Genomic DNA, 144,179 nt, shown 5'->3' with positions numbered 1-144,179 from the left:
GAACATCCCACAGGTGTGCAGGCTAATTGGAAACAGGTGGGTGCCATGATTGGGTATAAAAACAGCTTCCCAAAAAATGCTCAGTCTTTCACAAGAAAGGATGGGTCGAGGGTCACCCCTTTGTCCACAACTGCGTGAGCAAATAGTCAAACAGTTTAAGAACATCGTTTCTCAAAGGGTAATTGCAAGAAATTTAGGGATTTCAACATCTACGCTCCATAATATCATCAAAAGGTTCAGAGAATCTGGAGAAATCACTCCACGTAAGCGGCATGGCCGGAAACCAACATTGAATGACCGTGACCTTCGATCCCTCAGACGGCACTGTATCAAAAACCGATATCAATCTCCAAAGGATATCACCACATGGGCTCAGGGACACTTCAGAAAACCACTGTCACTAAATACAGTTGGTCGCTACATCTGTAAGTGCAAGTTAAAGCTCTACTATGCAAAGCGAAAGCCATTTATCAACAACATCCAGAAAAGTCGCCGGCTTCTCTGGGCCCGAGATCATCACCAAAATGATTCCCGGGCGCAGCCACCGCTGCTGCCCACTGCTGCCCACTGCTCCCCTCACCTCCCAGGGGGTGATCAAGGGTGATGGGTCAAATGCAGAGAATAATTTCGCCACACCTAGTGTGTGTGTGACAATCATTGGTACTTTAACTTTTTAACTTTATCTAAGATGGACTCATGCAAAGTGAAAAAGTGTTCTGTGGTCTGACGAGTCCACATTTCAAATTGTTTTTGGAAATATTCGACATTGTGTCATCCGGACCAAAGTGGAAGCGAACCATCCAGACTGTTATCGACGCAAAGTTCAAAAGCCAGCATCTGTGATGGTATGGGGGTGCATTAGTGCCCAAGGCATGGGTAACTTACACATCTGTGAAGGCACCATTAATGCTGAAAGGTACATACAGGTTTTGGAACAACATATGCTGCCATAATTAGAATTAAAAGTTTTTTGTTTAATTTTGCAAATGTAATAAAAATAGATAAAATCACATGTACATATTCACAGCCTTTGCGCAATACCTTGTTGATGCACCTTTGGCAGCAATTACAGTCCCAAGTCTTTTTGAAAGACTCTCAGACCATGAGAAACAAAATGATCTAGTCTGATTAGACAAAGATTGAACTTTTTGGCATGAATGCCAGGTATCATGTTTGGAGGAATCCAGGCCCCGCTCATCAACAGGCCAATACTATCCCTACAGTGAAGCATGATGGTGGCAGCATCATGCTGTGGGGATGTTTTTCCAGCAGCAGGAACTGGGAGACTAGTGAGGATAGAGGGAAAGATGAATGCATCAATGTACAGAGACATCCTGAATGAAAATCAACGATTCCCATCCAACCTGATGGAGCTTGAGAGCTGCTGCAAAGAGGAATGGGCAAAACTGCCCAAAGATAGGTGTGCCAAGTTTGTGGCATTGTATTCAAAAAGTCTTGAGGCTGTAATTGCTGCCAAAGGTGCATCAACAAGGTATTGAGCAAAGGCTGTGAATACTTATGTACCGTATTTTCCGCACTATAAGGCGCACCTAAAAACCACACATTTTCTCAAAAGCTGACAGTGCGCCTTATAACCCGGTGCGCTTTATTACGATTCATTTTCATAAAGTTTCGATCTCGCAACTTCGGTAAACAGCCGCCATCTTTTTTCCCGGTAGAACAGGAAGCGCTTCTTCTTCTACGCAAGCAACCGCCAAGGAAAGCACCCGCCCCCATAGAACAGGAAGCGCTTCTTCTTCTACTGTAAGCAACCACCCGCCCCCGGAAGAAGAAGAAAAAACGCGCGGATATCACCGTACGTTTCATTTCCTGTTTACATCTGTAAAGACCACAAAATGGCTCCTACTAAGCGATCCGGTTCATAAAAAGACGCAATCTCTCCATCCGCACACGGATTACTACCGTATTTCACAGCAACTGATATTCCTGTGAACCGCACTGTGGAACGGGAGCACGTACGGTGAATATTCGCACCACAGGGAATGAGAAGTCATCCTTCACTGTGGTTCTAGCTTGCCATGCTAACTTCCACCCATGGTGATATTCAAAAGGAAGACCTTGCCAAAAGAGACCTTTCCAGCCGGCGTCATCATAAAAGCTAACTCGAAGGGATGGATGGATGAAGAAAAGATGAGCGAGTGGTTAAGGGAAGTTTACGCGAAGAGGCCGGGTGGCTTTTTTCACACAGCTCCGAAGGCGAACACACCTTCACTAAGACGGGCAGACAGCGCCGGACGACATACGCCAACATTTGCCAGTGGATCGTAAATGCCTGGGCAGATATTTCGGTCACAACTGTGGTCCGAGCTTTCCGGAAGGCAGGATTCACAGAACAACAGCGACACTGACTCCGATGACTTCGACGAGACGGAACCGGCCATTTTGGATACCACGCTTGCGCAACTTTTCAATTCGGACACCGAAGACGAAGAATTCGAAGGATTTACGAATGAAGAATAACTTCAGAAGGTGAGCGCTATGTTTATTTTGTGTGTTGTGACATTAACGTTCGAGCAACATTATGTTGCTAGCTATTGCTCTACACCATTTTGAATTTTACTATGTTTGTGATTGCACATTTGCGTACATTTTGGGACAGAGTTGTTAGAACGCTGGTTTTCAATATATTATTAAAGTTTGACTGAACTATCTGACTGTTTTTTTGACATTCCCTTTAGCGCAGCGTAGGCGCGGCTTATAATCCGGGGCGGCTTATTGGTGGACAAAGTTATGAAATATGTAATTCATTGAAGGTGCGGCTAATAATCCGGTGCGCCTTATAGTGCGGAAAATACGGTACATGTGATTTTTTATTTTTTTTTTATTTTTTATGAATTTGCAAAAATAAAAATGTAAAAATTCACATTGACATTATGGGATATTGAGTGTACAATTTTTAGGACAACAATGAATGTTTTCTATTTTGGAATAAGGCAGTAACATAACATGTGGAAAAAGTGATGCGCCTTGAATACTTTCCGGATGCACTGTTTTAAACATGTTTTTTTTTTGCTTTTCGTGCTTTTGTGCTCATTTATTGTCCCCCTAAGTGTCTATAAAAAAGTACATACCATGGCCATTTTGCCAATTAGACGATGACCCCATGTAGCGCCACCTTTTTCGCAATCCACAACCAGTTATTTTGCAGTCCTGGGGGAAACACTGGCTGTTTTGTATGCTGTACATTTTATGCTTCAATATTCAGTATTCATAAACTAGAAAGGACCTGGGGGGAATGTGATGTGTTTTCTGCGAATCAACTACTTTTTTTTGGTAAGAAAAAGTACAAATGGGCGGGTTACTCTCACAAATAATGCTGACATTATGACATGAACGCTGAATTGTGAATTTGCGGGACATGATTCAGGGAACTATCTATCAGTTAATTCAATAATAACTAGGGATGTTCTGATCAAGGTTTTATGCTGCTAATTCCGATCATTCATGATTGAGATAGGCTGATACCAATACTGATACAGATTACATGTATTAACTGAACTTTCTTTTTTAAATTTACTAATTGGGAATGCTAATGAAAATGTTATTATTTTTATTTAATTATCTAAGTTTGTAAACATTAACAAAAACAAAAATAATTAAAAAAAATTAAAATATCAGCCTGATCACTTTAGTATCATAAATCAGAAACAGATACTAGCCTTAATATTAACACAACCAGTTTATGAATCCATCCGCTGTCCTGTTATGTGAAGTGTGTACTACTACTGACTGTGACAATGATGACGCACTAACAGTTGTTATATTATCCTCTCTCTAGACTCTTATTAATTTACTTGTTAATTTCCTGTTAACAACTGCTTACTTTCTGTTGTAATGTGGTTCCATCTAGACTTATTTAAGTTGACTTATTTATTGGTGTTGTTTCAAGCTAGTTTAGTTTAACATTTCTGCTCTTGGCTTTTTCCTCTCAGAGTTTAACATGTTTAGCCCAGTGATAATAGTACTTGATAGAGATGCTACCTCAGTAGAAGCATTTAAGTCCCATCTTAAAACTCATTTGTATACTCTAGCCTTTAAATAGCCCCCCTGTTAGACCAGTTGATCTGCCGTTTCTTTTCTTTTCTCCCTGCTCCCCTTTTCCTTGAGGGGGGGGGGCACAGGTCCGGTGGCCATGGATGAAGTGCTGGCTGTCCAGAGTCGGGACCCGGGGTGGACCGCTCGCCTGTGCATCGGCAGGGAACATCTCTGCGCTGCTGACCCGTCTCCGCTCGGGATGGTGTCCTGCTGGCCCCACTATGGACTGGACTCTTACTATTATGTTGGATCCACTATGGACTGGACTCTCACAATATTATGTCAGACCCACTCGACATCCATTGCTTTCGGTCTCCCCTAGAGGGGGGGGGTTACCCACATATGCGGTCCTCTCCAAGGTTTCTCATAGTCATTCACATCGACGTCCCACTGGGGTGAGTTTTTCCTTGCCCGTATGTGGGCTTTGTACCGAGGATGTCGTTGTGGCTTGTGCAGCCCTTTGAGACACTTGTGATTTAGGGCTATATAAATAAAGATTGATTGATTGATTGATTGATTGATAGTGATACTTACAATTAGGGCTGGGCGATATGGCTGAAATCTGTCGATATTGATAATTATTTATATTTATCATGACCTAACAAAAATTAGGACCGTGAAAAATATATTAAATGTGAGCATTTTTACTTAAAATGTAACCTTCCTCTTATTATGATCCCCTCAGCTATCAAAGCGGAAAGGAAAGGAAAATCTCGTTACCTTGCGCAATGACAATAAAGCTGATTCTGATTCTGATTCTGATTCTGAAATGTTCTATAATCATATATAACACTAAACTATAACCTCTTAAAATTAAGGTGCAAAATTAAGGAATATGTAAGAAATGCTTAGTAAAGTGATAAATAATGCAAAGTGTGAAAATGAAAACAGAGAAACCTGAGAACTGCTTTCTGCAGGTTTAGTGCCAGGAAGTTACGTCTGTGCTAAGATGAGCGCGGCTGAGGTAGTGTGGTATTACCGGTCTTGGTGGGGATGAGCGCCTAGCATACAGTAACTTAGTGACCACATTAGTCTGACTACGGTCCGTTTAAAAAAATATATTTGCTCTCTGCGGCACTCATTTTTAGTTTCTCTTCTTAATCCGTGCAAAGAATCAACAGGATGGCGCAACCAAAAAGATAGTTACCTGATTGGCTGTTAGTGTGTCACTCCGACTGCAGTAATCACTCCCTGCGTTGCTCGGTCACCAGAGAGTAAGTGCTTTTGTTCATGCAACCAACCTTGCTTCGCAACTTCTGGTTTCTTCCGACGAAGACAGACAAAAAAAATTGAACGTTTTGTACAACGCATTTTTTATTGATATCGATTGCGTGTCTATCGGGATATATATTGACATCGTTCTATCTCCCAGCCCAACTTAAGATACTAACAAATTAAGTTTATTTGCCATAATGAAGGTGGTTATTATTAGTTTAGAGGAGCGGCGCCACACTGTGTATGGAGACACATAATTAGCTACTAGCAGTTCAGCCTGAGAGGATTGGCATTAAAAAGGCCGATCGCATACTCTTCACAGAAATCGGGAGTCAATCAATCAGCACCTCCCTAATAATAACACAACTACAAATGGGATTTTAGGCACAAAAAAAAAAAAAGAATGTTTAATTGTTGGGTTGCAACCAACACCCTGAGACACTTCCAGTTTTCACTTCAATGGCAAACATTCAATAGCTGAGCAGATGTCAGAGTATATTTTAAAGGTTTAGAGACTAATACACAAGCCAGATATAATAAAAAAATAGCTGAATGTGATAGAGTGGAACCATGCGCTCTGAAGAAGACCAGATTTAAAAGATTTTTCCAACTACCGTATTTTTCGGACTAAAAGTCGCAGTTTTTTTCATAGTGCGACTTATACTCAGGAGCGACTTATGTGTGAAGTTATTAACACATTACCGTAAAATATCAAATAATATTATTTAGCTCATTCACGTAAGAGACTAGACGTATAAGATTTCATGGGATTTAGCGATTAGGAGTGACAGATTGTTTGGTAAACGTATAGCATGTTCTATATGTTATAGTTATTTGAATGACTCTTACCATAATATGTTACGTTAACATACCAGGCACGTTCTCAGTTGGTTATTTATGCCTCATATAACGTACACTTATTCAGCCTGTTGTTCACTATTCTCTATTTATTTTAAATTGCCTTTCAAATGTCTATTCTTGGTGTTGGGTTTTATCAAATAAAATTTCTCCAAAAATGCGACTTATACTCGAGTGCGACTTATATATGTTTTTTTCCTTCTTTATTATGCATTTTCGTCCGGTGCGACTTATACTCCGAAAAATACGGTACCTGGTCACCTACACTTAATCCTACACTCGCAAGAAATACGGATAAATCTGGTTTGCTCCGCACATTAAGCATCAAACCATGAAAGACAAAGTTGCACACCATTCATGCAGGGGTAAATACCGTATTTTTCGGAGTATATGTCGCACCGGAGTATAAGTCGCACCTGCCGAAAATGCATAATAATGAAGGAAAAAAACATATATAAGTCGCACTGGAGCCCGCCCAAACTATGAAAAAAACTGCGACTTATAGTCCGGAAAATTCGGTATGTATTTGATTGACTTTCATGATTGATGGTGTGTGATATTTGTTTATCTGTGTCGATAGGATGAATTTCTATCCAACTATAATATCTACTAAGGATAGTGCAATTGTCGAAGCTACATATGGAAAACACATGTTACAGAGTAAGAATACACCTTTCTAAGTCCCTCCCTTATTGGCAAGCAGGCATCCTTTATTATTGTTTTGCCTTCTAAAACAACAGAATGTTCAGACACTTTAGTCTCAGTCGCCACAAACGTGCAGATCAAAAATGTGTCGTCTATCTACGAATTCATATTTACGGCTAAAAGTGTTGCCGGCCCGCTGCCGAACTGTATTGATATTATTGTTTTTGATTGATTGAGACGTTTTTTGACATCTTAAAGAATTTAATCTGTGTAATGCTTTAAAAAGGATGGATGGCACAAAAAGCCAAAAGGCTTGTTTCCATTGTGGGTCCATTAAATATTCATCACATTTGATACATTCAATAATAAAATAAATATAACCTGTAACATGTATATAAAAAATTACGTTAAAAAAATTGATAAATTATGTATATATACACAGTGTACATGTCAGGTGATTTGAAAAACAATATATACAATCGGTCCACGCATGCGCAAACCGAACGTCACTTCCGTCAACTTGTTTTACGGTAGTTATGTTCATGCACGCCGTCACAGTTACCATGGTTTTCGTTTTCGTTTTTTTTCTTGATCTTTATTTCAATAACTATGTCATATAATGTAAACGATCACATACAAAACAAATGCTATTTAAAAGTACAGTACCTATTTGATTCTTTTCAAACCGTACAGATTCTTACAGAAACCTCAACAATTTATTCATCAGCCCTAATTGCAGCCTATGAGAGATGTATTCATTTAATTAATTAACACTCGACATGATGCGAAACACTGCACCATACGGGCTTAACAACAACCACACAAATCAATTCCATGTGGAAGTTTCCTAAAGAAAACTGCTCATATGTAACTATGAAGTAAGAAAATTACTTTTATTTTTATTTTTTTAACATTTTCACTCACTTGACTTCCTTCTACAAGTAGACTTGTTTGCCCACCGAGTGTCTAAAGCAGGGGTCCACAAACTACAGCCCGCGGGCCGGATCCCGCCCCCCAGCATCCAAAATCCGGCCCACGGGAAGTCCCAAGTAAAAAAAAAATTTGTTTTTAATTTTTAATTAAATTTTTAATTTTTTTTAATTTTTAATCTTTCCTTTTTAATCCATTTTCTACCGCTTGTTACTCTCGGTGTCTCCTAGCCGCTCAGGCTTAATCATACTGTCTAAAAATGAATTTTCCCATCGATAACGTGACAATATTAAATGTTTATAAACATCAATGTTATTAATTGATGTTAAATGACAAAACTGATTATAAAGACAATGTATATATATATATATACACATACAGCCCCGCCCCCGGCCAAATTTTTTTAACCCAATGCGGCCCCCGAGTCAAAAAGTTTGGGGACCCCTGGTCTAAAGTGACAGCTACCCAGAAATAAAGAAAATGCAACTTTTTTTATATACCCGTATTTTCCGCACTATAAGGCGCACCTAAAAACCACAAATTTTCTCAAAAGCTGACAGTGCGCCTTATAACCCGGTGCGCTTTATATATGGATAAATATTAAGATTCATTTTCATAAAGTTTAGGTCTCGCAACTACGGTAAACAGCCGCCATCTTTTTTCCCCGTAGAAGAAGCGCGCGGTGCATGCTGGGATATGTGACGTTTCATTTCCATTTGTGTGTTTATGTAAAGACCCCAAAATGGCTCCTATTAAGTGTGTTGTCTGTCTAATTATAAATAATGCAGACGAGGCGTGTTAACTGAGTTCTCAACGTTTACTTACAGCGTGCTCATAACCACATTCTAACTCCCAGCATACAACGCTTCTCAGGGCTACCGCGCATGCTCGTAACTATCGTTGCATGCTGGGTAGTGTAGTTGTTATATTTGCTAGCTCATAACAGCACATTGAGAGACACGCTTACGCGCTTAATTCAATACTCGCCGTCATTCCGGGTGGATTGACAAAAGACCTCCAGCCGCTAGATATTGGTGTCAACAGGGCATTCGAAGCTAGACTGCTAACTGCGTGGGAACAATGGAGGACAGAAGGCGAACACACCTTCACTAAGACGAGGAGGCAGCGCCAGACGACGCCAACATCTGCCAGTGGATCGTAAATTTGCCCAACTTTTCACTTCGGACACCGAAGACGAAGGATTTACGAATGAAGAATAACTTCAGAAAGTGAGCGCTATGTTTATTTTGTGTGTTGTGACATTAACGTTCGAGCAACATTATGTTGCTATTGCTCTGCACTATTTTGAATTTTACTATGTTTGTGATTGCACATTTGCGTACATTTTGGGAGTGAACAGAGTTGTTAGAACGCTGGTTTTTAATATATTATTAAAGTTTGACTGACCTATCTGACTGTTTTTTTGACATTCCCTTTAGCGCAGCGTAGGCGCGGCTTATAGTCCGGGGCGGCTTATTGGTGGACAAAGTTATGAAATATGCCATTGATTGAAGGTGCGGCTAATAATCCGGTGCGCCTTATAGTGCGGAAAATACGGTATATATATGACCACATTAGTCTGACTTACATAACAGTAACACAATTGTCCAAATATATGACAGTCTTCTTATTGATAATGCATGCATCTATTTGAGTGAGGACAGATCTCTTTAAAAGGCATCACCTCTGGCAGAAATGGCTGAATTCAAACAAACAAGCTAATTGATAAAAGGTCATAAACATAAAATTGCACCACAGTAACACACATTTTTGACCCTAATCGCTTGCCTTTAGTGAAAAATCCTCAGTTTGCAGGATGTGGCCGTTCAATAGGCAGCTTTATGCACCGTCTTAATGGATTAATGAGCAGTAGTCTCAGTATAGGCGGGAGTGAGCAAGTATGTGTATGTTAGTGAGGGGATACCGCGTCCTATTGTGTCAATGAGATGTTTTGTGCACCGGACCATTTTTATCCACGCAGCAAAAACATGTCAAAATGGTGGCCATAGTGGCAAAATAACAGAAGGGTGTAGCAGTGTTCTGTGTATGCATTTTAAGTCTCTCATTAAACTGACTTAAAGGGGTTGTAATAAGATGTATTTCCTTTAAAACACTTTCTTGCAATAACATGTAATGGTTGTGATCTTTGGTCAAAAGTTTTGCATGGATTATGTTTTACAGACCAGCTTCAAACCGCTTTCTGACCTTCTCTTCAGGATGCGCTGTTTTGCGGGTTGTCTTATTTACGTGCCTCCACTTTGACTGTGTCTTCTACTCGTCAGTCATGCCATAGTTTTCTATAAGGAGTCTATTGACAGATTTAAGTGAGAACTATGTATTAGAAATGGTTAGAGTGGAGGATGTGCATATATGAGCCAATCTGCCCCAAAACATGAGGACGGAGAGAAACTAGGAATTTGTCAATTCGTCAAACTTGTGGCAAGCGCTTCAGGTAAATTTCTACCGTACATGGAGATATCCGCTGACGTCACATGTTGGAAATACATCAAGTATGAAAGATTGTTTTATTACAATTTCCACCAGGTATGTATAACGAGTACCGGTATTTTTTTGGTACTGGTTCCTAATTGGGTCGGTCCAGGAAGACTGTTAAGATTCTGTAAAAATTATACGGCTATCTGTATTTATTTTTTTTAATCGATCTGACCGCCGATTATGACACAAGCGAGCTATCACATCCACTTCAGGTGCCGCTGCAAGGCATAAAAAAAGACCTGACAATCAGCTTGGAATAATCACAAATAAGGAAGCAACACCACACAAAAGTTTGTAGCACAACATTACCTCAAAGTCACGCACGCTAATAAGAGTTTGTGTCAGTTTGAAGTAAACACGCTTTACTCACGATCGCCGCTCACTGTAATTTTAGCAATCCAGTAATCCACAAGCCAATATTATTCCACCCAAAAGAAAAATTGCTTCAAGCAAGATAAAAAGGATCAATTACCAATATTTACAATCACATTTTTCATTTACGCTCTGAGTCTCTACATTTATTTAAGTCACTTTGAGAGGGCGATTTAGGAGCGACCCTATCTGAGGAGCGCTTGACAGAGTTTTTAAGTCGAGTTCATAAGTCTTCTATTCGTGCTAGACTTATCATACCAAGGTCTGACTAGCTAATATGTATGACGAAAGATCGTTATACAGTATCCAGCTAACTTAACATATGTTTTGGATCTGCCCATCCCTGTGCAGTTATCGGACTGACATTTTTAATTCTTAATCCTTGGTTTCTGGAGTGGATTATTTGGGGTATAGCCCCTCATCTTCTCTCCGCAAATCCGAAAAAAATATTGTAGCATTTACTACTTTATTGGCTGGAAGACTCATTGTGCTAAATTGGAAGTCTGCAGCGCCTCCTTGCTACATCCTCTTGATTAGAGTTTTTTTTTTTAAATTTAATTTATTTTATTTTACATTGGAGATGAATAGGCTGACATTGAATGGTTGTTCTGTAAAGTGTATTGAAGTACTGGGTGCCTTCTTAAAATATGTAAAAGAGACTGATCTCCAATTCAACCCCGATTGGAGCACGGTGGTACAGGGGTTACTGTATGTGCCTCACAATACGAAGATCCTGGGTTCGGGATCTTTCTGTGTGGAATTTGCATGTTCTCCCTGTGACTGCGTGGGTTCCCTCCGGTTACTCCGGCTTCCTCCCACCGCCAAAAACATGCACCTGGGGATACGTTGATTGGCAACACTAAATTGGCCCTAGTGTGTGAATGTGACTGTGAATGTTGTCTGTCTATCTGTGTTGGCCCTGCGATGAGGGGGCGACTTGTCCAGGGTGTACCCCGCCTTCCGCCCGAATGCAGCTGAGATAGGCTCCAGCACCCCCCGCGACCCCAAAAGGGACAAGCGGTAGAAAATAATTGAAAGTAATTGAAATGTAGATCATTAATGAGCATTTTGTTTGCTTTTGTGTTTGCACCGTCCTGGGGCCATTCAGGAATTAAGTTGTCGTTGGATTCATGTCAATATTCGCCTTTACTTATTTATTGTTTTTGGTGGGAAGGACATTTAAAATGTATTGGATAGGATTTCTGGCAAATGTATATGTCAAAAATGTAATAAACAAAAAAAAGTTGAAGCAAGATAGCATCTGCTGACGATTCTGTAGTCCAGTGTTTTTCAACCTTTTTTGAGCCAAGGCACATTTTTTCTGTTGAAAAAATCCGGAGGCACACCACCAGCAGAAATCATTAAAAAACAAAACTCAGTTAACAGTAAAAAGTCGTCGTCGCAAGTGTTGTATATGAATTTAAAAACCATAACCAAGCATGCATCACTATAGCTCTTGTCTCAAAGTAGGTGTACTGTCACCACCTGTCACATCACGCCCTGACTTATTTTGAGTTTATTGCTGTTTTCTTGTGTGTAGTGTTTTAGTTCTTGTCTTGCGCTGCTATTTTGGTGGCTTTTTCTCTTTTTTTGGTATTTTCCTGTAGCAGTTTCATGTCTTCCTTTGAGCGATATTTCCCGCATCTACTTTGTTTTAGCAATCAAGAATATTTCAGTTGTTTTTATCCTTCTTTGTGGGGACATTGTTGATTGTCATGTCATGTTCGGATGTACATTGTCTTTGCTCCACAGTAAGTCTTTGCTGTCGTCCAGCATTCTGTTTTTGTTTACTTTGTAAGCCAGTTTAGCAGAGGTGTGGACTCGAGTCACATGACTTGGACTCGAGTCAGACTCGAGTCATGAATTTGATGACTTTAGACTCGACTTGACAAAATGTAAAGAGACTTGCAACTCGACTTAGACTTTAACATCAATGACTTGTGACTTCACTTGGACTTGAGCCTTTTTACTTGACATGACTTGACATGACTTGCCACTTTCCCCAAAATCCAAAGCTTAAAAAGTTATTTGGGAGCGCTCCGTATTTCTCATTTTCTTCGTCTGTCTATCAGCGTGTTATTCCTGTCAGCTGGTGTGCTGTCAGTACAACAGCCAATCAAATTAGAACTACGTTGTTTTCATCACACAGCATTCATCCAATCAAATTGCAGGACAACCAATGAACAAGAGTTGGTCCAACAACGTGCCAGTGATAAACAATTATGTTAAAGTTGGTTTCGTTCGGGTATAAAAACTACGACTTGGTCAACAAAAAACGAATTGCCGTATGCAAATCACGCAGTTCGAATATTACAGACGGAGACGCAACAACTTCCAACTTCGTTCGACATTTGAAGTTGCACAACGAAGGGTAAGTTTTGAATGTAAGATAACGTTTATTGGCTAAGTAACGTGACTTTTATTTGCTGTGTAGTTAAATCAGTGAGGCTGCAAACTCACTGCTAATGTTATAACCATAGACATCTTATAAGTAGACGCAGCATAGAGCGCTACTGCCTACTGGCGCAGACGAGGCGCGGGGCCGCCATCTTGGAGTGGTGATCGGCTCCACTCAGTGCAATTCATTTGGCAGGAGCAATGAACTGTCAGCGCATTTAATTCATTTTACCTCACTGAATACCACTGATTTTCACCCCCTTTTTTGTCATACGTGTGTAACAGACACATATTTTGGCGTGTTTTATTATTCATAGTTTGCTTAACAGTAATATAATATTCTTATACGCTATAAGTGACCAGACGTCCGAGATCAAAACTGGGAATATAATCCCAGAGAAGGGGGAAAAAAAACGGTAAGCTATTTTTAAGTTGAAGAAACAATATGATTAGGTTATATATACATATGCGTGTATCCTACATAAACAATGTATGAATACATTAGATATCTATATATTTTAGGGACCTATGGACTGTATCTCTGTTGCTTCAGCAGCAGAGAGTTTATTCTGTCTTTACACTTTGTATTGATATTTTCTATTACATTCTTCCCTTAAATGATAATGTTTGCAGTGATTGTTTTATATGTATTATTTTATGTAAGTCGCTTTGGATAAAAGCGTCTGCCAAATACTTAAACATATATAAACACCTGAAAGTCTTCATATCAGCTAAAACCACCAATCTGTTTCACTGGATTCAGAATAAAACCAAATTCTGTTTAACCCAACAATGTTAGTATTTGAATATTGTTACTTGAAGACTGATTCCTGGTTACAATTATACTGTTAAGAAAGTATTGTCTTATACTTTGCCTAAAATGAGAATGCATCATAATCAGTGGCGGCTGGTGAATTTTGTTTTAGGTGGGGCTGAAAGTTTGCAAACCAAACCCCTGTAGGGGCGTCATCCTCCCCCAGAAGATTTCTTTGTGATTTTCACATACAAATATTGAAGATCTTTGATCCTTCTCAACTCTGTGGTAATATTATTTTCATAAAATACAACCAATAGTACGTTAATGTTAAATATTACTTGTGAAAAGTAATCCCCCGATTCCTATTTTCAACAGTCCGCTCATTTGAGCAGGAAAACGCTGAACACCATCTTTGTTTTCTACCTTTCAACTGTCAGTTTAGGCTGCTCGCCGGCTCCTCATCAGCACTTCAAGATGGCGGCCAAATTGCTCACGTCACAGCAACCAATGCTGCGTCTACTTATAACATGTCTATGGTTATAACGTCATTGCAAACACGGCAATCCGTTGCGTCCACTGCAGTTTGCTACCTTATTCATACTTTTTGTCAAGTGATTTTTTTTTAAGCAGGGTTTCATGAGGTACCTATACATAAGGTTACGTTAGTCAATGTATCACACACAGTAACGTAACGTTAGTCAATGTATCACACACAGTAACATTACGTTAGTCAATGTATCACACACAGTAACGTTACGTTAGTCAATTTATCACACACAGTAACGTAACGTTAGACGGCAGTCAGCAGCACCGCGTATTTTAGCCACCTACAAAAAGACAAACATAGTCAAATAAAGGTCAGTTAAAATGTATACTATATTAAGAATATGTGTACATATTGCATAGGGCCCTGACATCTAAAAAGTACAACTCTGTTCATTGTTATGTTCATATATTTGTTATGTTTTTCATGTGTACGCACACATCAACACACATACAGTATGAGATGAGATCAATGAGATAAGGTAAGAACAGGATAGAAACTGCTGTGGAACTAGTTACAATGCAATATGCCATGGAAATACAATGTTAACACTTTTGTGCAAATAAGTACAGTTGCACTTGTTTTTTTCAAATGTGTTTATTCTGTAAAGGAATGAGTTACATGTTTAAAATGACTGGTTAATAGTGCTATTTTGAAGTGCAATGTCAGCACTATCTTTTTCCCTGCAATTTCAAATGCACTTGTTTTAATAAATAAATACAGCGTTTTAAAAGCATACACAATCTGTGTAAATATATTAGTCTGTGGTTAAATGACTTGAAAGGACTCGAAACTCAAAATGCAGGACTTGGGACTTGACTTGAGACTTTCCAGTCTTGACTATGGACTTGACTCGGACTTGCCCTGTCTTGACTCGGGACTTGACTCGAGACTTGAGGGCAAAGACTTGAGACTTACTTGTGACTTGCAAAGCAATGACTTGGTCCCACCTCTGCAGTTTAGTTTTAGTTTCGTTCTGCACAGCCTTCCATAAGCTTCAATGCCTTTTCTTAGGGGAACTCACCTTTTGTTTATTTTTGGTTTAAGCATTAGACACCTTTTTACCTGCACACTGCCTCCTGCTGTTTCCGACATCTACAAAGCAATTAGCTACCGGCTGCCACCTACTGATATGGAAGAGTATAACGTGGTAAGTCTGCCGATCTCCAGACAGCACCGACACTCAACAACAACACATCATTTGCAGACTATAATTACTGGTTTGCAAAAAATATTTTTAACCCAAATAGGTGAAACTAGATAATCTCCCACGGCACACCAGACTGTATCTCACGGCCCACTAGTGTGCCGCGGCACAGTGGTTGAAAAACACTGCTCTGGTCCCCGTCTGACGTCACTCCATCGTGCGGCGTTTGCGTGGCATCAAAACACACCTTACTTAAATGCACACCCACCTAACCTGCTTTGTATTATATATTTTATATGACATATCGTGTAAAAGGTATGTGCTTTGCACATGAATGCCATACATACATATTCTTTTCAGCTGAGTATATTAATAGAAACACAGGGATGGATCTGTGTGTTTTGTACGTTTGTACAAGATGATGACAGAACAACTGCATTACACCTTGCACTGCAAACATAGTTGACTATAAGACTTAAAAACAGGTGTTGATAAAAGACTTCCCAGCTGTGAGATGTTGCATGATGTTGCTGGTGTGCAACTTCTTGTGCAAATAACAAATAGTAATTAAAAAATCATTCTTTCCACATGTTTATTTACACTAATGGTACCGATAAAAGTTCTTATAAATACCAGTAATGATAAATAATATTGATCTTAGTATCGGTATTGATAAAACGATATACATCCCTAATCTCTGCAATCCCTCCATAGTTTGATTTCAAATTATCAGGACTTTTGCTGACTTTGGGACTATCCCAGCAAGCACAAGACAATGAGACGATGTCGAGAACTTGTTGAATTAGGTCCTGACGTTGAGTGACTAACAACATAATGTTGAAAAAACTTACTTTTTGATGACGTTTATTCAATGTCAGGTTCTGACAATTGTGTGACCATTGAATGTGTCATTTCCAATGACGTGAACCCAATGTTAGACATCACAATTGATTCAATTTACAAATGCAACTCTTTTGCAACATTGTTTTGATGTTAGTGTTAAAGGACTCGGACATGTACATACTGTATAAGCAATGTTGTATCAATGTTATATCAATGTTGTGTGCCTGCTGGGATGGGACTAAACACTGACTTAACCTATGACCATGATTTTTTTTTTTTATATTTAATTCATAAATAGATAAATATGTAAATACATCTATTTTGTCCTACTATTCTCCTTTAGGGCAGCACGGTGTAACAGGGGTTAGTGCATGTGCCTCACAATACGAAGGTCCTGAGTAGTCCTGAGTTCAATTTGCATGTTCTCCCCGTGACTGCATGGGTTCCCTCCGGGTACTCCGGCTTCCTCCACCGCCAAAAATATGCACCTGGGGATACGTTGATTGGCAACACTAAATTGGCCCTAGTGTGTGAATGTGAGGGTGAATGTTGTCTGTCTATCTGTGTTGGCCCTGTGATGAGGTGGCTACTTGTCCAGGGTGTACCCCGCCTTCCGCCCGATTGCAGCTGAGATAGGCTCCAGCACCCCCCGCTACCGTACTCCAAAAGGGACAAGCGGTAGAAAAATGGATGGATATTCTCCTTTAAGTGATGCATATTCCTATTTCTGTTACTCTTGTTTTATTTTTGTTTAATTAGTATCCCTATTGCAACATCTCCACCCCTTTGTTTTTCTTAAACATTGCTTAAGCTTTCCACCAACATTTTTTTTTAAATTAATATTAACTTTATTCAATATTTTTTCTACAGTTTTTCCTGCATAAGCTAATATCGCCTTTACACATTTACCCGTATTCTCTCTTTAATTGGACAATGGTGACACTCAAACACAGGAAGTGAACAAAATGTAAACGACAAAATGTAAGTAAATCAGACATGTTTAAAATATATGGTGGGACCGTGAATGAATTATCAGTGATTTATATAGAGAAAAGGTAGGAAGATCTGTTTCTTCCCATTTCTTTTCGGGAATGTTAAATTGTGCAAATGTCCTTTACATCAGTGGTCCCCAACCTTTTTAGCACCACGGACCGGTTTAATGTAGGTATTATTTTCAGGGACAGGCTTTCTTCCAATTGTGTCAGATAAATACAGCAAAAATAAGTGGATGGAAAATACAACTCACTATATATAATGCTGAATTAGTGGGAGCCCTGGGCTTGTTTCTTTTTAATGAGATGCAGATGGAAATCAGCCTTTTGCTACAATCTGTCACATTTATATTGGATGTACATTGTATCATGTCACAAAGTTATACAAAATATAACAAATGGCAACTTCCTGTCAGGAGTTTTATTGTACATCTACGGTATAAACAAGCCTATTGGTGTGTCTAGTGGGACAGGCGAAAGTTAAGTTGGAGAAAATGCAGTTATTTATAAATTATTTAATGTTTCCCTGCGGCCCGGTAGCAAATGCGTCATGGACCGGTACCGGTCCCCGGACCAGTGGTTGGGGACCACTGCTTTACGTAAGAAATACATAATACTGTACATATGCAGTAGGGCTGCGAATCTTTGGGTGTCCCACGTTTCGATTCAATATCGATTCTTGGGGTCACGATTCGATTATAAATCGATTTTTTTCGATTCAACGCGATTCTCGATTCAAAAACGATATTTTTCCGATTCAAAACAATGCTCTATTCATTCAATACATAGGATTTCAGCAGGATCTACCCCAGTCTGCTGACATGCAAGCAAAGTAGTAGATTTTTGTAAAAAGCTTTTATAATTGTAAAGGACAATGTTTTATCAACTGATTGCAATAATGTACATTTGTTTTAATTATTAAATTAACCAAAAATATGACTTATTTTATCTTTGTGAATATATTGGACACAGTGTGCTGTCAAGCTTATGAGATGAGATGGGATTTTTTTTAAATTTTTTATAAATGTCTAATGATAATGTCAGTGAGGGATTTTTAATCACTGCTATGTTGAAATCGTTACTAATATTGATACTGTTGTTTATAATATTAATTTTTGTTTCACTACTTTTGGATTGTTCTGTCGTGTTTGTGTCTCCTCTCCATTGCTCTGTTTATTGCTGTTCTGAGTGTTGCCGGGTCGGGTTTGGTTTTGGAATTGGATTGCATTGTTATGGTATTGCTTTGTGTTACTTTGTTGGATTGATTAATAAAAATAAACAAATAAATACAAATAAAAAAATAAAAAAATACAAAATAAAAATAAAAATCGATTTTTGAAAAATGAGAATCGATACTGAATCGTACAACGTGAGAATCGCGATTTGAATTCGAATCGATTTTTTCCCACACCCCTGATATGCAGGACTGTGCAAAGTAATAATTGAAGGGGTGAACTGTGAAGTCTGACAAAAATAACGCCCGCCGACATCTGTCAAACCTAATTTCCGGTTTGGATTTTCAAAGTAGAACACCTCATTTAAAGCAATTCTGGTTGTATTCGAAAGAAAATGCTTTTTGGATCTTATTTCTAATATCTATCATTTTAAAATCAAAGGATCAGGTCAGAAGCTGTTTTTTTGGCGGTAAGTCTGAGTCCAAAGCATGAAATAGAGCGAAGGAAACATGTTTTCTAGGCAACTTGACGGTGAATTGACACACCTGCCGATATCGAAACAATGCAGGCAAACAGCACCAAAACTCACCTTTGACTGTGTCACTTGACGGAGTCTTTCTTTCTGTCCCCGGCCGTCAGCAGCGAGACGGGTGAAGTAGTTTTACACGCTTTGTCTGGTCGAATAGGTTGTAATGATGGGGAGGGAGAGCGGCTTTTAGTCGTGCGATGATTGGACTTGTTGGAGTGGCGCGTGCCGGGCGAGGGCTGGCCTGGATGGAAGGAAGGAGGGCTGGGAAATGCAAAGGTTACTTGAGGTCACCAGGGTTGATCTCTTTCGAAAATTCAAATATGAACCGTCTATATAAATTGATTTATGTTTCAAATACCGACTCGGTTTTTAATTAAGTCATAAGTCAGTACAAAATAGTCCACCTATTTCTCAGTACACATGAAAATAAGCTGCTTGACTGAGATCATAATTTAATGTGACTTTTGGATATGGATCTACCAAAATATCAATAGTGTGATTAAAGGATTGTATCAGTATTGGATCCATACCAGCATAATACAATCGATATTGTCACAATATATAATGCATTTCTCACACCAGGGTCGATCCTCAATTTTCCTGTCTTCCAAAAAAACAAAAACAAAGAATATTCGGATAGAGTATGTATTCAATTTTCCTTAAACACTTGTATATAATTAAATGTAATATTTAGATTATTTTGTTGATCTATGTTGTGTCAATCATTAAAGGCGTTGTTTTTTAAAGTGTATACTTGTCAATTATTTGTTGTAACATTCCTGTGAATTTGTTCATATCACCACGAACACGTATATTTTGTTGCAATGTATACATGTTACGCAGTCCTAAACCACAAACTGAATTGTATAATTTTCTTCTCAAACTAGACTTGTCGGGCAGGAAATACTTGAAGAGCGATTGTTTTTTTCTTTCTAGTCAGGCACATTTACCGACAGCTAAACCCTTCTGGAAGGGGTCCTTTTCCACGAAGCTGAAGACGCTTAATAGCAAACAAACATGCCGACAGTCGGAGTTAAAAAGGATCTTCTCTTCAAAGCGTTGGGTAGAACTTACAGTAAGTAAGGTTTTTTTTTTTTGAGCAAAACAAAGGACACCAGTGTGTCGTGTCACACGTTTTCAAAGTCTTCAAAGCATGGCACAGACAATTAATGAACTCTCGCCGGTAGCAGCAGATGCAACATTTGCTAGCTAGCTTCATAGATTTATATTTAGTTTACTTCAATTTGTCTTTAATCTACCAATGGACGTTCCAGTGTTATTTCGTAGTTATTAACAGTGTTGGGTTAGTTACTGAAAACCAGTAACTAGTTACAGTTACTAGTTACTTTATTTCAAAAGTAACTCAGTTACTAACTCAGTTACTTAAACCAAAAAGTAATGCGTTACTGTGAAAAGTAACTATTTAGTTACTTATATATATTTTTTTAAATTTTTTTAAGGCCCCATAATGCCCTTTTAGCCTTCATTTTAGTACTGTTATTGCACTGGAGAATAATACAATCTGTTGTTCAACTTGACATGCATTTGCATCACTGAACTCTGCTAAGCAATGTGCTCTACATACAACATACAAAGACAAAGATATGTTTTAAAGGGCCAATTTGTTTCAGACCAGAACAAATTGACAAAACTATTTTAAATAGCTGCAACTTAACATACATAAGTAACAAACAGCATAATAACAACATAGCTGTAAAACAAGAAAGGCACACACTACATACATAAAGCCTAACCAGGCGTTTTCTCAAGGAATTCTGAAATAAAATCATGTCTGAAGCCCAGAACACTCTACACATTTCCCCACTTAGTTTAGAGAAAAGGAAATATTAGCCTGGCCCACTAGTATCCCTCTCTAGGTTTGTGAACTTTATAGTCTAAACATTTAGAGTGATGTGATAATCAAACACTCTAAAAGTTTAAAATGAAAGAGTATATAAGAGAATTGACAGAGTGTGTGTACCTTCACGTGTGCAGTGCCTCGTTAAAATCCAGCCGCTGTTGGAGGTGGAGGTGAGTGTGTCTCTTTACTAGCTTCGTCGAAGCATGTTGTTTTTGTCGCTGTTTCAGCATATTTGAAACTTACATTCAGCTAAAATGTTATTTTCTTTGTGGTCGATAAAAGAAACGTACTGAAAATATCTCCATTTTAAGAAACTCGGCTTCGGGGTTCGCCATGACGTCTTGATAGTAGACACAGACACGCCCCCTCCCACACACACACACACACACACACACACACACACACACACACACGTACACACAGACAGCGCGCAGCGCGCCTCTTTTTTGTCGCCTCTTCAGCAGCGACACTCAGATCTTCTCAGTTTCTAGCCGATACTACATAAAAAATAACGCAAAATAACGCAGTAACGCATCATGTAGTAACGGTAACGGAGTTACTGAATATAAAAAATAACGCGTTAGATTACTAGTTACCGCCGATAGCAACGGCGTTACAGTAACGCGTTACTTTGTAACGCGTTAGTCCCAACACTGGTTATTAAATAACCACCAACGTTGACGCTTTCCAGGCTGAAACAAACTTATTTGAAGTAGTTTGTGACACGTTACACTGGACGTCAACGTGATTGCGTCATCTTCGTTGTCATACAAAGTGTGCAGAATTGATTGATTGATTGATTGAAACTTGTATTAGTAGATTGCACAGTACAGTACATATTCCGTACAATTAACACACGAATAAGTTTTTCAACTTGTTTAAGTCGGGGTCCACGTTCATCAATCAATCAATCAATCAATCAATGTTTATTTATATAGCCCTAAATCACAAGTGTCTCAAAGGGCTGCACAAGCCACAACGACATCCTCGGTACAGAGCCCACATAAGGGCAAGGAAAAACTCACCCCAGTGGGACGTCGATGTGAATGACTATGAGAAACCTTGGAGTGGACCGCATATGTGGGTAACCCCCCCCCCCCCCCCAAGGGGAGATCGAATGCAATGGATGTCGAGTGGGTCTGACATAATATTGTGAGAGTCCAGTCCATTGTGGATCCAACATAATAGTAAGAGTCCATAGTGGGGCCAGCAGGAAACCATCCCGAGGGGAGACGGGTCAGCAGAGCAGAGATGTTCCCAACCGATGCACAGGCGAGCGGTCCACCCCGGGTTCCGACTCTGGACAGCCAGCACTTCATCCATGGCCACCGGACCTGTGTGTCTCCCCCTCCACAAGGGAGAGGGGGGAGCAGAGGAGAAAGAAAAAGAAACGGCAGTCAACTGGTCTAAAAAAGGGGGGCTAATTAAAGGCTAGAGTATACAAATGAGTTTTAAGATGGGACTTAAATGCTTCTACTGAGGTAGCATCTCTAACTGTTACCGGGAGGGCATTCCAGAGTACTGGAGCCCGAATAGAAAACGCTCTATAGCCCGCAGACTTTTTTTGGGCTCTGGGAATCACTAATAAGCCGGAGTTCTTTGAACGCAGATTTCTTGCCGGGACATATGGTACGATACAATCGGCAAGAAAGGCTGGAGCTAGACCGTGTAGTATTTTATACGTAAGTAGCAAAACCTTAAAGTCACATCTTAAGTGCACAGGAAGCCAGTACAGGTGAGCCAGTATAGGCGTAATATGATCAAACTTTCTTGTTCTTGTCAAAAGTCTAGCAGCCGCATTTTGTACTAACTGTAATCTTTTAATGCTAGACATAGGGAGACCCGAAAATAATACGTTACAGTAGTCGAGACGAGACGTAACGAACGCATGAATAATGATCTCAGCGTCGCTAGTGGATAAAATAGAACAAATTTTAGCCATATTACGGAGATGAAAGAAGGCCGTTTTAGTAACACTCTTAATGTGTGACTTCATGTCACACAATTCACAATTTCATGGTACAAATATATACTATCGGCATAATGCAGTCATCACACAAGTTCATCATCAGAGTATATACATTGAATTATTTACATTATTTACAATACGGGGGTGGCATATTTGGTTGATATCAGCACTTCAGTCATCAACAATTTCATCACCTGAGAAATGGACATTGAAACAGTGTAGGTCTGATTTCGTAGGATATGTACAGCGAGCAGTGAACATAGTGACTTCAGAAAGCATAAGAACTAGTATATACATTTGATTATTTACAATCCGGGGAGGTGGGATGTGGAGGGCGGAGGGTGTTAGTCTAGGGTTGGAGTTGCCTGGAGGTGTTCTTTTAGTGCGGTTTTGAAGGAGGAATGCTGTCAAGCCAATTAAATGTCGGAAAGAGGAAAACTGTACAAATAATCGTTTTGATGTCCCCCCTTTTTTATTTCAGCTGATGAAGAGTTTGACGAGCTGTGTTTTGAATTCGGACTGGAGCTGGATGAAATTGTAAGTTTGACTTTACTTTTCTGTGGCATTTTGATATGATGTAATTGGAATCCCTTTCAGATGCTCATGGGTTGAAATTTGTAAATTAAGTTCCGTGTTATGAGTTTAAGAATCAGTTGATTGGCAACACAAAAAATTGGCCCTAGTGTGTGAATGTGAGTGTGAATGTTGTCTGTCTATCTGTGTTGGCCCTGTGATGAGGTGGCGACTTGTCCAGGGTGTACCCTGCCTTCCGCCCAAATGCAGCTGGGATAGGCTCCAGCACCCCCTTGACCCCGAGAGGCACAAGCGGTAGAAAATGCAATCAATATTTTTCACAATCATTATGAAAGACTTGATGACAGTTGTATTTTTTTTTAATGCATTCTAACTCGTAAATGAATGTCTGCTTACAAAAGAGCAATGGGAGCTCCTCTATTCCGCCCATTAAACCGAATAATTAACCATTCAAAAACCGCCAACAATACTACATTTACATTTCATAACTTCAATCGTTATTATAAGCGGCAATGCTATTTATAGCGGCGCCATAATCACACGCTTGTGCCTAATTTAGGCATTTTAGAGTTGTAAACTGCTTCCTTGCTTGTAGAAGTTTATTGTAGATCATAAATCATGCCTCTCACCTTAATAGTAGAAGAATGAGGACATATTCCAGAAAGTTGATACACTTTGACAGCCAATTTAGACCGCAAAATAGCGAGAACGACACGAAAACCCCCCAAAAATTATGAGTCATTCTTAATCCAAACAGGAATACAGCAAGGTTCTAACAGTCAGCATCCTAGTGACAGCATACATTGTACAGTAAGTGACGTTTTATTATGTTTGTTGGCCCTAATGAAGTCTGCAGTGAGTAATCAGTTATGTTGTTGGAAAAAAGCCAACGTTGTGATACATTTTTGAAATTAATGCACCGCGTATGTTTCAAATGAGCAAAATACATAAATATTAAATGTTATTATAAATGTGCCTGTTACTACATTACATATATACTTATAGCATGTAAATAAAACCTTAATGGAGGTGTTTGGATGTTCTTTTAAGGGCTTTTATAGTCAGAACTCAGCGACTCCCGTAGGCTCCATTGTAAGCGGATGTTTTTGATACCATTTACAGTATTTACTATTTAGAATGCACTAAAAAGCATGTAGAAAACACAGCGTGGGAAAGTTTACATTGTATATTAACGGACAGTATGCATGGAGCGTGAGTAAGCTACTGGTAGAAGCAGCCACATTTGACAGAAGAACGACTCCAGGATTCTTTCTCTCCCAGGTCTAAGGGGGGGCTCGACCCGTTTATTGGGGAGCTAAGAAAATAATAGATTTTTATGGCTTCAGTTTTCGTGTTTTGTATTGCTTGGATTTACATGATGTCACACCGGTTCACATCCGGCTTAATAAATATGCGTGGTGGTCAAGGTAGCATTTGTTCTCAGTGGGTACTAAGAACCGTTTAGCTTTTCTCGTAGCAAAATGCCCTATGTTTGCGTACTTCTTAGCTGTACAAAACGTTTGAATTGCAAAAACGATAAACATTTCTTCAGAGTTCCTCAAGAAGTAATCAAGAAGGGCAAAAGAGTGCAAGATTTTACGAAAGATGACAATAAAAGTGGTCCAGACTCCAGTCCTGGGTAGCAGAGTTGAAGAATGCGCACGTTTGCAGTGATCACTTTGTTAAAGGTTTGTTTGATATACTTTTAAAGTTTAGTATTTCCCATTTAGAAATTATGTTGATATATTTTTATTTTATCTTGTTTCGAAGTTCTTAAAACACATTTTTGCTACGAGTGTTTTGTAAACACCCAACTCGGCGAGTGTAAATTAAAAGAAAACAAATGTGAGCAAAAACCTAAAAGGCATCAGTCATGAATGAAGCTTACAGCACAAACACAACATTGAGATCTATAGTTACGTATATTTTGATAAAGACGGGGAAAAATATGCATACTCGTAAACGGCGCGTGCATCGACAACAAGGCCACAAACATAGCTGCAGACGCCAAGTTAAATCAGGAAATGCAACATTCCCCGCGCAAAAAATATGCAAGATTCATCTGGGACAATCTTGTCACCAATTTCCTTGACCTAGCCACACACAAAAAAGTTGTACACCTCCATGCTTTTTTAAGTTTTTATCTATTTTGTCGTGTGGAATGATGTCTGAAGCACAAGATAGTTCGACATGTCTGGGAACTTCACCGACAGGTCATTCTTGATATCTCTCGACAAATCTTTTTTTGATAAAGCATAGGGATCTATTCCATTGCATAGTTTGATATTTTGCTTATACCGGTAATTGCTTTTTTGCAGGAAGATCTAGGCCCTTTGCATACTCGGAGTTTGCGCGCTGCTTGCTGTACAACAGCCATCTTGGCTAGTTTGACAACCACTGTTTTTCACATCCGGAAAGATGTCACGTGAAGGAATACAAGCAATAAATTCAGTTATGATACACAGAACAAGCATGTTTGATTAAAAAGTAGTTTAAACAGAATTTGACAGAAGAATATTCAACAACATAGTTAATCCTGACACAAGCAACGGTGGCAAAAATGTTTCACGTGTAAAGGTGACAGGTACAGTGCTCATGCACCTGCTAATAACTAAATAATACATCCAAAAAAGTGTCCTTAACCCTATGCAACATTAATGAAAACAGACATTTATGCATTGGCAATATTGTTTTGGATCACAGCATAAAAGCTTAAGAAATTATTAATAGTGAAAACAGATTTCTGACCGGGCTATAGCCCCCCCACAGCCCCGGTGTAGCACCATCCCTACCTACAGTTAAATCCAGGAATGTGAAATTTCCTGGAATTTTTGTTTTTAAACATACATTTTTTGCAGTTTTTTTTATTAAATATTAAAATACAATCCAAACAAACATTTTTGAACGTTTGCCTCAGCCGCAGATACTATCTGTTCCTCTTGCCAAACACCACTCTGAGTTGCAGGACAGAAAAATGATCAGGAGCACCAAAAACAAACTTGCTCCTTAGGTAACCATCCTTCTAGCTTACTTGTTGTTGACGACTGTCCACTTTGCTGCTAATCATATTTGGATGATTACAATTGGAACACTGTTAGTTCTGAAGCAGTTGTAGTTCTAGAGTATTTATTCGTAGCCAGTGAGAAGGTATATTTTTCTCAAAGGGTGCTCACATTCCTGTAAATTACTCAGTTAGGCTGCCAGTCAATAAATCATTTACCATAATTGAACGGTGAATGAACATTAACTTGATATCTTTAGTGTCATCGATAAATTGTCATGTCCGTGTCTGTTTTGTTTTCTTTGTGTCTCGCTTTCAAAAAGGTGAAAGAGGGTTCACTATGTGCATCGATCTCTCAGCGTGTTTATTCAAAGCAGAACGAAATTGTTAGTAGTTCACAATTTCTATCAGGAATTGGAGGCGCGACAGCTAGCTTATGCATACATCAAGCACGAATAGAGCCTCACGAGTGAAAAGCATTGCAAGGTAACCCAAATTAGAGGAAAAAAGATAAATGCAAAGTGAAATATCCGGTGTAGGAATACTTCAAACTAAAGTAAGCAACATAAGACCATCAACACAGACAAACAAGCCAGTATGCCTAAGTAGTTGGAAAGTGATGCCAACAATAAAAAGACTAACCCCCAACCCAATTTTTCAAACTTGGGAAAAAACTACACTTCAAAATGTTCCTTTATTGAAGTGCAATTTTTACCAAAAGAGATTTAACAGTCTGTTTTTTTTTTATTGTTTTACTTACTTATTTAGGATAATTAAAAGTTCTTGACTTTTCAATTGGAATGATAAAAAAGATTATTGCGTTTGAAAGGAATACTTGCATTATTATTGTCATTACTATTATATATTATGATTAACATTAGTGCTTAAAAATAATGCTGCCAATAACGTTTCTGCAAAAATTTGTGGGACGGTATATCGTCCAGCAAAATGTGTTATTGGCCTTGACCTATACACAGCACACATAAATGACATGAAAAACAGTAATATAAACATTACATACAATAGCTTAATGAAGCAGTAATCAAATAAATTATAGGAACAGCTCTTTTTCCATGATGATTGTGGTGGTCAAGCAGCCAATATTGAGCGATATTTCCCTTTTTGAGCATTTTTGAGATGACGGGTTTATCTTAAATGGTGAAAGCCCCCTTTCTTTGATGCACTGCCATCATAATGAAGGACTTGAGGTAGAGTGAGGGCGGTGTCTTTTGTCACTGTAGGTACACTTGACAACATATTTCTTTGCCGCACACCCCCAACAAGTTCTGGAGCGAGTTTACTACCCAAACTGCTTTAGCCAAAGCAAAGTTTTTAATGAATTTATTGGGTGTATCGTAACTCTTAACAAGTTATGTCATATCTGAGGGCCTCCTCTATACCAAGTCATAGTATATTACTGACTTGCATGCACCTGGACATTAAACATGTTTTCTTTACTTTTCTCCTCCTTTTAACAAAATAAAATATTGTGTTTAATAATAATAATTGAAGACAAATTGTTACTCTTTGTAAGTGACATGTATAACAACTTTGCAGGTTTCAGGAAATCCTGAAAATTGACCTTAACAGTTTTAATTAAAATCGTATCATGTATCTGTCCTAATGCAGACCTCAGAGAAAGAGATAATAAGTCGCGAACAGGGCGACGTGAAGGCAGCAGGAGCATCTGATGTCATCCTTTACAAGATCGACGTACCGGCAAATCGCTATGACCTTCTTTGTTTAGAAGGTTTGGTTCGCGGGCTTCAGGTCTTCAGGAATAAGTACGATTTGTAGAATTGTCAGTTAAGAGTTTATTTTTCAGTGTATACATAACTGATATCGACTGATATTTGTTGTGCAGGTTGGAGGCACCTCGGTACAGACGTGTTAGCCCCAGTAGCGGCGAACCTCAGAAACTCATTATCACCAAGGAGGTGAGTCAGATTTTCATAGTTTTTCAAGAATATGTAAAAAGTATCAAAATACATTCGGCAAAAACAGTTTAAATCAAACAAACCCGTCCTAAATTGGAGCTGCTATTGTTGTGTGCAGACAGCTGCTGTGCGCCCCTTTGCTGTGGCAGCAGTTTTGAGGAACATCACATTCTCACAGGAGCGCTATGATAGCTTCATTGAGCTGCAGGAGAAACTCCATCAGAACATTTGCAGGTAAGATGACTACAAATTAGGGTTGTGCGAAGTAGATAATACATGATATACCATATTTTTCGGATCATAGGGCGCACCGGATTAGAAAACACACTGCCGATGAGCGGGTCCATTCAAGTCTTATTTTCATACAAAAGGCGCATATTTACAAGGCGCTTTGAAGGGGTCATATTGAAACTTTTTTTCCACATTTAAGACATTTCTTTGTGGTCTACATACAATGTACGGTAATGGTGGTTCTTTGGTCAAAATGTTGCATAGATTATGTTTTGCAGACCATCTTCAAGCCACTTTTTGACTGTCTCTTCAGGATGTGCTGTTTTGTGGGCGGTGTTATTTACGTGGGTCCACTTCGACAGCGTTTTCTCCCTGTCATCTTTGTTGTACCGGTAGTTGTTAGCGTTTCCATAGTGCGTCTACTGACAGATTTAAGTTAGTAATGTACGCTACTTTATATTAGAAATGCCAACAGTAGAGGATGAATGCCCCACAACAAGAAGATAGAGAAAAAGGAGCTTTTTGACTACAGTGTGGACTACAATGGTGGACGTGAGCGAATTTTTGGGACTTACGCAGATCCCAATTACACAAAAGCAGGAAGCAATAGGTAACAAAAGTTGGTTTTGCATAATAGGTCGAAACAAAACGCCAATGTTTCCTAATAGGTGCCATTTTGGGGTCCTTATACACACACCATAGTAATACCCTTATAGGCTCCAGTACCCCCCGCGACCCCAAAAGGGACAAGCGGTAGAAAATAGATGTATGGATGTTGAAACACAGCGCGTCTGATTACAATGGCCGTAATACGCTGCCAGTCCACCAAGCGGTGCGGCTTAGTAGCTTATCAAAGTCATACTTAAACATGTGGACAGATTTTTGAGCGCTGTGTGTATTGTTCTATATTCTCAATGAAACATCACAAATGTTGGTCTTGCTTGCTAGTGTCATTTATTGAACAAGCCTTAACCTACAGTCCTCACATATTCCTTGTGTGCCTGCCATCTACTGGTCACACTTATCATTACACCATGTACTAAATAAAATTGCTTCATGGTCGGTATGCACAACCGCAATTAATCCGTACTTTAGGTGCACTGGTTTATACGCCGCACTGTCGATTTTTGAGAAAATGAAAGGATATTTAGTGCGCCTTATAGTCCGAAAATTACGGTAAATGATATTAGCTGTAAAAGTGAAGTGGTGTATAATCATTGGCAGTAAGTACATAAGTAGAAAATCTATGATTATTATAGATGTGTTTAACACTTGCTTGGTGTTTGAACTGATAAATAAAATTTTTGTGATTGATTCTTCTCTTATTGCTTTCAATTACTAGTGCAATGAAACATTGAATAGGGATGGATACTTTTTGGCATATGAAGTTGCTGTGCCAGCTCTTACCCATACATCATATTTTTCTATTAATTTTAGTGAAAACGCGGTTTAGTTTTCTGGTCATCAAAAGCTTTGACAGTTTTCTATAAGCTGTTCACTAAACTGGATTGTATTACAATAACTGAAACCATTGTTCCATTAAAGACCTGATTTACTACGATCTCAACACCACGCTGTAATCAGCAATCTATAAAATAGCATGTACGGTATGTGAGCGTGTTGCATTTGCAGTTGAAAAGTGGTGCAGACCGCTTTATTTGAATGAGGATTTTGCGTGTACTTTAAGGGGCATTACCACGGAGACACTCATATTTATGTTTTGCTTCTACCTGTGGCATGTTGCTCTGTTTTCAAACATGAAGGAGACATTTACAAATTTTTATGGGCATTTTAGAAGCAGGCGTACAGTGCATCTACATTGACAACATTTTTTTTTTTTTTTCTTTGTCAGTGCTGAAGATGCATGGGAGGGAGGCGCTGCACTTATTCCGCTCAAACTGCAAAAATGCATACCACATAAGATTTTTTTAATTTTTTTTTACATAAGAATTATTTTAATAATATACGGTATATTATTAATTTTGGGCAGCACGGTGAAACAGGGGTTAGTGCATGTGCCTCACAATACGAAGGTCTTGAGTAGTCCTGAGTTCAATCCCGGGCTCGGGATCTTTCTGTGTGGGTTTGCATGTTCTCCCCGTGACTGCGTGGGTTCCCTTCCGGGTACTCCGGCTTCCTCCCACCGCCAAAAACGTGCACCTGGGGATAGGTTGATTGGCAACACTAAATTGGCCCTAGTGTGTGAATGTGAGTGTGAATGTTGTCTGTCTATCTGTGTTGGCCCTGCAATGAGGTGGCGACTTGTCCAGGGTGTACCCCGCCTTCTGCTCGAATGCAGCTGAGATAGGCTCCAGCACCTCCCGCGACCCCAAAAGGGACAAGCGGTAGGTAATGGATGGATGGATGGATATTATTAATTTTCTGCCAACCGGCGTGTCTTGGTTGGTAGAGCGGCCGTGCCAGCAATTGATATAATATATAATGCGCCCGATATATATTTATATTTTTTTGGTCGGAAGAAACCAGTAATTATACACAAGATTCGTCTTATGAAGCCACTCACCCTTTACATTATACTGGTAGATTTTCCAATCTGCAATGATAAAACATAAAACAATATACATAATTACATAGGTACTGTGAGTTCAGTGTCACTCAAAACATTGTCTTATGTGGAACCAAAACAAAACGATGCTTTGATTCTTGTCTTCCTCTCGTACTGTAGTGAATGTTCTCTTAAAAGTTTGTCATACAACTAATTTAAATTATTTTTAAACTATCTTTGTGCAGGAAAAGGTCCCTGGTGGCAATTGGGACTCATGACCTGGATACTATCTCAGGTCCTTTTACTTACACAGCCAAGCCACCTGCTGACATCAGTTTCAAACCACTGAACCAGAGCAAAGAATACACTGCCACCCAACTCATGAGCCTCTACAAGGTGTACATTTAATTTATGCTTGGTCCTTACTTACCATGTTTGTCTTGCTTTGTTTACCTGCTTTTTTCATCTCTTTTTTTCAGACCGACAGCCACCTGCGACATTATCTTCATATCATTGAAGACAAGCCTGTGTACCCCGTTATTTATGACAGCAATGGCATTGTCTTATCTATGCCTCCTATTATCAATGGTGAGTAAAAGTTAAAGTTAAAGTACCAATGATTGTCACACACACACGAGGTGTGGCGAAATTTGTCCTCTGCATTTGACCCATCCCCTTGTTCACCCCCTGGGAGGTGAGGGGAGCAGTGGGCAGCAGCAGTGCCGCGCCCGGGAATCATTTTTGGTGATTTAACCCCCAATTCCAACCCTTGATGCTGAGTGCCAAGCAGGGAGGTAATGGGTCCCATTTTTATAGTCTTTGGTATGACTCGGCCGGGGTTTGAACTCACAACCTACCGATCTCAGGGCGGACACTCTAACCACTAGGCCACTGAGTAGGCTGCTGTTCTGTTTAGTTTTTGTTTTTTTTAAGTTGCAAGTCTAAAAAAATTGGAGATCTCACTTCCCGCCACGGACAGGTACCAAAATTCACACACAAATGGTAGTATTCAGACTGAAAAAGTGCTACTAACTCTGCTCACTCACACCAATTAGTCTTTCCTTAAAGCTTTCGGGAAGCTGTCACCTCTGCAGCTGCTGTTAATCACCTGCATCACAGTACTGGTGTTAGCCAGTCGCAAAAGTCTAATTCATCTATTCGATGTTTGTGTTGCAAGGTACATCAAATAATTGCCATGTTTCCCTGATTTTGTTTCAGAAAAAAGTTAGCACCAGTGCTATAGCTGATCATCTACTTTAGCTACAGTCAGAGATAGGGATGATGTTTGTTAAGACATTATCGATTTCGATGCCATTATCGAATCCTCTTATCGGACCGATTCCTTATCGAATCTCTTATCGAATCCAGATGGGTTGTTGTATATGGAAAAAAACACAATACTTGGTTTGACCAAAGCTCACTTTTATTTTTTAAGAAAAAAATAAAATAAATAAATAAATATTGACTGTTGTTACCCCCCCCCCAAAAATGTAATAAAATAAATAAATATTGACTGTTAGTGCCCCTTTTAAGTGGGCCACCTAAGAAAAATACATGCAGGGAAAATCCTTCATTCATTTGTATTGTACAGCTCTTGACATTTGAAACAAATCTCAGAGTAATGGTGTTGTTTACTTGTTGCTCCATTACATGTCAACAAAATACAATTATTAACCTACTTGTATTCGTCTGTGTTCACCAAGTTGAAGGAGAGGAGATTTTTCACCATCATTCTCGTTAGCTTGCGAGTAATGTTACTCTCCTCCTCACTCATCTTGCTGCGCTCTGCGTTGTACCTCGCCATGGTAAATGGGTTAACGCTCTGTGCTACAGAGCAAACACTGCCCTGGTCACTCTGGCTGTCATCATCTGAAATAGGATAGCGTTAACATTATCTTAATTCACATCTTGCAAGCACTAGTTTATTAGACAGACCTGCAAACTCTGGAGTGGTGTAGGCTATAAGGTACCGTTAACGTTATCAGACACATACAAGAAGGCTAGCGTTAAAGTTACCGTTAGCCACTGACTACGCTTAGGTAACACTACTGCAGTCCTGGTTGACATAAGAGGTAACGTTATTTTAGCCTAAAGGCTACAAGTGAGCAGATATGGAAATTAACCGGCAACAGTTAACATTAATTACTCACCGGCACTATCACTGGGACTGCAGGTTGAAGCAGAGGAAGAGGGGCGTGCTTCGTCATCTCTGTCGCTGCTTCTCCACGTGTCGTGTCTTCGACACGTTTCTCTAACCTTCAGGTTATGTACGGCCTGAACATGTTTCAACATGTTTGTTGTACTGCTCCCCTTACAGGAAAGCGAAGCCTGGCAATAATTGCAGATAGCTGTTTCCTCGTCGTATTTCTTAGTAAAGTGAAGCCATACCTTGGAGCGTTTTTTCCGGTCCATTGTTGTTGCTGCATCTGTGTCTGCCGCCGAACGACTGAGCTACGTCATTTCCTGTGACGTGCCACAGGACATTTCCTGTGACACGGGATTCGTTCCCAGGGATTCGAATAAAGAACCAAATATTTTTCTTTACTATAGTGGCTTTGATAACGGGAACCGTTTCTCAAAAAGGGATTTGAATCCATGGAATCGGTTCTTTTCTTATCGAACAATCGGGAGAACCGGTTTTCGAACATCATCCCTCGTCAGAGATGGCTATGGATGAGAATTGATAAGATTTTTCCAGTTCTGATTCCACTTTCGATTCTGCTTAACGATTTGGTTCCTTAACGGTTCTCTTATCAATTCTTATTTGGGGGGAAAAAAAGAGAAAAAAGGGTGGATTAGCATCAATCTTGTTTATTTTAGACGTAACATGACCTTAAAAAGCCAACAGTGAGGTCTTAAGAGGCACTTACTTGGAAAACAAATAACTTTTTTGAAAATAAATATAAGAAATTAATATTCTTCTGTAGGATTTAATCATGTGCAAATTGCACAATAATGTAACATTTTGTAACATCTTATATTAACTTATTACACGCAAAGTGATATATGTCAAGCCTTTATTGGTTATAATTTTGACGATTATGGCTTACATGGAAACTTTGAGTTGAAAATCTCAAAAAATGTAAGGTTTCAAAAGATTATAACAAAGGCTTTCATGTTGTAAGTTTATATCACATACTAATTTCACATTTGAAGTTATTGCTGACGTGATGTAATTTTTCACCTCTAAGGGGGTAGAAGTTATGCGGTTGCGTTTATTTATCAATTTATCATCACAAGGGGGCAATACAGGTGCTGCAGTATTCATGCCTTTAGGTCCCACCCAGCACCCCGACCCACCATAAACAATTTCGGGAAGATTGGGGCATGTTGACGGAAGTTATGAAAGTTATAATTTTTCAACACTAGTTATGCAGTTGCGTACCACACCACACCCAGACCCACCATAATATAAAAAAAGCAACCACACTGCTCCCAGTGTGGGTGGCACTGGGAGCACGTGGGTAAAGTGTCTTGCCCGAGGACACAACGGCAGTGACTCGGATGGCGGAAGCAGGGATCGAACCTGGAACCCTTAAGTTGCTGGCATTCAATGCGTTTCTATTGGCCATTTATGTGATTCCATCTGTGGTTACGTTAACGTGGAAATCATATAACCTTATTTTTTGTTGATTTTAGTGATTATTGATTAGGCACACTAGCGCTGGGTGGCCTTACAGGCTTTTTACAGAACGTAGACACTTACGGTACATCCCCAGTATATCAGGTTGCAACTAATAAAATTAAATGCAAGTTCAACTACATTATTTGTCAATTTGATTATACAGGCGATCACTCAAAAATCACTCTGAACACCAAGAATGTCTTCATTGAGTGCACGGCCACAGATCTGACCAAGGTACAGCTGAGTAGAGAGTGCACAGACAAATTCATTAATTTTGTTCAATCAGCCTTCTCACAAAAATTCAACTTAAATGTATTTTCTGCTCCAGGCAAAGATTGTGTTGGACATGATGGTGACAATGTTCTGCGAGTATTGTTCACAGCCTTTCACGTAAGTCACACACATTGTTTGCAATTCAAATGTAATTTTCACAATTAACAGTGGTAAAATAATAACATTTTAAGAATATGTTGAGCCATTATTCTGTTCATCAACTGTCTTTTGGCCCTTTCATTATAAATACTCGTGTCAATTTTGGTAATTGTATTGAATAGTAGACAGGTCTTGTGTTCCCGTATTGATTCTGATTTAGTTTCCTCTCTCATTCTCGATCAGTGTAGAAGAGGCTGAAGTGGTGAACCCTGACGGCACGACCTGCAAATATCCAGTACTGCACCCATTATTCTTACTTTCCATACATTTAACCACATTTCCCTCTGCAACTCCTCAACTCTCTATTGTGTGGTTTAGGAACTGGCCTATAGAAAGGAGAAAGTGACCAGCGAGTTTATCAATCGCAAAGTTGGCATCAAGTAAGATATTTTGAACAGATTCAATACAGTAGTAATATACCAAATAATCTTTTGAAAGTGTAACCTATTTTTAAGTTTTTTGTTTCGCTTTTATCTGACAGCGAGTCGACTGAGAAGATCGCCCAGCTGCTGACTCGCATGTGCCTACGCTCTCAGGCTACAGGTATTGGTGATGAAATAGAGGTTGAGATCCCGCCCACCCGCTCGGACGTCATCCATGCTTGTGACATCATGGAGGATGCAGCCATGGCCTTTGGTTTCAACAACATTACCCGCACCACGCCACGCACCTACACCATAGCCAACCAGGTAACTGAATGTACCTTGTGTACTACAACTGACGTGGAGATTTCACTGTACATATCTGATTGGCACTGTTTGGATCACAAAGTAATTAGCATACATATTAGGGCTTAGTCGACATCATCGATGACATCAATATGTCAACATCGCGTACCTTGCGTTGAGAAAAGATGGCCGCGCATGAAGAAAGAGATGATACTTGTGGTGTTCCAAACAACCGGCCACTGATCATTATTGGTCAATTTCTGTGGAAAAGTTGGAGATGATCACAAAAAAAACATCACTTGTGGATCTTACCTTGCAGCTTGGTCCTTGTCGACAGATGAGGCTACTGCTTACTGTTAGTAGATGTCCATACAGAGTGCCTATCATTCACAATAATTATAAGAGATAAGGACATGTCTTTTTTTGGTATTCTAAAGATTTAAAAAAAAATACCTATGTTGCCGTCAAAGCCCTCTAAAACAACTTCATGATGCTGTAAACTCCAAATTAGAACATACTTTTCATAAGAGTACTTTGTAATGCATGAGAACTTAAAAAAGAGGTAAAACGGCTCTATAAGTAACGAGCAAGCACCGCAGGTGCAATGCAGAGCACTGCAAGGACCCTTTTGAAATTGCATTTTTTTGCATCCCTGACCAAACATGCATTTGAAGTTTCTACCTACAAGAAAATTGTTGGTGTATTTTAAAATTTGTTCTACCACTTCACTAAAAAACAGATACAATTTAATTTAAATGTACAGATTAATCGAAAAAAATTGATTGAATAAATAATTGTTTGATGCAGCCCTAACACATTTATCCATTCATCCATCCCATTCTCTGCTACATATCCACATTTGGTCCTGGTACCAACAATCTCAGTAGGGAAGCCCTGATTTCTCTCTATCCTGCCACTTACTCCACAAAGAGCCCGGTCCCAAACAACTGTGAGACATGGTCCTACCAGTGTGTCCCTGAATACGTCACGGGAGGCATGCACAGTAGATTCCCGAGCTCCCCCCCACCTCTACTCTGAGAGCCTCCTGAATGACTGAGATCTTAACCTCGACCTCTAAGAGCAAGACCAGCCATCCTGTAAGGAAAGCTCATTTTGACCGCTTATATCCGTTTGGGTCGTGACTTTAGTTAAGGGTAGAAACCTAGAGGACTGACTAAATTAGGAGCAACTGCATTACTGCAGATGCTGCACCAATACACCATATTTCCCTCAATAAAATAGACTTTTAGCCTTGATTTAATTGGATTGGTTACAGTTGTCCTTTTATAAAGGTTATTTGGTAGCGGACATGACCGTGGTAAATGATTTTTTTCAGCAAAGCAGGATTATTGTTGTCAAAAAATGTTCATAGTTTGAACATCAAAAAACTGTTCAAGACCTTATTAGAACTCCCAAACATAAATAAAACCCTTTTATAGTGACCTTTATTTACACTTTTTTTTGCCTAATACTGTTGCCTTGAGTGTGTTCTACTAACTAGAGTATAGCATGAACATGGAAGCGTCATTGCTTTGGCAAGCCACTACAAAGCGACCACGCCGTGGAAATACTTTGTCACATCCTGGGTAATTCCTCTAAGTTAGAACTGGGTTTTCATGTGCTGAAACCACGGATATAAGTGTCCTGCAAAAACTTGGTCAACTTGACAGTCGCTGCTACAATCATTAGCTATTATGTTAGCATTCCTGATTAGCATCGCATGTCTGCGTTATCATTCCACATAATTCAAGCCAAACTTGTAGTATTGACGTCAAAGACAAAGTACATCAGAAGAGTTCATCTCAACTTTGACTGGACAGATGCTGATAGTCTATAGCAGTCTTTTTAGCCTGAAGTGCTGCGCCGTCTCAGATGCCATCCTGCTGTTGTTTTTTTACATCACTCACCTCAAAATATCACTACTGTGGAGATGTTTTATTGATGAGGCAGGAGTTGATGGAGTTCATTAAAAAGTCGATCAACTGGAAATTGTTGCAGTGAAGAGAGCGCAAAGATTAGACGTCTGTTGTTGTAAGCGGTTCATTCTTAACCCGGAAACGGAAATCTTGCTTGGTGATTGCTTGATGGACTGGTTCTTAAAATCCCTGATGAAATAGAACCAACCCTATCAAGCACTCTTTATAGATCGACACAACATAGTAATAGAAAATAGGACAAACACTGCATGTAATACATATAATAGATAAATAGAACTTAAACTTAAAACATGTAGAATATGCTAAAAGCTTTTTTAAAATTCATGATGTGCTGACGTTGCAATGTTTAATTTATATTTTTTAACCCTTATTTAACTTAGGAAAAATCATTGAAATTAAAAAGCTTTTTTTCAAGGAAGTCCTGTTCAAGTGGCAGCTGTGAGTAAAACGCAAAGTTACGTCTTACACAAAAATAACAAGACAAATCAATACATGATATCAATAAAACAATGAAAAACAAGTACAAGTAAATGAGTAAAACCCGAATTTCAGTTTATAATTTTCAGAAGATTTTCAACATGTAGTTTGGAAGTGAGGGAATGCTCAATCAAAACACCTCTATGATGTTTCCATTAAGAGTGGACAATGGCGGGATAGATCGAGGCACATTCTTTAAGTTGTAAAACACCATTTCTTTGGTTTAATCAGCATTGAGGACTAGTTTGAGCTGAATAAGTGAATATTGGAGAGCAACAAAAGCTTTTTGCAAGCATTCAATGGTCTGGACAAGAGTGGGTACAAAACAATAAATAACTTTATCATTGACATAAAAATGCATATGAGCATTTGTCACATTAAGCCCCAGGTCACTGAGTCCTATTACACAAATATTTAGACAACCAAATAACTGCCGTCTTAGACAACCCCGAACAAATAAGACTTAAAAAAAAATAGCTTAGTCAACAGTATCAAAAGCCTTTTGATAGGTCACTAAACAGAGAAGCACAACATTCTTTTATCAAGTGCAACAGTAATATCATTTATTACCTGTGCTGCAGCTGTGATTGTACTGTTTTTGTTTGTTTTTTAAACCTGACTGATATTTTGTGAGAATGTCTTTTAATTTTTCACTAACAAGAGACTCAAGAATCTTCGACATTACTGATGAATTTGAGATTGATATATTTAGAGCGCAATGCATTATGGTATTGGTTATTTATTTAAACTAACTAATCCACGACCAGCCTCCAAAAATCCTGATAAAGCCTAGTGTATACAACTAAAAGCCATATCAAATACTTTTGTCCTTTTATACATTTATAGTTTCCACTGAATAAACTGACAGAGCTGCTAAGACAGGACCTTGCAGCCGCCGGATTCACAGAGGCCCTCAACTTTGCCCTGGTAAAACTGTTTTTCTTTTGTTTCTCTTCTTAACTTTAAGAATAATGCTACATTTCTCCTGTTGTAGTGCTCTCAAGAAGATATAGCAGACAGGCTTGGAAAGAAGATCTCTGAAACCAAGGCAATTCACATCTCCAACCCAAAGACCGCAGAGTTCCAGGTACAATCATTAAAATAGATAAAATGCAATAATGCATTGAAACAATTTGATGTTCATTTCTTTAAAGGCCTACTGAAACCCACTACTACCGGCCACGCAGTCTGATAGCTTATATATCAATGATGAAATCTTAACATTGCAACACATGCCAATACGGTCGGGTTAGCTTACTAAAGTGCAATTTTAAATTTCGCGCGAAATATCCTGCTGAAAACGTCTCGGTATGATGACGCCTGTGCGTGACGTCACGGATTGTAGAGGACATTTTGGGACAGCATGGTGGCCAGCTATTAAGTCGTCTGTTTTCATCGCAAAATTCCACAGTATTCTGGACATCTGTGTTGGTGAATCTTTCGCAATTTGTTCAATGAACAATGGAGACAGCAAAGATGAAAGCTGTAGGTGGGAAGCGGTGTATTGCGGTAGGTGTTGTGCCGGATAACGCACCCCCGCCGTAGAATGCACCCCCTGACTGTTGTGCTGGATAACACAGCCGGTGTTTCATTGTTTACATTCCCGAAAGATGACAGTCAAGCTTTACCATTGGCCTGTGGAGAACTGGGACAACAGAGACTCTTACCAGGAGGACTTTGAGTTGGATACGGAGACGCGGTACCGTGAGTACGCATGCACCTGCGTCTTCCAAACATTTGATCGCTTGCCCGTACGTGCGTGCCGCTATGTGCATGTCACGTACGTAACTTTGGGGACTTTGGGGAAATAAATGTGCTGTATGAACTTTTGGGAGGTGAACGGTACTTTGGGCTGTGGGATTGAGTGTGTTGTGCAGGTGTTTGAGTTGTATTGGCGGGTTATATGGACGGGAGAGAGGAGGTGTTTGTTATGCGGGATTAATTTGTGGCATATTAAATGTAAGCCTGGTTGTGTTGTGGCTAATAGAGTATATATATGTCTTGTGTTTATTTACTGTTTTAGTCATTCCCAGCTGAATATCAGGTCCCACCCGCCTCTCACAGCATCTTCCCTATCTGAATCGCTCCCACTGCCCTCTAGTCCTTCACTCTCACTTTCCTCATCCACGAATCTTTCATCCTCGCTCAAATTAATGGGGAAATCGTCGCTTTCTCGGTCCGAATCGCTCTCGCTGCTGGTGGCCATGATTGTAAACAATGTGCAGATGTGAGGAGCTCCACAACCTGTGACGTCACGCGCATATCGTCTGCTACTTCTGGTACAGGCAAGGCTTTTTTATCAGCGACCAAAAGTTGAGAACTTTATCGTCAATGTTCTCTACTAAATCCTTTCAGCAAAAATATGGCAATATCGCGAAATGATCAAGTATGACACATAGAATGGACCTGCTATCCCCGTTTTAAATAAGAAAATCGCATTTCAAGTAGGCCTTTAAACAGTTCAATACAAAATAATGATGCCTGCAATGTGGTGTCTCTTGTACCTCCACCAAAGATTGTAGTGCATTTCATTAGACACAGTTCTGTTTCTCCACCAGGTGGCGCGCACCACTCTGCTGCCAGGTTTGCTGAAGACAATTGCAGCCAACAGGAAAATGCCTCTTCCTCTCAAGCTGTTTGAGATATCTGATGTAGTGCTGAAAGATGACACTAAAGGTAGGCGTGTGAATGTGGCGTCAAGAAGGAAAATTAACATGCATTTTAAACAATTCCGCATGATCTACTGCTTGCTCACCCACATGCCTCATTTATGCAACTTAAATTTAATTAAAATATGACAACTAAAATACCAGTAGTCATGATCATACTTGCTGTGTAAAGATGAATGAATTGGAACATTTTTTGCAATAATACGGCATTTATTCCCTAGTCATTATGTCATTGGTTAAGCCCGATTCAGACTTACTGGCTGTCATCCTAACATCCAGATGTCGGGGCGAGGAACAGCCGACGTTTCTGTGCTGTTAACTACAACAAGAGTCCAGGCTTTGAGGTGATCCACGGCCTGCTCGACCGAACCATGCAACTACTGGGGGTGAGGCCAAGCCGGGAAAATGGCTACCACATCCAGGCTGCTGAAGGTAAGGCGCTTGCATAATCAGGTCTAATGCAATGTGCCAGTGTCCAGCTTTGGGTAGTAAAGACTGGATTTATGTCGAGAAAATCCCAGGGACACATTTTTGCCGCTATGCCATAAAGCTCATTTATTTACTCGCCAAGCCCGTGTGCAGATAAATCTGGGTCACAGGAAGGTATTGCACGTTTGATGGAGATTACATACAGCGACTGCATTGTAGGGTTTGTTAGTCTGGGGTCCTGCTTCCATGTTGAGGGGCTAAAGTTTCCATGACAGTTGTTTGACTTCACCCATAGACATAGGAACTGGGGGCGGGATGTGTCTCCCCCAATATTGAATACAGATGAATATGTCCCTCCCAAAAATTATATCGTGGATGAGAAAAATATGTGATTTGAACAGAGGAGCTTTCATTTTGAAAGCGCAGGACAGCTTTATATAACAAGCCGTGCCCCTTTCCTCACAAGTAAAACATCCAATACAATGTGATTCCAATATTTGTTAAAATCATGTTGTTTTAGGTTAAGGTTACAAGTAACACTTTAAATATTGTTAAAAATCCATAAAAGTACAAGTTGATTCACTTTTGTTATAGAGAAAAAGCCTCAAAACATTGCAAATTTCTGAAAATGCTGCCGTGAATAAATGCAGCGAAATCCTGGAGGGACTGATGCAGGATATCTCGAACAATATCATTCTAAAACAATCTAAATCATCGTGAGGCAAACTTAGGAAGGGGTGACATTGCTAAGCTGTATATAAAACTGATGCATGGACATTGTGGCTTTAATTTGAAAAATTCCAACTCTGAAACATATAATGCACTTAGGGCTCTATTTTCCCATTTGCTTAATTAAAAAAGGTGCGCAAGAGTGAGGATTTTGGCTGTGCTGCAGTCTCCCCCTCAATTTAAATCTGTCACTGTGCGCCTTCATCCAAGACACGTGCTTTGGGTGGCTCAACCCTTAAATGTGGGCGTTCCCTGTCAAATCTGGGCTTCCATGTACCGGTATTCTCCCATCGACTTAAGTGTTTTCTCTCTTACGCGTCCCTTAGAGTGAAATAAGTCCAGCGCACCAAGAAGATGAAACATTATATTGCACCTGAAGTGTCGATGCAGCTTTAAACCACATGTAATAAAATGTTAAAAGAAAGCTATCGTATCTATTCTGATTGCTTCAATTGAGACGCCTGGAAACATCCATTAAGAAGAGGATAAAAGTATCCTAATGCTACTGTGAACCAAAAATCTAAATGCACCTCAATCACCTGTGGGTCTCTGCATAAGTAAATGGAACAGCTGAAGAAAGGTGCGACCACGGCATAAAACGCACTCCTCTTCGTTTGAACATCCTTGGCCAGAAAATGCATACGATTTCCATTTGATTATGATTATTGAACTATGATAGAACATACATGTAGCGTCTATCAATTATTACAATAGATTTTTTGAAAGTTACTGTCAGCTATCAGGCTCACCCTCAAATGCGCACACGAGCACACAAACTGCTGTCGAAGCCCGTTCTGACATGTCACGGCTTCACAAACTTTTGAATTAAAGTTAAAGCACCAATGATTGTCACAAACACACTCGGTGTGGTGAAATTATTCTCTGCATTTGACCCATTACCCTTGATCACCCCCTGGGAGGTGAGGTGAGCAATGAGCAGCAGCGGTGGCCGCGCCCAGGAATAATCTTTGGTGATTTAGCCCCCAATTCCAACCCTTGATGCTGAGTGTCAAGTAGGGAGGTAATGGGTCCCATTTTTATAGTCTTTGGTATGACTCGGCCGGGGTTTGAACTCACGACCTACCGATCTAAGGGCGGACACTCTAACCACTAGGCCACTGATTAATAAGAACTTCTATTTTATATGCGGTGCATTAAATTCCAAAACGCATCAGGTTTGCTTTTTTTTTTTCTTCATCACTGATTATTACTCACTGCAGACTTCATTAGAGCCAACAAACATAATAAAACATCTGCTGTCATTGGATGCCGACTGCTGGGTTGTTCATAAATTCCCATTTAGGTGAAGAATTACTCATAATCCTCCCGAAGAAACAGGGTGGGGGAGATTAGAGGAACTCGCGTCTTTTCGTGTCGTCCTCGCCAGTTTTGGGTCCTAAGTGGCTGTCAAGGTGTACCAACTTGTCGGAATACCTACTCAACAGTGTTAGTAATAACGGCAGAGTATAACGGCGTTACTAAAGGCGTTATTTTTTTCAGTAACGAGTAATCTAAATACTGTTGTTGCCATCGTTATCGTTGCAACGCGGTTGCTGTCACTGAGAATGGCAAGTGGCGCGTTACAACAGTTTGGTTGAATGAAGTGCAAAATGTCAAGTTTTGGCACACATACTCTCCGTGCAGAGAGCAAGGGTGGGGATGATAAAATGATCGGCAGTAGCGGAGAAATCCGCTGAAAAAAGGACACGATACACTAGTATCAGCTTCCCTCATCATTCCTCCGGGGTCAGTATCAGCCTTAGGCTCTGTGAGGCCATGTTCACACAACCTCAGCCCTCGGTAAACCAATGTCGACGAAAATGTTGACTTAAATGAAATTCAATCATCCATCCATCCATCCATCTTCTTCCGCTTATCCGAGGTCGGGTCGCGGGGGCAGCAGCCTAAGCAGGGAAACCCAGACTTCCCTCTCCCCAGCCACTTCGTCCAGCTCCTCCCGGGGGATCCCGAGGCGTTCCCAGGCCAGCCGGGAGACATAGTCTTCCCAACGTGTATTTAATCTTGTTGATGGGTGGGACAAATTCAAGATATATCCAATCACAGTTCTTTACAATTGTCAAGTATGAGTGAAGGTGGGGACTGGGGGTTGTCAACGACGTAGAGCCAATCAGATACTTTCCCTTCGTTGTTAAGAAAGTTTAAATTATCTCCAGCAAAACAAAAATGTGTGGATTTGTTCCACGCCATAATATGTGAACAGTAAAGATTATTTTTGACGCCATCAGCCTGCGAGTCATTGTGACAGCGACAGACAGTAAATTAGCTATGTGTATTTACTGCTTTTACCGCACTCATAAACAAATTATGATAAAGGCATGCATCGTAACTCCGTTTCACAACACACATACATACGTGCTTAGCCAGAGGCATAGCATAAAAAAATGTTTTTAATTTTCTCTGTGTGAATAAGTGGACAATTCATAAACTTTGAGACATGATGCAGCTGACTCTGATGATAAACTGGTTTGAAAGAATGTTTTTGTATTATTCATAAGACTACTGCTTTTCGGTTTTGTAAATATTGACTGTTGTGTGTCTAGTTCTACTCAAGGTTAAATTTACATTAAGGATTAGGCCATCTAGTTGAGATAAATGTTGTGATGTTGATACAATGTGGATGAGGGATACTTTATTGTACTTGTATTTTTTTTTGTAGTAATTAGTGTAGTTTTTTTTATCCAAGTTTACATTTAATATTAAATGTTACTTGGCACACTGCAATCTATTGAGTTCAGATAAATGCCAAATGTTCTCAAATACTATATACAGTGTTTTCAGTCTTCAATCAATTACTATAAATATATTTGACGTTAAAGATGTTCTCAAACGTAATAGCGTATAAAATAACAAAATTAAAAATAATGTCTGTTACTTTGCTGAGAACCGTATTTTTCGGAGTATAAGTCGCACCGGAGTATAAGTTGCACCTGCCGAAAATGCATAATAAAGAAGGAAAAAAACATCTATAAATCGCACTGGAGCCCGGCCAAACTATGAAAAAAACTGCGACTTATAGTTCGAAAAATACGGTAACTAGTTACTTTTACAATAAGATAACTGAGTTACTATCTCAATTACTTTTTGGGAGAAGTAATTTGTAACTATAACTAATTACTTATGTAAGGTAAGATGACCAACACTGCTACTCAAACGTCTCATATCCAAGTGAGGTGCATGATTTATGATCTAGACTAAACAGGGAGCAAGGAAGCGTTGAAGCAGCAGACCACTCGATGATGTAAACATAGGGGGACACGGAAGTGATCACGGCGCTGCTATAAATAGTTTGTCTGCGTTAGCGCTTATAATAATATCACTAATACTTGGTTAATATTCGAATCACAAAATGTAAATGTTATAGAAATATTATATAATAATATTTTTTGTTATATTTGGTAAAATGTTTTTTTTATTGGATTTTATGGGCGAAATCGAGGAGCTCAGTTGTCTTTAACCCCTTTTAGAATGCTTTAAAAAAAATCCATCTGTCCTATTTTTCATAATGATTGTGAACGATAGGCAAAATTCCAAAAAGTGCAGTTCCCCTTTAACTCTTTTAGGTTTTGCGCACATTTGATTTATTTTATTGAGACTTACCGAATTGGTGCTTTATCGAACATTTGTAGCAAAAATGTGTCCTAAGAAATGCAAATGATAAAAAGATAATGTTTAAATGGGAGACACTAAACGTTAAAAGTATGTCAAACAAACTTTTAACGGAGTGGTTACTGCAAACTCGCACATTCTTTGGCTCTGCTCCCTTGTACTGGAGTGCGTGGTACTTTTATCGTCTTTTTTTTCATAAAATCTTGCACTCTTCCACCATCAGCTCTCGGGGAACTCTAAAGAAATGTTTATCCTTTTTACAATTTAAACGGTTTGTAAAGCCAAAAACAACACAAGCTAAGGGCATTTTTGTCCAAGAAAGGCTAAATGACGCCTAGTACTCATTGAGAACAGACCACCACGCGTATTCAATGAGCCGGATGTGACGTCATTCAAATAAAGCTATAGTGCTTTATGTTCCGGACTGTAGAGCGCACCGGTATGTAAGCCGCACCCAGTAAATGTTAGGGACAATATATATTTGCAGCACTGGGCTATAAGTCGCAGATATATACGTCGCGAAATGAATTATTTTTTGTAAATATTTATTTACATACCATAATTGTTTCCAAAGCAGTAAAATGGCTGATCAAACAAAACCGAAGTTATCGTCATGGATCCACTAGCTGCGGAAGCTTGCTCTCCAATCAGCTAAACAGACTCAATAACACCTTGGTGACGCGACGTCTTGGTGAGTTTACAGGGAAATTTGTGAAACTGAAACATTACAAAAAAAATGCCATTGTCAGTAAGTAATACTAACACTGACACTCGTAAACATGTTAGCATATTAGCTAATGCTAAAAACGCTAGCTTTGTTACATTACGATAGCACGTACAAATATGCATGAAAACACTCCTACTGACACCACACATGGGACGATTTAGTGAGTATGAACAGTTTAAGTTATATTATATAACTTACAAATGTTGCTTGGAGTGATGAATGGAGATTCCATACAAGTAGAAACGCTATGGACGGCTAGAAGACTGAACAGCACTTATATTTCCGGTTGAAAGACTCCCCGTGACTGCGTGGATTCCCTCCGGGTACTCCGGCTTCCTCCCACCTCCAAAGACATGCACCTGGGGATAGGTTGATTGGCAACACTAAATTGGTCCTAGTGTGTGAATGTGAGTGTGAATGTTGTCTGTCTATCTGTGTTGGCCCTGCGATGAAGTGGCGACTTGTCCAGGGTGTACCCCGCCTTCCGCCCGATTGTAGCTGAGATAGGCTCCAGCGCCCCCGCGACCCCGAAGGGAATAAGCGGCAGAAAATGGATGGATGGATGGAAGGACTAAAAGGAAGGACACTGCAGAACCTGCAGTAAGCATATTTGTCCAAAAGATGGCACCATAGCACAAACAATACCACACCTTATTAGTGTGTTTGCTTGTTTTTTTTAAGTCTTGCATTATGACAGTCAACAAAAAAACAACAATAACTTAGCTGCACTGTTTTATAAGCCGCAGAAATCAAAATGTAGGAAAATGTAGAGTCTTGTCGCGTATCATGAAATGTGTAAAAAAACACTTGAGTGCAAACTGGAGAATAGGGCCCTTTTAGAATAACAGTGGTGGACTTAGGTTGTATTTAGAAATGTTGCACTCTCAAGGTCTGAAAACTTGTAAAACTCATCTGAATGTGTTTTGGTTTCAATTTCTGCAGAGCCCTATATACTTAATTTAATTTTAGGTCTCCTCTCCTTGTCATTTTCCTTTCTATACATTCCCTCTAACACCCACCAGTCGCCTTTTTGCTATTCCCCTTGAACAGCAATTCTGCGAGGTCATACCGCAGGATATCCACACAGTAAAATCAATTAGGCTCAGGTGTCATTGCATAAAAAGGTAAGGGAAAAAGCAGGCAGAAGCCGCAGAAGGGAAGTGTGGGTTGAATGAGGAAAAGCAGTAAAGGGGTGCTGCTGGTGTAGCTAGGGGTGAGAACGTGGAAATCCTGCACTGTGGGAGAAAATATGGGAGTCACGTCTCCTTACTGCAGTGGCAAGCAGCAACGCAGACACAACCCACCCTCATACTGTGTGCATCAACTGCCCATCTGCACTGTACCCATGTTCATCCATCTTCTTCACCCTGTGCATCAATAGCTATTCCCTTGGTGCAGTTGTCAGGATATCTTTAACCCTTTTTGAAAAGTCATGCCCTATGCGGGAGCTCACCTGACACTAACACCTCCTCTCAGGATGTCTGCATCAGCAGTAGGGGACAGCACTGCGGTTCCCTCACCATCTTTTCTGGTGCAAGGATGTTGAATTGCTGTTAATAAATAGAATCCATATGAAACATGGATAAAATCCAAGTCAGGGGGTTAAAAGTGAACACTTATTTTTACTCAAGTAATTATTTGTATGGCTAATTTTTACTTTTATAGAGTCATTTTACTCTAAAGTAACGGTACTTTTACTGAGTACAATTTTTGGCTCCTCTACCCACCTCTAATGTATAAATAATTGTGACATGGACTATCTTAATGGCATACGTTACATTTTTTTTTTTTTTTTTTTCTACTGATGGTAGTGTTACCTTCTTTTCAAGACTTCCTCTTTCATTATTCAACCCCTCACCTACTTGCCAACCTTGAGACCTCTAAATTCGGGAGATTTGGGGGGGGGGAGAAGTATATTTATAGTTAGAATTCACTTAAATTAAAGTATTTCTTATATATATATATATATATAAATAAAATAAATACTTGACTTTCAGTGAATTCACTGTTAATAAATTGAAGTATTTCTTATATATATATATATATATATATATATATATATATATATATATATATATATATATTATTTGTGAATTCTAGCTATATATAAATATGTATTTTATTATATTATTATACTAATAATATTATATTAATATTATTATATAATATATTAATATTATATTATACATATAAATAAAATAAATACTTGAATTTCAGTGTTTATTTATTTACACATACACACACATAACACTCCTCTCTACTCATTGTTGTATTTGAAAGTGCAATGCTTTGCAGCCAGTAGCATAGCCTTTGAAGGAGCATAGGTATGGGCAGTGTAATATTCTGGGTTGGAGTCAATAACCAGGCGAGGTGATGAAGTTACGTCTCTTTACTTCATACTTCAGAACCGACTCCAACACTTGCCGTCAGGGTGTGCAATACAACGTAAACCGTTGGCCAACCAAAAAGTGACCACAGAACACAGTGTTCTGTGGTCACTTTTTAAACCGTTGGCCAACCAAAAAGTTACTTTTTGGTTGGCCAACGGTTTACGTTGTATTGCGCACCCTGACGGCAAGTGTGGGAGTCGGTTCTGAAGTATGAAGTAAAGAGCGGACGTGACGACAGGCTGTCCTCACTCAGGTCAGCACTGACCTGGAGGGGGGCGTGCCTTAAGTCCGGCTGAAAATCGTGAGAAATTCGTGAGAATGGTTGTCCCGGGAGATTTTCGGGAGAGGCACTGAAATTCGGGAGTCTCCCGGAAAATTCGGGATGGTTGGCAAGTATGACCCCTCAACTCAGACCTCTGCCTGTAAAAGAGTGGGTGAACAGTTAGGGTGGGTGATCCTACAATTTTGGGTATCAATCCAATAGCAAGTGTGTACACGCTAGGGCTGGGCCGATAAAACAATATCAATATGTATGGAGAGAGACACATAATCGATATCAATATGAAATGAGTTCGGTTAAACATTCAATATATATTTATTTTTTGGTTGGAAAAAAACAAAAATTATGAAGCAAGATTTGTTACAGGAAGTCACTTGCGCTCTGGAAACCCAGGAAACAGGAAGTGTCACTAAGCAATGGGAAGGACACGCTTACAGTCAATTATGTAAACTACGAAGATTAGTTGTGCCATTTTTTTGTCTCGCTTTGGCAGTGTGGATTCTCTGCATGGAGTGAGAGACTGTGATATCTTGATATTTCAACAGAAACTTGTCTTTAGTTTTGTTGGTTTTAATGCAGACGGTGCGGCAGCATCCTGACTCTTCCAATGTGTCGGTTTAATTAGTTACTTCCTAAACTACTCTGTGTAGTGTTCAATAAATTATACACTACTACCATCTAGTGTCACAGAACTAAAACTAACTTCAAATCGACTGCACTTACTTTACCATCTTAGCAGCACTTAATCTACTTGGCTACCACACACCTTCTCCACTGATAAATAGCACCCTAGGTAAGTTTGAAATTGCATTAATGTATTTATTGGCAGGCTTAAATAAGTCATAAAAAATATCAATATTGATCAATATAAAAATGTATCGTAATACAGTTTTCAGCCATATCACCCAACCCTAATATACCCAGCCATTATTACCGCTGTCGGTACGTTTTACTTAAATATTTTTCAAGATCATTGAAGGATTGTGACTGTTCCTTTCAATTGGTGATCATGATTGTAATTTCAACTAGAAAAGACCTCCGCCACGCTTTATTTTCAAAAGGTATGGACTCCTTTTGAGAAATCCGGAATCCAGATGTTGATCCGTATCACCCCCAAAAATAGAGCTACTTGTTCTTTATCCCACTTCTGACATTTCCTGAAATTCGCTTATAAGATTGCTTGTTGTAGTTCGGAATTAAATAAACGGAGTCATCCACTCTTTTCTCTTTTTTCAGTCATCCACTCTTTCTCTATGGGTGGAGGCGGGGATTCTAGCATACTCACAAAGAAAAGTTGAGACTCGTAAGGTAACACAGTAGAAATAATTCGGATCACCCCCAAAATCGTATCACTTCCTTATCCTTTTTGTGTTTGCTTTTTGGACATTTCCTGAAAGTTTCATCAAACTCCGCCGATAACTTTTTGAGGTTTGTTGCTAACTAACTGACAGGGAGACCCCGACAAATACATAATCACCTGGCGGAGGTAATGATCAGAATAACAATTTTTGGCAAACAAAAAAAAATGTCATGTCCAACTTATTTATGACATTTTAATATACAATTACTACATTGTAAGAAAATAAAACAGTCATCAAATTATTATAGTAAACATGTTTAAGCAAAATTAAGTCACCAGTGCAAAAACACTACACAAATGGCTCATTCAAATCTTCATAGCTTTTTACCCCTAAAGTCCTGCTGTCTTAAATGGACTCCCTTAGTTTGTAAACCATACAAAATGTAACAAAATCAACAATGTGACAATAGAAAAACTGATATTTGTGAGAATAAACATGATACTTATGTGAACTATAGATATGTGTAGACAGTATCCCGGTTTATTGACCGTTATTTAAAATGTTTAAATGTATTACTATTTCCATTGCGGGCATCCTGGTACACGTAGGTAGCCAACACCGACATATTTGTCCATCTCTATACTGGAACATAATCTCATATTTTAAGGTCCCACGCTGTACATGTTCCATTAAAGCAGTTCAGAGGGGGCGCATGCAACACTGGGAAACATGCTTTTTCAGTATCATGCTGTATCATTCTTCAAACCCTGCTTCGAAAAGCTGTGTACTACAAAATATGCTCATTGTAACCATTAATCATAAATCCCTTTTTGTTGGAAAAAATAAATCAGCACAAAGTTTTATATATTGCGCTCCCAAGTTGATGTTACGGATCAATTTGAATTTAATATTATTTATTTAGTTTATTTAATTCTATTTTTCAGTACCAAATGGTTCAAGTCGGTCAAAAAATGTTTATAGTTCAAATAAGGATTTAATTGTTTTTATTTCAGGCAAAATGATGGACTTTAAATATTTTCTCTTACAGACTAAAAACACAGTATAAAGTTATTTGTTGTAGATGTATTTCTTTTTTCGATTTCTTTCATGTTAATTAGGATACAATGTTATGCACAGATATACTTACAACAATTTTTAAAAACAAATGATACTATACAATAGTTTCAGCAGAGTGAAATATTTTCTTCTGTTGGGGGGGTTGTAGCAAATAACTACTAATTGAATCAGTGTGCTTTGGAAATCCATTAATGAATCAGAGCATTATGTATGTCTCGGTGCATGGGGATGTTGTCATAGCAACTTTTTTTCTCTTGTGAAATTTCTCCCAATTCAGTGTGCTGGCTTGTCAGTATTTTTGATCATGTTGAGCAAAATCCTTTGTCTCTCTATTACCGGAGTTCAGACACAGTTACAAATTGGATCGTCAGATTTTATTCCCAAAAATACATTTTTGTTCAAGTGACAAGGCACAAAATCTAATTAAAGTTCCACCACCTCCGAAGTATTCTCAGGAGTAATTATCTGCCACCTCTTTTATTGCTTGCCGCTCAGTGATGTTGAACTAAACGACATCTACTGTTCTAACATGCTTGCCAAGCTCTGCAGCTCTAATCACCAAATGCCTGGAAAATAGTCCTTCTGAGATCAGGCCTAAGGGTTTGGGTTAGTGTTAAAATAGGTTGATGGAGAGCTGAGCGGTGAAAGCTAATGTGGGAAAATGATTGACTTACATGGGTAAACAAAGATAGAATGAGTGACAGTAGAGCACTACTCTAGCTGCAACTGATTTCTCGTCTTCTTAAATAATATGAGGTAGACCTCAGAAATATAATATTTTTTAATTACATCTTATATTATTCTCTCTCTCAGCTCGGGAGTAGAGGGTGCATAACAGGAGGTGAAATGCCTGAAGAGGTAAGAGACGAGGAATGGGTACCGAATTTGGTACTTTTACAGGTAACGGCTGAAGTGTATCAGTACTACCAGGTACCAATTCACGTAAAATCAAATGGTGCGGTAAACAATTAGTGAAACACTCAAAATGGACTGCCTCTAGGTAATGTTACAATTTTGCATGCCAACAAAGCAAAATGGTGCTCAAATATACAGTCACTCTACTTTTTTTTCTCTCTCCGGCATTCATCGAAGACGAAAACTCCCTTTCCTTCTCCCTTATCTCTCCTGCGTGGAGACGCCCTCTGCTCTGCATGGCGAAGTATGACGAATTTGAGGACCAGAAATAGACAGAGAAATTTTTATTAAAAATGTTTCACTTGCTCAAACACAAACACTAGTCTGGATTGTTTCCCTAGCTGCAAGTGACCTGGCAAGGTCTTTGCTCTGAGATTTCCCTCGAGGACAGTGCAGCGAAAGACGCAACAAACTCCTTCCTTGTCTCTCATGTTCATACATACTGCTGTTGTTTGTTGACTTTCGTTGGACTGACTGGCTGTTACCACGTTTGCGAGACCACCAAGGTCGCGGAACAGAGACAAACGGAGCAGATTGGGACCCCCCAATAGAAGCCCAGTCTGAGATCCGCTTTTTTTTTTTTAATTCATCCTCCCACCGCATCTACATTTTTGTCACCTTTTTATGGCGCATCTACCTTTTTCCCACCTTTTTATGGGGCGCCATAAGCGTCTTCCCTTTTCAAAATGCAGCTAATTTACATTGGATTTGCCAAAGACTACCGATCGTTTGACTGTGAAGCACCAAACTGTGTTATCAGGAAGCACTTTTTGCGTCTCACAAGTAACAGCTTGTACTAATTGAAGTCGGAAGACTGGCGTGACACTTTTGACTATTTTTGTCGCCATCATCGATGTAAAAGGAACTAGTAAAAACAAAAAATTACGGAGTGTGCGATATTTATCTCATGTCACCAACTAAGGTACATTTTCTCCTTTTCCTGTTTACAATTTGGCTCCGTTATATTCCTTTCTACGCAGCTATTCATTTAAAAAAATATATAGATTTGCCAACTTTTTAATTTTATTTGCAGGTCAAATGTAGTGACTTTTTCTAATCCAGCAAATGACCATCATGAAACACCAACATTGTATCAGGGTGGTGTCAATTCAGCCAGTAAATGTGCCACACACTCATTTACCATTCACTAACTTTAGGCAATCAAATTATCAACAAACTTATGTGAACAGTATAGTACAGTATAAAACAACGTAATACCAACTAAATACAATTACTCCCATATTCACTTTTATCACAGAGTTATTTTGGCAAAAATAAAGTCAATTGTGCAAATGAACTAAACAGAATCCAAAACTGTTATTGGTTGTCTTTTTAAATGATTTAGCTTTTTGGATATTAACTGAGAAATATTTATCTCGTAATGTGGTATAGCTCTAATACTATTATTACGCTGTCCCTCCAGGATTTCCTAGGCTTGTTTTGTGATTGTTGTGGCCTAAAAAGGCTGAATTTGCGTTAGTGTTGTCTGGAAGTTGCAGCAAAAGTTGCAATGTTTTGAAGCTTGTTTTTTTGTCAGTATAATTTAATCCACCTTTTTTTTTTTACATTTTTATGAATTTGTAATCTGTTCTTTTTATGTAAATGAGAGATTATCATCACACATACCTGTCATGTAAATGCATGTCAACTACAAAGTCAATGTTTGTTTATTATATTACCCAGAAGGCTTAGCTCAGTAGACAGGAACTTGAAGTAGGTCTGAGCTATGCGGGAGGACAACAATAGTGCCAATAACGGGTTGCTATCAATGTTCCCTCTAAAGTGTGCGCCTGTGCAATTGCGCACTGCTCAAGCGTCCTTTGCGCACGGCTAATCTATACCACGAACAAAATCAAATAGAAAAATAAGCGCATAACAATTTTCGACACGACAGAGAAAACAGTTTTCGTCATCATTGTTCAAATATTGTAACGTCTGTCGAGACGCTTTGAGGACATAAATTCCATCGATCACTTTACTGAGCAAAACTCTTTATTGTCGGCCATAAACACATCACCAAAACATTCGTAAAAAAATTATATCTGGCAAAAGTGGTCATTTTCTGCTGTACAAACCAGACCAAAACCAACTTTGTTATATCAACAGCAGCCGCTCGCTCTTTCTCACTTGCGCCAACACATGCACATATGGCACTTAGCCAGTGATGCGTTTACAGCCACACAAAAAGTCGGACAACTCCAACACCACACATAAAGTGTAATTCCAGGTCGTTACACCATGATTTACCAATCAAATGTGTGTTTATTCTAGTGTCATTTATTAGGAATCTTAATTTATAAATATTAATCATGAAATGCTGTTAGTATATTAAATAAATACAAATAAAAATATTTTTTTTTACAAACAGGAAGTTGCAGGAATGTACACATGATCCCCTGCTTACATCTCATTGTGCAACATGTGAATGTTTAATGGAAACCAAATGCAATGTCTGAAAGGGGTACAAATTATTTCCAAAGCAGGACCTCCACCCAGACAAACAATAAAAGTACACAGTTCATGAAAAACAATATTTTTTGTTATTGTCACTGTAAGTGGGCCTAAACACTTATATTAGAAAATAACCTCATGGAAATGACTGTTGTCATTTGATTATAATAATAAGAGAATGTTGTCTATCTATCTGTGTTGGCCCTGCGATGAGGTGGGGAGTTGTCCAGGGTGTACCCCGCCTTCCGCCCGAATGCAGCTGAGATAGGCTCCAGCATCCCCCGCGACCCCGAAAGGAACAAGCGGTAGAAAATTGATGGATGGATGGATGGAGATTTGACTTGTTATTTAGTCAGGTTTGGGACAGGTGTGCTGCTGGTGTAGCCACAGTGCACATCTGATGTTGCTCACCTGGGCTCCACTGAATGCTCAGGTAGTTTTTGCTTTTGCTCACACACATGAAAAATTAGAGGGAACATTGGTTGCTATATTGTTAAACAACATTGTTCTTGCTTTGTCTACACAAGAAACAAACAAGTTTTGATTAGACTGTTGACGTGTGCGGTTAAGTTGCGGGCTTTAGACAAAGTTGCGAGGCAGCGCATAATTTGCAGGGATTTGTTGAATTTGTTTGAATTGGCGCGATCGCGACTGAAAACCCTTGGTATTGATACCATTAATAATTTGATTGTTCTGCCCTCCCCTACTTAAGGTTTTCCTATGTTTTTTCCAGATTCCACTTTTTTCCCCGGGCGCTGCGCAGAGATCTTTGTCCACGGGAAGAGCATAGGACATCTCGGGGTCCTCCACCCACATGTCGTCAACAGTTTTGAGCTGACGCTTCCCTGCTCCGCCCTAGAGATGGACATCGAGCCTTTCCTGTGAATTAACCTTCTTGCACTTGAATTAGTTTGTCATCAGTTGGTCAGTAAACAAGAACAATAAAAGAGGCAGTAGCAGAGTGTCCAGTTACTTTTTTCACTTAGCTTGCTAACTGTCCCTTTTATTCACTCTTGTATGTTTGTGTCTGTGAACTAACTTGTATGCTTGCTCAATATCTGGTTGTGTGCCTCTAATATGTGCTCTGTCGCTTTTGGTTCTTCCAGTGGCCAGACGGCTGAAACGCACCTCTCACACAAGGTTCCCATGCAGGAAGTCATCCAGCACAAGTTCCCCACTCAAGTCAAATCCCAACAGGCTACATCCTCCACAAAAACTGTGTTTGGAGACTTGACAACGCTTGTGGCTCTCAAAGCTTTAAATAATTTCCTGGCGGACAAAAGCTACATCGAAGGCTTTGTCGCATCTCAGGCTGACGCTGCCATCTTTGATGCCATTTCCTCTCCTCCGTCACTAACTTTGTGCCACCTCCTGCGCTGGTACAACCACATCAAGTCCTTCCACAAGGAAAGAGCAGACCTTCTTGTCGTTAACAAGCAATTTGTGCTCCCAGATACTCCTCCCACCTCCTCCAACAGCGATGAAGACATAGATCTTTTTGGCTTGGACGACGAGGCTGACAGAGCAGAGGCCAACAGAATCAAGGAACAGCGACTTGCCGAGTACGCTGCCAAGAAGTCCAAGAAGCCAGCTGTCATTGCCAAGTCCTCCATCGTTCTTGACGTCAAGCCCTGGGACGACGAGACCGACATGGCCAAGATGGAGGAGTATGTCCGCAGCGTCAGCATGGACGGTCTGTTGTGGGGGCAGTCCAAGCTGGTCCCAGTGGGCTACGGCATCAAGAAACTCCAGATAGGATGTGTGGTCGAAGATGAGAAAGTGGGCACAGATATGTTGGAGGAAGCCATCATCGCTTTTGAGGATTTTGTTCAGTCAGTGGATGTGGCTGCCTTTAACAAAATCTAACTGGATGGGACCAACCAGGTAAAGGAAGCAGCTTCTTAGGGTGTCTTCACACTTGTCAGGTTTGCCTCCACTAACCAGATTATAGTACAATTTCTTTGGCATCATTTCAATATCGGTGCACAATTAACCACTTTAAATGTGTATCTTGATCCAACGTCTGGTCAATTCTTCTTTCAGAGGTCTTATCGATTTACAAAATATACAGTATCCTCCAAACCCTCTTGTACACCACAAAATAACCCTCCAACAACATCACTCAGATGAATATCTCACCACCTACAAAGGCTAGGATATTTTGTATTCATGTCCCAGAGAATATCTTCAACTAAGGATGCTTGTCTTGAATAAGTCACAATGAGAGCAATAGCACAATAACACTGATCAATAGTCAATATTAGCATTCCAAATCTTGATCATGATATAGGAACAGCATTATTAGCACAGAGATATCAATGGCCCATCAGAAATGCTAAGAATGATTTAAAAAAAAATTATAGTTCACTTAATTGTTCCTGTACATGTTTAGTGTGTTTATCAAGAAATTGTTATTAAGCAAAGGTTTCCCAAGTATTAAAAATGTAAAGTGAATCAATCAAGGTTCTTTCGTTTAGGATTCATTACCCAATCTCTTATCCAATAGGAAATTCTGATCAATTCAACATATCCCTTATCTTTCTGCATGTGCCCGCCACTTTTTTAAATCCATTTTTAAAGCTGCTTATGACACTTCACAAAGTAAATCATGACCTAATGTATCACTTTCCACCCTACATTTGTCATTTTTGGTTTAGACTGCTTGCTCCGCTGATAGTTTGTTGTTGGAGTGTAAACACAGACCACCAAACTCCTACGCTCACCGTCTGAGTTGGGTCTCAGACTCGAGTGCTGAGTAAGGCAAGTGTGAACGCTAACCAAACCGAAAAATGAAATACTGTATATCACCAAATGTGAAATAAAAGTTCAATGTTACGGAGAGTCAAATTAGGACATTATTAAATAATACATCTAATCATTTAAATGTGCCATTATTTATATTTGCATTTAAATGCTGAAATCTAATTTATTGTAAAAGTACATTTAATTATTTCAATATTTAATGATTTCATTAATGTAATTATTCCACATTTTTTTAGGGCTGCAAGTATCGAATTATTCAGTGGTTGTGTAATCTATCACTTGGTTTGTTCGATTAATTGAGTAATCGGATAAGACTTCACAGCCTCAACGTGTGTTTTAGGGGAAAAACATCTAAACTATTTTTCTAGCTTACCATAATTGTTTGTCTTTGTTCCTAACAAATGTGTATCATTAACATTATAATTGCAGTTTAAACACGTGTGGTTTAATAAAAAAATTAAATTAAATTACTGTTTGCTACCAGACCAATCTCGGGACCCACAAACTACCGCTCTATTGCAGCAGTTGCGCAGAAACTGTCCACATTTCTAAAGTTCCAGGCACTCCATGAGGTACGGATTTTCTCAATTTTGGTTGGGAACTTTTAAATCAAGTTACTCAGCCTTATTTGGTTCAGTGTGAACAGTTACCGGACCACACTCGGGACCAGTGTACCGTGCTACAAGTGTGAACACACCCTCACTTGTAAAAGATTCTTCTCTGCACACAGTCCAATAAAGCTCTCTTCCTGAAGAGCGCTTTAAATTTTTTTTTTATACTCTATTCATCAGACATGTTTCCCCTCTGAACTGAATCTACCATCTGTCTCCCGCCTTTAAAGAGAACTTTGCAGATAAATTAGTCTCGTAAATAGCCTGACGGCTGTTACAGCATTCTTCGAAGCTTTACTATTCACTTTTTGTCTGCGATGTTCTAAATATTGGAATTTTAGCTGAACGGATTAGACTTGTTGAAACTTGGCAATATACAGTAATATGGTAAAAGTCCTGTCAGGAGCTTTCTGCTAAACTGGTTTTGTCTCATGGGATCGGCTTTGCTGATCTTGGGTGGTGTCTTGTTTGAAACACAGGAAACTGACTTATAAATGCCAAAGCGCTGCACAGACAATGCCATCGATAGCGTATCCTCACAGGAATTAAATGTGAGATATAATATTTCCATAGACAAAAACACCACTGCCCTCGTGCAAATTCTGTAGCAGTTCTGCGAAAACACATTTGATTAAAATAGTGTACATGCATGCCTTTCTGGAAATAGAGTTCCTCAGACTAGCAAATCTATCACTATTAATGGAAGTTAAAACACTATTTAACCACATCTTTTGTTTACTACTTGGGGTTGCTACTCTGCCGCCATTATTTCAACGTAGTTAAGATTTCCATATTGTACTATATAATTATTTATTGTGTATTCACAGAGTATACGGTAAACCCAGTTTCTGTTCTCAAAATGGTGAGTGCACTGCGCTTATGCACTCAAAAGACTGAAAGGACCCATCACATTCAGATGACAAAAAGAAAATCACAAACCAGTTCTCTGTATTTGTTGTTCTGAAAATGAATCTGGTAGTCATTTTCCATGACGTAAATTATTTGAGTAATCTGTAGATAACTAACTGTACTTTGAATGCTACCTTTCCGTCGCTAGACTTGACATGTGACATCATCTACAAAACTGATGTTCATTTCCTTGCATAGACAGTGTGGTAAAGGCATGTACAACTATTATTTAGATCATTTAATTGCATGTTTGTGTCACCATGGTTCTTGATTACCGTACTTTTCGGACTATAAGTCGCTACGGAGTATAAGTCGCACCTGCCGAAAATGCATAATAAAGAAGGGAAAAAACATATATAAGTCGCACTGGAGTATAAGTCGCATTTTTTGGGGAAATTGATTTGATAAAACCCAACACGGTGGCAGAGGGGTTAGTGCATCTGCCTCACAATACGAAGGTCCTGAGTAGTCTTGGGTTCAATCCCGGGCTCGGGATCTTTCTGTGTGGAGTTTGCATGTCCTCCCCGTGACTGCGTGGGTTCCCTCCGGGTACTCCGGCTTCCTCCCACCTCCAAAGACATGCACCTGGGGATAAGTTGATTGGCAACACTAAATTGGCCCTAGTGTGTGGATGTGAGTGTGAATGTTGTCTGTCTATCTGTGTTGGCCCTGCGATGAGGTGGCGACTTGTCCAGGGTGTACCCTGCCTTCCGCCCGATTGTAGCTGAGATAGGCTCCAGCGCCCCCCGCGACCCCGAAGGGAGTAAGCGGTAGAAAATGGATGGATGGACCCAACACCAAGAATAGACATTTGAAAGGCAATTTAAAATAAATAAAGAATAGTGAACAACAGGCTGAATAAGTGTACGTTATATGAGGCATAAATAACCAACTGAGAACGTGCCTGGTATGTTAACGTAACATATTATGGTAAGAGTCATTCAAATAACTAAAACATATAGAACATGCTATACGTTTACCAAACAATCTGTCACTCCTAATCGCTAAATCCCATGAAATCTTATACATCTAGTCTCTTACGTGAATGAGCTAAATAATATTATTTGATATTTTACGGTAATGTGTTAATAATTTCACAAATAAGTCGCTCCTGAGTATGTCGCACACCTGAACTATGAAAAAAACTGCGACTTATAGTCCGAAAAATACGGTACTTCAAAACTGATGAAAAAAAAAATTTGCCATTTCTGGTCTTCTCTGCTCTTCCAACTCTTCTTGAATATTAAATCAAATGCCGGTACGGTACAAAGCCCGTATGTGGGCTTTGTACCGAGGATGTCGTTGTGGCTTGTGCAGCCCTTTGAGACACTTGTGATTTAGGGCTATATAAATAAAGATTGATTGATTGATTGATTGAAATCAAACTTTATATAGCACTTTTCATACTCCGGCATGTGGCAAACACAAAGTGCTGTACAAGAAAAGAAGTCAAGAAGTAAACAAACACACATGGACACACACAGCACTATTGACAAAGCAATAACAAAACATGGCATGGCACTGAAGATTTGAGGAAAAACGCCACCTATGAGGCGTCCACACTGGAAAATAACTTTTAACGCCATCTAAAATATAGTATGAAACATATGATAAAATATATCCATCCATTTTCTACCGCTTGTCTCGTGGGATGCTGGAGCCTATCTCAGCTGCGTTTATATACCGTATTTTCCGCACTATAAGGCGCACCGGATTATTAGCCGCACCTTCTATGAATTACATATTTCATAATTTTGTCCACCAATAAGCCGCCCCGGACTATAAGCCGCGCCTACGCTGCGCTAAAGTGAATGTCAAAAAAACGCTGCGCTAAAGTGAATGTCAAAAAAACAGTCAGATAGTTCAGTCAAACTTTAATAATATATTGAAAACCAGCGTTCTAACAACTCTGTCCCAAAATGTACGCAAATGTGCAATCACAAACATAGTAAAATTCAAAATGGTGTAGAGCAATAAATAGCAACATAATGTTGCTCGAACGTTAATGTCACAACACACAAAATAAACATAGCGCTCACCTTCTGAAGTTATTCTTCATTCGTAAATCCTTCGAATTCTTCGTCTTCGGTGTCCGAATTGAAAAGTTGCGCAAGCGTGGGATCCAAAAATGGCCGGCTCCGCCTCGTCGAAGTCATCGGATTCAGTGTCGCTGTTGTTGTGCAGCAGTTCTGTGAATCCTGCCTTCCGGAAAGCTCGGACCACAGTTGTGACCGAAACTATCTGCCCAGGCATTTACGATCCACTGGCAGATGTTGGCGTATGTCGACCGGCGCTATCTGCCCGTCTTAGTGAAGGTGTGTTCGCCTTCGGAGCTGTGTGAAAAAAGCCACCCGGCCTCTTCGCGTAAACTTCCCTTAACCACTCGCTCATCTTTTCTTCATCCATCCATCCCTTCGAGTTAGCTTTTATGATGACGCCGGCTGGAAAGGTCTCTTTTGGCAAGGTCTTCCTTTTGAATATCACCCTGGGTGGAAGTTAGCATGGCAAGCTAGAACCACAGTGAAGGATGACTTCTCATTCCCTGTGGTGCGAATATTCACCGTACGTGCTCCCGTTCCACAGTGCAGTTCACAGGAATATCAGTTGCTGTGAAATACGGTAGTAATCCGTGTGCGGATGGAGAGATTGCGTCTTTTTATGAACCGGATCCTTGTCGCGTAGTAGGAGCCATTTTGTGGTCTTTACAGATGTAAACAGGAAATGAAACGTACGGTGATATCCGCGCGTTTTTTCTTCTTCTTCCGGGGGCGGGTGAAGCGCTTCCTGTTCTATGGGGGCGGGTGCTTTCCTTGGCGGTTGCTTGCGTAGAAGAAGAAGCGCTTCCTGTTCTACCGGGAAAAAAGATGGCGGCTGTTTACCGAAGTTGCGAGACCGAAACTTTATGAAAATGAATCGTAATAAAGCGCACCGGGTTATAACGCGCACTGTCAGCTTTTGAGAAAAATTGTGGTTTTTAGGTGCGCCTTATAGTGCGGAAAATACGGTATGTAAATTTAAATCATACATTAAGTTAAAAACATTTTACTTGTATTCTCTAAATGTTAATTAAAATAGAAAACAACCCAATAAAAACTAAAGCATTTATCTTGATCAGTAAAAAGCTTGATTGGAAAGGTGTGTCTTTCGTCTTTTTTTAAATGTAATTGGTCTATGCAGTCTTGAGGATCTCTGGGGGGGCCATAGTGGCTAAGTGCCGTCTCACCGTGGGTCCATGTTCTTTGGTCAAGACAAAAAGGCCGGTGCCAAAGGATCTCAGGATCTGTGAGGGTTGAAACGGTGAAAGCAGGTCAGATAGATAAAGTGAAAGGCCGTTAAGACATGTGAAAACTAATAAGAGAACTTTAAAATCGACTATGGGGAGCCAATGCAGTGACTTTAAAACTAGTGTAATGTACTCCCGCCCTCTAGTCCTCGTCAGGCCGCATGCAGCTGACTTTTGTAATAATTGTAGAGTTCTGATATTCTTTTTTGGGAAGGCAACAGAGCAAGGCATTACTTTGTTCTAAACGGAAGGAAATAAAAGCATGCATTAACACCTCGGTATTAGCATGAGAGAGAAACGGGCGGACTCCGGCTATGTTCTGAGGATGATAAAAACCTATTTTTGTAATATTTTTAATATGTGAGATAAAAGTCAGCTCGGGGTAAAACATCACTCCCATATTTTTTATAGGGTTTAGAAGCTTGTAATTCTGGTAAAAGTTTCTCCCTCTGGTCTTCAGGGCCTATAACTGAAACCTCTGTTGTGTCCTGGTTGAGCTGTAGAAAGTTCACTGCTATGCATGACTTGATGTCTCCACTGCAGTTAAAAAGGGTATCTATTGGTCCTGTGTCATCAGGAGACAGCAACTGTGTGTCCTCAGCGTAACTGTGAAAACGGATTTTGTGTCTCCTAATGGTCCCCCAAGAGGCAGCATATGATGAATAAAAAAAGAATGGGACCTAAAATTGAGCCTTGGGGAACCCCACATCTTACCTCGTGAGTTCCTAAGGAACATGCATCCACAGAATGTGGAATCATCTTCTCAAGCATCTTTGAGAAAACACCAGAATAGGACGCAAAATAGAATAGCAGCTTACCGTCTTTTTCTTGGTTTTGAGCGCCGGGTCTGCTCTTCTTTCTCTGTTGTTCCAACTCTATCTTTCTCCCCTTGAGGGTGTTCCTGATTTTCAGTATCACATTTGGCTTATTTTTTTCCATTCAAACTCCGACCAAAACCCTTCTTTGAAGTCAGAATGATTAAAAATGACCGCTGCAGATTACACTCTCGCTTGGTCCATCCCATTTTTTGCAAGTCAATTTGACTGGAAAGGTCCATACTTTCTTCATATTCCCATCATTTGTAAATGTATGCAGGCTGACTCCTTAGTCGTGTTGCTACAACCTGCAACAATGCATCTGGCGGACATATTTGACAATTCCTTCATTTTTTTTTTTTTTTTTACAAATTAAAGACCTACTTCTTCCACAATTTCCTAAAATCATTGAAAAATTATTCAACAACAGATTGGACAAATTCATGAACAAAAGAGGGATACAAGAAAGTTGTATCATATTCCGCCTATATTGGCTCGCCTGCACTGGCTTCCTGTGCACTTATGATGTGATTTTAAGGTTTTACTACTTACGTATAAAATACTACACGGTCTAGCTCCATCCTATCTTGCTGATTGTATTGTACCTAATGTCCCGGCAAGAAATTTGCGTTCTAAGAACTCCGGTTTATTAGTGATTCCCAGAGCCCAAAAAAAGTCTGCGGGCTATAGAGCATTTTCTATTCGGGCTCCAGTACTCTGGAATGCCCTCCCGGTAACAGTTAGAGATGCTACCTCAGTAGAAGCATTTAAAGGGGAACATTATCACAATTTCAGAAGGGTTAAAACCATTAAAAATCAGTTCCCAGTGGCTTATTTTATTTTTCTAAGTTTTTTTCAAAATTTTACCCATCACGCAATATCCCTAAAAAAAAAAAGCTTCAAAGTGCCTGATTTTAACCATCGTTATATACACCCGTCCATTTTCCTGTGACGTCACACAGTGATGCCAATACAAACAAACATGGCGGATAGAACAGCAAGGTATAGCGACATTAGCTCGGATTCAGACTCGGATTTCAGCGGCTTAAGCGATTCAACAGATTACGCATGTATTGAAACGGATGGTTGTAGTGTGGAGGCAGGTAGCGAAAACGAAATTGAAGAAGAAACTGAAGCTCTTGAGCCATATCGGTTTGAACTGTATGCAAGCGAAAACGACACGACAGCCAGCGACACGGGAGAAAGCGAGGACGAATTCGGCGATCGCCTTCTAACCAACGATTGGTATGTGTTTGTTTGGCATTAAAGGAAACTAACAACTATGAACTAGGTTTACAGCATATGAAATACATTTGGCAACAACATGCACTTTGAGAGTGCAGACAGCCCAGTTTTCATCAATTAATATATTCTGTAGACATACCCTCATCCACTCTCTTTTCCTGAAAGCTGATCTGTCCAGTCCAGTTGGAAATGCATTTGCTTTGAGTGTAGCAGGATATCCACACATTCTTGCCATCTCTGTCGTAGCATAGCTTTCGTCGGTAAAGTGTGCGGAACAAACGTCCAATTTCTTGCCACTTTCGCATCTTTGGGCCACTGGTGCAACTTGAATCCGTCCCTGTTCGTGTTGTTACACCCTCCGACAACACACCGACGAGGCATGATGTCCCCAAGGTACGGAAAACAGTCGAAAAACCGGAAAATAACAGAGCTGATTTGACTCGGTGTTTGTAATGTGTTTGAGAAAATGGCAGATTGCTTCCCGATGTGACGTCATTGCGCCGAGAGCGAATAATAGAAAGGCGTTTAATTCGCCAAAATTCACCCATTTAGAGTTCGGAAATCGGTTAAAAAATATATGGTCTTTATTCTGCAACTTCAAGGTATATATTGACGCTTACATAGGTCTGGTGATAATGTTCCCCTTTAAGTCCCATCTTAAAACTCATTTGTATACTTTAGCCTTTAAATAGACCCCCCTTTTAGACCAGTTGATCTGCCGTCTCTTTTTTGCTCTGCCCCTGTCTATTTCGTGGAGAGGGGAGGGCACAGATTCGGTGACCACAGATGACGCGCTAGCTGTTCAAAGTCGGGACCTAGGGTAGACCACTCATCTGTGCATCAGTTGGGGACGTCTCTGCGCTGCTGACTTGTCTCCACTCAAGATGATCTCCTGCTGGCCCCATTATGGACTGGACTCTCACACTATTAACGAGATCCACTCGACGTCCATTGCACCAGTCGCCCAGGTTTCTCATTGTCATCCTATTGGGTTGAGTTTTTCCTTGCCCTTATGTGGGATCTGGCTTGTGGCTTGTGCAGCCCTTAGAGACACTCATGATTTAGGGCTATATAAATAAACATTGATTGATTGATACTCCCTGAGAAGCAATACAGATACATAGCTAATATTTCATCATCAATAGCATTAATCAAAATAACAGAAGATATTTCTAATGCAATAAATCATAATGAGTGTGCAGATGCAGTGATTATGGATCCAACAAAAGCATTTGACACAACATTGTAATTCACAAATTACAAAGGTATGGCATCAGAGGATTGGTCTTGAACAGGGTAAGAAGCTGTTTAAACAACAGGAAGCAATATGTGAAGATATGTGGAAAAATGTTTACACCACTAGAGATATTTTGCAGCATACCCCAAGTATCATTACTGGTACCACAATTGTTCAATCTTTATATAAACGATATTTGTTATGTTACAAATGACTTAAAGTTAGCATTACATTCAGACAGGACTTAAAATTAGCATTACTTTCAGATGACACAACTGCGTTTTGTTCAGGAAAGAACACACAGACGCTAATAAAAATACACCTAACAAACGCAACACTTGTTTTTACTCCCATTTTTAATGGGTTGACCTCAAAGATGTAAAACTTCTACTAGAAACACAAAAATACCTATTCATTTCAAATGTTCACAAATGTGTCTAAATCTGTTTGTGAGCGTTTCTTCTTTGCCAAGATAATCTACCTCACAGATGCCGATTAAACTGCATGATTATTTCACAGGCCACTCTAAAATGTGCAGTTTTATCTCACAGCACAATGCCACAGATTTCGCAAGTTTTGAAGGGAGCGCAGTTGGCATGCTGACTGCAGGAATGTCCACCAGAGCTGTTGCCTGTGAATTGAATGTTAATTTCTCTACCATAAGCCATCTCCAAAGGCGTTTCAGAGAATTTGACAGTACATCCAACCGGCTTCACAACCGCAGACCACGTGTAAATACACCAGCCCAGGACCTCCACATCCAGCAGGTGCACCTCCATGATCGTCTGAAACCAGCCACCCGGACAGCTGCTGCAACAATTGGTTTTTCATAAAGAATTTCTGCACAAACTGTCTCAGGGAAGCTCATCTGCATGCTCATCGTCCTCATCGGGGTCTCGACCTGACTGCACTTTGTCGTTGTAACCGACTTTGTGGGCAAATGCTCACATTCAATGGCGTCTGGCATGTTGGAGAGGAGTTCTCTTCACGGATCAATCTCGGGTTTCACTGTTCAGGGCTGATGGCATCGTGTGGGAGAGCGGTTTGCTGATGGCAACGTAGTGAATGGAGTTGCCCATGGTGGGGGTGCGGTTATGATATGGGCAGGCGACGGGACTATCGCCTCATGGACAATGCACGGCCCATGTTGCAAGGATCTGTACACAATTCCTGGAAGCTGAAAACATCCCAGTTCTTGCATGGCCAGCATACTCACCGGACATGTCACCCATGAAGCACGTCTGGTAATGCTGTTGATCGGCGTATACGACCGCGTGTTCCAGTTCCTGCTAATATCCAACAACTTGGCACAGCCATTGAAGAGTGGACCAACATTCCACAGGCCACAATCAACAACCTGATCAACTCTATGCAAAATGGTGGTCACACCAGATACTGACTGCTTTTCAGACCCCCAATAAAACAAAACTAAACATTCCAGAGAGGCCTTTTAATGCTGTTTAATAAGCATCTTGATATGCCACGCCTGTGAGGTGGGATGGATCTTGTGGTAGTAATTGCTATGAATTGTAAAAGGAGTAGGATTAAATGAGCTTTGAAGTGAATTATATTTATATAGCACTTTTCTCAAGTGACTCAAAGCGCTTTACAAAGTTAACCCCATTATCTAAGTTACATTTCAACCAGTGTGGGTGGCTGCGGAAGCAGGTGGGTAAAGTGTCTTGCCCAAGAACACAACGGCAGTGACTATAGGATGGCGGAAGCGGGGATCGAACCTGGAACCCTCAAGTTGCTAGCACGACCGCTCTACCAGCCGAGCCACGCCATTGCTTCTTCCTACTCCTTTTCGGTGTAAAGAAAAATTAAAAAATGTGATTTATCATATTTGAAAATAAACCTCAACCAATCAGCCAGTTATGCGTGGAAATATTGAGATTTGGGATACTGACACCTGTGTTCCAGCAGCTTCCAATTCATTGCAGACCTACTTTTTGGTGGTTCTCGGTTGACTCTTGATCACCCTGACCAATTTTCTCTCAACGAAGCAGGGGACAGCCAGCCCCCAAGCCAGCGAGAGACCACACCCCACGCGAGCAGAAAGGCGGTACGCCCAAGATTGATTGATTGATTGAAACTTGTATTAGTAGATTGTACAATACAGTACATATTCCGTACAATTGACCACTAAATGGTAACACCCGAATAAGTTTTTCAACTTGTTTAAGTCGGGGTCCACGTTAATCAATTCATGACACGTTGGGAAGACTATGTCTCCCGGCTGGCCTGGGAACGCCTCGGGGTCCCACAGGAAGAGCTGGACGAAGTGGCTGGGGAGAGGGAAGTCTGGGCTTCCCTGCTTAAGCTGCTGCCCCCGCGACCCGACCTCGGATAAGCGGAAGATGATGGATGATGCTACCAAAACACATTCCATGCAATATGACATTTTGTTGGTGACGTCAGCAGGCTGATGCAGGCCTACCCACATTTTGTAGCTAAAAGTTGGGAGTTCCAAAATGGTGGAAAAAATCCCGACTGTCTATTTTGGAGAAAATGTTACCTGTGGACGTCATTTTTAGGTCCACAGTAGAGATGCGCGGATAGGCAATTATTTCATCCGCAACCGCGTCAGAAAGTCGTCAACCATCCGCCATCCACCCGATGTAACGTTTGATCAGAACTGCATCCGCCCACCATCCGCCCGTTGTTATATATCTAATATTAATAAAAAAAATTAAAAAAAGGGTGAAAACTACGCGAATTGCACCTTGTGCAGACAAGATTTTTCGATCGGACACGGAGGAATTAGCGATGTAAAAGACCACGTTGGGACAAAAAAACACAAGTCTAATGCCGTTGCTAGCGATACAAGTGGAAAACTTTCAACGTTTTTCGTCGCCCAAACAGATTCTTTGGATATGATAAATGCCGAAGTTTTATTTACGGAGGCAATAATTGAGCATGGACTTCCAATCGCACTGGCTGATCACATGGGACAGTTAAATGTTTGTAATGCAACCTTTAAAAATCATTACGCGGTGATTGCGGTCCCAAAAATAAACTTTTCTTGCATGATAATGTCCAGAAAAATTCGCTTTATATTACTATAGAGTTTTTTTAACGAATGAGTTTGATGGTTTATCACAAACCTTAAATGAAAGAAGTCCTTTGTTCTCCTGCACCATGCATGCGCAATCCTGTCGGCTGTATTTCACAGCACGACATACTGTAAAAAGTGTTTATACTATTTATACTTTCAATTAACAAATTGAAGTCTTGTGAAAGGTTGACAGGATAACTGGCATTAACTGTCAAAATAATTTCAAACTATTGAAGTTAGCTTACAGAATAAACATGTCAATCAACCCATATGATTTTTGCTGTAATATTTTTGTTTTGAAAAGTCACTGTGACTGATAGAAAAGTGATGGTTTTAGCAACATTTTAACCTGTCTGAATGCTAATAGTCATTTTGCGTCGGGGGGCGAAGCCCTGAACCCTCCACCAGGACTTTGTCCTGGACCTACCGGGGCCTGCGGCCCTTGGACCTTGGCTACTAGGTTTTTCTGATTTAAAAGTTGGCAGGTATGGTGAGGTTATAAAGCTTTTGCCTGTTAAAGAAAGGAGACTGATCCAATGCACAGACATTCGCGTGCCACGCTGTCACGACCCAGACGCACACCAGTGCGCAATCATATGGGAGCCGCGCTGAGCGCACCTCCAAGCGCGTCTCGCTGCCGGCGACGGCCAGATATGGGCCCACGCTCCAGCGCCATCCATTTTCAGGGCTAGTTGATTCGGCAGGTGGGTTGTTACACACTCCTTAGCGGGTTCCAACTTCCATGGCCACCGTCCTGCTCTCTATATCAACCAGGGTGAGCCCCTTTCATGAGCGCACTACGCGCGGAGTGACCCCTGTTACGCGCCCCCGGCAACAGGGGTGGCAAGCAGGTAAGCTGCGCGGGCGGAGCGCGCGGAGTGACCCATGTTACGAGCCCCCGGCCACGGGGGTGGCGGGCAGGTAAGCTGCTTACCTGCTGCGCGTGACGCCGGCCGCGGCGAAAGCGGACGAGGCGGGGTGTCGGTGCGGTGGGCGCGGTAGTGACCCTGGACGTGCGTCGGGCCCTTCTCGCGGATCGCCTCAGCTACGGCTCCCGGTGGGGCCCTCTCGGGGGAAGGGGCCTCGGTCCCGGACCCCGGCGAGGCGTCCCTTCTCCGCTCCGTAAAAGTGTCCATCTCTTTTCTTTTTTTTTCTTCTGTTGTGGCATATGCAGCAGGTGCCTGCTCGTTTTTCGTATGTGGGTAACAACATTTAACTATGTACCGAATTGGTTTAACTGCCACCCGCAAAAAAAAAAAAAAAAAAAAAAAATTAATCCGCCCGACCCGACCCGCGAGCGGATAAAATCTTAGTTTTTTTAATTTCATCCGCCCGATCCGCGGATAATCCGCGGACTCCGCGGTTGTGTCCGCAAACCGCGCATCTCTAGTCCACAGCTATACAAGTGCCAATGTTGTTAGCATTAAGCCATGTCTACACTAAGTCGTTTGACCCCTTAAACGACTAATTATTTAGCCTAAATCCAGTTTCAGCCACACTAAACCAGCGTTTAAGGTCTTCCTCCTCGGACAAATTTTAACACGGGTAAGTGCACCGTGTATTTCTTGAATCTCCGGCACTTAGCTTTGTATGGACTCATTGATCGTTTACAAAGTGAGTTCGGAGAGGAAGTGACGCCAGAAAGACTGCACCCGACACAGGAAGTGACATAAGAAAGAACACGCCACAGCCAGCTTCATAATAAAGCGGTTTTGTAACTCGGAGCTAACCACTGGAAATATGAAGGCGAGTCATCCAGACATGCCCGTGTTTCTCCTTCTTCTACATGTACAGACGCTTGTGGAAATCACACATGAATACCTTAAGAGAAAGCGATTGCAGCTATTTGGGATACAACGCTTCTCAGACGGCAAGAGAACTTTCCAATATCCAAATCAGCTGTGATTCTACTTACCAAAAAACTTCGTCCATTTGTCAAAAGAGAGTGAATGAGAATGCGAGCTCCTGTGGATGTGATAAAAAAAAGGTAGCGGTGCTTTGTATTACCTGGCCGTCGAGGAAAAACTACGGAAAACGGCGAATACTTTTGGACTGGCAAAGCATACCGTATCAGTTATTGTCCGCCATGTATGCCGCGGACTCAACGTCTAGGTCCAGAGTGTCACAATTTGTTGGTGACGAACCCCAAGATGCAGAGATGGCGGCAGGCATTGAGCGGGAAAACATTATTTAATGTCCAAAAATATAAAGAAAAAACACAAACCAGGAACTAGGAACAGGAAACAGGATGCCAGGGAAACAGGAACTGGAAGACGAGGAACAAAAAAACAGCAAGCTACAAACAGCTACAGAATATAGCTTACCGCTACCGCATCCAGCTACACCAGGGGTCGACAACCCGCGGCTCTAGAGCCGCATGGCTCTTTAGCGCCGCCCTAGTGGCTCTCGGAGCTTTTTCAAAAAATGTATGAAAAATGGAAAAAGATGAGGGGGAAAAAAATCTATTTTTGTTTTAATATGGTTTCTGTAAGAGGACTAACATGACACAAACCTCCCTAATTGTTACAAAGCACACTGTTTATATTAAACATGCTTCACTGATACAAGTATTTGGCGAGCGCTGTTTTGTCCTACTAATTTTGGCGGTCCTTGAACTCACTGTAGTTTGTTTACATGTATAACTTTCTCCGACTTTCTAGGACGTGTTTTATGCCACTTCTTTTTCTGTGTCATTTTGTCCACCAAACTTTTAAGGTTGTGCATGAAAGATGAGTTTTGTTGATGTTATTGACTTGTGTGTAGTGATGGGTTGATGAGGCGTCATGAAGCGTTTCGACACATTGCAAAACTGTATTGATACTGTGTCGATACTGTGTCACTAAATACTGACATCTGCTGGACATTAAAAATCCCTACAGGCAACCTATGGACCGACTCAACTGACACTGATTTGATGCCCTAGTACAGGGGTCACCAACCTTTTTGAAACCAAAAACTACTTCTTGGGTACTGATTAATGCGAAGGGCTACCAGTTTGATACACACTTAAATAAATACATATATTGTCATTTGTAAATTACACGTAAGTGTGATTTAAACAAGAATAGCTAAATAAAAAAATGTATATATATAAAAAGATTGGTATTTCTGTCTGTCATTCCGTCGTACATTTTTTTTTTCCTTTTACGGGAGGTTTTTTGTAGAGAATAAATGATGAAAAAAAACCCACTTAATTGAACGGTTTAAAAGAGAGGAAAACACAAAAAAAATTAAAATAAAATTTTGAAACATAGTTTATCTTCAATTTCGACTCTTTAAATTTCAAAATTCAACCGACAAAAAGAAGAGAAAAACTAGCTAATTTGAATCTTTTTGAAAAATTTAAAAAAATAATTAATGGAACATCATTAGTAATTTTTCCTGATTAATATACATTTTAGAATTTTGATGACATGTTTTAAATTGGTTAAAATCCAACTTTGTTAGAATATTTAACAAATTGGACCAAGCTATATTTCTAACAAAGACAAATCAGTATTTCTTCTAGATTTTCCAGAACAAAAATTTTAAAAGAAATTCAAAATACTTTGAAATAAGATTTAAATTTGATTCTACAGATTTTCGAGATTTGCCAGAATAATTTTTTTGAATTTTAATCATAGTAAGTTTGAAGAAATATTTCACAAATATTCTTCGTCGAAAAAACAGAAGCTAAAATTTACAATAAAAAAAAATAAATACTTGAACATTGATTTAAATTGTCAGGAAAGTAGAGGAAGAAATTTAAAAGGTAAAAAGGTATATTTGTTTAAAAATCCTAAAATCATTTTTAAGGTTGTATTTTTTCTCTAAAATTGTATTTCTAAAAGTAATAAAAAGCAAAGTAAAAAATAAATGAATTTATTTAAACAAGTGAAGACCCATCCATCCATCCATTTTCTACCGCTTATTCCAAGTGAAGACCAAGTCTTTAAAATATTTTCTTGGATTTTCAAATTCTATTTGAGTTTTGTCTCTTTTAGAATTAAAAATGTCGAGCAAAGCGAGACCAGCTTGCTAGTAAATAAATAAAATTTAAAAAAATAGAGGCAGCTCACTGGTAAGTGCTGCTCTTTGAGCTATTTTTAGAACAGGCCAGCGGGCGACTGATCTGGTCCTTACGGGCTACCTGGTGACCGCGGGCACCGCGTTGGTGACCCCTGACCTAGTATATACAATAATATAAACCAAGTCATTGTATTTCATTTAGGATTATTTCATATCTTCATTTAAATAAAAATATATTTTTATCTTTTTTAGATAGTCAATAAATAATGTGAACATGTATCATAACATGGAAATCTAAGAGAACGTGTTGTGGATGATTGTGGACTGGGAATTGTTTTAATTTTATTTTTTTTTATGTCTAGCATTAAAAAATTACAGTTGGTACAAAATGCGGCTGCTAGACTTTTGACAAGAACAAGAAAGTTTGATCATATTACGCCTATACTGGCTCACCTGCACTGGCTTCCTGTGCACTTAAGATGTGACTTTAAGGTTTTACTACTTACGTATAAAATACTACACGGTCTAGCTCCGTCCTATCTTGTCGATTGTATTGTACCATATGTCCCGGCAAGAAATCTGCGTTCAAAGAACTCCGGCTTATTAGTGATTCCCAGAGCCCAAAAAAAGTCTGCGGGCTATAGAGCGTTTTCTATTCGGGCTCCAGTACTATGGAATGCCCTCCCGGTAACAGTTAGAGATGCTACCTCAGTAGAAGCATTTAAGTCCCATCTTAAAACTCATTTGTATACTCTAGCCTTTAAATAGCCCCCCTGTTGGACCAGTTGATCTGCCGTTTCTTTTCTTTTCTCCTCTGCTCCCCTTTTCCTTGAGGGGGGGGGGGCACAGGTCCGGTGGCCATGGATGAAGTGCTGGCTGTCCAGAGTCGGGACCCGGGGTGGACCGCTCGCCTGTGCATCGGCTGGGAACATCTCTACGCTGCTGACCCGTCTCCGCTCGGGATGGTGTCCTGCTGGCCCCACTATGGACTGGACTCTTACTATTATGTTGGATCCACTATGGACTGGACTCTCACAATATTATGTCAGACCCACTCGACATCCATTGCTTTCGGTCTCCCCTAGAGGGGGGGGGTTACCCACATATGCGGTCCTCTCCAAGGTTTCTCATAGTCATTCACATCGACGTCCCACTGGGGTGAGTTTTTCCTTGCCCGTATGTGGGCTTTGTACCGAGGATGTCGTTGTGGCTTGTGCAGCCCTTTGAGACACTTGTGATTTAGGGCTATATAAATAAAGATTGATTGATTGATTGATTGATTTTACACATTTTTATAAAAAAAAGAAAAAAAAAAAGAAGTTTTTCCGACGTATTACATTTTAGACGATTTCTCTTCTTAGTTATTATTTCTCCGGCTGTAGAAAAGACCCGCTCACAGGGCACAGAGGAGGCGTCAGTGCGACACAGTTCGCGTATCGGTCACATGACCAAAACAGCTCATGATCGGTCACGTGACTTTCTAAAAGCGGTACGCGCACCGACACAGGGTTTCGCTCTATGAGCTCGACGCATGCGCCGATGCATCGGTGTTGCCGGACCCATCACTACTTGTGTGGAGTGCTAATCAGACATATTTGGTCACTGCATGACTGCAAGCTAATCGATGCTAACAGGCTATTTAGGCTATGTACATATTGCATCATTATGCCTCATTTGTAGCTATATTTGAGGTCATTTAGTTTCCTTTAAGTCCTCTTAATTCCATGACACACCATCTGTATGTAGTATGTCTTTAAATTTTTAGCGGCTCCAGACAGATTTGTTTTTGTATTTTTGGTCCAATCTGGCTCTTTCAACATTTTGGGTTGCCGACCCCTGAGCTACACTAACCTCGACAAATAGAAATGACAATAATCCAGCACAGACTGGATGGGAAGGCAGGTTCAAATAGCAGCTGGCTGATTGACACCAGGTGTGGCCAGGTGCCGATCAGCCACTACTGAGGGGACACAGCACTCAGGAAACAGAACCAAAACAAGAGCGCTGACAGGAAATACTACACACACAGAGGAAAAACTAAAACACAACCAAACTGTCAGGGGCAAGCCTGACACAGAGTATATAAAGTCACCAAAAAGGAATGGACAATGAAGGTGAAGGCAAAAGAGTGAGGAGTGTCCTGAGCAGATATCTAGATCCCTAGTTTGATTGATGTAAAATGTTCTTTATCACATTGTTTACGTGTCTGATAAAGATTTGATTAATTTATGATGGCTCAGGTGTGATTCACTACAATAGGGCCCCACAGCACACTGGATTACAGTTAATTGGAATACCACAACACTGGATATTGTTCAGATACCGTATTTTCCGCACTATAAGGCGCACCTAAAAACCACAAATTTTCTCAAAAGCTGACAGTGCGCCTTATAACCCGGTGCGCTTTATATATGGATAAATATTAAGATTCATTTTCCTAAAGTTTAGGTCTCGCAACTACGGTAAACAGCCGCCATCTTTTTTCCCCGTAGAAGAAGCGCGCGGTGCATGCTGGGATATGTGACGTTTCATTTCCATTTGTGTGTTTATGTAAAGACCCCAAAATGGCTCCTATTAAGTGTGTTGTCTGTCTAATTATAAATAATGCAGACGAGGCGTGTTGGATGAGTTCTCAACGTTTACTCACAGCGTGCTCATAACCACATTCTAACTGCCAGCATACAACAACGCTTCTCAGGGCTACCGCGCATGCTCGTAACTATCGTTGCATGCTGGGTAGTGTAGTTGTTATATTTGCTAGCTCATAACAGCACATTGAGAGACACGCTTACGCGCTTAATTCAATACTCGCCGTCATTCCGGGTGGATTGACAAAAGACCTCCAGCCGCTAGATATTGGTGTCAACAGGGCATTCGAAGCTAGACTGCTAACTGCGTGGGAACAATGGATGACAGAAGGCGAACACACCTTCACTAAGACGAGGAGGCAGCGCCAGACGACGCCAACATCTGCCAGTGGATCGTAAATTTGCCCAACTTTTCACTTCGGACACCGAAGACGAAGGATTTACGAATGAAGAATAACTTCAGAAAGTGAGCGCTATGTTTATTTTGTGTGTTGTGACATTAACGTTCGAGCAACATTATGTTGCTATTGCTCTGCACTATTTTGAATTTTACTATGTTTGTGATTGCACATTTGCGTACATTTTGGGAGTGAACAGAGTTGTTAGAACGCTGGTTTTTAATATATTATTAAAGTTTGACTGACCTATCTGACTGTTTTTTTGACATTCCCTTTAGCGCAGCGTAGGCGCGGCTTATAGTCCGGGGCGGCTTATTGGTGGACAAAGTTATGAAATATGCCATTCATTGAAGGTGCGGCTAATAATCCGGTGCGCCTTATAGTGCAGAAAATACGGTAAATTACATTTAAGAACGTGCACACAAAGCAACACCGAAGGTGACTATGACGTGCGCATTTTCCGCGCATGTGTACCAGGTTGCGTTGCGCCGGCGGACGGAGGGGGTCTTAAACGGTGGCATTGTTGTGTGTGGACACGGATAAGGTTAGGTGGGATTTACCCTGGATAACCTTATCCAGCTTAGTGTAAACGGGGCCTAAGAGGGGCTCTTTTATGAAGGGAGTGTGTAAGAAGTTTAGAGGCAGTTGACCCAAAAGCTGCCGTTGCTGCATTACTTATGAGAATCTCACCAACAGTCCATATAAGTCTATTGACTTATCTGTTAGGGACATCATCAACAGCAGCTTGATTTCTGGCAGTGTGCCCTCTTTTTGTAAAGGAGCTGTTGTTGAGCCTTTGATCAAAAAAACAGGTCTTGATCCTACAAGTTTGTCAAATTATCGGCCCATTTCTAAATTACCTTTTGTGTCAAAAATTTTGGAGAAATGTGTTTTGGCGCAACTACAACCTTTTTTAGATGAAAATAGCACTTTAGATCCATTTCAGTCTGGATACAAAGCTTTGCACAGTACTGAATCTGCACTTTTAAAGGTTTTTAATGATTTGCTTTTAATGTCTGATTCTGGCAGCTCTGCCATTTTAGTGCTTTTAGATCTTACAGCTGCCTTTGACACAGTCGACCACACAATTCTTTTAGATCGCCTGAGAGACTGTGTGGGTGTCAGGGGGACTGCATTAGAGTGGTTTAGATCCTACCTGTCAGAAAGGTCTTTCTCTGTCAGGCTGGGGGACGCCACTTCTTCTTCTGCTCCGCTTTACTGTGGTGTCCCCCAGGGATCTATTCTAGGCCCCATCCTGTTTGCACTGTACCTTCTTCCTCTTGGAGAGATTTTTAAGAGGCATGGAGTGTTTTATCACTTTTATGCAGACGACTGCCAAATTTATATGCCTATTTCAAAAGGCCACGGCCCCCTGACACTCCTTCTCAACTGTCTATGCGACGTCAAGGCTTGGTTAGCCCAGAATTTTTTAATAATGAATGAGGGAAAAACGGAAATTTTAGTGTTTGGTCCGGCCCTCACTGACTTGGGACCATTGCAAAATTATGTGCGTCCCAAAGTCACCAGCCTTGGCGTCACTATAGACAGCGATTTTAAACTTGACAAACAAGTCAATGGCGTTTTAAAATCGTGTTTTTATCATCTTCGTCTTTTAGCAAAGGTAAAACCGTTTTTATCTTTTAACCTTTTTGAACAAGTCGTGCATGCTTTTATTTCAAGTCGCCTGGACTACTGCAATGCACTTTATGCTGGCATTAGCCAAAAAGCTCTCTCCCGGTTGCAGTTAGTCCAGAATGCGGCAGCACGACTTTTAACAGGGGCCAGGAGACGCCAGCATATAACCCCAATCCTTGAGAGTTTGCACTGGCTCCCTGTTCATTTTAGAATTGATTTTAAAACCTTGCTGTTTGTTTTTAAAGCTTTACATGGACTGGCACCTCAGTATATCTCGGACCTCATCCAAACTTACAATCCTGCGCGCGCTCTGAGGTCCGAGAGCCAGCTCCAGCTCGTGGTGTCCAAGACGAGACTTAAAACCAGGGGAGACAGGGCCTTCTCTGTGGTCGGCCCTAAGCTCTGGAACACTCTGCCCCTCCATGTTCGAACTGCTCCCACAGTGGAGTGTTTTAAGTCTCGTCTTAAGACCCACTTTTATTCTCTGGCTTTTAACACTACGTGAGTTGTGTGGTCCTCTGTTGTCCTCTGTGTTTTTAAAATTTTGCTTTTGCTTTCTATTTACTGTTTTAATTGGTTTTACCCTTTGAAATGGTTTTTAATCACATTTATTTTATATTGTTTTTAATTGTGTTTAATATTGTTGTGCAGCACTTTGGAAACATTTTGTTGTTTAAATGTGCTATATAAATAAAGTGGATTGGATTGGATTGGATATAAGTACATATTTATTACATTTAATCACATTTGTCATTGCAAATGCAAATCACACACACGTTTATTCAACATAGTAGTCCCAGTAAAAGAAAGACTCTACTGACCAGCAAAGAATGAACAAGTCCAACACTCGTGTACGTGGCAAACTTGCTCGGTACTTCGATCTCTTTCCTGGTCCTGGCATTCTGGTCGTCTTTTGGAATGTCGTACCACCAATACAGCAAACGTAAGCTGACCGCTTTCGTCACCTGCCGGGTTCCGACCACCGCCACCACTCCAACAAGGAAGCGGGCAGTGCCCAGCGCCAGTGTGTGTGCGGTCAGCGCGGGTAAGGGTACAGGCAGCACACCCCTGGGCTCAAAAGTCTCTCCTAACTGCTCGTTGAGCCAATACCCAACAGAGCATCCGGCCCCGGCTCCAAGGACGGTGGTGGTGTCCCCCCGAGTGGTGCTGTAGTGTTCCAGTTCTGGGTACGTGTAGCTGAGGAAGAGGGGTAGCGCCAACGCCGCCATGGGAGAGACGCTGCTGGTGAGCTGGAACTGGTCGAAGGATTCCCAGTACGGGTAAGTCAGAACCATCACGAGTGCTGAGATCAAAACACCACAGATAACATCCTGGAAAGGAAGTCAAATATTCATTTTAATTATGCTATTTTAATCAAATGTGTGTCAACTGATCCCGTGGGTGCATCGGGGCCCGAGCACCCACGTGGGATTGATGGCAAATTCTGTCTCACCACCAAGCAAAAAAACGTGCATGTTTTGGGTCCTATTATTCTTAAGTAACACCACTCTTACAATGTTTGGGTACTCTACCCACCTCTGTTCATAATTATTACCATTTTTTTTCATTTTCCAGTCGGAAGAATCAGTACCATTCAGTTTCATATTTACAATGTGAACAACATATATCATAACAACAATTACCATTACCATCCCTGATGTGGGATCTGATGTCGTTGTGGCTTGTGCAGCCCTTTGAGACACTCGTGATTTAGGGTTATATAAGTAAACATTGATTGATTGATTGATATTAAATGTTAAGTATATCGATTAGCCATTGTTTACCCTTTTCTGACTTACGTATTCACAGCTGATGATGATAATAATAATTAGAGATATCCGATAATACCGGACTGCCGATATTATCGGCCGATAAATGCTTTAAAATGTAATATCATAAATTATCGGCATCGGTTTCAAAAAGTAAAATTTATGACTAAAACGCCGCTGTGTACACGGACATAGGGAGAAGTAAAGAGCGCCAATAAACCTTAAAGGCACTACCTTTGCGTGCCAGCCCAGTCACATAATATCTACGGCTTTTCACACACATAAGAAAATGCAAAGCATACTTGGTCAATAGCCATACAGGTCACACTGAGGGTGGCCGTATAAACAACTTTAACACTGTTACAAATATGCGCCACACTGTGAACCCACACCAAACAAGAATGACAAACACATTGCGGGAGAACATCCGCACCGTAACACAACAGAACAAATACCCAGAACCCCTTGCAGCACTAACTCTTCCGGGACGCTACAATATACACCCCTGCTACCGCCGCAAACCCTGCCCCTCCCCAACCCCGCCCACCTCAACCTCCTCATGCTCTCTCAGGGAGAGCATGTCCCAAATTCCAAGCTGCTGTTTTGAGGCATGTTAAAAAAAATAATGCACTTTGTGACTTCAATAATAAATATGGCAGTGCCATGTTGGCATTTTTTTTTCCATAACTTGAGCTGATTTATTTTTGGAAAACCTTATTACATTGTTTAATGCATCCAGCGGGGCATCACAGCAAAATTAGGCACAAAAATGTGTTAATTCCACGACTGTATATATCGTATCGGTTGATACCGGAATCGGTAATTAAGAGTTGGACAGTATCGGAATATCGGATATCGGCAAAAAAGCCATTATCGGACATCTCTAATAATAATAATAGTGTTGGCCTGTATAGAACACGATGATTGGGCTAAAAATTAAATGTGTTGCTTTTTTCCACACAAACGTTCCCTTTTATTGTTGCGACTGACGAGAAACAACCTTTTTGCCTTGAAGTCATGATTGTTGCAGAGATAAGTGACGACAGAACTGTTGCAAGTAGAGATGTCCGATAATGGCTTTTTTGCCGATATCCGATATTACGATATTGTCCAACTCTTAATTACCGATTCCGATATCAACCGATACCGATATATACAGTCGTGGAATTAACACATCGCTATGCCTAATTTTGTTGTGATGCCCCGCTGGATGCATTAAACGATGTAACAAGGTTTTCCAAAATAAATCAACTGAAGTTATGTAAAAAAAATGCCAACATGGCACTGCCATATTTATTATTGAAGTCACAAAGTGCATTATTTTTTTTAACATGCCTCAAAACAGCAGCTTGGAATTTGGGACATGCTCTCCCTGAGAGAGCATGAGGAGGTTGATGTTGTGTTACGGTGCGGATGTTCTCCCAAAATGGGCTTGTCATTCTTGTTTGGTGTGGGTTCACAGTGTGGCGCATATTTGTAACAGTGTTAAAGTTGTTTATACGGCCACCCTCAGTGTGACCTGTATGGCTGTTGACCAAGTATAAATTGCATGCACTTGTGTGTGTGAAAAGCCGTAGATTTTATGTGATTGGGCCGGCACGCAAAGGCAGTGCCTTTAAGGTTTATTGGCGCTCTGTAATTCTCCCTACGTCCGTGTAAAAAGTCATACATTTTACTTTTTGAAACAGATACCGATAATTTCCGATATTACATTTTGAAGCATTTATCGGCCGATAATATCAGCAGTCCGATATTATCGGACATCTCTAAAGTATATCGATTAGCCATTGTTTACCCTGTTCTGAGTTATGTATTCACAGCTGATGATAATAATAATAATAATAATAATAATAGTGTTGGCCTGTATAGAACACGATGATTGGGCTAAAAATTTAATTTGTTGCTTTTGTCCACACAAACGTTCCCTTTTATTGTTGCGACTGATGAGAAACATCCTTTTTGCCTTGAAGTCATGATTGTTGCAGAGCAAAGTGACGACAGAACTGACAGCAAATGTGTTGCAATGATTTCAAACAGAAAGTGAAAGCAGATTGGGGAAGTTCCTATGAAAACGCTGCATGTTACATGTTGACAGCCAATGAAATCCCAGTTTTTAGTGGTTTTGCAACAAAACAATCATGAAACAAAGACGAGCCTCCATGCAGGGGCAAAATGAGCCGAAAGTGAAAGCAAAGTCAGTTCAAAACTAAAGTGGCACTCTTGATACAAAAGTGAAATCCTTCCTAGTTTGTGGGACACTGACCTCATTTATTAAAGCAAAAATAAATGTAGTTTTCATTTGAGCAAAAAGTGCTGCCAATGACATCAGAGCGATGACACCAGCTGACATTCCAATGGAAAGTAACTTTTCTACTTCCTTTTGGAACAAAATCCTTGTATTGTTATTAAATATTCTTATCGTAGCACATTTTGCACTTGGCGGCCCTGCTGACATAGCCTCAGATTTACCGCCCGTCCGAGCCCCCACTGGCAGAAATGTAGATCGGCGCCTATTAGAGATGCGCGGATAGGCAAATATTTCATCCGCAACCGCATCAGAAAGTCGTCAACCATCCGCAATCCACCCGATCTAACATTTGATCAGAACTGCATCCGCCCGCCATCCGCCCGGTATATCTAATATAGACGATGCAAGGCATTAGTGAGGCACCTGCCAACTACTCCGGTTTTCCCGTAATTCGTACGGTTTTCATCAACCTATTCCGGGTTACGGGTGCAGTGATAAAAAATACGTTTTTTCTTTAATTTAAAAAAAAAAGGGTGAAAACTACGCGAATTGCACCTTGTGCAGACAAGATTTTTCGATCGGACACGGAGGAATTAGCGATGTAAAAGACCACTTTGGGACAAAAAAACACAAGTCTAATGCCGTTGCTAGCGATACAAGTGGAAAACTTTCAACGTTTTTCGTCGCCCAAACAGATTCTTTGGATGTGATAAATGCCGAAGTTTTATTTACGGAGGCAATAATTGAGCATGGACTTCCAATCGCACTGGCTGATCACATGGGACAGTTACATGTTTGTAATGCAACCTTTAAAAATCATTACGCGGTGATCGCGGTCCCAAAAATAAACTTTTCTTGCATGATAATGTCCAGAAAAATTCGCTATATATTACTATAGAGTCCTTTTAACGAATGAGTTTGATGGTTTATCACAAAGCTTAAATGAAAGAAGTCCTTTCTTCTCCTGCACCTGCATGCACTTTGGCCTTGCTTCCTGTGTGGTGCGCAATCCTGTCGGCTGTATTTCACAGCACGACATACTGTTAAAAGTGTTTATACTATTTATGCTTTCAAGTCCAAGTTGAAGAAATCTTGTTAAATGTTGACAGCATAACTACCAAAATACAGAAGTATGTCCTTAATATTTTTGCAGTGCTATTTCTGTTGAAAAGTTAAAATGATTACATTAGAGATGTGATGTGCCACTTTTCAAAGTGTCTGATGGCTTAAATTAATTTTCATTAATTTTTCATATTTTGAATTCTTTTGAAAGGCTTACAAAAAAACTACATTTGAATTGTAATTCCATGCTATTGACAGGACTATTAATTTTAATGAAGTTAGCTTACCATGTTTACAGTATGATAATTGTGATAGAAATGTGAATTTCGGGGGGTGGCGGGCAGGTAAGCTGCTTACCTGCTGCGCGTGACGCCGGCCGCGGCGAAGGCGGACGAGGCGGGGTGTCGGTGCGGTGGGCGCGGTAGTGACCCTGGACATGCGTCGGGCCCTTCTCGCGGATCGCCTCAGCTACGGCTCCCGGTGGGGCCCTCTCGGGGGAAGGGGCCTCGGTCCCGGACCCCGGCGAGGCGTCCCTTCTCCGCTCCGTAAAAGTGTCCATCTCTTTTCTTTTTTTTTCTTCTGTTGTGGCATATGCTGCAGGTGCCTGCTCGTTTTTCGTATGTGGGTAACAACATTTAACTATGTGTATATATTTCCGAATTGGTTTAACTGCCACCCGCAAAAAAAAAAAAAAAAATAAAAAAATAAAAAAATCTAATTGATCCGCCCGACCCGACCCGCACGCGGATAAAATCGTATTTTTTTAAATTTCATCCGCCCGATCCGCGGATAATCCGCGGACTCCGCGGTTGTGCCCGCAAACCGCGCATCTCTAGCGCCTATGAACTCACATGTCCTCAAACATGTCCTATGAAGCTTAAAATCGTTAAGTGGCTCCAATTGTGTTAGCTGACTACTTGTAGTCTGACTTCAACCTAAACAAGATCTCATTTGTGGCCCCATTTTGGTCTTTAACATTACTTATAACAGGTTGGAATCTTTGGGCACCTCAAGATTCAATTTGATTCCGATTGTCAGGCTAATGATTTAATGAAAATTCGATTCTGGAATGTTAATTTAAAGAAAATAGAGCAACTCCAACCCAATCCCATACTTAGGATAGAAACATCCAAAGCAATTAAATTTTTCAAAAAGTCAGGATGCCGTAGTCGAGCTTGATTTGTGTGTCAAAACGTCGTCTCAGCTTCTTCGTCTTCTCGCATCTAAAAAGTCGGGATTTTTTTATCCAGGCTCTTGGGTTCGGATTAGTCAGATATCGACTGACACTTTGATCAATAAAATCAAGTCGGGATTTTTCCGACTGACATTTTAGGGATTTTTTTCTCAGTGTCAAAAAGTAGTGAACAAAAGTTTTAAATCGGGATTTTTTTTGTTTGTTTGTTTTGTCCTGTCCAGCTACTCAGGCAAATCATATTGTTGATGTGAGAAGTGTGGGATACTTCCCTTGTTGCCTTACTTGTATTTGACCTAAATGGATTTATATTATTATTTGGTGCAGACGGGCCGGAGCAGGAGGGAATAGAAAGAGAGAAAAAAAGGAAGACAGAGGGGGAAATTGCGGGGACACATACTGACTGGTATACACAAGCTATGGAGATGATATCAGTAGAAAAAACTGCATTTAGTTGAGATAATAATGAGTCATATATTATAATATGGTATCCATTATTTCAATTTGTTCACCTCCATGATCGTCTGAAACCAGCCACCCGGACAGCTGCTGCAACAATTGGTTTTTCATAAAGAATTTCTGCACAAACTGTCTCAGGGAAGCTCATCTGCATGCTCATCGTCCTCATCGGGGTCTCGACCTGACTGCACTTTGTCGTTGTAACCGACTTTGTGGGCAAATGCTCACATTCAATGGCGTCTGGCATGTTGGAGAGGAGTTCTCTTCACGGATCAATCTCGGGTTTCACTGTTCAGGGCTGATGGCATCGTGTGGGAGAGCGGTTTGCTGATGGCAACGTAGTGAATGGAGTTGCCCATGGTGGGGGTGCGGTTATGATATGGGCAGGCGACGGGACTATCGCCTCATGGACAATGCACGGCCCATGTTGCAAGGATCTGTACACAATTCCTGGAAGCTGAAAACATCCCAGTTCTTGCATGGCCAGCATACACATACACATAAAAGTGATAATAATACCTGGGATTTATATAGCGCTTTTCTAAGTACCCAAAGTCGCTTTACATGTAGAACCCATCATTCATTCACACCTGGTGGTGGTAAGCTACTTTCATAGCCACAGCTGCCCTGGGGTAGACTGACGGAAGCGTGGCTGCAATTTGCGCCAACGGCCCCTCCGACCACCACCTATCATTCATCATTCAATTCACCGGTGTGAGTGGCACCGGGGGCAAAGGGTGAGGTGTCCCGCCCAAGGACACAACGGCAGCTATTTTTTGGATGGTAAGAGGCGGGGAGCGAACCTGCAACCCTCAGGTTTCTGGCACGGTTGCTCTACCCACTACACCATGCCGCCCCTTATAGCAAATATAGATTAGATATTGATAGCAAAGAAGCAGTTAGTGAAATAAATATGAATAATACAGAAATGACAATGAGCATTATTACACTACAAATGGAGCAATACAAATACCAATAGAAATAGCACTATCGATAATGAATAATGACAATAATTACCGCTATTATCAACAATACAATTGTTTCAAATGCAACAATACATATATGTAATGATAACTAGAGATACAAAAGAAAGCAGATAAATGGAGGGGAAGAAAGAGAAACCAACTATATTAACCTTGTAGATTGTTATAGTAACAATAGGTTAAGCTTTGTCAGTGTGCAATGTATTACCCAGTTTCCCCTAGGGAATCAGGATTTTTTTCTGTCAAAAAGTCGGAATTAAATCCCGACTTTTCAATTGCAAAAAATAGAACATTTGTTTCACTGACAAAAACTGCCGTTCTTTTTCAACATATCCCAACTTTTTGACACTAAGAAAAAAATCACGACTTTTTGACACTAAGAAAAAATTACGACTTCTTTTTTTGCTCTTGACGTCGTAAATGCAGCCTTTCTATGTCTTTCGTAATGCGACCATCATCATACTTATTATTATTGCGAGGCTTTTGGATGTTTTATAGGCGGAATAGAGTGACTCTCAGGCAGTCAATTAATTTGCTCTTTGTGGACACCCCTGTGTTTCTGCAAAAAAAGGATTTTAAGTGCGCTAGAAAAAAAACTTGACTTTTAATGACGCCTCTGTTTCAAGGTTTTTTATTTATTTTATTTATTTATTTATTTATTTTTTATTTTTTTATTAAATCAACATAAAAAACACAAGATACACTTACAATTAGTGCACCAACCCAAAAAACCTCCCTCCCCCATTTACACCCATTCACACTCATTCACACAAAAGGGTTGTTTCTTTCTGTTATTAATATTCTGGTTCCTACAATATAGAACAATAGAGTCTGCAAGGGATACACATGATTGTGTGTGCTGCTGGTCCACTAACATTTTCATTAATTACTATTTTTTATGTAATTGTTTTTATATTGTTTTACTTTCTTTTTTATTCCAGAAAATGTTATTTATTTATCTTTTTTTTTTCTTTTTTTTTTTTATAAAAAGGACCTTATCTTCACCAGACCATGTTGTCAATGAACTTAAATTGTTAAAAGGGTTCTTAAAACCAGGTCCAGTCCAGATTATGTCCAGGTCGGGCTCAGCCACACACACCTTCATTTATGTACACTGAAAATTAGGGAACACAACAACAGATTACATATAATCTATAAACAAAATTCCATTTTCAAAATAAGCATTTATGTACAGTCCAGATTATGTCCAGGTCGGACTCAGCAACACACACCTTCATTTATGTACACTTGATTAAACCGTTTCAAGGTTTAATCAAGTGTCCTTGAACGCACTACAGTTATGTGCTACACAATGCAAAAGTGAAACGTACATAACTTTATCCGATGGTGCCACACCTTGATTTATTACATTTTAAACTTCCTTCTATCACCTCATCCTGGTTACCAAAAGTTGTGGTGCTGACGTTATGACGTCTGTGTTAGAGATTTGACGTTCAAAAATTAGTCACGTTTTTAGAACAGCTCCTTCAAGTAAACACGAAGAACCGATTTGCATTTGTGAGCCATTTCTTTACGAACTGTTTTAAATGTTAATTGTGGCCACCAAACACAATTGGCACATGGCACATGGGTTCCACCTGACTGGACTGGAGTCACACCGACTAAAAAAAACCCCATAAAATGAGCCGGAATCAAAAAATATATATTTGGATGCACTTTTCTGGTACATTTTTTTTTGTTATGTATTTGTTAAGTAGCCTAGTTTAGATGTACACACACCAGGTAAGATAGTAAAATGTTGTATCCACATTTATATATTGTGCTAATTCTTATTTTAGGTTGATTTATTTTGTATACACAGTGTGTGTGTTATTTGTAGGCTATATTGTTAAATGCTTTTGATTTGCATTGAGGTTATTTGTTAGGGCTGTGAATTTTTTTAGCCCTACACGATTCGATTCTTAGGGGTTCCTAAATCGATTTTTGAATCACACCGATTCTCGATCCAAATACCAATACTTTTTTAATAACATTTGGTGTCAACTATATTCCTCCAAAAAAATAGAAAAGCAGTTAAAACTGGTTTTGTTTGATAAAACTCTAACCAAATATTTATTAAAGTCAAATACAAATAAAGCAACAAGAGACATATTCATCCATCCATCCATTTTCTACTGCTTGTCTCTCTCGGGGTCGTGCATATACACACATATATATAATAATAATAATAATAATAATAACTGGGATTTATATAGCGCTTTTCTAAGTACCCAAAGTCGCTTTACATGTAGAACCCATCAATCATTCACACCTGGTGGTGGTAAGCTACTTTCATAGCCACTGCTGCCCTGGGGTAGACTGACAGAAGCGTGGCTGCAATTTGCGCCAACGGCCCCACTGACCACCACCTATCATTCATCATTTAATTCACCGGTGTGAGTGGCACCGGGGGCAAAGGGTGAAGTGACCCGCCCAAGGACACAACGGCAGCGATTTTTGGATGGTAAGAGGCGGGGAGCGAACCTGCAACCCTCAGGTTTCTGGCACGGTTGCTCTACCCACTACGCACTACACACACACGCATATATACATATATACACCTTTTTTTTATTTTTTTTTAATGAAAATGTATATAATTTAAAATTAGTAAAAAAAAAAAAAAAAGTATATATATATTTAAAATTTTTAATGATTTAAAAAAATTACAAATAAAATTATATAAATATATAATTAATTGTGAATGTATTTATACAATTATATATAAATATATAAATGTATTTTGTAAATCTATTTTGGATATTTTTAATCAATTAAGATTAGTTACAAATAAGAATTGCGATTTAGTCAAAAAAAAATAAAAAACAATTTTTTTTGACACCCCTATTATTTGTGGCCTGTGTACATTTTTTATTGTGCCACAAAGTGTTTTTAGGTAAGGTAACATTCTAAATAATGATTTTATTGTCAACACATGAGTGACAAGGTCACACCCTGTGGTATGTTTACAATGCATAAACAAGCCAAGTGAAATTATAATCAATATTTTAAAACAACTAATAATTACCACAAATCTCATTGCATAACTGCTATCTTATACAATATAATATATCTTAAAAGTTATATTTTTGAACAGATCTTTGAAAGGAAAGGCTGTCCAAGATCAGGCTGCCTGAAGAGAGTCATAAATGCCATCGCTTGAAGACGTCAAAGACTCTTTATTGTCCAATTTTCCATTACTGTTCTGCCTTGACAATGTCAGTTCAGCTTTGCAGAATTTCTGTCATGCATGTGTTTTTTAGGTCTGTGTGGGGTTTTGTTGTTGTTGTGAGGCCATGACTGACACAGGCTGAATCCTGACTGGTGATTGAATAATCACAAGGACGGTAAGGAAACGTGTGTGTGTGTGTGTGTGTGCGTGTGTGTGTGTGTGTGTGTGTGTGTGTGTGTGTGTGTGTGTGTGTGTGTGTATTTCTACCCTTCTTGAGACATCAACAAGGAAAAGTACCTTCCATATTAGGACCGAAATCATGGTCCCAATACGGGAAACCATTGCATCTAATAGAGAGCTAAATACTAGAGTCCGTGAACATTGCTCCAAAGTCAAGATTTTTTGTGGATTTAATGTGCATACAAAAGTAAACATTGACATGTGCAAAGGCAACAATATATTATAAAACAAGACGGCAGCTAAAGAAGGACTTCCCTATTCATCCCCCCAAAAAAACCTGCCAGGTGAACAGCTAATTTTACGACTTCCGGTGCGGACATAAGACAACCCACTACTGCCTAGTTTCTCTTGTTATATTCTTATTTTACTGTTACTATTTTACTATTTTTATTCTCATTGTTGCTTTTTATTTGAATTCTTATTGTAATATTTTTCTATTTTGTTTCCATTTATACCCCCATTATTTACTTTTTAAATTCGATCTTAATTCTGTACACTGCTGCTGGAATTTTAATTTTCCTGAGGGAACTCTCTTGAAGGAATCAATAAAGTACTATCTATCTATATACCCACGTCCCATATGTGACCATAGGATGAACAAATACACTACGAAACTAATACTATAGTGGCCATTAACAGGTAGCTTCTACAGTTGTGTTGCCCAAAGAGTGGCACAAGGGACGTCTGTGGTCCGTGACTCGTTTGTCATCGGCCTGAAGCACATTACAAAAAACAAAAAAATAGAGAATATCATTTGCACCCCTGGTGGTGAAATCTATCAAAATTTGGGTGGTCCCAAAAAGGACGGATTTTTCGAATTGACTGTGTGTCGTTTTTAAAAGTGCTCCCCCTCTGGTCAACATATGTAATAACAAGTGTGTGTAAGAAATTGAAATGCACCCCCATAGGCCAAAATTCATTTAAAATGTTTTTTAGTTTTTAATATTTATAGAGAGACAAACTGTAATAACTTGTAGTACATAATTAAGATTAAAAAACAATTACAAACAAAAAAATAAAAAATAACTAAAAGCTTACCTTTTTTTATATTTGCATAGTATGTGTAAATGTTGTAAATACAAATCTTTATATATCTAGAAAGGGTGGTCCTAAAGAGGTAGGCATTTTTCAGAGGTCTCAAGAAGGTAACAAATAGAAGAACGGGTGTGTGCGCGCGTGCGTGCGTGTGTGCGTGCGTGCGTGGTTGGACGAGCTCACCAAAACAGAGTGCATGCCAGTGTAAAGACGGCTCAGACACACCATTGTCGACAGCGTCACCGCCATCAGCAGACCCAACTCAAACTGGAACTGACACACAAAAATGCACAAAAAAAGCGATCAATTTACGATGAGACGATTCAATCCGTCAGTTAATGTTCGGGTGCAGTTAGGGATGGGAACCTTTCACATTTGAAATGATACGTTACCTGGGAATTGATATCGGCACTCCACAATACCAATTGTCTGTACTTGTATGTGTTATATGTTATTTTATAAACAATTGACATTTATTACCACTGAGCTGCGCGGCCCAGCTTTTATCTTGTTTTCTTACACTTCTGTGTCTCATTTGCAAGTACTGTACTGCACTGTACTATATAGTGGACTTTGCATGCAGTTGCAATTCTATGACAGTAGATGGCAGTACTGTGGAAACTACAGTATGTTGCCTTAAACAGGGAGTAGGGCAGCATGGTAGGGTTCGATCCCTGGGCTCGGGGTCTTTCTGTATGGAGTTTGCATGTTCTCCCCGCGACTGTGTGGGTTCCCTCCGGGTACTCCGGCTTCCTCCCACCTCCAAAGACATGCACCTGGGGATAGGTTGATTGGCAACACTAAATTGGCCCTAGTGTGTGAATGTGAGTGTGAATGTTGTCTATCTGTGTTGGCCCTGCGATGAGGTGGCGACTTGTCCGAATGAAGCTGAGAAAGGCTCCAGCACCCCCCGCAACCCCAAAAGGGACAAGAGGTAGTAGAAAATGGATGGATAGATGGCAGTACTGTATAGACTACAGTGTGTCGCCTTAAACAAGAAGTCATCTTTGCCATTATTCCTTAGATGCACATGTGGGGTCATTTTGTTATTTTTCTAAATCTTTAAAAATAAATATATAATAATATATTCATATTCCAGGCATTCCTCATAAACATATTTGTGACATGAGGCCATTTGCAATTTTTCATTAATTTAAAGAAATTGTCTTCCACAAGTGGGGTCAAAAATGACTCCAAGCAGTTCCTACGGAATTTTCTACAAACCTTTAATTCTTAGCAACTCTGACTGTCCCACTTGCGCATATGACGTCATCTCTCATGCAACTGGCCATCGAACTGGCAGGAGAGAAACGTGAGCAGTTGTGTTTGCTGGCCACGTTGCCACTTAATACCTCAATGAAAACGAGGGGAATTTCCACTTCATTGACTGTCCTTGGCATTGATGCTAGGATTTCTTGTTTTCAGTTGTTTTTGTTTTCAGTTGTTTTTTTCACACTCTCCTGGCGTTGGAGTATAAATATTTGGGGTTTTGGCACCAACCGCCAGACTAGATCTGACCGATATAGGTCTATGAGCATGAACTGATGAAGCTTGCTTGGATGAGAGGTGAAAAGTCTTCTGAGACAAACCAAACGTTACAATTGCGATCGATTGAATATCCGAATACAGGAGAGTCACGTGACTAGTTGTGTTTGGTGGCCATGTTGGCAGAAGGTGCAGTTGACTACAACCTGTATAATGCACCTGCCGTGGTTTTTACAACTATAATTACCGTATTTTCCGGATTATAAGGCGCACTGCCGATGAATGGGTCTAGTCAGGTCTATTTTCATACCAAAGGCGCACCGGATTATAGGGCGCATTAAAGGAGTCATATTATTTGTTTATTTTTCTAAATGGAAAACACTTCCTTGTGGTCTACATAACATGTAATGGTGGTTCTTTGGTCAAAATGTTGCATAGATTATGTTTTACAGATTATCTTCAAGCTGCTTTCTGACAGTCGCTTTAGAATGCGCTGTTTTGTGGGCGGTCTTATTTACGTGGCTCACCTTCGGCAGCGTCTTCTCCCCGTCATCTTTGTTGTAGCGGTGTAGCGTGCAAGGACGGATGGAGCTAACTGTTTTAATAACATTCAGACTTTACTTAAATCATAATGGAGCAGCATCTCCTCATCCGGAAACAACAACAAGGCCGGAAATGTGTCCTGTGAAAAACCGTCCGACCGGAACTCTCTAATAACTAAAGTTCCTTGGGTGATTAATGTAAACTCACTACACCGGTATGTTTTAGCGCTTTCATGGCGAGTTTTATTGACAGATATAAGTAAGAACTTTACACTACTTTATATTAAAAATGGCAACAGTAGAGGATGAATGTCACATAACAACAAGATAAAGAAAAAGAAGAAGCTTATCGGCTACGGAATCGGCACGGACTACAGAGGCGGACACTCGCACATTTTCAGGGCTTATGCAGATCCCAAATACAGATCAGCAGGTACCAGAAGGTAAGAAAATTTGCTTTTGCATAATATTGCCAAACAAAACGCCAGATAATATGTCTTACCTTATACACACACCATACTAATACTCCAAAGTTGAAGCACAGTACGATCCATCAAGCGGCGCGGCTTCATAGCTTACCAAAGTCGTACTAAAACATTTTGATAGATTTTTGAGCGCCGTGTGTAACATACTTGCCAACCTTGAGACCTCCGATTTCGGAAGGTGGGGGGTGGGGGCGTGGTCGGGGGTGGGGCGGTGCGTGGTTAAGAGGGGAGGAGTATATTGACAGCTAGAATTCACCAAGTCAAGTATTTCATACATACCGGTATATATATATATATATATATACATATATATATATATATACATATATATATAAATATCTACATCCTGAAAATATGCAAACAAACTGTGTTTAGATAATTGATACTTCAAACTTGCATAAATAAATATTAAGGAATATAACATAACTTGCCTTCTGAGAGTTTCAAAATGTAATGAATAAAATGCTAAAGTTGTTGATAAACAAGCAATTATTTTAATAATTAAATATGGTCATTGTAAATGAATTATTATGATAATTTAAAATCAATTATTTCAAATATGTTTATTTTAATGTATAATTGTATGGCTGGATGTAATAAGGAGTCATGAAAAAATACAAATAAAAATACAATTAATTTTGATGTTTTTAGCAAAATATAGTAAAAATATATTCAGTTTTTTTTTTTTTTTTAATTAGTAAGTATATTTATTTTTAGGTAAAATAAACATAATAATACAATTTATCTCTAGTCTGGATGATTTACTTCTTGTCACCCTGTTGTCCTCCCGTCATGAAAAAAGGCTGTCCTCACTCAGGGCCGCATGGAGCTGGAGGGGGCGTGGCTTCCAGCTCCGGCTGAAAATCGGGAGATTTTCGGGAGAATATTTGTCCCGGGAGGTTTTCGGAGAGGCGCTGAATTACGGGAGTCTCCCGGAAAATTCGGGAGGGTTGGCAAATATGGTGTGTAATGTTCTGTATTTTCAATGGAACATATAAAATGTTGGTGTTGTTTACTTGAGTCATATTGCAGTCTACACGTATCTCTTATGTGTGACACTTATCATTTCACCATGTACCAAATAAAATAGCTTCAAGGTCGGTAAGCACAACCAAAATTATTCCGTACATTAGGCGCACTGTCGAGTTTTGAGAAAATGAAAGGATTTTAAGTGCGCCTTATAGTCCGGAAAATACAGGTCATAAGAATATAAAAAGTTTAAATTTTTACAGTATTTGAAATGAATTAATTAGCTTACGAACTTTAGTGGATCAGATACATTCCCCTTCCTGGTTGGTGAGCCTGCTGAAATCAGATGTGTAAGTGGGACAGTATTGACAGTCAAAGTTGCATCCGATGTGAGAGATGACATCAGATGTGTAAGTGGGACAGTCAGAGTTGCTAAGAATTAAAAGTTCATAGAAGATTCCATCGGAACTGCTTGGGGTAATTTGATAAGCATGGTAGGTGATTGGATGATCAAACCCAGCTGGGTAATCCAATCGCCTGCCAGCTGTGGTTCGAGGCCGGTCCTTACACACCCCGCTCCGCAGCAGGCTCGCAGACCACGCCCCCCTACACAACCCCACTTGTGGAAGAGTGGGTCGTGATGCAAAAACTGCAATTCCTTCATATTAATGAAAAAAAAATATGAAAATGCAAATGGCCTCAGGTCACAAACATGTTTTATGAGGAATACTTGGAATATGAAAATATTACAACTCTTTGTTTTAAAGATTTTGAAGAATAACAATCCAGCTTATCGCAAAACACATTGATTTTAATCGGGGTGGTAATTGGAAGAGTGTAAGTCTTGGTAGGTCGTGCATCCAAGGGTTAATTTCAATGTGCCAGTCTTTTCTTTTGTTGGGCCCTACAATGTGTTTGTACTGTAAGTATAAGCCAATGAAGACTGGATAAAATGGGGGGTAATATGGGCTGTTATGGGTGCACCGGTCAAAAGTCTGGCAGCCGCATTTTGTACAGTCTGAAGTCTCTATAGAAAAAAGTGAAAAGAGAATTGCAATGGTCAATACGAGATGAAATGAACGCATTTCAAGATCCAATTTTGACAAAAAATTTCTTACTTAAGAAATATTTCTGAGATGATAAGAACAGTTTTTGGTCAATTGATGGCAGTGACCCTCCAAAGACATGGACTGATCGAACACAACCGCAAGGTTTCTGAGGCTGCTTTTAACAGATGCACCCAGAGCACCAAGGGAGTTCTTAATCAGGGGGATCTTTTTATCGGGAGAAATTATCAGAGTTTCCGTTTTGTAGTTTTCATTACCAAACCTGGAGGTGTTGAAATCAGCATGTAAAATTGCTAATGGTAATCTTTAGCATGTCAATGGCAAATCCAGAGTAAATTAACATCGAACGAGCGCATTTAGAAAAACGGAGCCTTACTGTACTTTTGAGTGCCACCTTCTTGCTTTGATGGAATTGGAAAATTGTGACATTACCTCAAAGAGGCAGGTTGACCGAGTTGGCCCTGACTGCTTGTTTCCCGGCCAAGTGCTTGAGTCGGTCCAGAGTTTTCAAACGGATGTGACGCCACACGCAATAAATGTATTGAAATATGTAGTACTGACGGACTTAGGTCTGTTCCAAACCAAAGTACCAAATGTGGTACTCATCCCTAGTTGCAGGTGTCTCATCCTGCCATTCTTTTATTTTCCAAAGCCTTCCTTCATCTGCCCTTTTAAGAGGTGACGTACGAGTCCTGTCTTAAGCAGAAAGATGATCTTTCCCCCTCCTTACCTATGGTTTTGTTCCTCGTCCATTACAATACCAGGCAGAATAGAAGCTTTAGTCAACTCCTCTTTCACTTCTCTGCCTTGTTTTTTCCTGGGTCTTTTCCTGTTCTTGGCAGCTGGAAGTCTATTCACTGGTAGTTCATAAAGAGTAGCTTTTTTTTTTTTTTTTTTTGAATAGCCACAAAGGATGACGGGAACAGGAGGGGGTCGCTTTGTGATTGACTGCCGTGACCTCTGACCAACTCGGGGAACCTTGAAGGTTGCCCTGAGGCCTTTTAACCATTCAGAACCCTTGGCAACATTGCATGCCCTGCAGGAATCTATGCCAAAGTCACCTGTGCTACAGTATATGTTGGTCTCTGAAGGGAAAAGCCATCACACCCGAATGTGATCCGCAAATCATTTGAAATGCTCTCCTTTCAAATTGTGACGTAGATTGTTTTATTGACTTAGCGACAGGGAGAGAAAGAGGCGGGACTGACAGTCATGGACTCCGTCGAGTCCGTCAGGAGAACCAAAAGCAACTCGACGGGTGTTGCTGATGGAAACTGACGATGATTGCCGGCCCCGCCCCTCCTCGGCCATTGTCCAACAGCTCAGTTAGGGCTGTTGATGGACAGTATGGCATAAAAGAACACATTGCGGAATTGTCTTACACTTAGTAGATCACAAGCAACACGCCTACTAATAGCACACACAATTTTAACATTGCATGACAATAAAGTTCCTTAAATCATTGAATCCTTAAAGTTTCCTTTACACACATTTATATATGATAGAAAATAAGAAATATAGGGCCTGATTTACTAAGTTCCCAAATAACAAGTGCTGTACAAGTTATAAAATTGCATGTGCTACTAATGGGCGTGTTGTGTGTGATCTACTAACATTGCGTGTACAATAAAACCTATATTAAAAAAATAATGCCATAAAATGCCAGTAGATACCAAAACTATGTATTTTGTCTCCAAATCAGCCCTAAATTATTCATCAACTCAAATATTGAGTTGCTTGGCAGATGATACGTCTAATATTTTTATTTGGTGAGAGCTGACACGCAATTTTAAAATTGCATGACAATAAAGTTCCCTAAAGGGGAACATTATCACAATTTCAGAAGGGTTAAAACCATTAAAAATCAGTTCCCAGTGGCTTATTTTATTTTTCGAAGTTTTTTTCACAATTTTACCCATCACGCAATATCCCTAAAAAAAAGCTTCAAAGTGCCTGATTTTAACCATCGTTATATACACCCGTCCATTTTCCTGTGACGTCACACAGTGATGCCAATACAAACAAACAGCAAGGTATAGCGACATTAGCTCGGATTCAGACTCGGATTTCAGCGGCTTAACACTGTCTGATAAGATAATTACTAACAACTATGAACTAGGTTTGCAGCATATGAAATACATTTGGCAACAACATGCACTTTGAGAGTGCAGACAGCCCATTTCAGGCACGCTAAGAACATATATTTTTCCACGATTTCAGCACTCAGGTTAACCATACCTAAATAGCAGAGGTGTGGACTCGAGTCACATGACTTGGACTCGAGTCAGACTCGAGTCATGAATTTGATGACTTTAGACTCGACTTGACAAAATGTAAAAAGACTTGCAACTCGACTTAGACTTTAACATCAATGACTTGTGACTTCACTTGGACTTGAGCCTTTTGAATTGACATGACTTGACATGACTTGCTACTTTCCCCAAAACCCAAAGATGAAAAAGTTATTCGGGAGCGCTCCGTATTTTTCATTGTGTACTTGTCTATCAGCGTTGCGTGTGTCAGCTGGTGTGCTCTCAGTACAACAGCCAATCAAATTAGATCTACTTTGTTTTCATCACACAGCATTCATCCAATCAAATTGCAGGACAACCAACGAAGAAGACATGTCCAAACCACACGCCAGTGAACAAAAAATGATACCTAAAATAATTTTGTTTGGGTATAAAAATTACGAGGTGGTCAACACAAAACGGTTTGCAGTATGCAACACATGCGGTTCGAAAATTACTGATGGAGAGGCAACAACGTACTTCCAACTTCGTCCGGCATTTGAAGTTGCACAAAGAACGGTAAGTTTTGAATGTAAGATAACGTTTATTGGCTAAGTAACGTGACTTTTATTTGCTGTGTAGTTAAATCAGTGAGGCTGTAAACTCACTGCTAACGTTATAACGTTATTGCAAACACGGGAATCTGTTGCAGTTCACTACCTTATTCATACTTTTTGTTAAGTGATTTTTTTTAAGCAGGGTTACGTTAGTCAATATATCACACGTAACGTTAGACGGCGGTCAGCAGCACCGCGTATTTTAGCCACCTAAAAAAAGACAAAAATAGTCAAATAAAGGTCAGTTAAAATGTATACTATAGTATGAATATGTGTACCGTTTTAGCTAGCTTTCTGACATACTGTTGGTTGTTTACCTCAGTGGGCCCCAACCACCGGGCCGCGGCCCGGTACTGGTCCGTGGATCGATTGGTATCGGGCCGCACAAGAATTTTTTTTTTTTTTTTAATTAAATCAACATAAAAAACACAAGATACACTTACAAGTAGTGCACCAACCCAAAACAACTCTCTCCCCCCTTTTGTTCTGGGCATTGAACATGAAGACTCTTCCTTCACTGTTCCGAGTGGCCATGAGAGTCTTGGCAGTGCCTGCCTCCAGTGCTCCAGTGGAGCGAGTTTTCAGCCATGGTGGCATCATACTACGCCCCCATCGTGCACAAATGACTGACAGACTCTTGGCTAATTTGGTCTTTTGCAAATGCAATGCAGCATAGGGCCCTGACATATAAAAAGTACAACTTTTTTGTTATGTTCACGTATATGTCATGTTTTTTCAATGTTAACACTTTTGTACAAATAAGTACATTTGCACTTTATTTTTCAATGTGTTTGTTCTGTAAAGGAATGAGTTAATGTTTAAAATGACTGGTTAATAGTGCTATTATAAAGTGCAATGTCAGCACAATTTTCTTTCCTGCAATTTAAAATGCACTTGTTTTAATAAATAAATACAGCGTTTGAAAAGCATACACAATCTGTGTTAATATATTAGTCTGTGGTTAAAAGGACTTGAAAGGACTCGAAACTCAAAATGCAGGACTTAGGACTTGACTTGAGACTTTCCAGTCTTGACTTTGGACTTGACTCGGGGCTTGCCTGTCTTGACTCGGGACTTGACTCGGACTTGAGGGCAAAGACTTGAGACTTACTTGTGACTTGCAAAACAATGACTTGGTCCCACCTCTGCTAAATAGACACAAAATACTGCATTACACAAGACTACCCGAATGTACTCGAATGATTGAAAAAAATAAATGTTTTTAAGCTAAATTATTGGTAAACACAGTTTATGTATAATAATTTACGTAAAACCGTGAGTAATGAATAAAGTTTTCATCAATTAATATATTCTGTAGACATACCCTCATCCGCTCTCTTTTCCTGAAAGCTGATCTGTCCAGTTTTGGAGTTGATGTCAGCAGGCCAGGGAAGCTAGGGTCGATATTCTTCTCTTGATCATCTTCGGTGGCATAAGAGACGGTGTGAGCCAAGACATCCAGGGGGTTTAGCTCGCTCGTCTGCGGGAACAAACTGCCGCCATTGCTTGCCGTGCTACCGAGGTCCTTTGTCCCTGAATAGCTCACACACTCCGGCAGATTCAATGGGGGTCTGGCGGCAGATTTCTTTGACTTTATCGTTGGAAATGCATCTGCTTTGAGTGTCGCAGGATATCCACACATTCTTGCCATCTCTGTCGTAGCATAGCTTTCGTCGGTAAAGTGTGCGGAACAAACGACTGACCATTTCGTCGGCTTTCCCCACACCCTCGAATTTTGAACAAATTTCGTCCAATTTCTTGCCACTTTCGCATCTTTGGGCCACTGGTGCAACTTGAATCCGTCCCTGTTCGTGTTGTTACACCCTCCGACAACACACCGACGAAAGTGAGAAAATGGCGGATTGCTTCCCGATGTGACGTCACGTTGTGACGTCATCACTCCGAGAGTGAATAATAGAAAGGCATTTAATTCGCCAAAATTCACCCATTTAGAGTTCGGAAATCGGTTGAAAAAATATGTGGTCTTTTTTCTTCAACATCAAGGTATATATTGACGCTTACATAGGTCTGGTGATAATGTTCCCCTTTAAATCATTGAATCCTTAAAATGTCCTTTACACATGATAGAAAATAAGAAATATAGGGCCTGATTTACTAAGTTCCCAAATAACAAGTGCTAAACAGCGTGTACAAATTATAAAATTGCCTGTGCTACTAATGGGCGTGTTGTGTGTGATCTACTAACATTGCGTGTACAATTGATAACACGTGCAAAAGTGGTGCAGACCGCCTTATTTATAACATACATCCATAAACGTGGATGCATATGCAAAAGTGCAATATATTTATCTGTACAGTAATCTATTTATTTATATCTGCACCTTATTGATTTTCTATCCTGCCCTACCATGAGCTAATGCAACAAAATGTTGTTCTTATCTGTTCAAATTTGAATGACAATAAAAAGGAAGTCTAAGTCTAAGTTTAAGTCGTATTTAAATGAGGTTTTAGCGTTTACTACCGGGCCGGCCGTCACCATGAAGACATTTAATGCGAATCTGGCATCATGCTTTAACCTGAGGTTTTCTGCTATGTTGTTGAACAAGCGGCACACAACTATAATCCTTTTCTGCAATATAGAAACGCAATCTAGACAACAAAATGACCGATGTTTTTGCCACAACACTGGCAATAGCGCGTTGGAATGATGCAAACGCAAGAAAATGCATGTCGCAAAAAGTTGTTAGTACTAAATCTCCTATATTAAAAAAATATTGCCATGAAATAAACAACAATAAACGACAATAAAGTTCCTTAAATCATTGAATCCTTAAAATGTCCTTTACACATGATAGAAAATAAGAAATATAGGGCCTGATTTACTAAGTTCCCAAATAACAAGTGCTAAACAGCGTGCACAAATAATAAAATTGCTTGTGCTACTAATAGGCGTTTTGTGTGTGATCTACTAACATTGCGTGTACAATTGATAACACGTACAAAAGTGGTGCAGACCGCCTTATATAAAAGAGGTTTTAGCGTTTACTACTACTACCATGAAGACATTTAATGCGAATCTGGCATCATGCTTTAATCTGTGGTTTTCTGCCATGTTGTTGAACATGCGGCACACAACTATAATCCTTTTTCTAGTGTGCCGTGAGATACAGTCTGGTGTGCCGTGGGAGATTATCTAGTTTCACCTATTTGTGGTAAAATATTTTTTGCAAACCAGTAGTTATAGTCTGCAAATGATGTGTTGTTGTTGAGTGTCGGTGCTGTCTAGAGCTTGGCAGAGTAACCGTGTAATACTCTTCCATAGCAGTAGGGGGCAGCAGGTAGCTAATTGCTTTGTCGATGTTGGGAACAGCGGGAGGCAGTGTGCAGGTAAAAAGGTGTCTAATGCTTTAACCAAAAATAAACAAAAAGGTAAGTGCCCCTAAGAAAAGGCATTGAAGCTTAGGGATGGCTATGCAGAACGAAAGTTAAACTGAACTGGCTACAAAGTAAACAAAAACAGAATGCTGGATGACAGCAAAGACTTACTGTGGAGCAAAGATGGCGCACACAAAGTACATCCGAACATGACGTGACAATCAACAATGTCCCGACAAAGAAGGATTAAAAACAGCTGAAATATTCTTGATTGCTAAAACAAAGTAGATGCGGGAAATATCGCTCAAAGGAAGACATGAAACTGCTACAGGAAAATACCAAAAAAAAGTTAAAAAGCCACCAAAATAGGAGCGCAAGACAAGAACTAAAACACTACACACAGGAAAACAGCAAAAAACTCCAAATAAGTCATGGCGTGATGTAACAGGTCGTCACAGTACACCTACTTTGAGACAAGAGCTATAGTGATGCATGCTTGGTTATGGTTTGAATTCATATCCAACAATTGCGACGACGACTTTTTACTGTCAATTGAGTTTCGTTTTTTAATGACTTCTGCTCGTGGTGTTCCTCTGAATTTTTTCAACGCAAAAAATGTGCCTTGGCTCAAAAAAGGTTGGAAAACACTGATCTAGACAACAAAACGACCGATGTTTTTGCCACAACACTGGCAATGACCGCAATAGCGCGTTGGAATGATGCAAACAGAAGAAAATGCATGTCGCAAAAAGTTGTTAGTAATACATCTCCTATATGACAAAAATAATGCCATAAAATGCCAGTCAATACCAAAACTATGTATTTTGTCTCCAAATCAGCCCTAAATTATTCATCAACTCAAAGATTGAATTGCTTGGCAGATGATACATCTAATATTTTCATTTGGTGAGAGCTGACACGAACACGGAAGATTGTCTTTCTCCAACTGATCGCCTTCTTTTGACCGCGTCGCAGCCATTTGTGCGTAACTGTGCCAGTTTGCACGTACATTCCGAATGTGATAAAAGGTCCTGACGTTGAGCAACTCAAACCTAACTTTTTGCTTTTTGACGACGTCTATTCAATGTTGGGTGCTGACGTTGATTTGACCATTGAATTTTGGTCATTTTCCAACCAATATTCTACAACACAAATACAATGTTGAAACAACATATTTTTTTAATAATGTTTATTCAATGTCAGGTTGTGACGTTGATTTCCATCCATCCATTTTCTACCGCTTGTCCCTCTTAAGGTCGCGGGGGGTGCTGGAGCCTATCTCAGCTGCATACGTTGATTAGACCATTGACATTTGGTGATTTCCCAACCAACGTTGATCCAATGTTAGACATCAATGTTGTCTCAATTTACAAATACAACTATTTTGCAACTTTGTTTCAAAGTCAGTTTTAAAGAACATGTACCGTATTTTCCGGACTATAAGGCGCACTTAAAATCCTTTTTTTTCCTCAAAACTCGACTGGTGCGCCTAAGAATAATTCTGGTTTTGCTTACCGACCTCGAAGCAATTTTTTTTTGGTACATGGTGTGATGATAAGTGTGACCAGCAGATGGCAGTCAAACATAAGAGATACATGTAGACTGCAATATGATGGCGATATGACTCAAGTAAACAACACCAACATTTTATATAAAACATGTTTGTGACCTGAGGGCATTTGCATTTATTTTTTTCATTATTATGAAGGAATTGCAGTTTTTGCATCACGACCCACTCTTCCACAAGTGGGGTCAAAAATGACCCTAAGCAGTTCCGATGCAATCTTCTATGAACTTTTAATTCTTAGCAACTCTGACTGTCCCACTTACACATCTGATGTCATCTCTCACATCGAATGCAACTTTGACTGTCAATACTGTCCCACTTACACATCTGATTTCAGCAGGCTCACCAACCAGGAAGGGGAATGTATCTGATCCACTAAAGACCGTAAGCTAATGAGTTGATTCCAAATACTGTAAAAACTGAAACTTTTTATATTCTTGTGACCTGTATTTTCCGGACTATAAGGCGCACTTAAAATCCTTTCATTTTCTCAAAACTTGACAGTGCGCCTAATAACCCGGTGCACCTAATGTAAGGAATCATTTTGGTTGTGCTTACCGACCTCGAAGCTATTTTATTTGGTATAAGGTGAAATGATAAGAGATACGTGTAGACTGCAATATGACTTAAGTAATCACCAACATTTTACATGTTCCATTGAAATATAGAACATTAGACACGGCGCTCAAAAATCTATCAATATGTTTTAGTACGACTTTGGTAAGCTATGAAGCCGCACCACTTGATGTGCTTCAACATAGGAGTATTATTATGGTGTGTGTATAAAGTAAGACTTTATCTGGCGTTTTGTTTCGAAATATTATGCAAAATAAACTTTTCTTACCTTCTGCTGATCTGTAATTGGGATCTGCATAAATCCTGAAATATTACGCGCTTCCGCCTTTGTAGTCCGCAGCTAGGCCGTGGTCAATATACTTCTTCTTTTTCTCTATCTTCTTGTCATGGGACATTCATCCTCCGCTGTTGCCATTTCTAACATAAAGTAGTGTAAAGTTCTTACTTATATCTGTCAGTAAACTCGCCATGAAAGCGCTAAAACATACCGGTGTAGTGAGTTTACATTATCCACCCAAGGAACTTTAGTTATTAGAGAGTTCCAGTCGGACGGTTTTTCACGGGACACATTTCCGGCCTTGTTGTTGTTTCCGGATGAGGAGATGCTGCTCCGTTATTGATTGCAGTAAAGTCTGAATGTCATTAAAACAGTTAGCTCCATCTTTTGACATTTCTTCCACCCCCGTCCTTGCACGCTACACCGCTACAACAAAGATGACGGGGAGAAGACGCTGCCGAAGGTGAGCCACGTAAATAAGACCGCCCACAAAACGGCGCATCCGGAAGCGAGTGTCAGAAAGCGGCTTGAAGATGATCTGTAAAACATAATCTATGCAACATTTTGACCAAAGAACCACCATTACATGTTATGTAGACCACAAGGAAGTGTTTTCAGTTTAGAAAGAAAAAAAAAGACTCCTTTAATGCTCCCTATAATTTGGTGCGCCTTATATATGAAAAACGATCAAAAATAGCCCATTCATCGGCAGTGCGCCTTATAATCCGGTGCGCCCTATGGTCCAGAAAATACGGTATGTATAATCAACGTTGTATCAATGTCTTTTGCCTGCTGGGTTGCCTGTGTTATTCAGATTGCACGTGTTTTAGTACACGCAAACCTTAAGTAAATCTATCAATTTAGCATTATAGTAGTAAATAAACCACAAATCACACTGTCCACTGGTGTCACCGTATTTAGGTGACTGTGTGGAAGTTTGGGGAACTAAAAATTCAAAATAAGTGTGTTTCTCTGTATGATGATTGAATGAAAATATTAAGTCATTATTCAATTCATATTTCTTACAGGAATTATTTTAAGATGCTTTACCGCACGTTTCCTGGCAGGTGTGGGTGATGCTCACCTGGATCCTAGAGGGGGCGCTGAGCAACAACGTGAAGGAGATGGCAGTGGCGGCCATGGCGTGCGTGGAGGGGAGGCCGTACTCTGCATCCACACGCATCTCCAGCTTGACCACCGGCGGGGAGCAAGGACGGGGCAACTTCAGCACGTCCTTCATCACCTGGCCGATGTACATCACCAACTGCAAGGGAGGAAACACATCGATGATGTGACATCGGTGGGTACTCCTAAAACAATTATTTATAGGTCAAGGCTTGCATAACATCAGTGTTAATGACCTTCTATATTGTTTATGAAGTTAAGAAATACCTGGAACCTCTGGTGTTAAACGTGTGGATTGTGGCTTCATTACATTAGTGAATGACCACACACTTGTCATACTAAACTAAATTAGCCTTCAAAATAAAGCTCCGGTATCAAACTAAAGGCTTCCTTTAAGGCATTTATAGTGTTTATATTTGTGATAAATGTAAAGGCTATGTCCGAAATTGCGGACTTGCCTGATTGTGGCGGTCCGCTCCCTGTATGATCAGTGTCAGAGCTTGGTTCGCATTGCCGGCAGTAAGTCGGACACGTTTCCGGTGAGGGTTGGACTCCGCCAAGGCTGCCCTTTGTCACCGATTCTGTTCATAACTTTTATGGACAGAATTTCTAGGCGCAGTCAAGGCGTTGAGGGGATCCGGTTTGGTGGCTGCAGGATTAGGTCTCTGCTTTTTGCAGATGATTTGGTCCTGATGGCTTCATCTGGCCAGGATCTTCAGCTCTCACTGGATCGGTTCGCAGCTGAGTGTGAAGCGACTGGGATGAGAATCAGCACCTCCAAGTCCGAGTCCATGGTTCTCGCCCGGAAAAGGGTGGAGTGCCATCTCCGGGTTGGGGAGGAGATCTTGCCCCAAGTGGAGGAGTTCAAGTACCTCGGAGTCTTGTTCACGAGTGAGGGAAGAGTGGATCGTGAGATCGACAGGCGGATCGGTGCGGCGTCTTCAGTAATGCGGACGCTGTATCGATCCGTTGTGGTGAAGAAGGAGCTGAGCCGGAAGGCAAAGCTCTCAATTTACCGGTCGATCTACGTTCCCATCCTCACCTATGGTCATGAGCTTTGGGTTATGACCGAAAGGACAAGATCACGGGTACAAGCGGCCGAAATGAGTTTCCTCCGCCGGGTGGCGGGGCTCTCCCTTAGAGATAGGGTGAGAAGCTCTGTCATCCGGGGGGAGCTCAAAGTAAAGCCGCTGCTCCTCCGCATCGAGAGGAGCCAGATGAGGTGGTTCGGGCATCTGGTCAGGATGCCACCCGAGCGCCTCCCTAAGGAGGTGTTTAGGGCATGTCCGACCGGTAGGAGGCCACGAGGAAGACCCAGGACACGTTGGGAAGACTATGTCTCCCGGCTGGCCTGGGAACGCCTCGGGATCCCCCGGGAGGAGCTGGACGAAGTGGCTAGGGAGAGGGAAGTCTGGGCTTCCCTGCTTAGGCTGCTGCCCCCGCGACCCGACCTCGGATAAGCGGAAGAAGATGGATGGATGGATGGATGGATAAAGGCTATGTGTGTTTTATCTACAGGGAAATTAATATCTTAGTATAATTATATTGCACCCTCAAATTAGATTGTTGTTACCCGGTAATTGTAATAGTAAATTGGTTATATTTCATTGGTTTTGGGTAGAGATGTCGGCCTGCCGATATTATCGGCCGATAAATGCGTTAAAATGTAATATCGGAAATGATCGGTATCGGTTTTTTTTTGGTTTTTTTTATTTATTAAATCAACATAAAAAACACAAGATACACTTACAATTAGTGCACCAACCCAAAAAACCTCCCTCCCCCATTTACACTCATTCACACAAAAGGGTTGTTTATTTCTGTTGTTAATATTCTGGTTCCTACATTATATATCAATATATATCAATACAGTCTGCAAGGGATACAGTCCGTAAGCACACATGATTGTGCGTGCTGCTGGTCCACAAATAGTACTAACCTTTAACAGTTAATTTTAAAAATGTTCATTAATTACTAGTTTCTATGTAACTGTTTTTATATTGTTCTACTTTCTTTTTTATTCAAGAAAATGTTTTTAATTTCCATCCATCCATCCATCTTCTTCCGCTTATCCGAGGTCGGGTCGCGGGGGCAGCAGCCTAAGCAGGGAAGCCCAGACTTCCCTCTCCCCAGCCACTTCGTCCAGCTCCTCCCGGGGGATCCCGAGGCGTTCCCAGGCCAGCCGGGAGACATAGTCTTCCCAACGTGTCCTGGGTCTTCCTCGTGGCCTCCTACCGGTCGGACATGCCCTAAACACCTCCTTAGGGAGGCGCTCGGGTGGCATCCTGACCAGATGCCCGAACCACCTCATCTGGCTCCTCTCGATGCGGAGGAGCAGCGGCTTTACTTTGAGCTCCCCCCGGATGACAGAGCTTCTCACCCTATCTCTAAGGGAGAGCCCCGCCACCCGGCGGAGGAAACTCATTTCGGCCGCTTGTACCCGTGATCTTGTCATTTCGGTCATAACCCAAAGCTCATGACCATAGGTGAGGATGGGAACGTAGATCGACCGGTAAATTGAGAGCTTTGCCTTCCGGCTCAGCTCCTTCTTCACCACAACGGATCGATACAGCGTCCGCATTACTGAAGACGCCGCACCGATCCGCCTGTCGATCTCACGATCCACTCTTCCCTCACTCGTGAACAAGACTCCGAGGTACTTGAACTCCTCCACTTGGGGCAAGATCTCCTCCCCAACCCGGAGATGGCACTCCACCCTTTTCCGGGCGAGAACCATGGACTCGGACTTGGAGGTGCTGATTCTCATCCCAGTCGCTTCACACTCAGCTGCGAACCGATCCAGTGAGAGCTGAAGATCCTGGCCAGATGAAGCCATCAGGACCAAATCATCTGCAAAAAGCAGAGACCTAATCCTGCAGCCACCAAACCGGATCCCCTCAACGCCTTGACTGCGCCTAGAAATTCTGTCCATAAAAGTTATGAACAGAATCGGTGACAAAGGGCAGCCTTGGCGGAGTCCAACCCTCACCGGAAACGTGTCCGACTTACTGCCGGCAATGCGAACCAAGCTCTGACACTGATCATACAGGGAGCGGACCGCCACAATCAGACAGTCCGAAACCCCATACTCTCTGAGCACTCCCCACAGGACTTCCCGAGGGACACGGTCGAATGCCTTCTCCAAGTCCACAAAGCACATGTAGACTGGTTGGGCAAACTCCCATGCACCCTCAAGGACCCTGCCGAGAGTATAGAGCTGGTCCACAGTTCCACGACCAGGACGAAAACCACACTGTTCCTCCTGAATCCGAGGTTCGACTATCCGGCGTAGCCTCCTCTCCAGTACACCTGAATAGACCTTACCGGGAAGGCTGAGGAGTGTGATCCCACGATAGTTAGAACACACCCTCCGGTTCCCCTTTTTAAAGAGAGGAACCATGTTTTTAATTTATTTATCTTATTTTATTTTATAAATTTTTAAAAAAAGTATCTTATCTTCACCATACCTGGTTGTCCAAATTAGGCATAATAATGTGTTAATTCCACGACTGTATATATCGGTTGATATCGGTATCGGTTGATATCGGTATCGGTAATTAAAGAGTTGGACAATATCGGAATATCGGATATCGGCAAAAAGCCATTATCGGACATCCCTAGTTTTGGGTGGATATATTTGCACAATTTAATACAGATTGAAATAAAGGTTTGACTATGTAATATATGGACAAATAACCTACAGTAAGATCTATTCTTGGATACATGTATATTGTTTTTCTTTACAGCTCTTATGGTAGGGGTGTCAAACTCATTCTAGATCGGGGGCCACAAACAAAAATTTACTCCCAAGTGGGCCGGAGTGGTAAAATCACGGCACGATAACGTAAAAATAAAAAGACAACTTCCGATTGTTTTTTTTGTTTAAAAATAGAACAAGCACATTCTGAAAATGCACAAATCATAATGTTGTTGTTTTTTTACACTTACATGTTGCGGTTAATAGTATTCTATCTTTATTTGTCGTGATTTATACTTTCTGAATAGATTATGTGATAATGATCATCAGTCAACTCATTGGTGTTAATCTTTAATCTATCAAGATAAAAAAAAAAATCAAAATATAATTACAGGATGTAATTTTCCTCGGCTGGTGCACTAACATCACCACCAGGACCAGGTCAGTGGCCTTGTGGTTAGAGTGTCCGCCCTGAGACTGGAAGGTTGTGAGTTCAATACCGAGTCATACCAAAGACTATTCAAAAATGGGACCCATTGCCAGGGTTGGAATTGGGGGTTAAATCCCCAAAATGATTCCCGAGCGCGGCACATGCTGCTGCTCACTGCTCCCCTCACCTCCCAGGGGGTGAACATGGGGATGGGTCAAAGGCGGAGGAAAAATTTCACCACACCCAGTGTGTGTGTGACGATCATTGGGACTTCAACTTTAATATCATGTGGTCCATTTTTTTTTGTACATATGTAGCATAATCTACAAAGATACAAAGAATTGCTATTGCGACATCTAGTGGACACATTTAGAACAGCAGTTTCTTTCATTCAAAAATTTCGGCTCATTCTTTTACTTAGCAAACTCATCCCGCGGGCCGGATTAAACCTGTTTGCGGGCTGTAAGTTTGATACCACTGTCTTAGGGTGTTTCCATTAGTAAGGCTGTATCAATAAAAGAATACATTGCAAAAAAGTCCAACTGGGATTTAGAGATTTAACACAAAACAACACAAAAACGAAAGCACAACTTCTAAGAAGTATGTAAACACACAGGTACATTTTTCTATAACTAATATAATAATTACTATAACCAGTCTTACTCGCTAGCATTAGCTTATAGCTAGAGACCAACATAACTCTGTTTTCCAACCATAGGACAGGAGAAAGTGAGCGTGAAGGACAGTGCTGAAAAGAAATATCGGATGATATTCACCGAATTAGAGAAATAAATCATCAAAAACATGACGGATTTGAGCGTAGCACTGCTCGACTGCACCATGACGTGTATGTGCAAATGTGTACAAGTATGACAAATAAAGCTCCTTGAATGAAGCATAATGAGTCTAACACCAGCCAAGAATGTTTATATATATATATATATATATATACATATATATATATATATATATATATATATATATATATGTATGTAAATATATACGTATATATATATATATATATATATACCGTATACACTTATATGTACTCTATATGTGTGTGTGTGTGTGTATATATATATATATATATATATATATATATATATACACACACACACACACATACATATATATATATATATATATATATATATATATATATATATATATATATATATATATATACACATACATATATATGTATATATATATGTATATGTATATTGGATTTTTTACATATACAGTCCAGAAATACAATTAAACACATGTCAAATGTTATTTTTTCCTCCTCCAAACAAGCAACTCACAACAATTTAGCATAAAATATAAATATAATAAAAATAATGAAGTAGAAAAAAAAAACATGCATCATTTAAATAGGTACAGGCAAATACTGACATGAAGCCACAGATAACTGCACTCCTAAATGTCCCAAACACGGTGCAGCATTACACCAAAGATGACAAAAGGCTCTTTAATGATCTACTTTTCAATCGGGGTTGTTAAGATAATTTCGAAACAGCGGACATTTATCCATGAAAATATGGAAAAGCTGCTGATGGTGTGTTTGACAGAAGGTGACACTATACAGGTCCACTCTACAATGTAAATGTTTTGATATTATTATCACAATACTTGATAAAACTACTGTAGTTGTTTGTACTACATTCTTTTGTATTGTTTTTCATACAATATTGCTTATCTACATTGTTTTTTTTTGAAAGGCATGTTGCATTTTCAAATTGTGGTGTTCCTGGGGGAACAAAAATTCACATTGATAGACATTGATTTGAGATACAAGTGTTTTTAGTTTGGAATCTATTAAGCTCGTAAATTGAGGTATTACTGTAAATGCTTAAAGTACACGTTGTGTAATTGTAATACATTTTGCTCATCAAAGAGGCTGAAATCAATCCAGTGAATGTCAGTATATGCTAAGCTATCCGAATAAAGCATGTTAGCTTTGTGTTGCAGGTAACAAATAATAACATCTTATACAAACCCCAAAACCAGTGAAGTTGGCACATTGTGTAATTCGTAAATAAAAACAGTATGCAATGGTTTGCAAATCCTTTTCAACCTGTATTCAATTGAATAGACTGCAAAGACAAGATACTTAACGTTCGAACTGAGGAACGTTATTTTTTGCAAATATTAGCTCATTTGGAATGTGATGCCTGCAACATATTTCAAAAAAGCTGGCGCAAGTGGCAAAAAAGACTGAGAAAGTTGAGAAATGCTCATCAAACACTTATTTGGAACATCCCACAGGTGAACAGGCTAATTGGGAACAGGTGGGTGCCATGATTGGGTTTAAAAGCAGCTTCCATGAAATGCTCAGTCATTCACAAACAAGGATGGGGCGAGGGTCACCACTTTGTCAACAAATGCGTGAGCAAATTGTCCAACAGTTTAAGAACAACATTTCTCAACCAGCTATTGCAAGGAATTTAGGGATTTCACCATCTACGGTCCGTAATATCATCAAAAAGTTCATAGAATCTGGAGAAATCACTGCATGTAACATTGAATGCCTGTGACCTTGGATCCCTCAGGCGGCACTGCATCAAAAAGCGACATCAGTGTGTAAAGGATATCACAACATGGGCTCAGGAACACTTAAGAAAACCACTGTCAGTAACTACAGTTCGTCGCTACATCTGTAAGTGCAAGTTATAACTCTACTATGCAAAGCCAAAACCATTTATCAACAACACCCAGAAACACCGCCGGCTTTGCTGGGCCTGAACTCATCTAAGATGGACTGATACAAAGTTGAAAAGTATTCTGTCGTCTGACGAGTCCACATTTCAAATTGTTTTTGGAAACTGTGGACGTCGTGTCCTCCAGACCAAAGAGGAAAAGAATCATCCGGATTGTTATAGGCGCAAAGTTGAAAAGCCAGCATCTGTGATGGTATGGGGGTGTATTTGTGCCCAAGACATGGGTAACTTACACATCTGTGAAGGCGCCATTAATGCTGAAAGGTACATACAGGTTTTGGAGCAACATATGTTGCCATCCAAACAACGTTACCATGGACGCCCCTGCTTATTTCAGCAAGACAATTCCAAGCCACGTGTTACATCAACGTGGCTTCATAGTAAAAGAGTGCAGGTACTAGACTGGCCTTTCTGTAGTCCAGACCTGTCTCCCATTGAAAATGTGTGGTGCATTATGAAGCCTAAAATACCACAACGGAGACCCCCGGACTGTTGAACAACTTAAGCTGTACATCAAGCAAGAATGGGAAAGAATTCCACCTGAGAAGCTTCAAAAATGTGTCTTCTCAGTTCCCAAACGTTTACTGAGTGTTGTTAAAAGGAAAGGCCATGTAACACAGCGTTGAACATGCCCTTTCCCAACTACTTTGGCACGTGTTGCAGCCATGATATTCTAGTTAATTATTATTTGCAAAAAAAAAAATAAAGTTTATGAGTTTGAACATCAAATATCTTGTCTTTGTAGTGCATTCAATTGAATATGGGTTGAAAAGCATTTGCAAATCATTGTATTCCGTTTATATTTACATCTAAAACAATTTCCCAACTCATATGGAAACGGGGTTTGTAGTTGGTATGGTTATTCCTGCGGTATTCACCTCATTTCATCATTATGTAACAGTAATGGAAAAGGAAGCTGTAAAATTTAAGATGACATAACAGTTAGGCCAGCCTCTAAAACTAAGCACACACTCATGAATAAGTGATCACACTTGAGTGAAGAGATTATATAAAAATCTAATGATGCCGTCTTCTATAAGATTGCTGGATGGCCAACAGAACCTCTTTAAACATATATTTGCTATGTACATGTGTATAGATCATTAGAAATATACTCCAAAAGTGCTGCCCATTGGCTTTTTGGTTTGTTGTCCCCAGGTACCTTTTAGTGGAGCAGCCCACTCAGCTCAGGTTTATTTAAAGCTCTTCCTTGTATATTTAATGAATGGCTGCCATAGTCAGTGTCAGTGCACACAGAGGCCAATGTTTCATGTGTTTAAGGGAAGAAATAGAAATGTTATTACCACAAATACAAAAGTAATCTGAAGTGATAGTTGCAATAGGAGGAAAAACTAAATAAAAGGCAGGTCTGTGATTTTTTAACGCCCAAATGTGAAAATGAAATCAAAATAACATCGTATAGTTACTATTTAGTAGGAGCTAAATCAGGGGTGTCAAACTTGTTTTCATTGAGGGCCGCTTGTAACAGTGAATAAGATATAAATATAAATTACCTCCATACACAATTATTATATATATTTTTTACATACAACTGTAAAAAAAACAATCTGTAGATTTTACAGTAAAAAAAACTGACAGTTCAGTGGCCAAAATTTTATCGCCACTTCATGTCATGTTGCTCACCTGACATGTATACGGTGTATATGTACATCATTTATCCATTTTATTTAACATTATTTTTTATATACATGTTACAGGTTATATATCTTTTATTATTGAATGCATCGAATGTGATGAATATTTAATGGACCACAATGGAAACAAGCCTTTTGGCTTTTTGTGCCATCCATTTGCCTTTTTAAAGCATTACATGGATCCAATTGCCTGCCACATCATGTAGTCAATCAATCAATCAATCAATCAATGTTTATTTATATAGCCCATAAATCACAAGTGTCTCAAAGGGCTGCACAAGCCACAACGACATCCTCGGTACAAAGCCCACATAAGGGCAAGGAAAAACTCACCCCAGTGGGACGTCGATGTGAATGACTATGAGAAACCTTGGAGAGGACCGCATATGTGGGTAACCCCCCCCCTCTAGGGAGACCGAATGCAATGGATGTCGAGTGGGTCTAACATAATATTGTGAGAGTCCAGTCCATAGTGGATCCAACATAATAGTAAGAGTCCAGTCCATAGTGGGGCCAGCAGGACACCATCCCTGTAGTGTGGCCCGCCACGTCATTAAAGTGACCCGCCACATCTGACAGTGGTTTTCTGAAGTATTCCTGAGTCCTTGTGGTGATATCCTTTACACACTGATGTCGGTTTTTGATGCAGTACCTTTTGATGATATTACGGACCATAGATGGCGAAATCCCTAAATTCCTTGCAATACCTCGTTGAGAAATGTTGTTCTTAAACACTTTGCTCACGCATTTGTTCACAAAGTGGTGACCCTCGCCCCATCCTTGTTTGTGAATGACTGAGCATTTCAAGGAAGCTGCTTTTATACCCAATCATGGCGCCCACCTGTTCCCAATTAGCCTGTTCACCTGTGGGATGTTCCAAATAAGTGTTTGATGAGCATTCCTCAACTTTCTCAGTCTTTTTTGCCACCTGTGCCAGCTTTTTTGAAACATGTTGCAGGCATCAAATTCCAAATGAGCTAATATTTGCAAAAAATCATGTTTTCCAGTTTGAACGTTAAGTATCTTGTCTTTGCAGTATATTCAATTGAATATAGGTTGAAAAGGATTTGCAAATCATTGTATTCTGTTTTTATTTACGATTTACACAACGTGCCAACTGGTTTTGGGTTTTGTAAATGATGTAAGTATATATGTAATGTAGTAACAGGCACAATAATAAGTATAATTTACGTATTTTGGTCATTTTAAGCACACGGCGCTGGCGTATTTCACAGACGCATCACAACATTCCCTTTTCTCTTCAACAACAACAAACCTACTACTCACGGCAAACTTTGTGAGAGACAAAAAAGACTACTTTGGGACAAATGATGATTCAGAACCTTATATTTTTGAGCCTGAATATAAGGAGGATGAGCTACACGTTTTAAAAGCTGTGTGCTAAACAGATTCAGCTTTGGTGAAACATTAAGCATCATGTAGCAGCATTGTTAAGTGCTAAACAAGAAATACAAACTATGAACACAATAACTCACTGTACAATGTAAACTCTCACTGGGAAGTCGACTGATGGGATGTTTATATCTTCCCATTTGATGAAGAATTAATCATAATCCTTGCGAAGGGTTAAAAAAAAAAAAGTTGCCGCTAACAAGCCTCTTTTCGTGTCTTTTTCGCCATCTCCGGGTTTAAATTGAATGTCAAAGATGACTAACTTCTTGGTTTATGACAACAACCTTCTACTATCTAGGTGAGAGGCATGATATATCATCTAGAATTAACTCTCGCCAACTTACAGGCGAAGCAGTTGCGGCTCACCGGCTCAGTGTGTCAATCAGCATCAACGGTTGGATTTGAGGGGTTAAATCACCAAAATGATTCCCGAGCGCAGCCACCGCTGCTGCTCACTGCTCCCTCACCTCCCAGGGGGTGAAACAAGGGGATGGGTCAAATGCAGAGGGTAATTTCACCACACCCAGTGTGCGTGTGACTATCAGTGGTACTTTAACTTAATATAGCAGCATAAGATATTTAGCGAGGCTGACCATATTCTGAAACCCCAAAAAGAGGACACATACAGGTAAAAGCCAGTAAATTAGAATATTTTGAAAAACTTGATTTATTTCAGTAATTGCATTCAAAAGGTGTAACTTGTACATTATATTTATTCATTGCACACAGACTGATGCATTCAAATGTTTATTTCATTTAATTTTGATGATTTGAAGTGGCAACAAATGAAAATCCAAAATTCCGTGTGTCACAAAATTAGAATATTACTTAAGGCTAATACAAAAAAGGGATTTTTAGAAATGTTGGCCAACTGAAAAGTATGAAAATGAAAAATATGAGCATGTACAATACTCAATACTTGGTTGGAGCTCCTTTTGCCTCAATTACTGCGTTAATGCGGCGTGGCATGGAGTCGATGAGTTTCTGGCACTGCTCAGGTGTTATGAGAGCCCAGGTTGCTCTGATAGTGGCCTTCAACTCTTCTGCGTTTTTGGGTCTGGCATTCTGCATCTTCCTTTTCACAATACCCCACAGATTTTCTATGGGGCTAAGGTCAGGGGAGTTGGCGGGCCAATTTAGAACAGAAATACCATAGTCCGTAAACCAGGCACGGGTAGATTTTGCGCTGTGTGCAGGCGCCAAGTCCTGTTGGAACTTGAAATCTCCATCTCCATAGAGCAGGTCAGCAGCAGGATGCATGAAGTGCTCTAAAACTTGCTGGTAGACGGCTGCGTTGACCCTGGATCTCAGGAAACAGAGTGGACCGACACCAGCAGATGACATGGCACCCCAAACCATCACTGATGGTGGAAACTTTACACTAGACTTCAGGCAACGTGGATCCTGTGCCTCTCCTGTCTTCCTCCAGACTCTGGGACCTCGATTTCCAAAGGAAATGCAAAATTTGCATGGTTGGGTGATGGTTTGGGGTGCCATGTCATCTGCTGGTGTCGGTCCACTCTGTTTCCTGAGATCCAGGGTCAACGCAGCCGTCTACCAGCAAGTTTTAGAGCACTTCATGCTTCCTGCTGCTGACCTGCTCTATGGAGATGGAGATTTCAAGTTCCAACAGGACTTGGCGCCTGCACACAGCGCAAAATCTACCCGTGCCTGGTTTACGGACCATGGTATTTCTGTTCTAAATTGGCCCGCCAACTCCCCTGACCTTAGCCCCATAGAAAATCTGTGGGGTATTGTGAAAAGGAAGATGCAGAACGCCAGACCCAAAAACGCAGAAGAGTTGAAGGCCACTATCAGAGCAACCTGGGCTCTCATAACACCTGAGCAGTGCCAGAAACTCATCGACTCCATGCCACGCCGCATTAACGCAGTAATTGAGGCAAAAGGAGCTCCAACCAAGTATTGAGTATTGTACATGCTCATATTTTTCATTTTCATACTTTTCAGTTGGCCAACATGTCTAAAAATCCCTTTTTTGTATTAGCCTTAAGTAATATTCTAATTTTGTGACACACGGAATTTTGGATTTTCATTCGTTGCCACTTCAAATCATCAAAATTCAATGAAATAAACATTTGAATGCATCAGTCTGTGTGCAATGAATAAATATAATGTACAAGTTACACCTTTTGAATGCAATTACTGAAATAAATCAAGTTTTTCAAAATATTCTAATTTACTGGCTTTTACCTGTATATGCGTGCCAAGGCGGGCAGCACGCCAAGGCCGGGACTAGGTGAAAATTTGCCAATGATACTCGAACTTGCTTTATAAATAATATATTTATTTAAATAAAGCATTTTTTCTCCTCTGTTGACAGCAGTGTTGGCGCTAGGAATTTTCAAAATGGGGTCCCAGAGGCCCCATCAAGTCATAAAAATGGGGTCCCACAGTACATTTTTGGAGTACCACTTTTTTGCAAGCGTTTTGAAAACAAAAGATAAACGTATGCATTATCCTGTTATATCTCACATTCTATATTGTGTTTTGGAAAAAGGTTATCATAAACGTTATTTAATTCATTAAAAGAAATAATAAAAAAAAGAAAACAAATTTGTATGCATATGTACATTTATTCAGTTATTAACATTCATTCACTTTCTTATTTCCTTCATGGATCTAAACTTTACCACTGCTGGTAGTTTTTTCTATGTTTTTATTTAATAAGTTGTAGACGTATTTATTTCAGTATAAAAGTGTAAAAAGTGTTTTGCTCGGGTCATGAAATGATGATAATGGTGTGCCAGGGCATTCATGCATTTTATATTTAACGTTTAAATCTCTGGAGTCTACATCAACTTCAGATCTATCCCTCATTTCAAAATGTTTTAGTTTTTTTATGTTGTTTTTTTATGTATATATTTGTGTCATGAATTGATTAACGTGGACCCCGACTTAAACAAGTTGAAAAACTTATTCGGGTGTTACCATCAACCCCAATAGGGACAAGCGGTAGAAAATGGATGAATGGATGTACTGTACTGTGCAATCTACAAATAAATGTTTCAATCAATCAATCAATCCACTCCCTCGCTCTCTCTGTCTCTGCCCCTCCCTCAGGAATGCTGTTGCATGCACACACCTTCACAATTTGTTTTGTTTTTAACCCCTTCTTAACCCTGGACGTACATTGAAAATACACGCAACCCTAATTCAAAATGCCGGACATTTGAGGCATTTAAGAAACCCCGCCCGGACAGCCCCGCAAAAGAGGACATGTCCGGGGAAAAGAGGACGTATGGTCAGTCTAATTTAGCGCTCTGTGATCAAAGCGCTGCTAAAAATAGCGTTAGCAATTATAATAACAATATCGCTAATACGTGGTTTATATTAAGGTCCTGAAATGTAAGTGTTGTTGGCGCTTTTTGGATGGTTGTTTAGAGGGCTTTAGCTGCATTGTTAGCCGCTTTGTATTTGCCGTATATTACAAGTTAAAATGTACATAAAAAAAAGAAAACCATGTGTTCTTGTCTTACATAAGGATTGTGAATGATAGACAAAATTCCAAAAACAAGTGCAGTTTCCCTTTAAATACGTTGCAAACAAAGACTCTGCGATATTAAATCTGTCAGTCTTGTGCGGTCAAACCTGAAAATAACGTTATTCCAGTGCTATCCTTGCATCTACCTACACGACACCTACTCACAGACACACAACTGCGAGCATGAAATGGACAATAAACAGAGGCCGAGGCAATGCTGAGCCCGTCAGGCATGCCTGACCTCATCTATTCACCATGGCTGCATTCATACAACAAGCCAGACTGTGTGTGCCTGCATTGTCAACCACTACGTCTAAACGTCCCGCGGCTTCAAACAATGCAGCTCAAGTGCGAGCATGATATGATAGCCGGCTCCGCCCCCTTTTCAGCCGACACCAACACACATGCATCGCACTCCCATGCCTCGGGTAATGCCCACCACGCCAGCCTGTCACTAGTGCCTTTGTGTCGGTCGTGTTAAAAGCCTGACCTATAGGGACAGTCTGGACACATGGAGGGTTCACCACAAGTGTGTGTGTGTGTGTGTGTGTGTGTGTGTGTGTGTGTGTGTGTGTGTGTGTGTGTGTGTGTGTGTGTGTGTGTGTGTGTGTGTCTACCCTTCTTGAGACACCAACAAGGAAAAGTGCCTTCCATGTGAGGACCAATACAGAAAACCATTGCATCTAATAGAGAATGTCTCATTTGCACCCCTGGTGGTGAAATTTATTAGGGTGGTCCCAAAAAGGAGGGATTTTTCAAATTGACTCTGTGTCGGTTTTAAAAGTGCTCCCCCTCTGGTCAACATATGAAATAACAAGTGTGTGAAAGAAATTGAAATGCGCCCCCTTTGGCCTAAATTAAAAATTTTTTAAATATATAAATAAAATGTATATATAGGCATACTGTAATAACGAAGTAAATAATGAAGATTAAAAACCAATGACAAACAAAAATTTTTAAATACATTAACTAAAAGTTCAAGTTAAAGTACCAATGATTGTCACACACACACTATATGTGTGGCGAAATTACTCTCTGCATTTGACACATTACCCTTGATCACCCCCTGGGAGGTGAGGGGAGCAGTGGGCAGCAGCAGTGGCCGCGCCCGGGAATAGCTTTTGGTAGAGATGTCCGATAATATCGGCCTGCCGATATTATCGGCCGATAAATGCGTTAAAATGTAATATCGGAAATTATCTGTATCGGTTTTTTTATTATCGGTATTGTTTTTTTTTTTGTGGTTTTTTTATTAAATCAACATAAAAAACACAAGATACACTTACAATTAGTGCACCAACCCAAAAAACCTCCCTCCCCCATTTACACTCATTCACACTCATTCACACAAAAGGGTTGTTTCTTTCTGTTATTAATATTCTGGTTCCTACATTATATATCAATATATATCAATACAGTCTGCAAGGGATACAGTCCGTAAGCACACATGATTGTGCGTGCTGCTGGTCCACTAATAGTACTAACCTTTAACAGTTAATTTTACTAATTTTCATTAATTACTAGTTTCAATGTAACTGTTTTTATATTGTTTTACTTTCTTTTTTATTCAAGAAAATGTTTTTAATTTATTTATCTTATTTCATTAATTTTTTTTTAAAGGACCTTATCTTCACCATACCTGGTTGTCCAAATTAGACATAATAATGTGTTAATTCCACGACTGTATATATCGGTTGATATCGGTATCGGTTGATATCGGTATCGGTAATTAAAGAGTTGGACAATATCGGAATATCGGATATCGGCAAAAAGCCATTATTGGACATCCCTAGTTTTTGGTGATTTAACCCCCAATTCCAACCCTTGATCCCGAGTGCCAAGCAGGGAGGTAATGAGCAGTCTTTCTCACAATGTGTCGACTTTTTACTTATAAAATTGGGAACAAATTCTCATATTCTCTCTGTTTTTGTAATATTGCAATATTTTGTCCTAAAATTATTTTATGTAAAACAATTACTTTTTAATGCAAAATAGTGACATTTGTCATATAAAATTCTGACTTCTATCACTATATTGCCAATGTTTTTGTTGTTCTTGTAAAACAGCAGAGGTGGGTAGAGTAGCCAGAAATTGTACTCAAGTAAGAGTACTGTTACTTTAGAGATTTATTACTCAAGTAAAAGTAAGGAGTAGTCACCCAAATATTTACTTGAGTAAAAGTAAAAAGTATGTTGTGAAAAAACTACTCAAGTACTGAGTAACTGATGAGTAACCTGTTCGTTTAATGACGGCAACAAATAATGCACAAAAATATAACAATTATTATTATTATTATTATTATATTGCCAACATTTTTAAGTTTTCTAATAAAATTGTGACTTTTGTCCAGTAGAATTATGACTCTTTTCATGAAATTGCCAACATTTTTAAGCTTTTCTTGTAAAATTGCGACTGTTATTGAGTAAAATCCCAACTTTTATCATAATATTGCACAAATGTTACATTTTTCTTGTAAAATTTGGACTTGCGTTTAGTAAAAAATTACCACTTTTATTATAATACTGTGAAATTGTGACCTTTTTCTTGTGAAATTCCAACTCATTTTTCACAACAAGCTTTTCCATATTTGCATAGTATGTATATATTATTAATGTTGTAAATACAAATCTTTATGTAACTAGAAAGGGTGGTCCTAAAGAGTTAGGCATTTTCCGGAGGTCTCAAGAAGGTAACACATACAAGAAGGTGTGTGTGTGTGTGTGTGTGTGTGTGTGTGTGTGTGTGTGTGTGTGTGTGTGTGTGTGTGTGTGTGTGTGTGCGTTCTAATTGAGGCCATCTTAGGAGCTGGACTTTGATCTGTCAACATGAGGAAGAGCGTGTGTTCATTTCAAGTAAAGACAACACAAACGCACACACCAACACAATTTGTTATAAAGGAAGATGTGATGCCTAGTATTGAATCCAATCATTTTGATATACAGTCCAACGGTGGTACCTCGGGTTTTCTACAAGCTTTGATACAGATTTTTCCGGAAGTTATTTGTGCACCTAAATGTAGATCTGCGACAAAATTTAATATTTTCCCCCCTTGATCCAAGCCTCACCCATTTACTAAAAAAACACAATTAACATGGTCAACACATTAAAGAAACATTTATTCAATGAACTTTAAAAAAATATTGGTATAGGGTAGTACAGTATACCAGTATTAGTATAGTATCGTGATACTAATTAATTATATTCGGTACTATACCGCCTCTGAAAAGTACCGGTCCGCCACCCCCCCGCGACCTCGTTGTCGTAACGTTGTGTCATTATTGGTTTACGAGCAGACAAGCATGTTCGGCAGCGCACAATTACAGAGTACTTACAAGCAGACACAGTGTGTAGCCAGAAAAGGGAGAACGGACGCATTCTGGCTTAAAAACTAACGATAAAAGTGAAGTTATAACACTGAAACACCCTCAGGAAGAGGTGCTTTAAGACATTGCTAGCTAGCTAGCGGCTAATTGGAGTGTTGTAGCTACTTCTAAATCACTAATCCTCCCCTCCATGGCGACAAATAAAGTATGTTTCTTACAAGTATCATCCCTGCAGGACGAGGAATAGCTAAACATGCTTCACTACACACTGTAGCTCACCAGCATCAAAATGTAAAAAAACACCATTGGTGGATCTACACCTAACATCCACTGTAATGATACCAAGTACAATAGTGTATCTAGTCTATACTACTATGATTATGATAATTTTTGGCATCACAACATCTTCTTTCATTTTTTTCAAATGTATATTATGTTTATAAACTCAGGAAATATGTCCCTAGACACATGAGGACTTTGAATATGACCAATGTATGATCCTGTAACGACTTGGTATCGGATTGATACCCAAATTTGTGGTGTCATCCAAAAGTAATGTAAAGTATCAAACAACAGAAGAATAAGTGATTATTACATTTTAACAGAAGTGTAGAGAGAACATGTTAAAAGAGAAAGTAAGCAGATATTAACATTAAATGAACAAGTAGATTAATAATTCATTTCCTACCACTTGTCCTTAATAATTTTGACAAAATAATACAATGGAAAATGATACAATATGTTACAGCATACGTCAACAGACTAAATTAGGAGCCTTGTTTGTTTACTTGCTACTAAAAGACAAGTTGTCTTGTATGTTCACTATTTTATATTAGGACTAAATTGCAATAAGAAACATATGTTTAATGTACCCTAAGATTTTTTGTTAAAATAAAGCAAATAATGCAATTTTTTGTGGTCCCCTTTATTTAGAAAGGTATCAAAAAGTCCAGAAATAATTTTGGTACCTGTACCAAAATATTGGTATTGGGACAACACTGTATTGGTATCAGTATCACAAATACGGGTCTTGTATTCACTCCGTATAAAATCCATACCGAAATGCTATATTGCCCAACCCCAATAAGACAACACAGAAACATACAAAATAGATGATTGACTGAAAGACTACTAAAATGTGGTAGGGAAAAACATATTCATTTGACTATTGACCCCAACTTTTCAGCTATTCAAATCGGTCGATGGGTGTGAAAACCGACACTTTTCATCAAATGTGTAGGAACCTGTGTCAGATTTCCATGCAATTGAGTAAGTAGAAAAGCACTCGCAGAGCACAGACCTCCGCCAGGCCTTATCTCCCAATAGTAAATATTAAATAAACAGTGAACCCTCTTGTCAGTCATTCACTGTCTCGTGTCTCTGGAAGCACTCCCGCTAGCATACACACACAGAGAGGGTGTGCCCTATAACACAAATGTAATATATGGATCACCCCCAAAATCTAAGAATTTGTTCCTTATCCCATTTTTGACACTTCCTGAAAGTCTAATCAAAATATGCCAATAACTTGTTGAGCTATCCGTAGCGGAAGGAAATGAACGGAGTGAACCCTCTTGTCAGTTATCCATTGTCAATTGGCCCTTTTCCACTGCAGGAACTTTTTCAGGAACTTCCCCAATAAAGTTCCCCCCTGTGTTTCCACCAAAAACAGCTCGGGTAGATTTAGTTCTTCAGGAACCTTTCGGAGTTCCTCCGAGCTAGGTGGGACTTTTCAAAGTTACCCTGAACCTTTTCAGGGGAGGGCTTTGGTTTCATACGCTGATTGGGGGCGTTCCTAAAACTTATTTTTCAAACACACGACCGCCATTGCGGAGTATGCTATCACGACTTGTTTATTTCTTATTTCTTGAGTATTTCTATTACAACAAACTTGACAACGACAAGAAATAAGAACGAAAGGAACTTTCCACTTGCTGGAACTTTTGTGGGGCATCTTTGTCCTGAAGAACGCTGATCTATTTTGGAATGCTTTTACTCAACTTAATGTTGTGTATTATTTTTACAAACCTAACTTTGTTAAAGGGGAACATTATCACAATTTCAGAAGGGTTAAAATCATAAAAAATCAGTTCCCAGTGGCTTATTTTATTTTTCGAAGTTTTTTTTCAAAATTTTACCCATCACGCAATATCCCTAAAAAAAGCTTCAAAGTGCCTGATTTTAACCATCGTTATATACACCCGTCCATTTTCCTGTGACGTCACATAGTGATGCCAACACAAACAAACATGGCGCATAGAACAGCAAGCTATAGCGACATTAGCTCGGATTCAGACTCGGATTTCAGCGGCTTAAGCGATTCAACAGATTACGCATGTATTGAAACGGATGGTTGTAGTGTGGAGGCAGGTAGCGAAAACGAAATTGAAGAAGAAACTGAAGCTATTGAGCCATATCGGTTTGAACCGTATGCAAGCGAAACCGACGAAAACGACACGACAGCCAGCGACACGGGAGAAAGCGAGGACGAATTCGGCGATCGCCTTCTAACCAACGATTGGTATGTGTTTGTTTGGCATTAAAGGAAACTAACAACTATGAACTAGGTTTACAGCATATGAAATACATTTGGCAACAACATGCACTTTGAGAGTGCAGACAGCCCAGTTTTCATCAATTAATATATTCTGTAGACATACCCTCATCCGCTCTCTTTTCCTGGGGGTCTGGCGGCAGATTTCTTTGACTTTATCGTTGGAAATACATCTGCTTTGAGTGTCGCAGGATATCCACACATTCTTGCCATCTCTGTCGTAGCATAGCTTTCGTCGGTAAAGTGTGCGGAACAAACGTCCAATTTCTTGCCACTTTCGCATCTTTGGGCCACTGGTGCAACTTGAATTCGTCCCTGTTCGTGTTGTTACACCCTCCGACAACACACCGACGAGGCATGATGTCTCCAAGGTACGGATAACAGTCAAAAAAACGGAAAATAACAGAGCTGATTTGACTCGGTGTTTGTAATGTGTTTGAGAAAATGGCAGATTGCTTCCCGATGTGACATCGCTCCGAGAGCGAATAATAGAAAGGCGTTTAACTCGCCAAAATTCACCCATTTAGAGTTCGGAAATCGGTTAAAAAAATATATGGTCTTTTTTCTGCAACATCAAGGTATATTTTGACGCTTACATAGGTCTGGTGATAATGTTCCCCTTTAAAGCTACGAGAAGTGGACGGACTCTTTTAAACGTATTTACGGAGGAGTATGAAGCCGGACTCGAAGCAACGACCTCGGCTGTTTACTACTCCGACTTTGTTGGAAACATTTGAAAAAAGGGAGGCAGCACACGAGTGGAACGAAGGTAAATAACATCAAATATTACCTATTTACTTTATTACATGTTGAAAAAGTAGTCAGTGACACTCCATTTGTGTAGTTATTCGCCTTAACCCGAGTGAACAGAATGCTAACGCTAACAAGCTAACGCTAAAGCCGATGTGTTCGTGTTGTCGGCATGAGATAAACACTGACATTTATTATTTATAAAATGTTATTTACACCTAAATGGACCAAAAGGAATCGCCTGACCTTCATGAATTCATCATTTACTGAGAGGACAACTTTCTGACTGTTGGACATTGCGGACAAAAGCCTGACTTTTTATGAACAATTCGGCACACTTTACTTTATACATCATATTGTTTTGTATTTTATTGCTTAGTATTTCATTTACTTATTTTTTCGTAAAAGAACTGTGACCTAAAATTGTCTGTTTATTTACATGATCGTTACTGATTTGTGAAGTGAAGTGAATTATATTTATATAGCGCTTTTCTCGAGTGACTCAAAGCGCTTTACATAGTGAAAACCAATATCTAAGTTACAATTAAACCAGTGTGGGTGGCACTGGGAGCAGGTGGGTAAAGGGTCTTGCCCAAGGACACAACGGCAGTGACCAGGATGGTGGAAGTGGGGATTGAAACTGGAACTCTCAAGTTGCTGGCACGGCCACTCTACCAACTGAGCTATGCCGCCCCGTAGAAACTACCCTGAACTGTGAAATGCGGTCAAAACACAAACCACACACTTCTACAGGAACTTATAGTTTTTGGAACTAGAGGTTTCAGGAACCCAAAGTTCCTGAACTTTTGGTTGAAAGGGGCCTTTTGTCTCTGTGGTGGAGGCTTGGATGCTAGTATAAATCATTTAGCTCACTTATTAAAATTGTAACCCTTCGTCTTCATCCCAGTTTTGACATTTCCTTAAAGTTTAATCAAAAAATGGTCATAACGTTTTGAGCTATCTATGGCGAAAGAAACCTCTTGAACCCTCTTGTCAGTTATCCACTGTCTTTGTGTCTGTGGGTGGAGGCGGGGTCGCTAGTATAAATAAGTCCGATAACCCTCAAAATCGTAACGCTTGTTCTTTTTCCCATTTCTGACGTTTCCTGAAAGTTTCATTCAAATATGCCCATAACTTTTAACTGCTCACAGATAAACAAACACACCCCAACAATTACATAACCTCTTGGCAAAGTTTATAATAGCAACACAAAAGTAAATATGTACTATATACCTCTTTATGATATGGTAGACGTCATAAAGTACATCCGCTGGTGTGCGGTCGACCGCTTTTGTCGACATTAAAAATGTAAATTCTGTAGAAAACGGCCCCGTTTTTGTCGACATGTGTTGCATTTACTTCATAACCATTGCTCGCGGGTTTATTGCAAAGATTTGCGGTTATGTCAACGTCCTTTTTCGGAAAGGGCGAGTAAATGTGCAAGCTGTTGCTAGTTTTGCTTATGTTGACAACCGCTTATGTTGATGTGAGTCAGCCAATCTAAGAGGATGTCGACTTAAACGGGTTCAGAGCTGAGGCAAGTGAATGAGCATCCCAATAATAGTAATAGGGGCGGTATAGCTCGGTTGGTAGAGTGACTGTGCCAGCAACTTGAGGGTTCCAGGTTTGATCCCCGCTTCCTAGCCACTGCCGTTGTGTCCTTGAGCAAGACACTTTACCCACCTTCTCCCAGTGCCACCCACACTGGTTTAAATGTAACTTAGATATTGGGTTTCACTATGTAAAAGCACTTTGAGTCACTAGAGAAAAGCGCTATATAAATATAATTCACAATTCACATAATAGCAACCACAATACAATGTTTGTGTGAAACAGAGCCTTTTATTTGCATCTAAGTGAAGAATGTAGTAATGGAAGTTTTATGGCTTACAATGGAGCCTACGGGGCGTAATTACAACAGCCTACAAAACGGCGTATTCCGAAGAGACACTCAAAAAGTGGCTTGAAGATGGTCTGTAAAACATCATCTAACATTTTGACCAAAGCACCACCACTACATGTTATGTAGACCAAGGGATCTTAACCTTTTGGACCTCGGGGCTCAACTTATCCACTAGAGTGGGGCCAAGGGCCCACTCATATATTAACACTGAATTAATGATCTTACTCTTGGTTTTAATCATATTCAATAAATATATCTAATAGAGATGTTGATGCTGATAAATGCTTTAAAATGTAATATCGTAAATTATCGGTATCGGTTTCAAAAAGTAAAATTAAAGGGGAACATTATCACCAGACCTATGTAAGCGTCAATATATACCTTGATGTTGCAGAAAAAAGACCATATATTTTTTTTTACCGATTTTCGAACTCTAAATGGGTGAATTTTGGCGAATTAAACGCCTTTCTATTATTCGCTCTCGGGAACCAATCCGCCATTTTCTCAAACACATTACAAACACCGAGTCAAATCAGCTCTGTTATTTTCCGTTTTTTCGACTGTTTTCCGTACCTTGGAGACATCATGCCTCGTCGGTGTGTTGTCGGAGGGTGTAACAACACGAACAGGGACGGATTCAAGTTGCACCAGTGGCCCAAAGATGCGAAAGTGGCAAGAAATTGGACGTTTGTTCCGCACACTTTACCGACGAAAGCTATGCTACGACAGAGATGGCAAGAATGTGTGGATATCCTGCAACACTCAAAGCAGGTGCATTTCCAACTGGACTGGACAGATCAGCTTTCAGGAAAAGAGAGCGGATGGGGGTATGTCTACAGAATATATTAATTGATGAAAACTGGGCTGTCTGCACTCTCAAAGTGCATGTTGTTGCCAAATGTATTTCATATGCTGTAAACCTAGTTCATAGTTGTTAGTTTCCTTTAATGCCAAACAAACACATACTAATCGTTGGTTAGAAGGCGATCGCCGAATTCGTCCTCGCTTTCTCCGGTGTCGCTGGCTGTCGTGTCGTTTTCGTCGGTTTCGCTTGCATACGGTTCAAACCGATATGGCTCAATAGCTTCAGTTTCTTCTTCAATTTCGTTTTCGCTACCTGCCTCCACACTACAACCATCCGTTTCAATACATGCGTAATCTGTTGAATCGCTTAAGCCGCTGAAATCCGAGTCTGAATCCGAGCTAATGTCGCTATACCTTGCTGTTCTAACCGCCATGTTTGTTTGTATTGGCATCACTATGTGACGTCACAGGAAAATGGACGGGTGTATATAATGATGGCTAAAATCAGGCACTTTGAAGCTTTTTTTAGGGATATTGCGTGACGAGTAAAATTTTGAAAAAAACTTCGAAAAATAAAATAAGCCACTGAGAACTGATTTTTAATGGTTTTAACCCTTCTGAAATTGTGATAATGTTCTCCTTTAATGACTTTTTAAAAACGCTGCTGTACCGAGCGGTACTTATCCGGTAAAACACGGACGTCTGGTATACTCTGGACTGAAGCTGTGTGCCTTCATTGTTTTTGTAGCTGTTGTTTTGAGGCATGTTTAAAAAAAATAATGCACGTTGTGAAAGTCAAAGTATAGTATTTCCCATAGTTGTAATGGGTATCAGGATTATCTCAGGGAGAGCATGTCCCAAATTCCAAGCTGTTTTGAGGCATGTTAAAAAAAAATAATGCATAATAAATATGGCAGTGCCATGTTGGCACTTTTTTCCATAACTGGAGTTGATGTTGTTCTCTTATTTTGGAAAACCTTGTTTTTGATTGATTGATTGAAACTTGTATTAGTAGATTGCACAGTACAGTACATATTCCGTACAATTGACCACTAAATGGTAACACCCGAATAAGTTTTTCAATTTCTTTAAGTCGTGGTCCACGTTAATCAATTCATGGTAAAGTTACATTGTTTAATGCATCCAGCGGGGCATCACAACAAAATTAGACATAATAATGTGTTAATTCCAAGACTGTATATATCGGTATCGGTTGATATCGGAATCGGTAATTAAGAGTTGGACAATATCGGAATATCGGCAAAAAAGCCATTATCGGACATCCTTAATATCTTACCTACTTATCATTTACAAGCTTGTCAAATTATATGAAAGCATGTGTAAATCATATATATTATTATTTTTCGGGCTTAGGTCAGGCTAATTAGAAAAATAAACACTGATCAAATATACTGCAAAAGAGGGAACTCAGAAAAACTGATGAAAAATAAATACACATACAATTATGCAGTGCTGTTAATAAATACATTTTAACGAAGTTAATAAATTAATAATATATGTTTCTTAAACTGTCAAAAAATGTTAGCTTCACCACTTGAGTCATATTTTTTGCGCTTAAGAAACTTCTCTGTGACTTTAACTCCACACTTCTTTTGTTTGTTGGAGATTGTCATTACTGCCACAAGTGGTGGAAAAGTGTATTACCACCGAGTACCGCTGCGGCCCATACGGACCACAGCTAAGAAACAGATATATTTTCGCGGCCCTCTAGTATGCGCTAATGGCCCAACATTGGGGCCTATGGTTAAGGTCAGTTGGTTATGGTTAAACATTACTGATGTAGACCACAAGGAAGTGTTTGAAATGTAGAAATCAGAATATAACCCATTTCAATCATGAAGAGTTTTTAATCATGGGGCTACTCTATTGTCACGCAATTATGCCCCAGAGGCTTTAAATTCTTGCTCATGCTCATGCATGCACTTCAAATGTTGCGTTGCTTTGTTGTGTGTGTGAGAGCAGGGGCGACGTATATGAGGGAAAGTTGGCACACAAGCTCGTAATCACGGCACCGCTATAAAAAGTTTGTCTGCGCTAGCACTTATAAAAACAATATCACTAATACTTGGTTAATATTCAAGTCATGAAATGTAAATGGAGTATTGTTGGCGCTTTTTGGATGTTTTTTTTATTGGGTTTTATGGGCGGAATAGAGGACCTCCTATTGGCTTCGCTGCTGTAAGCGGACTTTTATTTACCTTTATTTTCAAGTTAGAATGCGTTAAAAAAAATACATCCGTCGCCACATAATGATTGTGAATGATAGGCAAAATTACAAAAAAAGTGCAGTTCCCCTTTAAGAGTGTATAAAAACATTTGGATTCATCCAACCATTTTCTACCGCTTGTCCCTTTCGGGGTGGCGGGGCGGTGCTGGAGCCTATCTCAGCTGCACATGGGCCGAAGGCGGGGTACACCATGGACAAGTCGCCACTTCATCGCAGGGCCAACACAGATAGACAGACAACATTCACACTCACATTTACACACTGGGGCCAATTCAGTGGTTCTTAACCTGGGTTCGATCGAACCCTTCGCCACGGAGGTAAAAAGACATCCGACTTATCGTGTAAATAAAAACTTCTCCCTATCAGCATATTATGGATACCCCCAAACAATGTTCCCTCTAATTTTCCATCTGATTTGCAGGTTTTTTGATTGATTGATTGAAACTTTTACTTGCAGATTGCAAAGGAAGAGAATACACAGTACAATTTACACAGTACAGTACATATTCCGTAAAATTGACCACTAAATGGTAACACCCGAGTAAGTTTTTCAACTTGTTTAAGTCGGGATCCACGTTAATCAATTCATGGTAATGTGTGTAAGGTCTGCAATTTGTTGTGAGTTCATGCACTGTGTTGGTTCATTTTGTGCACCAGTAAAAAAATATATGACTTTTTCTTGAATTTGAAAAAAATATATATACCGTATTTTTTGGACTATAAGTCGCAATTTTTTTCATAGTTTGGCCCGGGATGCGACTTGTACTCAGGAGCGACTTATGTGTGAAATTATTAACACATTACCGTAAAATATCCATCCATCCATCCATCCATTTTCTACCCCTTATTCCCTATTTAGCTTATTCACGTAAGAGACTAGACGTATAAGATTTCATCGGGTTTAGCGATTAGGAGTGACAGATTGTTTGGTAAACGTATAGCATGTTCTATATGTTATAGTTATTTGAATGACTCTTACCATAATATGTTACGTTAACATACCAGGCACGTTCTCAGTTGGTTATTTATGCGTCATATAACGTACACTTATTCAGCCTGTTGTTCACTATTCTTTATTTATTTGAAATTGCCTTTCAAATGTCTATTCTTGGTGTTGGGTTTTATCAAATAAATTTCCCCCAAAAATGCGACTTATACTCCAGTGCGACTTATACATGTTTTTTTCCTTCTTTATTATGCATTTTCGGCAGGTGCGACTTATACTCCGGTACGACTTATACTCCGAAAAATACGGTATATATATTTTTCACGAAAGAAGGGTTCGGTGAATGCGCATATGAAACTGGTGGGGTTCGGTACCTCCAACAATGTTAAGAACCACTGGGCCAATTTAATGTTGCCAATCAACCTAATTCATATTTTGTTTAAATTATTATTTTTTTGCTCAGATCTCTCATTAAATTTTTGTCCTATGTAAAATGTAAAAAGACATGTCATGTTTTATTTTTACCATTTAAATGCCCATTTTGAAAAATATGCATAACATAATATGTGTTATTAATCTTATTTATATTTAGGCCTGATTTGTAACCCAGTACCCCAGCGGGAAAGTTAGGACCATTCCGAAGGCTTCTGACTAAAAGGGGCACCTAAAAATAGACAATAGCTAATATTGTGATTTTTATTTATTTATTATGGGGCCTGGAATTCCCGGCGGCGCCCCTCTGTGTATGTGTGAGTGGGTGGACAGAAACAGCATAGTGCAAGGACCCCTATAAACATTACTTAGGTCTGTAGGAACAATGATGGGTTTGCTGTTAGAAGTCAGCAGTACATGGTGATGCGCCCCCAGGGATGACAATCCAAATGGTGAACCCAAAAAGAGAGAGAGAGAGAAAGCACAGGGCACTGATGAGGCCAATAAAAGACACCAGTGGGAGGAGAACACACAGCAGAGCTAGTAATGGCTAACTAGAGGGAGGGAAATTGGTGTGTTTAGCTGGCAAGCTGAAGTGAGCGTGTGTTTGTGTGTGTGTGTGTGTGTTCTGGTATTGCTACCCTTCTTGAGACATCAAACAAGGAAAAGTGCCTTCCATATGAGGACCGGTGAACAGGTTAGGACCGAAATCATGGTCGCAATACGGAAAACCATTGCATCTAATAGAGAGCCAAATACTAGAGTCTGTGAACATTGCTCCAAAGTCAGGACTTTTTGTTGATTTAATGTGCATACAAAAGTAAACATTGACAGGTGCAAAGGCAGCAATATATGATAAAACAAGACGACAGCTAAAGAAGGACTTCCCTTTTCATCCCCGAAAAAATCCGCCATGTGAACAGGTGATTGTATGACTTCCGGTTCTGACGTAAGACAATCCATATGTGACCATAGGATGAACAAATACACTACGGTACTAAGACTATAGTGGCCATTAACAGTTAGATTCTACAGCTGGGTTGCCCAAAGTGCGGCACGGGGGCCATCTGTGGTCCGTGACTCGTTTGTCATCGGCCTTAAGTACATTACGAAAAACAAAAAATAGATCTCGTGTCAGGTTTGTCACTGACAGTTTAGTTATGTTTTGAGTTTTTCCTCTGTTTGTCTTTATTTCCTGTTGGCGCTCTTATTTTGGTTATTTCCTACTTGTCTCCCTGAGTACTGTGTCCCCTCAGCTGTGGCTGATTGGCACCTGGCCACATCTGGTGTCAATCAGCCAGCTACTATTTAGACCTGCTTTTCCCTCCAGTCAGTGCTGGAGTATTGTCAATATCGCTAATGATTGTCAATGCCGATGTCATTTATACTTGTCGTTGTAGCTCTGTCTACTTCTGGTCACTCTGCTCATGTAATAGTTCATCCTGCTCGTTTCTTGCCACGTGAGTTTTGTTTATTCGTGTCACAGTAAGTGTTTTTGTTTCTTGTTCATAGTTTAGCCTTTGTGCTAGTTTCTGTTCATAGCCAAGTTTGTTCTCCGCCTTGTGCGCGCCTTTTGTTTGTACCCTTTTGTTTGTTTCTTGTTATAGAGTTAAATTAAATCATGTTTTCCTGCACCAAACCTGCCATCTCTACATCTTGGGGTTCGTCACCTACACCCTGTGACATCTCGTTTGCACACCTGGTGGTGAAATCTATCAAAACTAGGCCCAAAAGGAGGGATTTTTCAAATTGACTGTGTGTCGGTTTTAAAAGTGCTCCCCCTCCAGTTTGTGTACAAATTTTGAAGTGCTCCCCCTTTGGCCAACATATGTAATAACAAGTGTGTTTAAGAAATTGAAGTGAGACCCCTTTGCCCAAACTTAATTCAAAAAATAAAATAAGTATGTGTATAGAGACATACTATAATAACAAAGTAAATAATGAAGATTAAAAAACAATTACAAACAAAAAATTCAACAACAACAAAAATTACTGAAAGCTTACCTTTTTTATATTTGCATAGTATGTATGTATTATTAATAGAGATGTCCGATAATATCGGCCTGCCGATATTATCGGCCGATAAATGCGTTAAAATGTAATAACGGAAATTATCAGTATCGTTTTTTTTTTATTATTGGTATCGGTTTTTTATTTTTTATTAAATCAACATAAAAAACACAAGATACACTTACAATTAGTGCACCAACCCAAAAAACCTCCCTCCCCCATTTACACTCATTCACACAAAAGGGTTGTTTCTTTCTGTTATTAATATTCTGGTTCCTACATTATATATCAATATATATCAATACAGTCTGCAAGGGATACAGTCCGTGAGCACACATGATTGTGCGTGCTGCTGGTCCACTAATAGTACTAACCTTTAACAGTTAATTTTACTAATTTTCATTAATTACTAGTTTCTATGTAACTGTTTTTATATTGTTTTACTTTCTTTTTTATTCAAGAAAATGTTTTTAAATGTATTTATCTTATTTTATTAATTTTTTTAAAAAGTACCTTATCTTCACCATACCTGGTTGTCCAAATTAGGCATAATAATGTGTTAATTCCACGACTGCATATATCGGTATCGGTTGATATCGGTATCGGTAATTAAAGAGTTGGACAATATCGGATATCGGCAAAAAGCCATTATCGGACATCCCTAATTATTAATGTTCTTAATCTTTATATATCTAGAAAGGGTGGTCCTAAAGAGGTAGACATTTTTCGGAGGTCTCAAGAAGGTAAGAAATACAAGAACATAAGTGTGTGTGTGTGTGTGTGTGTGTGTGTGTGTGTGCAGGATGAGTTCATACAAGGGCCTGGTGTAGCCAGGATGAGAAAAGAATTCTATCGTGAGCCCTTAGGGGGCCCAACAAGGGGTTCAGACACAGGGCACCCAGCAAGTGCTGCGGGGAGGGGACACATAGGGCACAAAAACACACTGCCCGTCTAAAATGTCAATCTCTCTTTCGAAGAGCAAATCTGACATGTGTGACTTCTTTGTCTTCTAGAAGGAACAAACATAAAACAAGGTAAAGAGAATTTCCTCTCTGATGTCCTGATGTGTAAACTCTCAGTCCAGGGCCCAAGCAGTCTGGCCTTGGTGGCCCCCGGCCTGAGGATATATGTACATGCCACAGACAGGCACTGGACGGAGGGGAGGGGAAGGATGAAAGGAGGTTGAAAGGTGAAGAGATGGACCGCAGAGAGAAGAGAGGATGCTTTGTAAAAGCGAGACTGGGGGGACAGAAGAGCACAGTGAGGACTCACAGTCCACATGTTGACGAGGCGTCGACACAGGAAGGGGTCCAGGTTCCAGTGTATGCACGGCAGGCAGGTGATGTAAAAGACCTCGTGCCCCAGGCCGGCCGAGAGCAGGAAGAGGATGTGCAGCAGCCGGTTCCTCACTTCATACCCTGGCTTGGTGATGATGTAACCCTGTCAGGACATCACAAATAATCAACAGTGGGCCAGCCGGGTACAAAAAAGGTAGCTCAGGCAGGAGCAGGATCGATCTCGCATGTCACTGTTTAGTTGATTACCTGCAGCTCATTAAAAGTGACTCCATGCACTATCCTTCAAAAGTTGTCTGTGGCTGTAGCGGGGTGATTGGTGGAACTTAATGTTCACATTTATTTTAATGAAAAGCTACAACGTACAGTGGAACATCAATTTATGAACGCCTCTATTTGTGTTCTTTTCCGTTTGCGAACGTTTACATGGCGCATAATATGCCGCTGTGTGGGGACCATGTCTCAGCCTATAAACCAGGGGTCGGCAACCCAAAATGTTGAAAGAGCCATATTGGACCAAAAACTAATCTGTCTGGAGCCGCAATAAATGAAACGTCGTATATAAATCTTATAATGAAGGCAACACATGACGTAAGTGTCTATATTAGCTATAGTAGCCTACTATCAAAATGACTATGTGTCGCAGGCTGAAGCAAATCTTTGTTGACAGAAATTTAGAAATGTAATATTTATTCTACACCATTTTTACAACATTAGAAACCATTAGTAAATCAGAGGTTACTCAGAAGGTGAGATAACTCTTGGAAATTACTGGCTTATAATGGCGAAAGGTATAGATGTGTGTGTTCAAGTTAAAGGGGAACATTATCACAATTTCAGAAGGGTTAAAACCATTAAAAATCAGTTCCCAGTGGCTTATTTTATTTTTCGAAGTTTTTTTCAAAATTTTACCGATCACGCAATATCCCTAAAAAAAAGCTTCAAAATGCCTGATTTTAACCATCGTTAAATACACCCATCCATTTTCCTGTGACGTCACACAGTGATGCCAACACAAACAAACATGGCGGAAAGAACAGCAAGCTATAGCGACATTAGCTCGGATTCAGACTCGGATTTCAGCGGCTTAAGCGATTCAACAGATGGAGTGTGGAGGCAGGTAGCAAAAACGAAATTGAAGAAGAAACTGAAGCTATTGAGCCATATCGGTTTGAACCGTATGCAAGCGAAACCGACGAAAACGACACGACAGCCAGCGACACGGGAGAAAGCGAGGACGAATTCGGCGATCGCCTTCTAACCAACGATTGGTAAGTGTTTGGCATTAAAGGAAACTAACAACTATGAACTAGGTTTACAGCATATGAAATACATTTGGCAACAACATGCACTTTGAGAGTGCAGACAGCCCAGTTTTCATCAATTAATATATTCTGTAGACATACCCTCATCCGCTCTCTTTTCCTGAAAGCTGATCTGTCCAGTCCAGTTGGAAATGCATCTGCTTTGAGTGTCGCAGGATATCCACACATTCTTGCCATCTCTGTCGTAGCATAGCTTTCGTCGGTAAAGTGTGCGGAACAAACGTCCAATTTCTTGCCACTTTCGCGTCTTTGGGCCACTGGTGCAACTTGAATCCGTCCCTGTTCGTGTTGTTACACCCTCCGACAACACACCGACGAGGCATGATGTCTCCAAGGTACGGAAAACAGTCGAAAAAACGGAAAATAACAGAGCTGATTTGACTCGGTGTTTGTAATGTGTTTGAGAAAATGGCGGATTGCTTCCCGCTCCGAGAGCGAATAATAGAAAGGCGTTAAATTCTCCAAAATTCACCCATTTAGAGTTCGGAAATCGGTTAAAAAAATATATGGTCTTTTTTCTGCAACATCAAGGTATATATTGACACTTACATAGGTCTGGTGATAATGTTCCCCTTTAAAGGAAACGGCAGGCTGTCTTCTTCTAATACATTTATTACAATCTTTGGCAAGCTAGGTCATGTTTGCTGTGGTCTGGAACAACATGGCACACAAACAACTATCTGAAATGTGGCTAATATTCCATACAGATAATGTGTCATGAGACATGAAAAACTAAATATATACAAAGAAGACATAAGTAAAGGAAATGAAATGAGCTCAAATATACCTACAAATGAGGCATAATGATGTAGGGCTGGGCCAGGGGTCGGCAACCCGCGGCTCCGGAGACGCATGCGGCTCTTTGATCACTCTGATGCGGCTCAGCAGCTTACTTGCTGAACCTCCCAATTTTCCCGTGAGACTTCCGGATTTCAGTGCCTCTCGCAGAAAACTCCCGGGATTGATATTCACCGATTTTCACCCTTACAGCTATAATAAGGGCGTGCCATGATGGTACAACATTTGGCACTCTCTACAAGCTGTATTAACAGCGTGCCAGCCCAACACTTGTTATGCAATATACATCTTCTGCTTGAACACATACGTGACAGCAAGGCATACTTTGTCAACAGCCACACAAGTTACACTGACGGTGACGATATAGAACAACTTTAACACTCTTACTAATAATGCGCCACACTTTGAACCAAAACCAAACAAGAATGACAAACACATTTCGGGAGAACATCTGCACCTTAACACAACATAAACAACAGAACAAACACCCAGAATCCCATGCAGCCCTGACGCTTCCGGGCTACATTATACACCCCTGCTACCACCAAACCCCGCCCCCACCCCAACCCTGCTCCCTCACACATCAACCCCCCCCTCCCAGACACAAGATGAAATGATTGCCCTTTTTTCGGTTTTGAGCGCACCTGTTGGGTGTTATGTATGTATGTATGTATATATATATATATATATATATATATATATATATATATATATATAGATAGATGGATAGATAGATACATAGATAGATATAAAGCCTAATCATATATATATATATATATATATATATTAGGGGTGTAACGGTACACAAAAATTTCGGTTCGGTACGTACCTCGGTTTAGAGGTCACGGTTCGGTTCATTTTCGGTACAGTAAGAAAACAACAAAATATACATTTTTTGGTTATTTATTTACCAAATTTGTAAACAATGGCATAACATACATATACACACAGGGTCCATTGCCAGGGTTAATGTGGTCAACATATATAAAATAAAAACTAAATAAGATTAGGCTCAAAATGGTTTCTTAACAAAACCTTTCTACATATAAAGTGCTTTTTTTGATTGATTGATTGAGACTTTTATTAGTAGATTGCACAGTACAGTACATATTCCATACAATTGACCACTAAATGGTAACACCCCAATACGTTTTTCAACTTGTTTAAGTCGGGGTCCATATTAATCAACAATAAACTGCCTCAAGTTGTTGCTCAGATTAAATAAAATGACAAAACTTTTCTTCTACATATAAAAAATGCAACATTAAACAGTTTCAAGTCAACTCAGCCTCAGATTAACTTTTCTTTCCCCCCCCAGCCTGGCTAACTTGGCAGTAAGAGGATATATGGGCTCATTGTTCTTCCACCATAGAAGTGGGTCAAAATCTAGTTTCTAATGCAATATGGTCTTAAATCTGCTGCTATAAAAACATTTGTTATTGCTTTAGCCCTGCCTGACTTGCCGAGGAGAGGCTGCTTGAATGCGGTGGTGACGCTTCAAATGGGTTAGCATGTTTGACGTGTTGTCAGAAGCAGCTGCTGAACAATGTCAGCAAACCTCCGTCTTCCATTGTTGTATCGCCTAGCCAAAGTGTTCCCAAACGGGAAATCTTAACGAGGCAGGAGGGTCTTCCAGCTCTGGCTTTTACATGTTGTCGTAGCCCGGTCACTGCTAGCATGCCGTGTGTTGTGCCTCGGTGTGCATTGTTTACACAACGTGCGGTACGCTACTTAATATGTCCGTGTGGAAACTCGTTCGGTACACCTCCGAACCGAACCGAAACCCCCGTACCAAAACGGTTCAATACAAATACACGTACCGTTACACCCCTAATATATATATATATATATATATATATATATATATAAGAATGCCCTGTGATGAGGTCGCGACTTGTCCAGGGTGTATCCCGCCTACTGCCTGAATGCAGCTGGGATAGGCTCCAGCGACCCCGAAAGGGACAAGCGGTAGAAAATGGATTGATGGATATATAAGAATCTGCTGCAAAAATGTGAGTCACAAGTTGTTTTAAACTAAACTCACGGGCCACCAGTTGAATAGGCCAAATAATGAAAAGGAGGGGACTTAAAATGGAACCTTGAGGAACACCACTAGTATACCTAAAGAAGTTGAACAAACGACTACTGACTGCATCTGAACTGAACAAGCTACAGCAACACCTTAGTTACATAAATCACATTACAAAAAAATTATAACTGCCAAAAAAGGAGAGGACTTAAAGAGTTGCCTTGAGGAATGCCTCAGTGATGTAAATCACAACTTTGGACCCTATTGTTCACAATGGTCCAAGTTCCTCTATACCAGTGGTTCTCAAATGGGGGTACGCGTACCCCTGGGGGTACTTGAAGGTATGCCAAGGGGTATGTGAGATTTTTTTTTTAATATTCTAAAAATAGCAACAATTCAAAAATAATTTATAAATATATTTATTGAATAATACTTCAACAAAATATGAATGTAAGTTCATAAACTGAACATCAAATCAAGTAGGCTATTCCATCCATTATGTGGACATATTTATAATTGAATCACTTGTTTATTTTTCAACAAGTTTTTAGTTATTTTTATATCTTTTTTTCCCAAATAGTTCAAGAAAGACCACTACAAATGAGCAATATTTTGCACTGTTATACAATTTAATAAATCAGAAACTGATGACATAGTGCTGTATTTTACTTCTTTATCTCTTTTTTTCAACCGAAAATGCTTTGCTCTGTTTAGGGGGTACTTGAATTAAAAAAAATGTTCACAGGGGGTACATCACTGAAAAAAGGTTGAGAACCACTGCTCTATACAACAGGAGCACTCTTTGGTGTCATTCCGGGCCGCCAGTTGAATATCACTTTTGTACACCCTGTGACTGTATTCATTGGAGTTGGTTACAGTAAGAAGTGTCTTGTACCAAACCAAAGACTTGAATGGCAAATACAGGAAGTTATGTTCTTCATCTCACAAGAAATGCTGCTGAAATCATTGGACACAATTCCTGGACAACTCCAGCTCTTACATAAAAAAAATACTACTAAAATGTGTTTACTTTTCCACTAATGCATGGATATTGAAAGTGTTTGTTGACAACATAAATCAGGGAGTTACTTTTCATCCATCCTGAATAGACAGCAGTATAATGTGTATACAGTACATTACTTTTGAATAGTAGGATTTGTTTAGCACCAAGTACATCACTTTCTAAAGCTACTAAAAAATAATATATATATATTTTTTTCATTACATTTAACACTAATTTATGCTTTGAATCAGACACTCGTCGACAAAAAAGCAGAAGGACAAATGTAAACGTCTTACTCAACTTGTCACTGTATAAACGGTAGCAAACACAGGCAGCAAGACAAACGAGAAAAGCCAGTCAGAGCCTGATTGACTATTCGTGATAATGTTTGCTTTTGACTTTGTTCGTTTTCTAGTCTAGATTATGTATAAATATATTAGTATTTGAAATTATAAGGACAATATTTAAAATGTGTGTATTTTTTTTGTGCAGCTTTGGTTCTAATTTAGTATATTGAAATTAATTTGTAATCAAAATTAATATCGGACTGTATTTAATATAAGCAATATTTTCCAGTGAAGATTTAATTCCAATTCAATATATTTGAGTATTTTTGTATTTAAAAAATATTAGTCGTATATTTGTTTCAATATGTTTGTATTGGAAATGATTCTGGCGATAATATCCAAAATGTGTTTTTTCTAGTGTAGATGTTTCTTATTGGATATCTTTAAATATATTTTAATTTAAAATTATTTCTTAAAACAGACTTTAAAATTATCACTTTTTATTCCAGTGTAAATTTTATTGTAATTTAACATTTTTAAATCAATTAATATTTAAGATCATTTGTAAAACAACATTGAACATGTGTTTTAAGTGTAGATTTTGTTCTAATTTAATAGCTATGTATTCAAAATTATCAGACAATACTTAATACGAGTGTTTTTACTCGTGTATATTTAGTTCTAAATTTATGTATTTGAGTATATATTTTTAATGATTTAATGATTATTTTTAATTTAATATATTTGTATATAAAATTATCCTCAAGATATCTAAAATTAGTTTTTCTTAGTGTAGACTTTGTTTATAATGTAATATATGTTCTCATTTAAAATATTTGATGTGATTATTAAATCATCCTCATCATCATTATTAAATCAATATTTGATTGTGTTAAAATTAAATATATAGTATAATTTGTTATATTTTATTTAAAACTATTATTATTATTACTATTAGTTGCATTTATTCTTAAAAGGGCTGCTTGCACCCCTTATCAATTTTTGATGACGAGCAATTTTTTTATCAATATAATTAGTAATTGCGAATAATAATGACACTTTGAAAAAAAAGTTATGTTAAACCACTAATAATAACATAGTGCTCAATATATTTTTTAAATTTGATATATATAAGTATATATTTTAATTATTATTTAGACAATATTTAAAATGTATTTTTTCTTGTGTATTTTAGTTTTAGTTTAAAATATTTATATCTAAAATTATTCTGAATACATTATTTAAAATGTGTTAAAATTAAATATATAGTCTCATATAAAATGATTTGATTTAATTTATTTATTAATCAAAATTATTAACACACTATTTAAAATTATTGCTTTTTAGTCCAGTGTAGATTTTATAATAATTTGTTATATTTTATTTAAAACTATTATTATTATTACTATTAGTTGCATTTATTTTTAAAAGGGCTGTTTGCACCCCTTATTAATTTTTGATGACGAGCATTTTTTATCAACATAATTAGTAATTGCGAATAATAATGACACTTTGAAAAAAAAAAGTTATGTTAAACCACTAATAATAACATAGCCGATGTTGTGCTCAATATATTTTTTTAAGTTGATATATTTAAGTATATATTTTAATTGTTATTTAGACAATATTTTAAATGTATTTTTTCTTGTGTATTTTTGTTTTAGTTTAATATATTCATATCTAAAATTATTCTGCAGACATGATTTAAAATGTGCTGAAATTAAATATATAGTCTCGTATAAAAATATTTGATTTAATTGATTTATTAATCAAATTATTAACACTCTCAAGACATTATTTAAAATGTGTTAACATTAAATATATAGTCTCATATAAAATTATTTGATTGAATTTATTTATTAATCCAAATTATTAACACACTACTTAAAATTATTGTTTTTAGTCCAGTGTAGATTTTATTATAATTTGTCATATTTAAAACTATTATTATTATTATTACTATTAGTTGCATTTGAAATGTTTTCTTAAAAGGGCTTGTTGCACCCCTTAGCAATTTTTGATGACAAGCAAATTTTTTATCAAAATAATTAGTAATTGTGAATAATAATGACACTTTTAAGAAAAAAAAAAGTTATGTTAAACCACTAGTAATAACATAGCCGATGTTGTTCTTCACATATTTTTTTAATTTGATATATTTAAGTATATATTTAAATTTCCTATTTAGACAATATTTAAAATGTATTTTTCTTGTATATTTTTGTTTTAGTTTAATATATTTATATCTAAAATAATTCTGCAGACATGATTTAAAATGTGCTGAAATTAAATATATAGTCTCGTATAAAAATATTTGATTTAATTGATTTATTAATCAAATTATTAACACTCTCACTATTATGTTAGATCCATTATGGACTGGACTCTCACAATATTATGCTATATCCACTCGATGTCCATTGCACCGGTCCCCTCCAAGGTTTCTCATTGTTATCCCATTGGGTTGAGTTTTTTCTTGCCCTGATGTGGGATGTCGTTGTGGCTTGTGCAGCCCTTTGAGGCACTCGTGATTTAGGGCTATACCTGTATAAGTAAATATTGATTGATTGATTGATTGATGAACACACTATTTAAAATAATTGCTTTTTAGTCGAGTGTAGATTTTATAATAATTTGTTATATTTTATTTAAAACTATTATTAGTATTACTATTAGTTGCATATATTCTTAAAACTGCTGTTAGCACCCCTTATCAATTTTTGATGACGAGCAATTTTTTAATCAATATAATTAGTAATTGAGAATAATAATGACACTTTGAAAAAAAAAAGAAGTTATGTTAAACCACTAATAATAACATAGCCGATGTTGTTCTTGACATATTTTTTCAATTTAAGTTAATTAATAATAATTTATTTTAAATTATTTGTATTTAAAACTATGACGATACAATTAAAAATGATTGCGTTTTTATATGATCTAGATTTGGTTCTAATTAGATGTATTTGAAAATATTTGTCTTCAATGTCAATACATACATTTTCTCCATATTTGCAGTTTGATTTGCTGTCCTGGTGGTCCCAAGTCTTCTGGTGCGGACCACCTGATTGGTCAATAGCCCCCCCGCGTCTGTGACGCGTTACCTCGACCAGGAAGAGTCCACATCGCCGCTGGAAGCCCGCAACCAGCGCCGAGTCGTGCAGGTAAGCCAGGGCCTCCCGCATGTCAGGTGTACGCGTTTACCTGACTTCCGGACGAAATGACACCTGACTGTAGAGCAAAAAGCACCGTGCGGCACAGAGGTGTGGCTGATGCGCGTCACAGGTGCGCGCTGCAGGGCGGTGCTAAGCCGCGAAAGGGACGGAAGTGATCGACTTAAACATGTTCCCAGCGCTACGTTTGAAGTGTTTAACGTAGATTAGAAAATACGTAACGATAACGACGATATGGAGCAGTAGTGAAGGTCTTTATCTGCGCAATCTTGTGACCGCGTGGTCGCGTGATTGACAGGTGGAACAAGTTGGCTCGGCTTCCTCGCGTGCACTTGTTTAGTGACGTCACGAAAGTGTGTGTGTGTGTGAGAGGAAGAATCGCTTTTGTTTCCAAGTCGGTAACAAGGACATGGAAAAATAAAGTCATCCAAAAGCAGGGTTTTATTACACTTGTGTGTGGATTAGAGACAACAATGTAAATGCTGGATTGTAGCCAAAGTTACTATGCAAGAGTCCACCTGTTGTGTAAAGTGCAGCCTGGCGGCCATTTTTGGCACTCACTTTATTCTTGAAGGAAAATTAATTTATTGGCAGTGCGATTTATTATGAGATATTACTCTAATTTAGGCTGACCATATTCTGAAATCCCAGAAAGAGGACACATGTGTGCCAAGGCAGGCAGCACGCCAAGTGAAAATTTGCCAATACATGGTGTTTACGTGACGTCACACATCCGGGTTATCCCGGGTCATCCGCCATCTTGGGAGGCAAACAAAACACACCTGGCCTAGTTGACACGCTTCACGATTATTGACAATAGCTTCGAGCAAACACTGGTGAAAGGCGCATAATGGTTATTTCCTGTTGGGTGAATGGATGTACAAATCGACGGGATGGATCAGTGCAGCGAGGATTTTTCAGTATTCCTAAAATTAGACACAACGAAGGAGAACAGACAAGGAAAATCAGCGAGGAGAGACGACGCTTGTGGTTGGCAAGCATCAACAGGAAAGAGGAGCCATCTCAACATTCCAAAATATGTTCTGATCACTTTGTAACAGGTAGGATTACGTCTCAATCTGTTTATTAAACATTTTAGAACGATGTATTGTTTATTTTTTTGTCAATTTGCTATTCTCGAAGCCCTTTATGGGATGGACCATGAAAGCGAAGCCCAGGTTGCTTGTACACGAAATGAGTTGTAGATCTCAATGGATAAAATATTTAGGTATCAACCTTGTCATAAGTTAGAGGAGTCCGACGTGTCCTCGCTAAACACATGGTTTTAATGTACGTTATATATACATACCCTGCCCACTACAAGCACTTTCTCGTTTGCAGTCATGCTTTTAACGTCGCTGACCCATCCGTTAATAAACTGGTTGTACGCCTCCAGAGACTTGAATGCCCTCAATTCCTCCATTGTATAGGCACTGGTGTAATTGACGAGGTAGTTCAAAATGTCTATGTACGTTATGGCCGGGAGGCATTTGTGGTCATACGTGAAACTTTGTTTCGGCACTTCGTACGGGTCAACGCCTATGCATTGTGTCTTCTGGTTGTATCTTTCCAACGTCTGGTTGTCCAAGCCTTCTTTATACTTCTTTTTTGCTGGTTTCTCGGCCATTATGCATACGTTTGTGAACGGGTTCGATGAATTTGCTGATGTTGTACCGGTGCGCTTGCCTTTTAAAATGGCGGATCGCGCGGAGCATCATGGGAAATCAGTCGGGCGTGAAAACTATGTATGATACTCGAACTTGCTTTATAAATAATATATTTATTTATCCATCCATCCATCCATCCATCCATCTTCTTACGCTTACCCGAGGTCGGGTCGCGGGGGCAGCAGCCTAAGCAGGGAAGCCCAGACTTCCCTCTCCCCAGCCACTTCGTCCAGCTCTTCCTGTGGGACCCCGAGGCGTTCCCAGGCCAGCCGGGAGACATAGTCTTCCCAACATGTCCTGGGTCTTCCCCGCGGCCTCCTAACGTTCGGACGTGCCCTAAACACCTCCCTAGGGAGGCGTTCGGGTGGCATCCTGACCAGATGCCCGAACCACCTCATCTGGCTCCTCTCGATGTGGAGGAGAAGCGGCTTTACTTTGAGCTCCCCCTCGGTTGGCAGAGCTTCTCACCCTGTCTCTAAGGGAGAGCCCCGCCACCCGG

General features: G+C 39.7%; 3 protein-coding genes across 6 annotated transcripts in view; 1 reads left to right on the top strand and 2 right to left on the bottom strand.

The window, feature by feature from the left end:
* acsl3a (acyl-CoA synthetase long chain family member 3a) overlaps nt 1-19,198 on the bottom strand; it is a 125,409-nt gene extending 106,211 nt beyond the window's left edge. The window contains exon 1 of one of the 2 annotated variants that reach the window (XM_061925409.2): nt 19,017-19,198. The gene's annotated coding sequence lies outside the window, so the exon portion shown is untranslated. The remainder of the gene's footprint in view (nt 1-19,016) is intronic. The other variant, XM_061925408.2, reaches the window with a different exon arrangement.
* A 676-nt stretch (nt 19,199-19,874) lies between these two features.
* Nucleotides 19,875-58,245, top strand: farsb (phenylalanyl-tRNA synthetase subunit beta). Of its 2 annotated transcripts, XM_061925399.2 has the most exons (19): nt 19,876-20,031; nt 23,268-23,323; nt 27,951-28,105; nt 28,186-28,258; nt 28,377-28,492; nt 31,241-31,391; nt 31,475-31,583; nt 34,784-34,854; nt 34,949-35,010; nt 35,236-35,287; nt 35,371-35,432; nt 35,534-35,741; nt 38,981-39,061; nt 39,129-39,221; nt 40,693-40,810; nt 41,083-41,235; nt 55,463-55,610; nt 55,836-56,108; nt 56,183-56,320. In XM_061925399.2, coding segments are annotated over exons 1-19 (2,040 nt in total). In that variant the 5' UTR covers nt 19,876-19,973; the 3' UTR covers nt 56,184-56,320. The 2 variants fall into 2 exon arrangements, with proteins under 2 accessions (XP_061781382.2, XP_061781383.2); XM_061925398.2 differs by having other exon boundaries at nt 19,875-20,031; nt 55,836-58,245.
* Nucleotides 58,246-77,990: 19,745 nt separating this feature from the next.
* sgpp2 (sphingosine-1-phosphate phosphatase 2) lies at nt 77,991-142,337 on the bottom strand. 2 transcript variants are annotated; one of them, XM_061925932.2, is made up of 5 exons: nt 141,840-142,336; nt 133,376-133,543; nt 103,673-103,852; nt 89,620-89,709; nt 77,991-78,610 (listed from the first exon to the last, which is right to left on the bottom strand). In XM_061925932.2, the coding sequence occupies exons 1-5, from the start codon at nt 142,023-142,025 to the stop codon at nt 78,062-78,064; spliced, it is 1,173 nt and encodes a 390-aa protein (XP_061781916.2). In that variant the 5' UTR covers nt 142,026-142,336; the 3' UTR covers nt 77,991-78,061. The 2 variants fall into 2 exon arrangements, with proteins under 2 accessions (XP_061781916.2, XP_061781917.2); XM_061925933.2 differs by lacking the exon at nt 89,620-89,709 and having other exon boundaries at nt 141,840-142,337.
* Nucleotides 142,338-144,179: the final 1,842 nt, after the last annotated feature.

The sequence above is a fragment of the Nerophis lumbriciformis genome, linkage group LG30 (genome assembly GCF_033978685.3).
Source record: "Nerophis lumbriciformis linkage group LG30, RoL_Nlum_v2.1, whole genome shotgun sequence".
Lineage (NCBI taxonomy): Eukaryota > Metazoa > Chordata > Actinopteri > Syngnathiformes > Syngnathidae > Nerophis > Nerophis lumbriciformis.
The sequence above is the reverse complement of the archived record's forward strand: the minus strand, read 5'-3'. Positions and strand labels throughout refer to the sequence as shown.

Coding starts and splice junctions, on each gene's coding strand:
- farsb (XM_061925398.2), top strand. CDS start 19,974: ATGCCGACAGTCGGAGTTAAAAAGGATCTTCTCTTCAAAGCGTTGGGT. Junction 31,584..34,783: donor TATGCCTCCTATTATCAATG/GTGAGTAAAAGT, acceptor TTGATTATACAG/GCGATCACTCAAAAATCACT. Junction 39,062..39,128: donor AGGCCCTCAACTTTGCCCTG/GTAAAACTGTTT, acceptor CTCCTGTTGTAG/TGCTCTCAAGAAGATATAGC.
- sgpp2 (XM_061925932.2), bottom strand. CDS start 142,025: ATGCGGGAGGCCCTGGCTTACCTGCACGACTCGGCGCTGGTTGCGGGC. Junction 133,544..141,839: donor ACTGCAAATATGGAGAAAAT/GTATGTATTGAC, acceptor ATGTCCTGACAG/GGTTACATCATCACCAAGCC. Junction 78,611..89,619: donor CTGGCATGCACTCTGTTTTG/GTGAGCTCGTCC, acceptor CTTCCTTTCCAG/GATGTTATCTGTGGTGTTTT.